This window comes from Nyctibius grandis, chromosome 1, assembly GCF_013368605.1.
Source record: "Nyctibius grandis isolate bNycGra1 chromosome 1, bNycGra1.pri, whole genome shotgun sequence".
In the NCBI taxonomy this organism is placed as follows: Eukaryota; Metazoa; Chordata; class Aves; order Nyctibiiformes; family Nyctibiidae; genus Nyctibius; species Nyctibius grandis.
Window position 1 is genome coordinate 91,893,868 of NC_090658.1, and position 144,179 is coordinate 92,038,046.

Here is a 144,179-nt window from a genome sequence, read left to right on the forward strand (position 1 = left end):
TGCTCTTCTTACTAGCAAAGTTTTGTCACAACTTGTCAGAGAAAGTATATGTTTCCTCTTCACTTTCCTTACCTTTTTGCTTATTTAATCAGAACATTTCCTCTTCTGATTTACCAAGATTTTAATTTGTCTAGGATAGAGGCACTTTCTTTTAATCTGTCATTCATTTGTACAGTGGCTGAGACAACTTTGCTCTGAACCACTGCTATTCTTTAAATAATAACAGTAGTGGTGATGGTAAGAATAATAAATGCTTAAGGCTTTCTGTCTCAGGGAAACATGAACTGGGAGCCCCATGCTTGCAGGAAATCACCTCACCTCTGTGCCCAGCAAGATCATGGAGCAGATCCTCCTGGAAACTATACTGAGGCACATGGAAAATAAGGTGACTGGTGACAGCCAACATGCCTTCACCAAGGGCAAATCAGGCCTGGCAAATTTGGTGGCCTTCTACAACAGGGTTACAGCATTGGTGGATAAGGGGAGAGCAACTGATGTCATCTACCTGGACTTGTGCAAAGCATTTGACGCTGTCCCACAGGACATCCTTGTCTCCAAATTGGAGAGACAAGGACCTGACAGATGGACCACTCAGTAGATAAGGAATAGGCTGGATGGTCTCACTCAAAGAGTCACGGTCAACGGCTCGATGTCCAAGTGGACACCAGTGACAAGTGGTGTTCCTCAGGGGTCAGTATTGGGACCGTGCCTGTGTAATATCTTTGACGGCGACATGGACAGTGGGATTGAGTGCGCCCTCAGCAAGTTGCCGACAACACCAAGCTGTGTGGTGCAGTCGACACACTGGAGGGAAGAGATACCATTCAGACGGACCTTGACAGGCTTGAAGAAGTGAGCCTGTGTGAACTGCATGGAGTTCAACAAGGCCAAGTGCAAGGTCCTGCACATGAGTCGGGGAAATCCCAAGCACAAATACAGGCTGGGTGGAGAATGGATTGAGAGCAGCCCTGAGGAGAGGACTTGGGGGTGATGGTTGACGAGAAGCTCAACATGAGCCGGCAATGTGCGCTTGCAGCCCAGAAAGCCAACTGTATCCTGGGTTGCATTAAAAGCAGCGTGGCCAGCAGGTCGAGGGAGGTGATTCTGCCCCTCTACTCTGCTCTCATGAGAACCCACCTGGAGTACTGCGTCCAGATCTGGGCCCCCCAACACAAGAAGGACATGGAGCTGTTGGAATGAGTCCAGAGGAGGGTCACAAAGATGATCAGAGGACTGGAGCACCTCTCCTATGAAGACAGGCTGAGACAGTTGGGGCTGTTCAGCTTGGAGAAGAGAAGTCTCCAGGAAGACCCTATAGCAGCCTTCCAGTACCTGAAGGGGGCCTGCAGAAAAGTTGGAGATGGACTTTTTACAAGGACATGTAGTGATAGGACGAGGGAGAATGGTTTTAAAGTGAAAGAGGGTAGATTTAGATTAGATATTAGGAAGAAATTCTTTACTGTGAGGGTGGTGAGACACTGGAACAGGTTGCCCAGACAAGCTGTGGATGCCCCCTCCCTGGCAGTGTTCAAAGCCAGGTTGGATGGGGCTTTGAGCAACCTGGTTTAGTGGAAGGTGTCCCTGCCCATGGCAGAGGGGTTGGAACTAGATGATCTTTAAGGTCCCTTCCAACCCAAGCCATTATATGGTTCTACGATTCTACAAAATGTTGGGAAAAGGAAGCTAGAGATGACTTGCTTAGTAGATGTACCCATACATTTTTTGAGAACAAACAGCTGACAGCGGCGGCAGCAGCGAAAGCGGCGGCAGCGACTTGAGGTTAGTGCGGGGGCGAGGGCGACATCGGGCTTAACCGGGCGGTTTTTCGTACTCTGGGCCCCCCCTGAGCCCCCCGCGAGCATCAGCCCCGAGCTGCTTCCTCCTGACCCCGGACCTGGAGCTTCCCGGCAACGAATCAGGAGAGGAGGGGGCGTAGCCGGAGGCACCGCGGAGGCACCGCGGGCGATTTAAATGCTCCACCCCCTGTTATCGGGTGATAAAAAGCCTCCTGGAGGGCAGGGACTAGTCCCTGGCCAGAGGGGAGAGAGAGACTTAGCTGTGACTGGGTGTGTCCCAGGGCGGGAGAGGCTGCAGTTGTTTGCAGCTCATTGGGGAGGGCACTGACTCCCTCCCAGTGCACAAGGCAAGGAAGGTGCCAAGGAGCTGTGAACCAGGGGTGTCACCAACAGGTATTGCCAGCTCAGTGAAAGAAAAATGGTATCTACCCGGCGGAAGAAGACCAAAATGGATGTGGGAACCCAGACAGAGCTCCCACGGAAGGAGGCGATGGTGCAGGTTGCGGGCTGCAGGGAATGCTACACCGTCTCTGTGGTGTCAGGGGGCTGTGTGCGCTGTGAGCAAGTAGATGATCTGCTCGGCCGAGCGGCACAGCTGCAAAGCCAGGTTGAAAGGCTTCAAGCTGAAGTAGAAAGGCTTAGGAGCATTCGGGAGGCTGAAATGGAGATAGACTGGTGGAGCCAGGCTCTGCCCTCCCTGCAACAAAAATGGGAGCACCTGCCGGAGAGCTCCCAGGATCGAGGGACCCCTGTACTCTGCCCCTCTCAGGTGGAAAACGATAACCTAGAGAAGAGGAGTGAGTGGAGGCAAGTCTATGGCCGTGGCAAAAGGCGAGTGCCCTCCTTGCCTACCTTGCCTCCACAGGTGCCTCTGAGCAATAGATATGAAGCCCTAGTGGAATACAGCCGGTCCAACGGGGATGTGGTGGAGAGGCAACCTATATCAGAGGTCCCACCACAGTCAGAAAAACCTGACACGTGTATAGCTACCTCCTCCACAAGGAAGAAGAGAAGAGTTTTAGTGGTTGGAGACTCATTCCTAAAGGGATCTGAGGGCCCAATATGCAGAGCTGACCCCCATCACAGGGAGGTCTGCAGCCTGCCTGGAGCCCGAATCAGGGATATCACCAGGCAACTCCCCAACCTGGTGAAGGCCACAGACTACTACCCCCTGCTGATCTTCCAGACAGGTGGGGAAGAAGCTGCATCCCGTAGTCTGAGGGGGATGAAGAAAGACTACAAGGCCCTAGGACGGTTGGTGAAAGAGTCTGGGGCACAAGTTGTTTTCTCCTCCCTCCTTCCATTTTCAGGGGATGACATGGGATGGAACAGTAGGATTCTCTCTATTAACGCCTGGCTACGAGACTGGTGCTACAGGCAGGGCTTTGGGTTCTTTGATAATGGCTGGTTTTATAAGACAACAGGCGTGACTGTAATACATGGGAAAGGCTTATGTGGTAGGGGCAAAAGGGTTCTGGGACAGGAATTAGCAGGGCTCATTCGGAGAGCTTTAAACTAGATTCGAAGGGGGATGGGGTAGTAGCTGGGCTTGCACCACTGGGGCAACGCTCTAGTGTTGAGGTAGACCAGGAGGCCTCCCATCCCCCTGGGGTGAAATCGGTGTGCCCAGCTCGCTCCCTGAAATGCCTGTACACCAATGCACGCAGCATGGGGAATAAGCAGGAGGAGTTAGAAATCCGTGTACGGTCGGGGGGCTATGAGCTAGTGGCAATTACAGAGACTTGGTGGGACGCCTCGCATGACTGGAATGTGGTCATGGATGGCTATGTCCTGTTCAGGAAAGACAGGCCGCTAAGGAGAGGTGGTGGAGTTGCTCTTTATGTGAGTGAGCAGCTAGAATGTATTGAGTTCTGTCCAGAGGCGGATCAGGAGCGAGTTGAGAGTTTGTGGGTGTGAATTAAGGGGCAGGCTGGCAGGGGTGATACTGTTGTGGGTGTCTATTACAGGCTACCAGATCAGGATGAGGAGGGTGATGAGGCCTTCTACAGGCAGCTGAGAGCAGTCTCGCAATTACAGGGCCTAGTTGTGATGGGGGATTTCAACTACCCTGATATTTGCTGGGAGGCCTACTCAGCCAGCCATCCTCAGTCCAGGAGGTTCCTCCAGTGCATTCATGATAACTTTCTGATGCAAATGGTGGATGAGCCAACTAGGAGAGGAGCGCTGCTGGATCTTATCCTCACTAACAAGGAGGGTCTGGTTGAAGAGGTGAAGGTTGAGGGCAGCCTTGGTTGTAGTGACCATGAGATGGTAGAGTTCAGGATCTCATGTGGCAGGAACAGAATAGCTAGCAGAATCACAACCCTGAACTTCAGGAGGGCCAACTTTGGCCTTTTCAAGCAATTGCTAGGGGAAATCCCATGGGACAGGGTACTAGAAGGTAAGGGGGCCCAAGATAGTTGGTTAGCATTCAAGGACTGCTTCTTCCGAGCTCAAGATCAGAGCATCCCAACAGGTGTGAAGTCAAGGAAGGGTACCAGGAGACCTGCATGGTTGAACAGGGAACTGCTGGGCAAACTCAAGTGGAAGAAGAGGGTGTACAGATCGTGGAAGGAGGGGCTGGCCACTTGGGAGGAATATAAGTCTGTTCTCAGAGGTTGTAGGGAGGCAACTAGGAAAGCTAAGGCCTCCTTGGAATTAAACCTTGCAAGAGAGGTCAAGGACAACAGAAAGGGCTTCTTCAAATACCTTGCAGGTAAAGCCAACACTAGAGGCAATGTAGGCCCACTGATGAATGAGGTGGGGGCCCTGGAGACAGAGGATAAAAAGAAGGCAGAGTTACTGAATGCCTTCTTTGCCTCTGTCTATACTGTTGGAGGCTGTCCTGAGGAGCCCCGGACCCCTGAGGCCCCAGAAGAAGTCAGGATAGAGGAGGAATCTGTCTTGGTAGATGAGGGCTGGGTCAGGGACCAATTAAGCAACCTGGACCTCCATAAATCCATGGGCCCTGATGGGATGCACCCGCGGGTGCTGAGGGAGCTGGCGGAAGTCATTGCTAGACCACTCTCTATCATCTTTGCTAAGTCGTGGGCAACAGGAGAGGTGCCTGAGGACTGGAGGAAAGCGAATGTCACTGCAGTCTTCAAAAAGGGCAAGAAGGAGGACCCGGGTAACTATAGACTGCTCAGCCTCACCTCCATCCCCGGAAAGGTGATGGAACTACTTGTTCTTGGTGCTGTCTCCAGGCACATCAGGGATAGGGGGATCATTAGGGGCACTCAGCATGGCTTCACCAAGGGGAAGTCATGCTCAACCAACTTGATAGCCTTTTATGAGGATGTTACCCGGTGGATAGATGATGGTAAAGCTGTGGATGTGGTCTATCTCGATTTCAGTAAAGCGTTTGACACTGTCTCCCACAGCATCCTCGCAGCTAAACTGGGGAAGTGTGGTCTGGATGATCGGGTAGTGAGGTGGATTGTGAACTGGCTGAAGGAAAGAAGCCAGAGAGTGGTGGTCAATGGGACAGAGTCCAGTTGGAGGTCTGTGTCTAGCGGAGTCCCACAAGGGTCGGTTCTGGGACCAGTACTATTCAATATATTCATTAATGACTTGGATGAGGGATTAGAGTGCGCTGTCAGCAAGTTCGCTGATGACACAAAACTGGGAGGAGTGGCTGACACAACGGAAGGCTGCGCAGCCATTCAGAGGGACCTGGACAGGCTGGAGACTTGGGCGGGGAGAAATTTAATGAAATATAACAAGGGCAAGTGTAGAGTCCTGCATCTGGGCAAGAACAACCCCATGTACCAGTACAAGTTGGGGGCAGAGCTGTTGGAGAGCAGCGCAGGGGAAAGGGACCTGGGGGTCCTAGTGGACAACAGGATGACCATGAGCCAGCAGTGTGCCCTTGTGGCCAAGAAGGCCAATGGCATCCTGGGGTGTATTAGAAGGGGTGTGGTTAGTAGGTCAAGAGAGGTTCTCCTCCCCCTCTACTCTGCCCTGGTGAGGCCGCATCTGGAATATTGTGTCCAGTTCTGGGCCCCTCAGTTCAAGAAGGACAGGGAACTGCTAGAGAGAGTCCAGCGCAGAGCCACGAAGATGATTAAGGGAGTGGAACATCTCCCTTATGAGGAGAGGCTGAGGGAGCTGGGTCTCTTTATCTTGGAGAAGAGGAGACTGAGGGGTGACCTCATTAATGTTTATAAATATGTAAAGGGCAAGTGTCATGAGGATGGAGCCAGGCTCTTCTCAGTGACATCCCTTGACAGGACAAGGGGCAATGGGTGCAAGCTGGAACACAGGAGGTTCCACTTAAATTTGAGGAAAAACTTCTTTACGGTGAGGGTGACTGAACACTGGAACAGGCTGCCCAGAGAGGTTGTGGAGTCTCCTTCTCTGGAGACATTCAAAACCCGCCTGGACACGTTCCTGTGTGATATGGTCTAGGCAATCCTGCCCCAGCAGGGGGATTGGACTAGATGATCTTTCGAGGTCCCTTCCAATCCCTAACATTCTGTGATTCTGTGATTCTGTGATTTTCTTCTACGAGTGCTGCATCATACACTAGGCTTTCTGATCACTTGGTGAATGAAGTGGAGTGTGTATAATATGGAAAGAAGACATTGCATATGAGAAATTTACGATGATTACAAAGGCAGAAGCCAGGGTGCACTGTGAGTTTCCTTCAACTAGTCTTCTACCAGACAATCTAATAGGGAGGAAATACAGGGGCAATAAAGCGAGTAAAAGAGAGGAGTAACTGAATTAGTTGGATGAATGAAGCAGACTGACATTCAGCTTGCCCAGCTTGTCACTATTAGATGTGCAAGTGATAAAATAATCAGATGAACAGAATGGCCTCAGATACTGCAAACTGTTACACAAGTCAACTCTGTGTCACATTAATGAGTATTTATGAAAATTAATATGAAACAATGGAAAAGTTCTGTTGTTAAAATATGACCTGCCAACTGCTTCTACCATTGTTTTCACTGCACCCCAGGAAACAAAGAACATTTGGACTCCAGGCCTCTGTTTCATTTTCAGCTTGTCCCAAGCTTGTGATTTGTTGTTGCAATTTTGTCAAGATGGGAGAAAACAGTGACTGGTTCCACCACCAGCATCTTCCAGCGGGCTCTACAAGGACTTTGCTACGCAGCAACTGCCACACTGAAAAGAACTGTTTCTTCTCAGAAGAGCATTGCGTTCTCTTTTGTGGAGCTAAGGGCATTCTCCTGCCCTTAGTTATGCAGGACAAATACTGTTTTTCTTCCATGGGGAGCTGGACCCGTAGGCGTGGGGCAGACACCCATGTTATGAAATGGCAGAGCAGACAGTTGCAAGCCAAGATCAGGGCTCAAGTGCTACCTCTCTACTGAAGCAGATCAGACCTGAGGACTTCACTTGGTATCATTGGCATATCATCACGGATCTAGGACTCGCACACAAGGATATCTGAGATTAATATGTTTTTTCTTTACACTTTGGCTAGAAGATATCTGTGGTCACAGTGAGGTAATGACTGGCAGATGTTGATTTTCCAGTGACCTGTAAGGATGCTTGCTCTTGATCTCAATTCAGCACTCCTGCTGGTATGTTTTCTTATCCTTTTTTAACTTACAGTCTTGGACTGGCTCCCACACATCCAAGCTTAGTACTCTCAGGTTACGTGTAGCAAATGCTGTCCTCTTTCTGCAAGAGCCTTTTTTCTAAATTACTTTCTAGTCTTCAAGATGTTTTACTCCCTTTTTTGTTCACTTCCTTTCTCCCCTCCGTAAATCAACTTTTCCTGCTGAACTGATGGGTCTTGTCTTTCCATTCAGCCTTCCCTTCCACCTTGGGCTCTCTGCACTCATTATGCTCTGCCACCCCTTGCAGCTGGCTGGGGGGCTCCTCTTGCCTTTGCCGTGCCCCGTTCAGGGCCGTGGGAGGCAATCTCTGAGCAGTGCCGATTCCTCCACGCCAGCTCTTTCACTGTCTCACATCCCAACCCTCCTCCTTCCTAGAGCAAAGGATGGAAAAACAAAGTAACAAATCATTTTCTTGACTCAGGGGTTCACGCATGGATCCCTCTTCAGTCCTGGCACCTTCCATTCTCCTTTAATCTTATCCATAGCTCCTTCTTATGCCATTTCAGAAGTGAAATAAAATATGCAGCATATAATGCATATTTCCCTTGCTTCCTGCTTCCGCCAGCATTCTTGCTCTCAGAATTTTAAATGCCAGTGCTCTCTTTAATGTCTGAATCTCATTTTTCTTGATTCCCCTCTTGGCTTCAAAATTTTTGGGTGTGTTGTCTCCTCTTTGCCTATGTGATGTATCTTTCAGACACCGCTCGCCCCTCCGAAGATAAACCGTTAGTACAAATACAGGACAAACAACTGAGATGAATGAATCCCTGGGCAACCGCGATCAAGTGAGAAAACTGATCATTTTAGAAAAATAATACCACACACTTAAGAACATTTGGGGAAAAAATGCTTTGCTTTTTACATAGCTCTTCCTTCCAAAGACATCTGCAAAGGACAGGTGCAAAGAGAGTGGGGTTTTTTTGTTTGTTTCCCTGGATCACATGGTAGATTCATGTGGTAACTTGAAAAAAAGTTCATCTTGGCTTTAGATACATTCAGTTGTCCCCTACTGTTATATCTAGAGATAAACTAGAAACACAAGCACAGCTCTGAACTCAGGTGGAGTCTGAACATAAATCAGACTGTGCCCAACAGTCCCAACGCCATCTCTCCCCCATCTCAAGATCTCACTGGCATCCACAACACGGGCAACACATGAGGTTTAAACAAAACCAGGCGGATTGGAGCCAGCCCTGGATATTTCAAGTACCTGTTCATATTGCCTTGTCCAAGCTCACTGTCTTTCATAATTGCCATCATATGTTACTACGTGCAACGTGACTGAAAGATAGCTTTATATCTGTTTTGCTGTTTGCTTATGCTGCATCACAGTGTCTAGACCAGGAGTCCTCTCACAGCTCTTCAAAAGTTGGGACCAAAGTGCCCATAAACAAGCACAATCAGTACCCTGCACTAATTTTTACTAGCAATAATATTTTAGTTGTGTGTTTTGTGATGAGAAGTCGCTAAAATCAACTCTCTACTTCTACTGATATTAAATGCAGATAGTATTTTCCCTGCTGTAAGTGTGTCTCTTCCTTTAACTGCAGTTTGTTAAAGCAAAAGTAAACTATATAACATTTTAAAATAACATTTCTTTATTTTTTCCTCAAATGTAGCAATAATGTGTTGTTTTCTGCCATATTAATTATTATTATTTAATTCTTTAAAAGTTTAACAAGAATTTATATGTACATAATTTGTCTCAGACTGTTTCACACACTACTGCCAGTATTGCTTTGCTTTTTTTCACTCATTTGTTCATTTTGTTTTTAATAATCCCTAATCCCAAAGTTGCCATGAGGAAAATTTCACAATTCTGTGTACTCAAGGAAATTTGACAATGTTACTTCACCAAAGACATTTCTATTTGGAAGCTGAAATGAAACAATTCTCAATGGATGGCAGGACTAAGTTATAAAATGAAAGACAGTGTTGCAAACTTCACAGCACCATTGTAAATAACAATTTTTCAATCTCTAAGTCACATGATCACCATAGTTCCCCATTTCCTCAGCAAATTAAGAATATCCACCAAACTACGAATCTTTCCATTGACAGGGAGGTCTCCAGGCTCAGTAAATACATATCTGGTTACAGAAATACAGTAGTATCAAGAAGATTCTGTGTATAAATAGAGGTTAAAAGTATCCTACATAGTTTCATAATTTTACACAGTATTACCCAGACAAAAGAAAATCATTGTCTGAAGTCAAAGGACTTGAACTTAGCATCACTCAGAGAAGAGTTCATTCAGCTGGGGGACTGGGGACTTGGGGTGCCAGCAAAACGTTCATAATGCCTACGACAAGGTGCACAGCTAATTATCACTAGAGTGCTCCATTAGACAGAGATTTTCACGGGTTAAACAATTCCAGGGGACCAAACATGTCTACATAGATCTTTATCTGCCGCTCTTGGTCATCACCTTCTAGATTTCAGCAGAACTCTGTTTTCTTTCTGCATCAAACCATCAAAGGAGGCCAATCACAGTCAGGGCATCCATTAGAAACCTCAAACCTTGGTCCATCCTGCTAAATATTTATTGAATTTGGAAAAAATGTGAGACAAATTTAGACTGAACTTGGGCTGATTTATTGTGTTTGGCAAAACATGGTTGTTTCGTATGATTATGACTCTCAAACCAGACAAAGCTAAGTGGTTTCTTTTGAATGAAACTAAAGCTTAAATCAAAGCTGGAGATACATTACTGGAACAAAAGTTGTTGGGGGTTTTTTCCTCTTTTTTTTTTTTTTTACAGGAACAAAAGTTATTTTGGTTTGGTTCTTTTTTCATCTTGAGCCAAACTCCATAAAATATTTTATCTGCGGCTTTAGTCCTCCTGCATATATACAAATGGGAACTCATACTGATTATCAGTACAAGGTTTTTCCTGATCTTTATTTACCTTTCTTCAGCAGAATGTATGAAGTCCTCACAGTCTTCTCAAGGTGGATTTCTTCACAACAAATAGATTCTTCCAGAACAGGTAACCCTTTTTGCCTAAAATATGCAGAGACTTTCAACCAAAAAAAGAGAGAGAAACCCTCATGGTTTTATCGGAGAGGTTAAAACAAATTACTATTCCAAATGTTAAATTACAGGGAATAGGCAAGTGAAAGCAACTATAAAATAGCAACAGAAAGATGCAGAAAAGAGAAGCTAATTTTGCTATTATGGAAAATTCCTGTTCATTGCAAAATTTGTAGCATTTCCTTATATCATTATCATCATTATTATTTGGAATCATCAAGTGAAGTGTTTTTTTCCAGACAAAAGAGTTTTGGACATTATAAGTTGCAAACAGTTTTCTCATTGTTTCATTGATATGTTTATGTAGACTTAATTTTTACCTAGTGAAATAATTCATTTGAAAAACAATTTCTTATCTTCAAGCTAATGCAGATATATAGCCAACTCCTCACAAAAACAGATATTAAACAACAAAATTTAAAGAACTTGGGCAGGTAGCACTACATTTTTTCCTCACATGTTTGTACAAAATCATCTCCTTTCAGATTTGAATTATCAAATTCACCAAAGCAAACATGATTTTTGCTTTGAATCGCAAATGTTTTCCTTGACAGAAGAATGCATTTAATTTGCAATGCAGTTGATGCTGGAGTAAATATAGCAGCAGTTGTACTGCAATATTTCTTAAGATAGAATTAAAATATATTTAATATTTTCATCACTGGAGGGTAAAGGAGAATATTTTGGTATCACTGTGGCCACGTAAAGCAGAATACGATGTAGTTACGAGTTCATTTACACAGATACTCTGGCAACTGAAAGTAGAATCAATCAGGGCCTTTTGGGTGTCATTCAGGAAAATCCAAAGATGATGTTTAGACCTGAGCAAAAATGCAAAAGAAGGGCACAGAGTACTTTAGCACAGGACAACAACAAAGGTGAGAAAATTTTTAAATTTTAAAAAAGTTTAAAAATAGATAGGGTTTTTATATAAATAATAAAACTATCTAGAAATGCCATTGGTACAGCTTAGGAAAGAAGTGGTGAGAAACACACACGTCGGAGCTTCATCCTCGGATTGTTTATCCCTCTTAACATCGCCATTATTTATCCCTCTTAACATCCCATAACCAAAGCATGCCCTTTGTGGGGTCAGACCCTTGCATACAAGCTGGTTGTGCTCCCTTCCAAGGTGGGTGGGAGACACCAGCAAGGCACACTGCTGGGGCAAGGGCAATAGCAGATGCTCAGTACCGACAAATTAAAGACAACAGTATGGTAGTAGGGCCACACAATGGCCAATGTAAAGAAAAATCCTGCAAAGTTTCAGCACAGCAGATGCAATGACTGCGTCTGCTCTGCCGGCAGCTGCTGGCTAACACCTAGTCCAGCCAGGGTCTCCCCCTCGCCTTCCCCGCTGCCTCGCGCGATGCTGTGCTGCTCAGGTTGAGTGTCGTTTCACAGCCTGGCCTATGGGAGAGTCACCCCAAACTAAATATTAGCAGAATAACACCTCAGAAAGGTAAAGCAAGGCTATTTTATACTCCACCACAAGCACATCTAAAATAATACCCATTCCCACTGTGGCAGGAGAAAAAGGCTAGCTGTAATTAAGCCGCTGAAGTATAGCGCTTTCATTCATTAAAAACAATTCTTTGATTTAGCGCACAACACAAAACACCCACAGACCACAGGAAATCTCTGGGCTAATTCTCCTGCCCTTTCACCTCTCACACATTCGAGCTTTCTGCTTTCTTCCTTCTGTCCATCTGCTTTAATCATTAGCAAAAACCTTGTGCAACAGCTCTAGCAAGTAAAGTCAGCTGTCATCAGAGCATTTTTAAACTCTGACTGTTAGTTTCCACTATGCCCACAGGCCTCATTAAGCACAGAGAAGGGCAGTGGTGTAGGTCCCAAAAAGCTCTAGGGGGAACAAGCCCTTCCCAGATGAAATTGTGGTCCACGTGGTCCTCAGACCAGGTTTATCCTTTCCTGAGTTTTCCGATAGCTTTGAAGTGGAAACGCAATTGGCGCAGAAAACAGTTGCTGCGTGACCGGCACACTGGGAGTAGATCTGAGGATGGTGGGTTTGCATTGTAGACATTCGAGTGCCAAAATATACTGTCATTAGGAGAGAAAAATAAGTGCAGCTCTTGACTGTGGTCTAACAGGGTAAGTACAGAGAGGACTGCAGTACAAGACATGGAGAGGGTTTGATTTTGCTTAAGAAATGAGCTCCTCTTTCCTAATATGCTTGCCTTCCCACAGAGCGATGGCTGGAGGAAGAGAATGAAGGCAACAGTAGGGAAAACTCTTGATGTCCGACCAGGTGAGGCTTATGGGTAAAGAGGTTTGGAAAACTCACAGTACTTGCCCTTGAAGGTAGCAATGGCATTCATCATGAAGCAAATAAAATGAAGATGCAGTCCTGTGTTGCAAAAACATTTACACACTTGGATTACCTCTGCTGGAGAACAGCATACGAAATTCAAAGATGCAATTGAAACTATCAAGTTAGCCCAAAAAACAACTGGCAACAGGTAATCAGGCAAGCTGAAGGGATACCAGGGCACTTTAGTTTCCGTTGTCAAAGAACCTTTGACTTTTTTGGCTGTGCTCCTAAGTGTACATACACTATCTACTTTGTATGTATACTATTCGCTACAGTGTTAAATCAATCATTAGGTAGACCTAGAGACCAACACATCAATGGAATAAAGTCAAGTAAAAAATTGAGGCATTGGTCCTGCACATTCATTTTAAATGTATGGATATGGGTAAGTGCATGTCTTTGGACCAGATCCTCAACTGGTGTGAATCTGTGTACTAGAATTAGAGAAAATACAAAGACAGACAATCAGGAGAATCATAAATAGAATCATAGAATCATAGAATGGTTTGGGTTGGAAGGGACTATCTAGTCCAACTCCCCTGCAATAAGCAGGGACATCTTCAACTAGATCAGGCTGCTCAGTGCCCCATCCAACCTGAGCTTGAATGTTTCCAGGAAGGGGCTTTACAACCTCTCTGGGCAACCTGTTCCAGCATTTCACAAGCTTCATCATAAAAAATTTCTTCCTTATATCTAATCTAAATCTACCCTCTCTCAGTTTAAAACCATTCTCTCTCGTCCTATCATTACATGCCCTTGTAAAAAGTCCCTCTCCAGCTTTTCTGCAGGCCCCCTTCAGGTACTGGAAGGCTGCTAGAAGGTCTCCCCGGAGCCTTCTCTTCTCCAGGCTAAAAAACCCCAACTCTCTCAGCCTTTCCTCATAGGAGAGGTGCTCCAGCCCTCTGATCATTTTTGTGGCCCTCCTCTGGACCCGCTCCAACAGCTCCATGTCCTTCTTATGTTGGAGCCCCAGAGCTGAACACAGTACTCCAGGTGGGGTCTCATAAGAGAGGAGCAGACAGGGAGAACCACCTCCCTTCACCTGCTGGTCATGCTTCTTTTGATGCAACCCAGGATACAGTTGGCTTTCCGGGCTGTGAGCGCACATTGCTGGCTCACGTCCAGCTTTTCATCCACCTGTACCACCAAGTCCTTCTCTGCAGAGCTGCTCTCAATCCCTTCATCCCACAGCCTGTATTGATACCAGGGGTTGCACCGAGCCAGGTGCAGGACCTTGCACTTGGCCTTGTTGAATCTCTTGAGGTTCACACAGGCCCACTTCTCGAGCTTGTCCCAGGTCCCCTCTGAATGGCATCCTGCCCCTCAGGCATGTCAGCCGCACCACTCAGTCTACACAGCACCTGCTATTCAAGAGAATACTTAGGTTAGGTGTCCTCAGTTTGGAAAAGTGACAGCAGAAAAGTGACATTACAGAGCGACCCACGGTATTGTAAGTGGCATCTGAAAGATGAATAAGAAATCATTATTTAGTGTTTGGATGTAGCCACACTGTCTTTGGACCTACCCTTTGCCCTGTGCAACCTGTGAAATTTTCAGATGCTTAAAATGCCTGTACAGAAGTAGTTTTTAACATCACATGCAGTTAAATCATGGAAGCCAAAAAGAATCAGATTTATGGGAGGTAGGTCTATCTCAGGTTATTAATCATAGTGGATGTCAGTGTAGGGCATCACTGATTTCTAGAGGCTGGGAAGATGGGTGAAGCTCTACATGCCTTTTATTAGTATTCTGTCACTTCATGCCCACTGCCAGCCACTGTTAGAAACAAGATACAAGGGTCTGAGTGATCTTCATCTTTTCACAATGATGAGAACATGTTTATGTTCTCCAGAGAGCTTAACAACTCATAGGACATCTGGCCACGTATTGAATTCAAACATTAAAGTTACAGACTGAAACACTACAAAGTAAACAAATGAATAAGCAGTGAAAACTCATGTTTCCATTGCAGGATTGCCAAATTATCACCTGGTATCTTGAATAGTGTTTTTAATCTCCAGCATACTTTACTTATTAGCTGGTGGAAGGGTGGCAAGTCTACAGAGGAAATTACCCTGAGCTTCAGAAAATAAGGTATGTTTCCCTTAGGGCAGCAACAGATTCAGGTTACCCTGACTATACACCCTATAAATGGGTATATTTAATGAAATAAGTTTGAATGTTTCAACAAAGCTGAATCACTAGCATTAATATAAATGTAATTAAAGTTATATCAGCACCTTTGTTCTGAAATTGGTCAGTTTCAAAAGTGTATTTTGGACAGAAGTTTCATCAAGTAAAAAAAAAAAAAATATCTATGCTGAGGATGGTCCTAGAGAGGTAGCTCCAGAGGGTGCAGCTACACTCAGAGCTCCTGACTTCAGGCTCCAGGCTCCTGCTCTCCACCTTCCTCCAGAGGAGCCTGGAGCTCTTGGTGGTTAGAGAGTGAGGGAGTGCCTTGGACCAGCCTCCCAACTCAGGCACCCTTCCACATGTCTGCTGAAATGAATCTGGCTGTTTTCCACCTTCTAACACCTCTCTAAATGGCCACATTTTAAAATACACACATACACAGTGCACACGAGAACATTTCACATTCGGTTTTTGCAATGTAACAGTTTTGTTAGCTTTGTTATGGTTTCTTGCACCAGATGTAGGAATGTTGAGACATATGGAAAAGAAAATCAGCTACAGCAAGAACGAGCTACCAGTCATTGTTGCAGGTTCCTCGGAGAAAGGTGAATAAGATTAAAGACAATGTCAACCAACTGACAGAACGATTTAGAGAACCACTAGTGTTTACTCCTTCCTTATCAACTCCTCCAGCCCAAAACAGTGTAATGCTGGGCCATGTTTTCTTGGTTCTTCAAAGGAAGCAATTCTAGAAAAAATCCTATTATGATAGTCAGTAATTAAAGATCCTGTTGTGAATGGTTCAAGATTATAGCAATTAAAAGAAATGTAAGTCTTCTCACTGCCTGGTTTGGGTCTCTTCACCAAACATTTAGGGAGGTTAAACTGACCTCTTATGAGCAGTCCAGCCTTAGAGATGTTACACAGGACAAACATCGCAGGACAAAGTTTTAAAATCTCTCCATCCTGAGGAAAAACTTGGACGTAGGATGGAAAGGCTAGTGACGATCTGCTTACTCCTGCTTTACAACCTACCACAGTGCCCTCCACTCCACCCCAGCCTTACTAAATGACATCAGTTCCTCATCCCTGTCTGCCTGGGACCCTCAGCGGAGACAACATGGACACGCTTGAACTATCTTTAATCTCATCAGCCTGCGGACCTGTGGCTAGGGACTGGCATAGACACAGTAACGGCTGCATAGTGCTGCATGGAGCACAGAAAACACCCACAGCTCTGACATCTGCCCTGGTCGGCTGCTGCCATCCCTGAGGTGAAGACGTATGGGGCAATGCCTCTTGCTGAGACAGATGGCCACAGAGCCTTTCTGTAGCACACCCCTGGTCCTCCTCCTCCTCCTCCATGTGGCAGCAGCGCCAATTTGTACTACTGAGAAGCTTGGAGGCGGCATAACACGCGCAAGTGGCCGTGGCGGTGCAGAGAGAAATGTGGCTGACTGCCTGCAGGCTTAGCCAGCCTCTCAGCAGGGTTTCACATCCCTGGCCACTGGCCTCCCCCCAGTACCTCGGCCACCTCATTTAAAACTAGCTTAAGTATGTCTGCACCACACCACGCTTCCAGCCACACTCGCCATCCCAACCACAGCGCAGGCAATCTTGGCTCTGGAGATAACCCATTGGCTGCATGGTCATGCACAGAAAACTCTAGTTTTCAAAAGTATTGACTCAACCCTTCAAGCAGGCATTAGGATCACTTACAGAAGCATACAGAATTCTTTGTTTCTGCACTCAATGGTCTGTTTGTGTGTTTACCAACTGGAGGGGGTTGTAGCATGCAATTTTGCCAAGGCAAAAAGGTGTTCCAAGAAGAGCAGCAGCAGCAGCTGTAAACAGGCTCTGGGAATTAAATAATGGCATCTTATAAAACTTCACAAATTGAGCCAATAAGTGTGCAATAAGTCAGTTTTGAAATTACTGTCTTATATCAAGTTTCTCTAATAAAAGTCAAATTTGTGCTTAGAAAAGCTTAAAGCCCATATGTAGGGAAACTTTATAACTCTAATGGGAGCCATGATATAGCAGCATGTTAGTAAATACATGTGTAAGCAGCACAGTACAAAGAGAAAAGTAGCAATATGTTAATTATCTCCCTCCTGTATTATTTTTAGTTGTCACTGTGGATGCAACTGCAGCGAAACACATGCATGCTCCTGACAGCTGCTCTGTTCCATGAGGAATAAAATGGCAGGAAGACTGGCAATGTGAAAGAGAGAAAACAGAGGCTTTTCTTCTATAAAAATTCATTACGTGTCCATCCAGAGATAGAAATAACCTTTTTATGTGCTCGGTGACTGATTCAAAGGCAACTTTTTTAAAGGAGATATATGGGTTGGAAAAGAAAAGTGTCTGATGTTGAAGAACTAGTCCATAGGGACAGGCTCCTTATTAACATCCATAGGTTCTCACTTAGCTTGGAAGTGTTGCGAATGGTCATGCCAGCACTGACAGAGAGGTAGTCTCTCACGTCCCAAAGGCCTATATGGCCTCTGGCAGGCTCACCTAGCAAGCATGGAGCCAGCTTGGAATCCAGTTCTCCACCAGATGAAAGGTGAGCAACGCTGTTGCTGCTTTGCAGGTGTGAGACTTGGACACTGTGCAGAAGACCTGTCTCGTCACTGGAGAGGTTCTAGCCGTGCCGTGTGGAGTGTCACCAAGTAATGGCAACTCAACCAGTGGCTAACTGCATTTGCCAAATGGGCAAAATTTCCACTGCCCTAAATAAAAGTGGGCAGATTCTTTTTGTTTCCGTTTTCCTTAGCCACAGTACAAAGCAGCAGCATTCTGTCCTGTCCAAAGGAGGTAACCACTGCTCTATCAGTTGAGGTATAATAATAAAAGTTCAGCTGAAATGAGCCATGCAAGGTCTTCAAGGACAGATACTGGTCCTCTCATTTGAGCTTTTACAGAAAAAAATCATCTAATAGAGCACCAAGATAAAGGACACTGTAAGCCTTTTTCCACTGAAAGATCATACCCTTAAATAGGAAAGGTGGAAATACAAAGGACTGAGCAGCTTGACAAGGTGGTTTCACATGCTGAGTTAATCCAGTAAATTATGGGATAAAAAGAGCATATTACACATGCAGTCATCCCTGCATCCTCCAAACCTCATCAATCTACCACACCACAGAATCACCCTCTCACCTAGAAGACATTAACCTTAACGAGGCAAAGAAATAGAAATGTTTCCAAAGTTACCAAAAACTACTTTGGCCAATCCACAAAGGTGTGGATAACTAAACTGGAGATGTTGCATAAAAAGGGTGACAGAGTACCTAACTCCAAAAGAACGTTCAGGGCTACGAGTCTCATGAGTCCAGAGTTAATAATCTAAGTTCCACAGTAGGAATGGTCTTTAAGATATACCTCTATTTTCACCATTTCTTAGTTTATATGACTTTGGTTCAGCCTGTTGGATTTTGTGGTTCCCATTCTTAGGCACTTGACTCATGTACTGCACTGCATAAGCACCAATCCTATCCTTATTAGATAATGTCTAAAATTTGGGCATGACAATGCTTACTTCTTTTTATGGGCTTAATGTAGTAGACCAGGACACCTGTTTAAATTTTTTTTTTTGTCATTTTGAGTTATTAGACAAGGCCACTTCAAAGATTTCCTTTGCCTTTGAGAAAAAGAAAAAAACATTGCTTCTACAACCTTTCCTTATCAACAGGTCTCCTTGAGACCTACAGTTCTTCAGATTACTGCATGCTGTGCTTTTAGAAATAGACAAATTATATCCTCTTCCTGTGATACGGTGCCTAAAACTGTATAAACAAGCGTTTCAGATAGCAATGGGTAAACAACGTGATAGGTCATCCCAGTCTGCAAATATAGTGGGAACGCAAATATTCCTGGGCCGCAGTGAGGGTGTGAGCAAAGTAACTCCCCAAATATTCAGGGGCTCTGGACTTGGAGGCCAGAAAAATCACTTAACCTCTTGTATTTCACATAACTTTGGCCATCACAAGAGTATGCAAGTATGGAAGCCTCTTTCCTTAGCATGGTATCTGTTATACATAGCTGGTTGTCTGGACAAGAGTTCTGTATATGGAAGTGGTTTGTTTTGCTTGGGCTTTTCCTTTTGTGTTTTGCTTTTTGGGTAGGCAGAGAGGTCAGGTGTGTTGGAGACAACGGGTCATGGATGCACATTCTGCTCATCGGTCAGGTGCATATGGTCGTCCTTTCTTGTAATAGGTCGTTCCACAGACACAGACGGTACCTGTCTCTGCCAGAGTCTTCAAGTTGAAGACAGGCAGCCATCCATGGTCTTCCCTCCCAGACCTCTTAGCCAGTCCTTGGAAAACTTGAGCTCAAGTCCTGTCTTGTTTTGAAAACAAGCATCAACACCTTGAACTTGATTTGTAATTCAGGGGGAAAACAGTTTTCCTGCACATCCTTAAGAGGGAAGTGCTGCCTAGAGCTCCTTGGTCCAGATATTGGGCAGCCTAATTCCATGTAAATCCCTGTGCTTAGGGTTTCCTGTGGCCAGCTGTAGGCCTTCAGGCATCTAAGACAATATGAAAACACTAAAAAAGGGGTTTTGGAGGCAAGTGAAGCTGACTGAACCTAGGCCTGTAGGTCTTCACTCCTAAAGGTGGTTTTTCTTCCCCATGTTTTTTTCTACAGTATGACCAAGACAGGCAGGAAGTGTCCTGGTTGAGAGCAAATTAAACAACAACCTGCTGCAAATAGCCTGAGGAAAAACACTTGACTTTCAATAGGGCTTTCACTTCTAGCACTCTGGATTCAGCTGCCAGGTCTTTAATTTTGACTGCAACACAGGGGCAGAAAGCTGCAGCCTCTGTTGAGTGCAATAAGAGGAGTATCCAGAGATATTTTTGTCAGATGCTGTGAGAAGGGCTAAGATAAATAAACAGAGTCCCAAAATCCAGTACCTGAAATACCAGCTCTTGCCTGCACCTTCACAGCATTTTATCTCTGACATTGCAGACTTTTCACTCATCCTCTTGATTTTTTATGTGTGTGCATGTATACTATTAAATGGAACAAGGTTCTGGAGCAAATAGTACAGTTTGGTTTCATATAATAATTCATGCAAATCCTAAAGCTGTAGGGAAAATTTAAGTCACATTCTGTTAGTACAATAAATACACAGTGTTTGCAAAAACATTTGTATTTTCCCATGACAAGACTACAATCTATCTCGAGCTTTGGAAGCTCTTTTGCTTTTGATATGATAAGGCTCCACAAATGTGTAACCAAGAGGTTTTTTCCTAGAATGTCACAACATGCTCTGCTTCTAAATTGGAAAATATCACTGTCTCCATATTTCATGATATTCTGGGGAATACGAAGTGAGGTCTTTTATGGGCTAGGACTGAGGGGCATTGGAACAGCACGTGCAGGAAGTCGCAGTGCAACCACTGGGGATACGGTGAGATATAAAACCCTCACATTTCTACTTACAGTGCTATCTGGGAAGCAATTTCCCAATAATATAAGAAGATATATGGATAGTCTGACCTATTTTTTTGTAGAGACTCACTGCAGCTGAGTATTTCCTGTACTGACCTGGATCCAATATCATAGAACCTAATAAATCAGTTAGTATTTCAGGTAACTAAAATATTAAAAGATGCCTTAAAGATTTAAAATTTTTCCACACATCATACTCCAGCTTAACAAACAAAGGTAATGTGAAACATGTAAAATTTCCCCTCCTTTATTAATTTTTCATTTTTTTTTTTTTTTTTTACTTGAAAGCTATCCAACTAAGCAAGGGGAAGCCATGACCTTAGAAAGCGCTTTTCTCTTTACCAGACTGTTCAGAGACAATGTGTGTGGCACATTTAAGTGATACATAATCCCCAGTTCTTCCCCTCAGTCTCTAAGGAATAAAGACAGAATCTCTTGTTGTGGTAAGAACTATTCCCCAGAATACAGATTTCATCTATTCAGTGTATCTAACGCTGTTCAGTTGTTAAATGTCCTGTTTAGTTCTGATCTGTCCCCAAATATGGGTTTTTCTTCTCTGATTTGACTCAAGAATCAAAATTTTCATTTGTGTCACAGAGGCTCCATGGTGATCCCTCCCTTCTCTTATGTATGGAGACTCCATATAGCCACCCCAGGAATAAATATACTTGGAACAGACCCAACTCCTTTCACTTTGTTTAGCTCTGCTGACCATGATGTAACTTCACAGGCATCAGCTGCTTAGCCCAGGAGGATCTTTCCATTAAAAACGCAAAAAAAAAATTGGAAGCTTCCCTAAAACAAAATTATGCTGGTTTCATAAAGCTAAGGCTTTTGTATTAATCAGAGAATCTGTTGATCTTTGCCAGCCGCTACATTTCTTGGAAGTTCAAGGAGCTGAAATAGTTAATTCAACATGATCTCTTAGAAAGATCCTAGTAGCATAAAAGGGTTGGCTGAAGGCATTCTCCTGTACTCAGGGTTTTAGTTAATTTTATACACAACAACTAGGATGACACGCTATTATGGAAAAGGTCATAATTCATTCCAGTCCATTTGCAAGCCAGGAATTCTAGGATTTGTAGAAGTCTTTTGTAAAATGGCCAATTTAATGTAAAGGATGCGAACACTCAGAATTGCAACTGTCAGGAGACAAAATTCACAACAGCTGAATGGAATTAAACTCAAAAACATGTCTTTCATACCGGATAAGCACGAAATGAAATTTTACAAAAAATGATTGTGTTATCAAAACAATATTTTGCCATTGATCCACAGGTATGAATTCAACCCAAAATGCATAAAACTCAAGGATTCTGTATTTTTCATGAACCTCTGATGCAAGCTTCCATGCTTTTCAAGTTATCCTGCCTCTCCCGACCCTGCAGTGAAGCATGCGCACTAGAAGTCCTCGGTGTAGCCATAGCTAACAGCCTAGTTATTGATTTTAGTTGGTTTTCCTATTTGCAAATATTCTATGAACAGGCTATAATTTGACTGCTTAGTTCTTTAATTTCATAGCTGGCATAAGGTGTTTCAGGTTACAGACTGGACACACAGCATTCACGGCAAATATCAAGCAAAATCCATCTAAGATTTGAGCTAAGATTTCAGGCCATCACTGATAAAGCAGTAGACAAAGACCTAGCTATGTTTCCATGCTGAAATTTAATTACATAATGTCATTATGTTTACACATATACCCAATGCTAGAAGTTAAGTAGTTAAGCTTGCAACTGGATCGAGGGACTTGTATTTCATTTAGTTGGTTGATTTTTTTTTTGCATAAATGTGGACCTGAAAACATTAGGTTTATGAATACATCAGTTTTATGAATGCATAGATTATGAACACATTTTGCTTTTAATAAATTGGTTATATATTGGGAAATGTTAAAAAAGCCCCAAATGCTAACTGTTCAGAGTGACATTTTATAACAAATATTTTTATCTTTCCTAATTAAAATAGGAGATATCATTCCAAAATATACTCACATTTTGTTTTTTAAAAAAAGTTTAAAAAGGCCTCAGACCTATAGGTGTCCCTGATGTTTTGGGATTTTAACTGTGCTATTCACCAAAAATCGCTGAATGTTTTAGATTTGGGTTAACTTGATTTCCCCCCACCCCTGAAGTGCAAATGAGTCAGCCACCCTGGAAGAGCTCAACAGTAAGACAAAACAGTCACAAACTTCAGTCTGAAATTAGCCCGAATTTCAGTCCTCCTCAATGCCGTAAGCAGGTCAGGAGCTGCCTGCGGGCTGGTGGTGGTAGCTTCTCATGGGGAGGCAGCCCCCTCGGCTGGCCACAGCAGATGGCCGGGGGCAGGAACCCCTTCAGCCACCAGATATTAACTCGCTGATGCATGTGGGTCAGAGCCCGAAGACTCCCCAGGGCAGAATTGCCATTTCATAGCAACCTTTCTCAGTATGCTCTGAATTTGGCCAAATCAAGCAGCTGCAACCCTACATTAATCATTTGGCAGGCAGGTTGATCCTGCAATTTGTTGAGCATACATAGTAGTCCTTTAACGTAGTTCATTAAACTAACCTTGGTGCCTGTGAGCAGTCCTCAGATTCAGTGGAAATACTGCAGCAGTTGAGAGGTTTTAGTTTACAGGGTCCCATCCTGGCCAGTACATGGGAATTTTGCCATTGAATTCCATCGGTGTGGGGGAAGACACTCCGGGATCAGGTCAACCCTGTAATAACGTGGAGGAAAAAATACTTGTAGTTGTCATGTGTGTTTTAACCTAGCATCTTTATTCTGCTACAAAGTTTTTTGCATGCAAAATCTTCATTTTCACTTTGTAATGTTACAGTTACAGGCGTTGCAAGTGTCTGCTTGTATCCACTATGAAAGTGGGGGTAAAAATGAAACTACTCAAATTAAAGGCGTTTGCATGTTTGCAAAGGCTTAAAATGCCTTTTTCTCCTACTGCCACACAACACACATCCTCCTGGCTAATCCCGTGAATCCAGGGAACAAAAAGCCACTTCACACAGTCTGGCTCATCTGGATAATGAAATATCCAGAGGAATTAGATCTGGGGAAATGCTCTGATTTGCAGTTGTTTGAAGGCAGGACAAGTTACATAGTGTCACTGGTGAAGATAATACAAGGAATTTCAGAGATAAACAGGGGCTGAAATGTCCATGGTTTAACAGATAGCTGGTGTTACACCCTGTTGTTTTTTTTAAAAAAAGTCTGCACTTATAAAGACTGTCAACAGCAATGGATATAGAGGACTTGAGCCTCCTCATATCCACCAGACAATCCGGTTCTTACCCAGCTATCATATGTTCTTTGACTTGCAGCTACTTTTTCCATGTATGCTGCTACACGTCTGTGCTGACCTACCTGAATTTCGGTGCATGTGGCTACTGCTGTTCCCAGAGCACTGATAGCTGGTGGGAGCCTCTACCGTGGAGCAGAAGAAAAGGCCACTACTGAAATAGCTTTCCAACAACAGGCCCTGTCTGCAGGGGCAGATGCATCTTCTCACACACACTCCACGTTCCCCTCAAATTCAGAGGGCTCCAGAAGGAGCAGACAGGTCTACCTGTACAGAGAAAGAAAACGCAACAGATACACCCCTGATAGGAGAGAGAGGACAAGAGAAGAGGAAATAAAAGTACCCTGGAATGAGCCTTGCTCATTACAAGGGTTTGGAAACTAGTTTCGGTGATTTTTTTTCCTCTGACCTGTAAATGCCTCTTTGAAAAGAAGACATATAAGCCATTTAGGAAAAGTGTATTTTAAGGAAGTGGCTAAAAGAAAAGAATATGAAGGCAGAGCCAGCCAGTCACTCCAGGCAAAGACCACCATATTTATCAAAGTTGTTTTAATAGCAGAAAACAAACACAACTATGTTGGTCAAGTAATTTCTTCTTGCTGAAGACGGCAAAAATATTAATTGAAGAACTTACTTGACAAAAAACTCTGGCTATTATTTAGCCAGCTGTAGTTACAGCCTAATTTATATCTGTTTCCCTCCTCATTGTTATGAAAGTATCCCTCAGGAGCTAACAGTATGAGACAGTACAAAAATTATTTTTATTTTATTGCCTACACCCAAATGCTTGATAATTGTGCTAGACTTTCTCAACATGATAAGAAGAGGACACGCTGAGTGAGAATTTTAATAGCAAAAATTACTTAAGAAACAAAAAATCTTGTTTCCAAAACTCCTGGACACCAGCAAATAACTAAGCAGAAAAACATCATCCAGAAAGAAGTATTCATGACCCAGCTGGTGCACTAACTGGCTTTAACGAGATGACAAAGGACATAGAATCCAGCTTTCTACAGCAAATCTTCCAGGTCATCAAGGTGGGGGTACTGCCAAGTCATCAAACTAGTGTAGTATCCATACGGCAGGCTCTGAGATCCCCATGACAAAGCATTCCTACAACCTCCTCTTTACACGTATATACAAGGCATGCACATAGTTGTCTTTGTTTAGCCCGCACCAGGGGCTAAATAACAAGTAGTTTTTCTCTCACTCAATATTCCTTCCCCAACCAAGGAAGGGAATTGGGAAAAGGAGGGAGACTCATGGATTAAAGTTAAACAGATTTAATAAATGAAGAAACCAATATCAATGGTAATACAAAACACACAAAATTATACCTAGCCCACAGAGCTGTGGCAAGTTGCTCCAAGTCTAGCAATCAATGCGAAAGAGAAAAACAGAGGAGAGAAGAGAGCAGAGCAAATTAGAAAGCTTCCTAATGCTTTCCCTTTTGTAGTGAATGTGATGTTAATGATATAGAATACACCTGTGGGCCAGCCTGGGTCAGCTGCCCTGGATTTAACTGCTAAGGGCCTTGATCACCTTACCATGGCTGGCCACAAACTGAGACAAAATCTAACAGAAACTTGATTCTATAAATTTTATCCCCACAAAACCAGGACAGTAGTTTTTAAAAAGCCTGGAACAGCAATCACAGTATGAAACAAAAAATGTGGCAAAGCCAGCAGGTGTTTGGGGACACTGGAGTATTTCCTCGCTTTATTCTTTTGCTTTTCCCTTTTGTTTCTATCCTCCCTCTCCTCCCGGCAGCAGCCCTTTCTGCGCTTGACCCTTAGCCATGCTACCCCTCTGTCACAGCCCTCCTCCCGTCCCCCATATATCACCCTACATCCCCACACATCCCTGTATACCCCCATACATCCTGTGGCAACCAGCAGTGCTAGCAAATACTCAGCGGCTGGCTGTATCCTGCCCACCCAAAAGGAGAGGGAGCGATTGAAATACTCCCTCCAGGGTTTCCCTTCAGCATCACCATCAGGAAACCTGCTGCTCACAAAGGCCCTGTGCCGGCCCAAGGGATCAAACACTGGCCTGAAGAGCAGGGGCTCTCACTGCAGCCCAAACACAACTTATTGTAATCCCTTGCTGCCTCCTGTGCTTATACAGTACAGACCTTCTTGGGTTACAAGACACTTTGAAGATCTCACCTTCTCCCATTACTTGTCTTTTACATAAAATGTCCACAGATGTGAGCCTGCTAGTGTGTTGGAGGACTGTAGCTAATAATTTCTAAACCAATACTTCCTATTTGGCATATTATTGAACGTAGGGGTGTACGGCAGAGAAAGCTGGCTGCCTTGCTGCAGGAGCACCCCCTGCTGGCTCCTGCACGGGGCAGCAGCCCTGAGGCAGGGTGATGGCCGCCGTGGGGGGGACTGCTGGAGGCCAGTCCCCAGCTGCAAGGACCCTGCATCTTAGCTTCTCCAGGGTGGTAGGGACTGTTAAACCCCTTGCTCTGCAGCAAATAGCAAGGCTTAATGTCCCAGCAAAGCACAAATGAAGGGGGCTCTAGTGGAAGTACCCTGATTCGCAATTCTTGGGAACCCCATGCAACGCACCCCCAACTTGCAAAGTGTCAGTTGCAGAAAGCCCAGTGTTTTTTCCGTGTGTGTGCTCCAGCAATCACACTGAAAAGGCTCCTCTTGAGTCAAAGCCACAAGAAAATGGTCAGGTATAGACAGCTATACCTGAAAACAGGCCGTTGTGTGTGATGGCATTTGCCCCTTACTCTTAATTCACCCCAGGTCTGAGTGGAGCACAGGAGAGGACGTGGGCAGATATATTTGCCATGTCAAGATAACTGTCTGCAAATGGGACTGATGCTCTGGACCAGCAGTCGCAGCCTAAGAACAGTCCTCCCTAGGAGTGTGCACTGGGTGGATCTTCAACTCCCTTCCCATCCACGACAGCTTTGGAGCTGGAAATGCCAGTAACAATGGTGAGAACAGTCGAACAGCATCTTCCTGCAGGGACGTGTGGACTGGATCATCATAAATGAACAATGTGGCATAGCTGGCAATGGCTGCTCAATAAAGAACCATTGTGCAGCTCAAGAGCGCTGGTGGCAAGTGCCTGTCCTTCCTACTCTTACCACATCTATCTCTATGAACAGTAAGTCTATTTACTATTTCACTTTTTAAAAATATTTTTTTAAAGCTTCTAAACACTTTTTAACTATTTGCTAATTGATGAGCTAATGGTTCTTCACATCATCAGGAATCCTTGACAGATTTTTAAATGGTGATTAATTTCAGATTCCCAATATGCAGTAAGTGGTATAAATGTTACACAAAAGCTTTCCAGGGCAGTGTGCAATTTCAGCTTGCTTTCAATTTTGCTTATGTCTTAGGCCATTTTTTAACCGGAAAAGTGATTACAAAACCAAAACGTTCATGGCTCTCTAGGCACAGCTTTACTGACCTGAGGAAGAGTTTGTCTGCTCAAAGCTTGTCTGCTTTTTCAGACTAGTTTAATAAAAGATATTGCCTCCTCTTACAAACCTCGCCTTGTTGACTGATCAAAATGTTGCAAATGTTATTTCCAGCAGTGCTTTATTATTCAGATTAGAAGGGCAGGTTTAAAAACCTATGGTAGGGGCATGTCCTCATTTAGCTAGCAACCAAACTGACATCCTCCTGCCTGAAACTTTTGGCTGCATATCTCCAGTCTGTTGGCACAGAGCCTATTTTGCACCAGCGGGAAACATGAATGACTGTTGAAGGCTCTGCACTGGACAACCTTCATGGTGGGATGGAGGCCAAGGTTTCAGTGTCTCCTCACCATGCACCAAAGATCCTGTCCGGACTATTCCTCCCTCCACACTGGTGCTTATGAGCCCCAGACTGCCCTTTCCTGCTGTCCTCATGCCAGGGATGCTGCTGGTTGATGCATACCAGGAGGCGTCACTGGGCAGCCTGGAGAAGTGGTGGGACACGTGGAAGCTGCTGTGTTGATACTCATGCAGAGGACTGTCATAGACTCCTCCACCCGCATAGCGTGGGACCTAACCTGAGCTAAGGGATACCTGTCTTCACAGGCTGCTGTACCTCCAGGAATGCCTTCAGGGACTGCTGTTACTAAATCTCATTATGCTCTGCTTTCTCGGATTATCATATGACATAGAACTTGTCTTGTTGATCTGCTGTTAACAGGGCAGTGACACAGGCAGAGGTGATTTTGTGGTAAAAGCTGAATTCTTTCCCATTCACTCACCCAGGGGGAACCAACACCTTCACAGAGGGCAGACCTGAACCATTGCAAGGACAGACAGTAAAGCAAGACCAACCACTATCAGAAATACTGTGTGTGTTATACTGTCACGGAGAGGCAATTTATTGAGCCCTGTTTCTGTGTATCAAGACATTTTATATTTTTAAAGGAGGTGGTAAAATACAGACAGCCTCCTTCTGCCAAAAAGTATCTGGTAAGAGGTCTTGGGCTGTATTTAATTGGAAAAATGTTCTGATTGAGCTGGCTTTTGGATTTTACTTCCAGTTCTGTTAGAGTTAGTGCATCAATAACACACATACCATCTCTTTTTCCACAGCTATGTAAGCATCTCAGTTTCCTCTCTGTGACCTCCTTTTGTCACTTCTCCTCTTCATATCTGTATGTTTCTCTTCCGTTCAATAGGGAGGAGGAGTTTCCTCCAGATAGTCATTTATGATGTGGACCAAAGCTTGGCTCTGTAAAGTACCTGCCTTAAGCTGGTGGCTGTAATGTCACAGGGCAGACCATGTTCTTATGAAAAGGCTGAGTCTTTGGGGTTTTCGTCAGACTCTCACTTCCATGTGACAACAAAAGAGAAAAGATTGTCAGTAGCAATCTTGGGCATCTTGAACGTCACCCAGTTGCAGATGTCTGCACACAGCAACTTCCAGCCTGTTCTTTTACTTGGCTGCTTGGGCCAAGGCAAACCTCAAGTAAAATCAGTGGGAGTTCTTTTCATTGGAAACTAGGTGTTTCTTCCTGGGAGATGCCATGTTTTTCCAACACATATGCGGTTCGGTTTTGTCTTCTAGGTGCCTCCTCCTTCAGAGGCTCATACTCTGTAACATTTTTACCAGGTTTTGGATCAGCAACAGTTTGCTGTTGTGTGTGTGCTTGATATTCATTCTTATTGTGGATAGTCAGCTATCAAGTGTGGATAAAGGGCAGTTTTAACTACACGCTGTTTCACTAGTGCTTGTTACAAAGCAGTATCTAACTCCCTGGCTCAGTCAGCCCTGCATCCACAGAGAATAAGGCACACGCTGTCCAACAGAGCAACCCCCTTGCAACAGCAGTAAGAGGATTTGTTCTGAAGGTCTTTTATTTAGGAAGAGGAGCAAAATGTTAAGAAGTGCCAAGATTTTTCTTTTGCGTATAAATCCCCTCACTTTTTATTTCTGGGGTCGTGCACCGCTGAGGTATGTGGTAAGGAAATAGCATCTTGAACTTGCCTTATACTGAAAAATGAAACAGATCTTCAATATTCCATGGAGAAGAGGGTGTGCATCATTTCTTGAGAATAAGCCCTTTGTGTCTCTATTATTTTTACAATGCACTTTAATGACCTGAAAGCATGTGTGTGCCTTCTTAAATCATCACATACAAAACTACATTTTGACTGTAAAATATATTAAGAATCTTACAGAGGAAGTTTTGCCATGTGTGGGTTTTTTTCTGTTTTCAAAGATAGGATGAGTTTTGCCCATATTACAAGGACAAGGTCCAAAAATGAAAAAAATAAGGTGGGAAGAGGAAGGCATTTTTTTTAAAAAAAGAATAAATCCTAGCCCTAGACACCAGTGTTAGAAAAGTCACCCTTACCAGATGGCTAATACAGACAAGGGAAAATAGCCAACTTGATTTCAAATGTGAGAGTGATTTTTAAAATGAATGATAGAAACTACTTCAGATTCATTATTTTAAGCAGGGAAATTCATGTGTTTAGCTTATGGGTCTGGTTTGAATAAAAGTTTGTCTTTCTTGAATAGAAATCATATGTGATTCCAGGCAGTGGCCTGGACCATTTGCTAATACTAATTGTTGCTGGTTGAAAGTAGGGTGGAAGATTGTTAAAGTCTTCCCTGGCAGTAACTTGATCTGTGGAAATGTACTTTACAGGAACTGTGATGAGGTTTGCAGCTGGCAGAAGCTTGTGACAGGATGGCCACATGACTTTACATCTCCCTTTTAATAACAGAATAAAAGCTCGCATGACACAGTTCTGGTAGGTAAAGGATGGCAGGAATTGTACAAGCTGAAGCAGGGATATATATTTTTATAAACATTTCACATTTTGAAAGATACTCGATGATGTGGCTATTTTGAAATAATATTATCATGAAATGCTAAAGTAAAGCTGGCAAGTTAGAAAACCACCAACTGAGGCCAGAGGGGCTGTTTAAGTTCTCACATGTAGCATCAGTGGTGAAAAAAAAGTGTCAGATTATGATCATATCAGTTTGCCCTCACCCAGTCCCAACAGAAACCTGGTCAGTTTGCTGATAAGGAAGAGCTGTAACCTTAGTTAAATAGATAAAATGTGATTATGCTGCATAATTTACATGTTAGAACCAGTATCTTGGTAAATTCCAGAGTGAAACCTTATCTTCTGTTTCTGAAATGCCAGGGTTACGCTATATTCAGCCTTCAGCCATAACCCATAGTGCAGCCTTGCTATTCACATTCATGTCCAAGCTGGCTGCATCTTACTGCTGTGTGAAACACCCAGGGCATGATTCAACTGCCCAAAAATAGGTCTTGGTGCCCTTCAAAAAGCCCTGACATGTCTGAGACATCCTTGATGGGCTGGCAGATGTGGTGCACAAACCACCGCCCTTCACATCCCTGCGTTCCCTTCCAGAGTGGCAGCCAGCTGCCTCGAGGAGACACCCTGTGGCATCGCAAGCAGCTCCAGACACCAAAGGTTAAAGCACTGAATGGAGTCCCCTACATCTGCGGTGTAAACCTGCTAAGTCACCTCGGAATCAGGCCCTACAGGGACCTGTAACAGACCTGTGGCTGTGGAGCAGAAAGGAGCTGTGGGTTGGATGCCCAGACGGGATGCCGTGGCTCCTGCCTCATGAGGAGCATGCCAGAGTTGTAAGAAAAACTTGGCCTCGGTTGAAGGGATGCACGGCATTTTGTTGGTGTTCGTACCGACGACATGTCACTCGCGAGTTCATCCAGAAGAATTTCGGCCTGCAGTTCCAGTCAGAGCACTGCACACTTATTTTCGTTGCACATCCAATCAGTATCAACATGTTTTCTGAAGCTTGTCATGCTCGGGTAGACAGAAAGTATTATTTTCACTAATATTTGTATTGTTTCACATCTGGTTCATAATAATTCTCATGCTATTGTCAATGGAATTGCTCTGCCATTTCCTTTCATGATGTGCTTGATAGCTGCTCTGGAAAACAGTTTATTTACAGGTTCAAGAAGATGACATTGGGTGTATTTTCCATTTGGCAAACTCCAAAAGTAACACTTACAATTATAAACACCTGCATAGACTAACATACATATTGTATAACTTTCTTGACAGAGGGGTATACAGCATAAATAACATGTAAACAGCTTTCCACAAGTCAAAATGAATGTGGAAAAAACCTGAGACTCTTAGGGAAATAAAAAATAGAGAAGTGCAACTCTTTTTAAACATTTTGACTTCCATTCCTTCTCAATCCCAGTCATGGTTACTTCACATTTTCTCCAGTGACTCTCTTTTGAAAGTAGTGAATATGGTGAATATCATATCACAGAATCACAGAATCACAGAATGTTAGGGATTGGAAGGGACCTCGAAAGATCATCTAGTCCAATCCCCCTGCCCGAGCAGGATTACCTAGATCATATCACACAGGAACGCGTCCAGGCGGGTTTTGAATGTCTCCAGAGAAGGAGACTCCACAACCTCTCTGGGCAGCCTGTTCCAGTGTTCAGTTACCCTCACTGTAAAGAAGTTTTTCCTCAAATTTAAGTGGAACCTCCTGTGTTCCAGCTTGCACCCGTTGCCCCTGGTCTTGTCAGTGGATGTCACTGAGAAGAGCCTGGCTCCATCCTCATGACACTTGCCCTTTACATATTTATAAACATTAATGAGGTCACCCCTCAGTCTCCTCTTCTCCAAGATAAAGAGACCCAGCTCCCTCAGCCTCTCCTCATAAGGGAGATGTTCCACTCCCTTAATCATCTTCGTGGCTCTGCGCTGGACTCTCTCTAGCAGTTCCCTGTCCTTCTTAAACTGAGGGGCCCAGAACTGGACACAATACTCCAGATGCGGCCTCACCAGGGCAGAGTAGAGGGGGAGGAGAACCTCTCTTGACCTACTAACCACACCCCTTCTAATACACCCCAGGATGCCATTGGCCTTCTTGGCCACAAGGGCACACTGCTGGCTCATGGTCATCCTGTTGTCCACTAGGACCCCCAGGTCCCTTTCCCTTGCACTTCTCACCAATAGGTCTGTCCCCAATTTATCCTCATACATGGGGTTGTTCTTGCCCAGATGCAGGACTCTACACTTGCCCTTGTTATATTTCATTAAATTTCTCCCCACCCAAGTCTCCAGCCTGTCTAGGTGTCTCTGAATGGCAGCACAGCCTTCTGGTGTGTCAGCCACTCCTCCCAGTTTTGTGTCATCAGCGAACTTCCTGACAGTGCACTCTAATCCCTCATCCAAGTCATTAATGAATATATTGAATAGTACTGGTCCCAGTACCCACCCTTGAGGGACTCCGCTAGACACAGGCCTCCAACTGGACTCTGTCCCATTGACCACCACTCTCTGGCTTCTTTCCTTCAGCCAGTTCACAATCCACCTCACTACCCGATCATCCAGACCACACTTCCTCAGTTTAGCTGCGAGGATGCTGTGGGAGACCGTGTCAAACGCTTTACTGAAATCGAGATAGACCACATCCACAGCTTTACCATCATCTATCCACAGGGTCATGTCCTCATAAAAGGCTATCAAGTTGGTTAAGCATGACTTCCCCTTGGTGAAGCCATGTTGAGTGCCCCTAATGATCCCCCTATCCTTGATGTGCCTAGAGACAGCACCAAGGACAAGTTGTTCCATTACCTTTCCAGGGATGGAGGTGAGGCTGACGGGTCTATAGTTATCCGGGTCCTCCTTCTTGCCCTTTTTGAAGACTGGAGTGACATTTGCTTTTGAAGACTGGAGTGACATTTGCAATATTCTATTGAAAAATCCAAAACCTTCACAACCACTGATTCTTTTTATTTACGATTTTACTTCTCTACCCATTTGCAGAGTAGCAGCTGGCTGTGAAAATGCTCTGTGTTGTGTCCTGTTCTGTGTGGTCCTGGTCCTATAAGAAGTTTCAATGTGTTCTTCTCTGGTTGGTTAAGTCACATCCACAGCCAAGGCCAGCATTAAGTCCTTTCATCTTTTGCTGGTTCTCACCTGAGCATCCTCTGGCATTTTTAGGCAGCACAATGTCCTTGCCCTAAACACAGCTAATCAGTTTTCAGACCTGTTGCTCAGTTGGAAAGTAGATATATAAATTCTAGAATTAATATTCTTGACATTAAAATGTGGGCTTCAGTCATGCTGTTGTCTGGGCTAACTCTTGCTTTTCCTTGATGGTTTGTTCAGGGATTTTTGGCAATCTCTTGTGACAATGACAATAACAAGTATAGCTCTAAAAGCAGACTCTTCTAATTTCTTTACAGTTGTCAGGTGGAAATAAAGGTAGTAGGGTTGGATGTACAAGAAAGTCAATTTTTCCATTGTTCTGACATGTTTTGAGCAGTATATTGCAACATAAAATATGTCTTTCATGGACAAGCACACAATGCTACCCATATAAATACTACATTTGGATATGTAATTGCCACTTGTCCATAAAGACGGCACCTTCCTTGACTGTGGAGTTTCCAGATGATTTTAACAAACTTGCAGTTGCCCATGGCAAAAATACCTGAAGAAAGTTCACCTCTTACACCGGTAAACCTGATATTACTGACTAAAACCTGCTTCTTGTCTGCATATCTCTCAAGAGGAATGGAGATGGCTGTGGGACAGACCTTCTCTTCTCTGATTCAAAAAATCAATGCAACATCTTACTAATTTTCCTGGCCCTCACATTCCTGAGGAAATGCATTTTTTTTCTCCCTGCTCCTTGTATGTCCTTCAGTCCTTTTCCAGTGAGGGACAGGAGGGAAAGATGCACAAAAGGTGCAACAAAACTAACTTCACTGCCTGTGCTTCCTCCGCTTCTGAGCACTTCTTGGAGGTGCAAAGCAGCTCCAGCAGTGTAGAGAAACAGATAAAAGGACTAGCAATTCATAGCTGTTCATTACAAACAAGGCTGCAGCATGGACCCTTGGGCAGGTTCTTGGAAAGGACTGATTTAACTTAATTGGGTCTCCAGAACTGCCAAGATTATGCAGAAGACCACTGAGGCCACCAAAAAAGAAGGCACGGGATAGATTGAAGCCACCTGAGACCCATGCTTTCTAAGCCATGACTCTGAGAGTTTCTGCACGTGTCAACCTTTCACAGGCAGTTTGGTGCAAACGCTGAGCAAATGTTGGCCTTTGCCAGGAATATGCTTTAGAGAACTGCAGGGACAAAGGCTAGAAAAAGATTTCACAAAAAGCACAGAAAACAGGAATTAATGGAATCCCTTCCCCAGCTGTAATTCACGTGTGTTTTAAATACTATTAACACAGACAAAAACAAATTCTCAGATAGTTTCTGTAATAGCAAAAGCGGTTGCTATTATAACAGGTTATGATTCAATGTTTCATTTTCTTTTATGCATTATAACTTACGTCCAGCCATCTTTTAGCTGGCTCTGTCACCAAGTCCTGACTCCCTGTTAAGCCTCAACCTCTGGCACTCATAACTAAAGCAACAGACCAAGTCCTTAAAATTATCCACTAAATGTGTTGGCTCTGAGAGCTTTTTCCAGAATTATGTCAACCCTCCACTTATCACTTATCTTCCAACCTCCTGCAAGTGCCCCTATTCACAACACTTTTTACATAGCCTGAGACTTTCAGAGACCATCATGCAACCTATTAAAAAAATTCTAATCTGCTGCTTCATACATAACCCCTCAATCACAGCTTGTACTGATTCCAACCATCAGACTCATAATCTCTGTAGCACATTAGCCAAAAAAAAAAAAATCCATTTTCATTCTATCTTATCCCTAACATGTGCAAATATTACCTCATCCATCCTTGAGCTGGCTCTAGAGATTAACCCAAAGCTGACATGATAGATGTGTAATTTAAAAAATAGTCCTTTTCCTGGTAGTTGATTTTATTGTCAGTTTTGTTTTAAACTTCAACTTCGGGTGTGACATTGCTACCAGAATTTCATATTTTTAAATACCATTTCACTTTCAAAGGCTGAAGCCAAGGATGATGTCATGTGTGCTAGTAGCTTAGCGCATATCTGAAGTGGGAGCCTGAAGATTAAAAAGAAAGTTTTCCCTGCAAAAACAAGAGCAGGACACATAGGAAAAAGATTTTTGTAGGAAACCAGCATGACACTATTTAACCTTCTTATTAGGTAAAGCATTACATGAGTCTTTTTAATTGAGGGAATGTCACTTAAGGGGTTTACTAGGCAGGAAGTGGCTGCCAATGCCTATGGAAAGCAGGCTGCGTGAGGGTTGAAGCAGCACCCTTTGAAGTGAATGGAAAGAGTTTTTCTGAGCTCAGCGGAGGTACTCTGCATTTGTAGTAATGCAATTCCGAGCACATTTTGACTCATGGGGATGAAGGGTACTGGCTAAATGAAAAAATAGCATGAATCCTTTGTTTATGTTAGAGAAAAGCTCATATTTTATGCAATATTACTAAGAAATAAAATATCCTTTGCAGTGAAACAGTTTGTTCTTCCTAATCCAGTATTATTGTTACGCATGTGTTAAATCATAGGATAGACATGGTTGTAAAAGCTGATTTATTAACTAACTAAAAATCAGAGGCATCCACTCAAGCGCCACCCAGCATCTGCTGGGACTAATGTCCCTCAAAAAGTCCCATATGTCAAAGGAGGGTATAGGCTCAGAAAAACACTAACTCCAGCTGGCCAAAAGGAGCAAAAGAAAAACAGGTTTTGCTTTATACACTACAGTATTTTGTTTGTTTTCATTAAACACTCTTACTGATTTTAAACATCTGTATTTGTTAACTTGTTTAGTTCTTTCAAACTTAAGAGTACAAACTGTGCCATATGTGCTCGCTGCTGGCATTTCTGTTCCCCATGCTAACATTTGCCTCCAGAGCCAGGCTTATCTCTGACAACTTGGTAAACACGGCTCACGATGAAATTTGAAGTATGTGAGGTACTTTGCTGCCTAGAGAAGGCAGAAGGGACACGCGGAAACCTCTCCCTTAAAACCTACGCCACCTGCTGTGGCAATGTGGGCTCCACTGAAGCAAAGCTGACATACGGGGGGACTGCATGTGGCCAGCTCTGCTGTCTTCGGTCATTAGCTTTCTCATCGCTTGTGTTTGCTGGCTGGAGTCTGCGCAAGCAGGTGGAAGGGTAAACTCCAGTGACTCGCACATCCCACTGTTACATTATCATAGAGGCTGGGTTAAAATGAAACAAGTATCTTCCCGCGGTTGTATGAAGCAAGTCTACTTGCCTCAAGTCACAACTGGTCAAGAAGAAGATTAAGAAGTGGTTTGGCTTCAATGCATTAGTACTTTCACAGAGAAGAAATGGAAGGCACTCCAGGGGTCTTTAATCTAGCAGAGGATGGTCTCACAAGTGGAAGGCTCAAGCTAAACACATTTAAGTGATGAATTAGATGGGTTTTTAACAAAAGGAGTAGTCATTACTACTGACTGGAACCAGTTACTAGGAGAAGCGATGTCTTTATGGCTGCTTTCCTAGAAGGTAGGTCACAGTCAAACAAGTTAGCAGTCCCAGTACCACAATACTTCTGATGGACAGGTGATCAGACTACACGATGTGTAGTCATCTTCACCTTGTATACTCTAGGAACCCACCGAGCTGTGGATATGTCACTTACGCTCCTCAAAAGTGTAGGGAAACGACACTTACGCTTCTTCTTCCACTATGGGATCAATTGATGAAAAAACACCTTAAATTCTGCTAATTTTTGGTGATTTAGCAGCCATGCTCAGAAAAATTACTCATTTAAGGCATTTCCCATAGAGCGCCCTCATTTTGAATATTCAGGCCACTTTTTGCAACCATTAAACTAATTTCAGGCTGATCCCTTTTTCAGAATATTTTGACTTCAACTTTTTTTTCTCCTATGATTGACTTGTCATGCCTAATTCCAGTTTCAAATATATGTCTCCTTGGTAGGCATATAATCTTGGAACCTGGCCTGGAATTATCCAACCTAATTTTTGTCACCCAGGTTTCCTGCAGAACAGTTAATACAAATGGGCGCCTCTTAAGCAATAATTCTCAGCTTCTTTTTGTCAGGCAGTTTGCCCCTTCACACAGAGACCACAGATACTGACATTAAACATTTGTCTATGTTTAGAATTACAGAAACATGTATCTATTTCTTTTGTCCTCAAACCCTGTCCCCTTTGCATTCAAGACATATATTTCATACTCGGTCCTTCTCTAAGGCTTTGCACCCAGCCTGTGCTCCATGCTATAGAGGTACAAGTCCGTGCTCACCTCTCCTGGTTCATTCTCCGTGAGCCAGGCAAATATTCACTCCTTGAGACAGGGGTGTACCTATACACAAGAGCATGTGCATGCACGTACTCGTGTTCACGCACATACACTCACCTTTTAAATGCGTGCAGCAGCTCGGCCTGCCTCTCTCCAGCAGATGACATGGGAAATACTGATACTATATAAAAGCTGGGGGAGCAGAGGCAGGGAGAGGGAGTGGTAGGTACATGTATAAATACATTTCTTCAAAAGAGAAGAGGAATTGTTAGTGGAATATATATATGTGTTTAAATGGGAAATGAGAAGGGAGAAGCAAAGGAATGGCAGAGCTTATTTGCCAAAGGCTACAGAAGGCAGAGGACACAGACAAATTGGGTTTGTGGATATAGGAGAACTGGGGACAGCTTCTGCAGGAATCCAGTGTTAGGAGAGGTGTGTTACAGTCCTTCAGAAGTTTAGTAAACAATCCATCAGAGCCACCGAATGTCACCACTACTCCTAGAGACTTTGTGAAGCCTCTCTCAACATTTCACTAACAAAAGTGTGTGAAATAAATTGTCTCTTCTGCCCTTGAACGCTTCCCTACAGGAGGCCCTAGCACTATGAGCTGCTCAGAGAACGCACACGTTTCTAAACATGTAGTTGATACCTTTTCCTTGTTCCCCTTTTTCCTGCAACATGCCTTTCACTCCACGCCATTCTTTAATATGTATGTTTTTTTGACTATTAACATTGGCCTCCAGGACAGCTAATTCTTGGCACATCAGTCAGAATGTGTATGTTAATCTGATTAGACTCAAAGTCCCCTAAAAAGGCAAAAAAGCATCTGAAGGGATTATCAAAAGCTTCTAGGCAATGAAATATCTCAAGAAATCTGGCTTTACTCTCCTGGCTGTGGACTGTGGCTTGTATACGTTTCTGAAATCAGGGGCAGGTGCCTGGGAATGCTACTGCAAAGAAAATACGCAGGGGGGTCTAATGCATATCACTTCACAACCCCTTCTGAATTTGCACCTCTTTCCATGTCCAACTGTTGGGTGTTTTTTATCACTTATTACATTTTGAACTCGACACTGTGAAGATCAAATAAACAGCCAGTCATCAATTAACTTTCCAAAGCAAATACTTCAATATTCACCACACATATGCGTCACAGGCATAAATGTTGGGGGGTGTGTGTTGGTGTGTGTGTGCACATGTAGAAGGAACCAGGGGAATGGGCTGCTCAGTTAACAGACAAATTTTCAAACATGTGGATTATACTCTCTTCTTGTACCTCTTTTTCCCACAACATCTCTTTCACTCCCAATGCAGATAGATACACATACACACACATGCTCACCTTTGATATAAAATTGGGCCTGGCTCTTGCTGTGAATGTAATTTTCTTCTGCTCAACGGCTCTCTCTCATGCTCTTCTGTAAGTGGTCTGAAGGGGCCACCAGGTAAGGAGAATTTTGGCCCACCATATTTTAAACCTCATCACACATTAGGGCCAGAAGCAGCAATAGCTCCTCATTGTAAATTGTGCCTGTTATTGTAATTTATCAGGATCAAACAGTTGCTGGCAGCCCTTTCCATAAGATCCGGTTGCAGTGTCTATATCAGCGTCAAGCAAAATCAAACATGGCTTGCGAACAGAGGTTTAGCGATAAATAAATCATTCGGGGAGCTTTAGAGAAACAAGTCTTCACACACACCAATGTTATGGTACTTGTCTTTATTTCTCTTCCAGCTTTCCTTTCTTTTCTTTTCTTTTTTTTTTTTTTAATTTGATTCACAGTGTTCGGATGACATGTGTTTTGCCTTATTCAGCCATTTGGAGTACAGGTGCACAACTGTGTTTTTGATGGAGTGTTGCTATTCTGGAGTGCTCCATCCAAAACACAATCCCACACATGTAATCCAAACTGCCGAAGATGAGTCAACCATCTTCCCTTTGCCATGATAATTAGACTTTTTTTTTCATTCAAAGTTGCATAGTCTTTATTATTAGTTGCAGATGCCATGCTTGAACAATATTGTTGTATCTTAAAAGGCTTTCACACCGGGCTATTTTATCCCTCAGAGTGGAGGAAATTAACAAAAGGCCCAATCTTACCCAAACTTATATTAAATCAAATAAAATATTATTACACTGCAAGAAAACAGTGGCATCTAAATACCTTTAGTATACATGTAAAAATTGTAGCTTAATATTCTATTAAGTAAATATAGCAGCTCGCCAGGGAAGGCTTGTCGTAATTAAGGGATTCGTGGAACAGCAGCTTCCAGTCTTACTAATCCACGCAGGCCACACATCTAAGTGTCTTGTCTTTGAAAACGTTTCAGTTTCTTATCACACTAAGAAAATGACCACTTCCCAGAAGCCTGAATCAACAAAGAACCTCACTAGGTTTTAAATCCTTAAGCTAGGTATTATTTTCCAGACAAATGCCTACAAAAGGCAGTTTTCACAGGTCTTTATATACACCGTCTGAACCTTGGGACTGCTGGTGTTTATTTCTGGTACCTTAGGAGCTAATAGGCGATTAGTGGGGTAGATATGGAGGGAAAGAGAAGACACAGGAAAGCAGGTGTCATAGTCCTTTGAGGCTAAGCTTTAAGGACTATTTTAGTCCTTCGACAAGCTGATCTCTTGGTGGCATTTTTGGTACTAGGTGGGTGGCAGACAGACACCAAATGTTCAGCTGCTGGAAATCTCTAAGTAATGACAGGCCATATCCCTACCTAAAGCACTGTTTACAGAAAAAAAAAAGAAAAATCTTCTGCCTGTCCACATTTGAGAGTTTTGGAGTGGTGAGGTTTTCCTTTCCACAGTATCTATCTGGTTGGCTTTTGTTTTCTGTACACAGAACATCAGTTTAGATTATCTTTATTTCCAGGTATGAAAAAATAAACCAGAAAGGAGGACATGTGCTGGCTCCAGAAAGGTTGCTTCACCTCGTGGAGAATGAGACCTCCTTGTGATGCACCGCCAGCACAGGGTAACAAAGGCAGCATGTTATAGATGTGTTGTAGGTGAGGGATCTGCACCGAGCCAAAATGGCCCCAAGCAGTGATGGGGATGTGGCAGGAGAGAAGGAGACCTCAGATTTCTCTGACATCCTCATCCACCGGCCCTGTACTAACAGCATCTGTACAAACAGCATGGGACTGGGGCCTGCAGCTCCACAAGCGAGAGGATGACGAGTGAGAGAGCTACATTAAATCGACAAACACATGAACTTGCTTTGCATAGAGAACAGACTTGTAGTAGTCACCCTGTGTCCCCCCGCATCAATACCGGTTAACACATCCCAGGGTTTTTGTTATTACGTGTGAACCTGAGTTCTGGGGAGGTTATTCCTTCACCGGCCAAAGACAAAAAAGGGTATCCATATGTGCCCATCTACCTTTTTTCTGGGAAACAGAAACACATTCACCCGGGAGTCCATGGATCAGCTGGGGGCGCAGAACTTGTACGGGCAACAATTCCTAGCAAGGATCTGATTTTGTCTCCTTAGCTTTTAAGACCTGATGCCCAATTCCCTGTGCAGGAATGTTAAGACTGAACCTCACAGCACAGTTTCAAAGAAAATAAAAAACATGGAGCAGATTAACTTAGGATGAAATTATAATGAGAAAAAAAAGCTTGAGGAAAAAGGTAATTGGGATAAATTTCACACTCCAGCTCTCCTGTCCAAATGTACACTGTAACTACCTGTAGCCTGCTGAAAATGCCATAGAAATACCACTAACGAGCTGCTTGGCTCACAGGAATACTGTTTATAGCAGACATGAAGTCAGGAAACTGTGGAATACATTATTGGTTAAAAAGTCAAATCAAACTCCTGGCAAATAAGTTAACAGTCGTTCCAAATTTTCTTTCTAAATATGTAGGCTAGTATACAGCAAAGCAAGTGATCCATTAACAAAGCAATGACCTTTCAAGCCAGAAGACAACCTCATCCAGTAACTAACTGCTTAATGAAATATTGCTTCAGCAGCATAACTACAACAAGCCTTTTGCCAGAAGCCACAAAGAGTCAAGCAGACCCTGCCCATCAAGCTTGAATTTTGGTGCTTACAGCTCCACGACTCCATTTCAGAGCAAAGAGCCACACACGTGTGCTGAACGCCCTCAGGCCAGCATGGGGGCTGAACCACCGGAGCAATGCAAACTGGTATTGGATTAGCTTTAGCTATCATACAGGTATGCACCTGCCACTATACCCATGTCTGTCCCAGGGGAGACAGAGTTACCAGAGAAATGCTGGCAGTTACACGCAGGTAAAGAACAGGTCGGAGGGACTGTTCTCATATACCTCCATACAAGGAATGAGCATTATGTTCCTCGGCTGCAGCCATCACTGGTGCGGGGCACCCTTAGCGGCAGGCTTCAAGCAGGTAACGCTCCCGGCCTCTGACAGAGACAATGCTCAACATTGTGGATGCACAGCAACTTTGAAAACATTTAGGCTGATTTTCCTGAGAAGATGCACGAATCTGTCCTTCTACCTCTTTCCTTCAGCAGAGACGCCAACCCAAAATATCCATCCTGCACTGAAAGTAGGGAAGCACGATCCTTGGCCAAGTGGGCGTTCCAGGTTCCCACCACTCCAATAACAGATCATTTTTAAATCAACCCCCCGAAAAACCTGAAGGCCTCCCAGTTGCACTAAACACAACAGTTTGATCCTTTTTTTCAGCCAGTAGGATAGAATGGGATGTTATGACAAGCTGTATTTTAGGAAGAAATCTCCTGTGGCAATCCTAAAGCTATCTCACTTTCAGAGGAAAATGTTGAAAATTGCAAATCTATCATATAAAATCTTAAACTGTTTCTGTACCGACAAATGTAATCGCACTTGCCATACTGCGCTTTTTCAGATATTTATCTGCAGAGAAATGATGTTCCCTTGAATTAGCTTTTTAAGATAAACACACATGTATGTGCTGTTTATTGTATTTAAAAATACAAAAAAAAAATTGAGCACAGAGAAAATTCTACAAACTGCATTTGGAGTGTGACCTAAGATGTGGGAAAGTTGTCTATTGCTTATGTTATTTTTTTCACCCACTTTTGAGTGCTTTGAGGCTACATTTCCCCTGAGTTATGACAGATATTGCCACCCACCTTAGTTCTTCCTGCCTCTGCCCTAACAGAACCTCTTTGTTGTTTTATCTAATCAGATTCAGAGGCCCTGCTAGAGTTGGCTCTTTCAGACTGTTCAAAGCAGTTCTATTTCTTATTTCCCAGGCTTCAGAAGAACTAAAAATAACCAAGTGAAAATCTGAAATGCAAAGCTAATATTCTTGCCAGTGTTAAGCAGATACGTTGTCAGGATTAACGAGAGATTTTACAGATCTGAAAAATTTGAATAAATCAGAACACTTAATTTTTCTTTGCTGAGTTTTCTGAGTTTAATCTTTCCTAGGCCACCAAGAATTTTTTATAAAAACATTTACCTTATTTTTTTCTGAACCAAAGATGTGTGGTGTGTCTTCACGCAAAGAGAAAAATTTATTATAGAACTTTCTATATACAAAGGAGAATATTCATGGCAGATGGGGGTTAGCAGTTCAAAAGACTTTGGGGTGAAAGCAGTCCAAGTTGTTTCTCCAGTCCTTGTGAAAAGTAGGAGCCGTAGGTGTGTTGCCTGATACCAAGTACTGAGAATTTTTACTGGCAAAGAAGTACCTGCAGCAGGCACAGGACAGGATCATTAGGCTAGTTCAAATGTGTTACGGTTGGTCACACCAACCATGTTTGTATCTATCTTTGCACAGCAGTTTTCCCAGGATTTGTCAAAAGCAAAAGCTCTTGATCGATAGGAGAGATCTTGCCGCACTGGCTGGATGATGCAGTAGAGCAATGTTTCCCAACAAGTTTCTAGAGCACTGAAAAATGGGAAAAAAAAAAGCAGTGTTAAATGTTAGCAAATGCACCTCTTTTAAGCTGAGTGAGAAGCAGCTATAATTACTGACTGCAAACACTCACCCTCTTGAAGGAACTTTTAACTGCCTACATTTGCTGGCGGTAGCACAGTTTTCTCTATCACAGGGAACTCCTGCAGCCAGTAATTACAGCAACTTTGTGCTCCCCCTCTTCCAGAGGAACCGAAAAGTTGGCAGCACAGGGCACAGCATTAAGGCAATTAAGCATCTTCAAAAATGAGCCAAAGGGAGGATCCGTTTTCAAAAAGTCTGAGAAACAGTGCATGTCTGCTAACTTCCAGAGACCGGGAAATTGCCAGCAACATGACAGCCCAGCTTCTAAATCTGCAGCTCAGTTCAAGGAACACAGAAACAAGATTAGTGACTGGTCTAAGCCTCTGGAACAATCTGAAACATGACACAGAATTTATTTCTCAGCCCGTGGAGAACCTGCATGATGGAAAAGACCTGGCGGGTGAGACACTAAGCTGAGTTCAGGCTAGCTACCGTAGTGCAGTCAACCATAAATCTGGCCCTCGGGATCTGAGGACTATGGTTAATCAGTGGTAGAACAAAGACATGCAGTAAAACAAAAACAAAAGTATTAAAAATTATCTTTTAAACTGAAATTATAGTTAGGTAAACTATTTTATAGCTTATCCTAACACTGTCAGACTACTGTTTTCTCTTGCACAAAATACAGTTCCACATAATTTTTCTATTTTCTGTGCAACTTGTACTTTTATGGAAGGCTTTTCCTTTTTCTGATGCATATACTGAAAAGGACTTTTATTGCATAGTCATGTAAGGAAGTATTATCACAGTGGGCATGCAGAGAGAATGCAGTTTTAACTTCTTAATTCACCACTGTTTGTTTGCTTTTCATTCAGTATGAAACTGTTAACCTTTAAAAAAACATAACCAAGAATATGGCCAAATATTTATTATCATAATCTCATATTTCACATATTTGTAAGTTCAGTACTGAAATACTATCTAGTGCAATGCCTCAGCCAAAGTGGATGCGGCAGACGTTTTGTTTCTTTTTTGTTTGATGTCTTTTTCCCCATTGACATTTATGGATGATACAATCTGAAATTAGATGTGCAAAACCAAAAGTATGGATATTTTATCCCTTTTAATTTTACCATTAATTGTTTGAAATTGTTATACTAATACGTGAAGCCTTGTATTTTAGCAATCTGAAGAAAAAACTGAGTTGGGTGTACACATGCCACACATTTAAATGAGAAGCCAGTGTCTACAGCAGCAAAATCTGGTTTCATAGAAGCCAACAAAGTCTTCCCACCCATGTCAGCAGAGCCAGATTTTTACCTTATAATTTGGGGTTCTGTCCAGCAGGATCTATTTCAGAATCTGTGACCACCCTCCTGCGTTATTAGCATTGCCGCCCAAACTGCCACCTTCCTGGCTGAAATTCATGGCTAGCCCCACTCTCCGTTTTTTAAGCTCTGCTGTTAAGAGCTCTCGAGAAAACTGCTCCAACTGGTTGGCATTAGAAGGAAATGAAAATCTTTTTAAGTGGCTATTGTGCATGTCATTTGAATGCACTGGATGACATTTCAACACCAGGCAATGCCTCCTCTCCACCACAGTCATCAAGAGTGGTTTGTTTTTTTTTTTTTCTTCCCATATGGGCACTGAGGTTTCCAACAGCATTGATCACTCTGCACATTTTTCTATACTTTGTAAAAGCCTCTTTCTTTGAACGTATTTCTGCAAACAGAAAGGCTTCAATGTGCAACAGTTTTTTAGCAGCTTGCAGGACTGAGCCCTTGATGAGGTTATTTGATTATATATGAAGTAACTCCCATGATCAATGAATGATGTCACAGCTATCACTTTGAAGTTAACAGCAAAATTTGCATTGGCTTAAATCTGAGCAGGATCAAGGCATGCAGCATCAGACTGACATCCCTTAATTAATTTCCATATTTCTCTTTAACTGCTCATGCCTCACTCCATGCTTTTTCATGAGACGAGAGAAAAGAGCAAATGCTGGAAACTGATGTTTCCACCAGCAGTGGGCTGTCACGCTTAACAAATTGTTCTAGTATATTAGTTTACGTGGGCATCCTGTCCTTGATCAGCTCCCACATTTCCCATAGACAGCAGCAGAAGTTGCACACAAAGACGAAAGAAATGACCCGTTCTTTGCAAATGGAAATATAATACTCCATCTGCAGACAAAAGGCCTGATTGAAAGGAGTGCTGCAGCACCTTCAGCAAAGTAATTCCGACAGACTTGAGTGGAAAATACAGAGCCCATATTTCTTTGCTTCTTTGAATTTAAACTATAATTTACACTTGCATAAAAAAATCTGGGATACATAAAGGCCATATTGGAAGCACAGTCTTTATCTCTCAAGCTAACAGGAAATGAGAGGCAGTAATAGGATTTTAACTAGTTTCTCACTTGCGATGAGTATCCAACACTCGCCGAAGAAAACCTCCTTTCAAAATCTTTTCAATCCAAGTCTGCTCAACAGAGAATCAAAATGTGTGTGCGTGTGCAAACAATGTTCATTTGTGTTCTTAAGTGAGCTTGTTTTATTTTGCCATTTACTAAATGCTGGCGTAAAAATTCCTAAAGCAACGTGACTCTCACAACAAACACCACTGACAGACCCTAGCTGGAGAGCACATGGAAGCACAGACTGCAATTGTTCTGTGGTTATTTGAGAGACAGTGGTCAGAGAAACAGGGGTCATTAATTTCTCTGCATATTTTAAACATTTCCAGAGATGTGCTAAAATGTATTAAAGGCACAGCGGCTGACAGCTAAGGCTGAAACATTAGAGAAGCTCGAGAAGTGAATTTCTGCGTAAGAGCGAGAAGGGATGGTTTGGGTTTGACCTTCGCGTTAGGGAGAGCAACACGCTTTTAACTCTTTCCGTCTTGCTTTTGCAAAAGATCAGCTGAACCACTTCGGGAGAAGCACGTCCCTCAGGAAGCTGGCGAAGACATTGTGGCCGCAGGTGGCAACAGCGCTGGCCCCGCAGGTTTCGGGAGCAGGAGCCTGGGTGGTCCTCGGCACGGGGCTGGCGTCGCCCGCAGGCTCCCGGGCGGCAGAACACAGACACGGCGCGAACACCAGGCGCAGGAGAACCGACAGCGGCGGGGGAACGTCAGCCGCGTCCCCGACCTGCTCCCGCCGCCGCCGGCAGCCCGCGGGCAGGGTGGACAGAGGGGCCCCGAGCCCGGCCCTGCGGGGGGCGCGGCGCAGTCCCCGGGGCCGGCACCCTCCTCGCCCCGCCAAACGCCGTGTCGCTCGCATCTCCCGCTCGCCGGAGGCAGGTGCGCGGGCAGGCCTCGCTGGCTCGGCGGGCGGCGCCCGGGGCTGCTGCGTTGCCCTGGCGTGACCGCTCACGGCGGCAGCTGTGAGCGGCTGCGGCGCTGCCCGGCTCCTCTCCCCCCTCCCGTCTCCGCCGGCGCTTCCCGCCCGCCGCCCAGCAGGCGGCGCCCTTCCGCATGCCCGGCGCGCGCCGCCGCCTCACGTGACCGCGCGCCGACTTCCGCCTTCAGCCGGGAGGGCGGGGCCGGGGCGAGGTGACCTTTGCCACGGCAGCGATGGCGGCCGGCGCGCGGCCTCGCCCGCCTCCGTCACGTGTCTGCACGCGCGTCGGCGGCGGAGGGGAAAGCCGGCGGGTTTGGCGGACCACGTGACCCGGCACCCCGCGACCCGTTTTGGCGGGCGGTACGGAGGCCGGGAGGGTTTCCTAGGCAACCGCGCCGCCAGCGAGGGAGGCGGCCGTGGCCGAGCGGGGCCCGGCGCGGCCCAGGTATGCTCTCGGCGCCCCGAGGCAGGGCAGCGTTCGGCTTCGGGCTGCTTTCTTCGCCGCCCTTTGGAGCGTCCCCTCGGGTCGCGGAGCCGAGCCCTGCCCGCCGGCTCGGCCTGGCGGTGCCCCATCGGGGCTGCTCTCCCTTCTCCCGCCCGGCCCCGAGCCCCCGCGCTGCCGGGGGCTGTCGCTGCCCTTCCCCAGCATTCGTTAGGTCCAGGCCGGGAGAGGACGGGGCCGGAGGAGAGCCGCGGGTCGCAGCTGGGGTTGGGAGGAGCACGGCCCGCCGGCCCCAGGGCTGCTGCCCGGCAGCCGCCGTGTGCCGGCTCTGCCTGTGCTGTAGGGGAAGCCAGCGGAGGAGGAGGATCAGGTCACGGCTGGTCCCAGCTCTGGGAGGATTAGGGGATTACATGAAATGTGTTAGGCTATATAAGCTTTCCTTCGTTCCTATGGTTTAGCCATACCTTCCCAAAACTTCTGCTTTCTGCACTATTATAGCATATATCCCAGCAAGTCACTTTAGTTTACAACTTGCGAAGTCATTTGCAGGCCTCCAGTTCTACAGGTATGGTTGGAAAGTATATTTGCTAAGAATAATGTTTATCTGTAATCTACTGTTATGGAAATTGTCTGATATATTTGTTGTCCTTTTGAAAAATAAAGTTTTATATTGTTAGTTTTATTTTAAAAGCTGTAATTATAAGGTAGACAGAAGTACAGATAATGTCAGAAGAATCAGTTTGTTTTTCTGTCAAGGCTGGAACTAATTATTCTCCACTTGCTTAAGTAGTTGTTAAAGCATCTAGTGTTTAGCATCTAGTGTTCTTTGATGTGAAAGTAGAAAAGGATATTAGATTGTCTGTGTCATGAGAGGTAACATTCTTAATCTTCTTCCCATGTTTTCAGAGATACTGTCCAAGTGCTGACATAAGGATATCTTATTCAATTCCAAGTCTGGGCAGTCTGCTATAATTTTTTTTTTTTAACTGCCAAAGCCAAAGTGTCGGGTGGTCTATGAATGGATAAGGAGTGAAAGCAGGAAGCACTTGTCAGAACTCTCCTGTCAAAATCAATTTACTAGGTAGGTAACAGTCCTGTGTACTGAGAGAGCTCCATATTGGGAGAAGTTATATTTAATGGTAAAAGCATTTCTGCAAATGTTTTATGTCTACATAGCACTTCTCAGCCTGGAAGATCCTAGGGAAGTTTAATACTGCTATACATATGCAGTTTTGAAGGTAGCCATATGTGTTGAGCAGTATGATACACAAAAGCTTTGTAGTGTTTTGAGTGTGGGAAATATTTTACACCTGAGAAGTCAACACAGACTTTTGGGAAAGGGAGAGGGGCAAGTGCCATTGGTTTTCTGTGTCAGGGCAGATCAAACCAAATGTCATCCTCTAATCCTAAAGAATTCCATGCATTTATTGTCTACTGAGTCCTAAGCACAGCAGAGACAATGAAACAAAACTTAGAATGCCAGATGTCTCCAGTTTTAGAGAAGAAACATAGAAAGGAATTAAAAGCCGTTAAAATGGATGTGAAGTATTACTGCAGTGGATTCTTGTTTGATCATTGACAAAATGCTTAATTGTGAGTAGCTAAGAGAGCTGTCTTTTGAAGAAAAATGTAAAGATGGTGAAGAGAGTCATGTTTTATTTATCCTTCAAAGTTTAAATGCTGAAACTGTTGTTTTGGAAATGAGTATTTTGATTATGAGGAATTTGGGTAATCCAGGTATGTTTGCATTGTTTATCTTGTTCAGTAAGGAATTTAAATTAGGAGTGGGAGGAATGAAATTTGACTTCTCTCAAGATTTTTTTTTTTTTTTTTTTTTTTTTCTTATAGCTCTCTATGAAAGCAGCAAATCATCCTGCTTTCATGCAGGCTACCTCTAATTTCAACGTGCTTTTAATTAACTGTATTTTTATTTTAAATCTTATTATTTAAACTCAGTTGTTTGGAAGGTAACATCCAATTGCAGACTATGGCCCATCGATTTTCAAAAGAAGAATTAGATGAGCAGTTTGAAGAGTTTCTGAAAGAGGTAGGTTTCAGAGCAAGGTCACATCCCTTTTCTCTATTAAAATACAGGGGGAAAATTGAGTATGGAAGAATATGAAATGGAAGATGCATCTGCGCTTTTATCACATAATTCACATAGCTGTCTTATGTGTGGGTCTTTGCAAGGTCTTAACTTCATTGCTAAACTTAATTCATACTATTTTGCTGTACTGAAACCAAGAGAACAGTTTTGTGATTAAAGACATATTTTGTTACTGCTAGGTTGTATCTTCAGAAAGAGCACTTGCTTCTTGATTGTTGTTTCAATTTAATTGTGTGTGCTATTTAGTAGCAGAAGCTTCAAGTTGCTATATCATTGAAAATGAGATAAAAACCTCCTGTACGTAGGCACAAGCTACGTTTTAAGAAATTCCTTATTTTTCTGTGCAATACCCAATTTCAGTGAATTCTATTTAAAAATTCTTATATTAATCCTAACAAAATGAAGTATGTTGTAGTGATTAGAAAATTTTAATTTGATTCCTTTTATTCCTCATGGTGCTTGATGATTTTGAGTACAGGCAAAATCATGCAAGTCTGTGAGTTATGACTTAAGCTAACAATTATTGGACATGGTCAAAATGTCCTAACTTGGTATGGTTTTTTCACTGCATATAGACCTATAATTTCAGAATTTGCCCTCTAGTCTATCAGACACACAGTGTGGTAACCCTAAGATATAAATACCACATGCATAAGGCCTTTACTAGATTCTGTGACTGTATATAAGTGTAGCTAATGATGGCAGAGAATATTCTTGGGGGTCTTTATTATATGTAATGTATGCTTAAAGTTTTTTTGCTGTAGAGGCTGTGCTACAATTTAATTACTTGTGAAAAATGTAGGTACTAGATTCTATAAAAATTGTGCTTTGTACTGTGTAGTAAAGATCTGTAGTAACCAGAGGCTTCTTTTTCAAGAAGATTTAGCTTTCCCGGGTAGGTCTGTAACTCTGCCTTGACCATGCAGCTTGTGAGGTGTTTTTACAGATACAGAATAAATGTGACTTCACTGACCAATACTAAATTGAGAGAACAGAAAACTAAAATGCCATCTGAAAATTAACTCACAAATAACTTAAAGGTAGATATTGGCCTTTAATTTGATGATGTGATTGAGCTAACATTCTTGAATTCACTGACGTCATTAATGTTTGTAAAAATAGAAAATTAGGCTGTGCATTTCTGTCAAAAGTTCTGTACTTAATATTGTTATGAAGGGAGTTGCTCTCGGGAAGAGAAAGGAGGTTTATTTTTTTTGTCCATCTGAAAAAACTGCATATGATTGCTTCTAATATTTTGTTCCTCATTTGGCGTGCTCTTCTTGCTCCTCAGTTATTGCCCATGTTGAGAATGCTTGAGTTAGAAAAAAATCAAAATAGCTATACTGAATTATTCGAAGTGGTATTTGGCATGTTCCAGAGAATGTAACTTTTAACAACTCATGTCTTAATTGTTTTTTATCATTTCAAACTAAAACTGTAAAGTGTTTAAGCTTGCTTAAACACATATACTGCCAATCCAGTCATTAAAAATATGCATTGTTTTATGTTTTGCCAGCTGGATACAGACCCAAATAACAATGGTATTATCTACTCTCTGTTACTCTATATGCATTCATCTTATGTTACGTCCCTCCCTTTGCTTTTGTTTTTTTTTTATAAAAAGTGTGCAGCCTTTTAACGTTAGAAAGATGAGAAACTGGTGTGAAATCACTGTGTAGGTGATGTTTGTGTTGAGAGTATAACGGTGGGGGTGGGGGGAGTAGCGAAAACTCTCTTAGTAGTTTGAGGAAGACAATATTGTTTAAGCAAATCTTTCAGAGGAGAAATGGAGCAGGATGGCTTTTTCCTTTTAAATAACTCATAGTGAAAATGCCTTTGTCGGGGGCGGGGGGTTATATGTATGTTTGTGATTAAAACTTATAAAGTTAAAAGAAAGACTGTCTATACAGTTGAATGATGCAGGTCTAATATGAGAATTAAACTAAAGTCCTTTGGCATATGCACTGAACTTTAGAAGCTATCAGTGAAGAGGATTTTCTAGGCTTTTATCGTTATACAGAAGGAAACACAAATGTGTAATAACAATTAATGCATTTAGGATAGGTCTTTTAATGATTTCTCTGACTGGTCATACTTATTCTGAACCCCTTGCCAGAACGGCCTGTTGCCATCCATAATTCTTTTCCTCCTCCATTGTCTGTGGGCCTGTGATCCTTCTACTCTCCACCCCCAGTATCTTGCTTTAGTTTACCTCCCCTATTGTCACTTTAATTTAGTATCCCCTGTCATTTTGGTATGGCTCCTGAGTTTTCTGAGTGTTGGCTGTGAAGTTCCCTTGGGACATACATTGTGAGGAGCTCTTTCTAATACACTGTGCTTTAATTGCTTTTTTTGGGTGACACTTCAAGCAAAGCAAAGTTAGGAAAAAGCCATTGTCTGCTTCTAGGCTTCTAGGTTGACTTTTGTTTTACTTGATATTCATGGACAGCTGAGAGGGAAGACTTTCAAAAGGAAAGGCTATACCATCTGTAGAATAGTACCTGGAAGAGTAACACTACACATTAAACCATGTTTGAAAAACATTTTTTATTTTTATTAAAAGATCAAATATATTAAAATATTATTTTATGCTAAAAATATATTTGGAGTAGACTTCTTTTATTGAAAAAGACTTGTTTCATAAAATAATTATGACAACTGGTCATGAAAGTCTGAGTGGTTTAGATCCTATCCTGTGTTACCTACCTCCTTTCTTAAGTTCCTTCATGTGTATAGGAGGTGATAAGCTGATTATGTGCCGTGTAGTTGTCCCAGTTCTTAAAACTGACTCTTTTGGCTTTATTTAAGTTGAGATTAAACAACTGGCACTTTTTTTTTTGTGTGTGTGTGTCTGTGTTCCTGAAAGGCTGAGGAGGGGAAGGAAGAAATCAGTGCCACTTACTGGCACTGAAAAGCCATTAGTGGTCCAAAAAGTTGATTGATTTATTTATTTACATTTTTTCAAATGAAGGAAAAAATCTTCATAAGTTTCACTGTTGAGACAAATGACGTGTTGGGAAAAATGCACTAGTATTTTTGTGTCAGCATTTCTTTCACAGCTGCTGCAACTTTACTGTCTGCAGTTGACAAGATGGCTGGACATAGAAAGTTTCCAGACCTTGAGAACAACCTGTGGGAGTCTCAGTTTCTTTAGTTACAATACTCTAAGGAGTACGAGCATCACTGAAGTTCTGCTTGCAGAGTAGAGGATACTGTTAGTCATAAAAGAAACAACAAGTGATAACAGAGCTTGCATCAAGTGCCTGTCAGTACTTCTAGCTGGCAGAAGGCAGTCCGACCTTTGGGGACAATGGCACCAGTACTTGTGTTGGGACTAGTGTAAGGAAGTTGTTATTTATACGACATTTATTAAGAATGTAAAGCTGTTTTCTTCTGTGTCACTGAGCCAACTTAAAGAAATTGTGGTACATTCTGTTGTCCAGTAGTTTCATAATTTATTAAAATTGTGTTTTATTAAAGTGCAAGGGCTCAGAGCACATAATTTTCTCTCTGAGACTGTATGACAGGCATTTAGTTTTCTCAAGTGCAACTGCAAGCTCTAAAGATGTTATTGGTCAGAGATATTAATATGAATATTATTTTCTTATAGTTTTTTTTCTTAAATGTAGTAGTTTCGGATAATTGGCATTTGATTTATGGATGCTTTTGTTAGGCCCATATAAATTGACACGTTAGATATACAGGAAAGGTAGGCTTTTATGGTAGTGCTTTTTGTTTCATAGGAATCAGGCAGTGGACTGCAGAGGCTTATTTTAATAAAACATCCGCTTGTGTTTTATATATTAAGTACCCACGATCCTGTTGTCTCTAGTATTCTGTTTATACTGTCACATTTTCTTATTTGTGACTATTATAAAGTGAAGTTTTGGAAATTTTCCCATATGATGCATTTCATATGTGAATTCTTTGTGTCTTACGCTTTACGGCTTTTGCTAACTCTATTCACTGTGTTCTTTAAGACACTTTAGGGCAATTGGTTTCAACAATTATGGCTAAAACATCAGATAAAAATAAAAAGTATGCCACTCCCCTTAACCCCATGTTTACTGAGTTTAAGCACGAAGAATATGTAGTACGTAAGGTTGCAGTGCACTAGCTTAATGAATATATTTGTTTGTTCCTTGCCTGGATGTTGTGGCTCTGAGCCTGCTGTAAGCCGTGAAGAGCTTTATTAAAGGAAGGGAGCAGAGATTATTTTCTTTTTAAAAAAGCTGCATCACCTCAAAAAACTGCCATTGTCTTATGAAGTGTCTGTAAGTCTTTTCCTTCCTGTTACTGTTTAGTAACTTAAATTCATAGGATGTTCATACTCATAGACTTTTTTCTCCATTGATTTAAGCTATCAGTCAAAATCGGCATGGATGACTAACACCTATGAAAGCTTAATACGCAGAGTTGGGTAGGAATGGCTCTGGCATTTCTATTAATTTCCATGAACACGAAGTATAAAATTAATTTCTGAAATCTGATTTGCTGGGAGCTAGAATGTTGCTTGTGGAGCGTTATTTTTAGAATATTAATAATGTTGTTTGTGTACAAAGCAAGGCCAAGGCAAAACTGTTTCTGCTCTACTTCATTATCTTCAGGGATCTCTCAGGATTTTGATTCTTGTATGTTGTAACTAATTAAAAAAGAGCTGATTCTGCTGTTCATTTGGACATATACTCTACTAAGCAGTTAGCTTTTAACATAGCCAAATTCTGACAGTGGGGTTATTACAATATGCAGTATTATGCCACTTGAATATAGTTATTGTTTCTTACTCAACTTTGTCATGCGTATACAAAAAAGGCAGACAGTGGGGAGTAAAAAGAGGCATCTGGACTCGGAAGTCCAGAATTGAGTGGCTGAAAGACAGTTAAACAATGTGAAAATGTAAAAACTCTCTCTAATCTTGTATGCAATTGACTAAGTCTCTTTCAGATGATTCACTTGGAAATTCAAAGAAAAAATCCAGCATTCTCGAGACATTGGGACAGCCCAGGAAAAAAGAAATGAAGAAAAAGGATTCAGTGCCATGGTGGATATCTGAGGAAGATTCGGATGATGGTGGTAAATAATTATGGTTTTGCAATTTTTTGGCCACCGGGGGTCAGGCTAGTTCTTTCTCTTCATACAGGCCTGGTTTCAGATTAAGTTGATGCCACTCAAGTCCTTTGGAACATTACAGTGCAAGTTAGAAAAGTATAAAACTCAAATGTAATTGTAATTTTTTAAAAAGGATCATATTCAAGCTGTAAGCAAGCTTTCTGTTGTTTTTTTCTGTAGCTTTCAAGTTATTAAAACTTGTAAAGAGTAAACATATTATAAATAGCAAGATAATTAGAAAATGTAATATGAATTCTGCTGAAATATTTGTAGGTGTGTTTTGTAACCAACCTGTTCCTTATACTTACATTTTATAGATTTCTGTTTTCAAAACTGGAGAGGAAAAAGACCAATTTGTATAATCTTCTGATAATGACAACGTTTGTAATAGGTTGGGGAAACGTTTCAACAGCAGCTGATTCAAAGATATATCTGTCAGTATTCTCAACATTTTCCTTGCCAAGAACCATGGTTCAAGGGGAAAAGGACTGTGATGATGTGATTACTAGTTCAGTATTTACTTGGTCACATAGTTCTGGAAGGAAATATATGACTATTTGCAAGCATTCCACCTCTAGTTTTCCATTTCTTTGTTTTCTTATTGGGTAGTAAAGCCTGTAAGTAGTTTCCACAGGGTGATTGCCTCTCTTTCCTGTAGTAGTTGGTGGCTTCTTATTTTCATGATTTGTATAACTTACAACTGGAGCTTAACAGAAAGTTCCAAAAATCAGTTTTTCATATGACAGAGTTAAGATACTGCTGGTAGTCTCTGATTTTAAGCGTAGCTCTGTCCTGTCAGTGTTGTCATAGTTAGGAGTCAAATCTTAGTAAGCAGTTGTGCAATTTAGGCATAACCCTAATAGGTGTTGTCTGGACTGCTTACCTGTCTCTGGCCTTTTAAGATGTTACTGGAAAACTCGTATGGATACGAGAGAGTTTTTATAGGTCATTATGAGATCTTATGATTTCCTTACAGCTTTTCAAAAAATGGAAGGACAGAGTGTTCTTGCTGGGCAAAGTGTGAGAATTAAGCTGTTATCATGTCCTCACTTTTCTACATACTATCAAATAAAATTTTCAGGTGACTTTAGAAGTTCAGCATTCTTCCATGGCTTTTCTGAGATGCTTGAGGCAACCCATAAAGCACTTTGATGCTGCTCATGCTGCTTAAACCAAAAAACACTGATATGTAAAGGCAGGGTGACTACAAGTTTTAGAGAAGAGTGCTTGTATGGGTTAAGTACAATGCAAAGCAGAATCAGAAGAAATAATGTGATTATATCAAGTTGTTCCCATCCAAACCAGTTCCACCACTTTTATTTTTTAAATTAAGAATATCTTATCAGCTGTGTAGTTTAACTAGAAAAAAGCTGTTAGAACTGAAACATGCTTGATCTGCAGTTTACCGATGTATAAAATAAGAAAAGAGTTCTGGTAAACTTTTTGAAGTCTCTCTTAAAAAAAAGCTTCTCCTTTAACAGGAAAACATTCAGAAGGTGAGCCTACCCAGTTTTGCCAGTATGGAGTCCATTTACTTGCAAAAGAAGCTAGCCTGTTCATATTCATACTCCTCATGAGGGGTGGGATTTTTTCGGAGGGAGTTGAAAGTAATCTGTGTGTAATGTGTTTTGAATCAAAGGTCCAACATGTCTTGGCAGCTGGACATAATAAGATTGAGAATACAAGAACGTGGGGCAAATAGGCTAGATCTGTGTACTGAATTCTTCCCCGAGCACCATTTTTGCCAGCCAGATTAGTTTTAGTTCATCTACACCTCTGCCACCACTGTCCGCATGGAATTCCACGCTTGCGGGACATATGCAGTGAGCCATATCCCACCTAGTACTTTAATATTACCAAGCAGAGAGGCATTTATGTTTTACTAGAGAGCTTTCCAGGTTCTGTCTTGGCAAGAAGAGGATAGCTCTATGGCACGAAGCAGAGCTCCTGATTTTATCATTGCACGAGGAAAGGGCTATATTTGTCACACTGGACACTCGCAAATGGTAGCAGTTGTATTAACGTATACTGTGATAGGTTAGGAACTGCGAAGCACAGAAGCAATCTGTACTATGATGAATGCCATTCTGCTAACTAAAGTTTAGTTGTAGGGCAATTAACTTAGAGTCAAAAGAGAGCCGTTTGCAGAGGCCAACTTGGCCACCTTCAATATAAACTGAGTTTTCCTCTGCCATTGCAAAAGTAGATAACTTTTATGTGGCTATAACTGAGAGTGATGAATCCCACATGTAAAGGGGGATTTATACATGTGTGTACACACTACAAACTATGCTATGATTTTAGTTCATGTAGATATACTTGCAGTATTTTAAAATGACAGGTGACTGTAAGGAATTCAGTGTGGATAGGCTTCTAGAATTGCTTCTTTTTTCCTCTCTGTCTTTCACACTTCCAAGTACTTTGTCAAATACAATTTTGCCAGATCTAATATTCTTCAGCAGGTGTATATTGTGTAGTATGTTGCTCAGATGTATTAATAATGGATGAAGGCACAGCAGCATTGCAATATAAATTACTGCGTGGAATGACTGAGAAGATGATTTAGATTTGTAGCTTTTTTGTAAGGTTATTAAATGTGCCCTAAATAGCAAAATAATTGTCCTGTGGAAAAAAAAAATAATATTGCTGTGATGATAACAAATATGGAAATAAGCTGAATTTAATTTCCAAAAAGTATAATGTTGGTGTGCTTTGAAATTTTGTAGAGATCCTTATGTATTCTTCTAGGCTTGAACCTCCACATTGGTTGCAGTTAGGACTTTGTTAACAGGCTGTCAGCTTATAGAATTATTATTTTTCAAATGTTTTGTCACCATGAATCAAACTTATGTAAACGTATAAACCTTACCTCCATCCACACTGTGGCACTGCATTACAAATACATGCTCCATATGTATGAGTTGGTGTGTTTGGGTGACACTGTAGAGCTATTGTTATATTAAGTCTGGCTAATTAGCTGAGTAATGCACCAGGCTAAGAACTTGTTTCCAGTTTGAGCTCAGTTTTCATTTTGAGTTACTTCAGTATCTATGTCATGCTTTCTTGAAAGACACAAAGAGAGATGACTGGAAGACTAAATATATACTATATATTTATTTGCCGGATTGTTTTTTCCAAAGCATCTTGTTCCAGAAGTGCCAGGAAATAGGTAGAGATTTAAACTAATAGCCCGTTTTCACTTGATTTTGTACATTAATGGTAAACAGCGTAGACTTTTTCTGTTCATTTGGATGAGAAGTACAAAGCACATTTTAAAATAACTCAACTTGTTATTCTAGGCACGTTTGAACTCTTTGTTCTTCAGCTTTGAAATTAAATGTGCAAATTATGTTTCAAGAGACTGTCTTCCATATTTGACAGGTTAAAGATCTACCTCTAACTAATGTCCTTTCTACTTGCTTTTGTCATTTAAATGATAAAAAGAAATTGGATAATAAGAATTCCTGTCCTGTCTGTTCTTGCTGCTTGTCTTACTTTTCAAGATTTTCAAACAAGATTTGTTAAACCGAGAAAAGAGAAGAATCTGATGGAAAGCCATGCTGAGATAGTGGAAAATAGTGAACAAAAGAGTCCTCATTCAAATTCCCAGTCTGGTATTTGATTAAATGTTTTGTTATATTTATTCAGTATCAGCCTTGTGTTACTAGTGCGTTTCCTATAGAAAATCCTTTGCAAATCACCCATATGACCATAGTGTTCTCACTGAAAGCAAGCTGCCACTTACTTCATTTGTCATTTCCAGAAGAGATTATTAACTGTGTGAACTTTTGCTGAATTTTTGTCACATCATACATCACTACCTATAGTGAAGTAGTAGGACAGAGAGTATTGAATGTAAGCCAGCGGGGGGTAGATAACTTTGAAAATCCAAACAAAAATCAGTATGTGTAGTAAACAGAAAATCTCTTACACTTTCTTCATTTCATACTCAAGAAATATTAATATTCACTGTTCTGCTTGTTTAATTTCAAAGATTGCAGTCAGATAAGTATTCTGCTTATTTTCTACTGATGTGATTCTTTTCCCTCTGCTGACCAGCAGACTGCTCTGTGCATTCTGCCCTGGCATGGAAACAGTACAGTTGGTGTAATAATGACAAACTAAGTTGTTTAATCTGCAGGATTATTTTAGTCAACGTAACTTCAGATTCAGCCTTTTATGTGAAGTCACTTTTTATGCTCTCTGAAGAGAAATTCCAAAGAATAATTAAGAGTTATTAATGTTGATCCATGAAATACTTTTGTGTAAATGACAATAGCAATTAACTTGTATGTACTAGCTTAAACGTGGCTTTGGTGTTAAATTTTGGAGAGCTATGGCAAAGAAATATTTGGCACTTGGTCTTTAGATCATGTTGGTGATCTACTATGTAGTCTATAGAACGTATCCCTATGTTAGTTTTCTAGAGCGTATATGCTGCCCTGTTTTCATAAGCCTCATTTGCATAGAATAGCTATAAAGCATCTCGGTCTGGGAGATAGACGTTAAAACTGAATTTATTTCTCAAATTAGGCTTAGTATTTGAAATATGAGCAACAGGAGGACTTTGATAGTTAATTACAGTTTTAAAAGGCATCAGGTGTTTGCATTATTTACAATAGAAGGCATGCTGTCAACACTTTTAGTTTCCCAGTAAATGTGGGAGAATATAAATCTAGAGAGGTGATGCCTCATTAGTGGATGTGGACATCACTGGAGGGAATAAAGGACCCATGCATTGTATCAGAATGGATTTCATACTGTTTTTCTTTTTGTACTGCACCTGCCATATGCTCACCAGCTTCCTTTAGTCATCTTGGATATTTCTGAGTTGGGTTAGCTTCTAGTCACATATCCCCATAGTCCTCTTTCTAGATAGCAGAAGTATTTGGCCTGATCCCCTAGCCTACTCTTGCTCTCTTGTGTCAAGGTGAATTCAAAAGACCTGTAACTAAGAGTTTTCTCTGAATTAGCCAATTTAGAAGCCCCCTCCACTGTGACAGTTTGAACAAGGAAAAGTCTAATGCGGTGCAACTGGATACCCTAAGGTATATAAAGTGTGTAGTGTGACTATCATCTAAGTATCGTGAGAGACAGCACAGTTTTCAGCATAGGTACTGTTATCTAAAAGGTAATTCTACTAATGTGAACGGAAGGTGTTTGGTTGTATTTTCTGCTACGCAAGTCCTCACAAGGATTTGAGCAAACATGCAGTTCTTGTACCTGACAGTGCTAAAGACAGTAGGAATTCACATTTATGTACCTATGTTTTTCCACTTTTCTTTGAACCGATCTAGATGCTTTCTTTGAAAACTTGTAGTACAAAACTGCTTTTATTGTTGAAGTAGTTTTACTAGTTTTCTTTGTTTCCAGGTAATATATTGAGCTCCTAGAACAGTGTATTTGAATGCAAGGTATATGTGGAGCAAGAAGGAATTTGTCTTTTTTAAAAATAAAAAGAGGAGGGGAAAAAGGAGTTTTATTCTCAGAATTTATAAGTATTAACTTTAATTTTTAGTTATAGCTAGAAAATTATAGATAATTCAATCTACAAGAAACTGAACTTCATTACTTTTTCAGAAGTGTCAATTTGAATTCTCACATCTTATTTTTCTCTTTATTCCTTGTCCATTATGTATAAAAACTTACAAATGTTTGTGTACACTTAAAAGTAGTTCCTCCTAAACCTTCTTCCAGTGCATCTCGCAGCAAGGCTTTGTCTAAATTCAAAATGCTGGAAAAATTTCATAAGGACAAGAAAGATTCGTGCTTAAACAAAGAAGAAGGAAACCTCACTTCTGACAGTCCAGACAGTTCTGAGGGTAACAAATTTAATGTATTTTATATGATATTAAAAAGGTAAAATGGCTCAATTCTGACAGTCCTGGTCAGATTACGGAGAAAAGAAGTTACTTTTAAAATAGATGTTTGTCATTGTCTGTAGGTTTGAGTCCTTTGTATTTATGGTTTTAAACTTTTCTCTGTAATTGTGGTGGTTAGAAATATTTTTCTAAGTGAAACTCAGGTTCTTATTTTAATTAATTTAAAGTGGCAGGACTTTAAAAAATAATGCTGTATATCATTAGCCTTACAAAATATTGCATGTGAAGATATGGGTAGTGAAATCTGGGGAGTTCAAGAAAACTGCTGGTTCAAGAAGTTTTTATGAAAAGTAAAAAATACCCCCCAAAATAAATCACTCTTGCAAGCCCCACAGAAATCAGCAGCACTCTTCATACAGCCAAAAAAACATAGTGAAAAGACTTTGAAATCCATCCAAGTTGATATTTTTTCAAAGTTTGATAGGTTTCTCAGAGTTCAGATTGCGTAAGGTGAGTAAAAAAGACATTCTTGCCTTCATTAGCAACAGTAGTATCCCCTGTAATCTGGGGTGTATGTCTGGCTGAGTTACAAAACTCAATTTGATTTTCAGATTATTATGGAAGGTGCTTTTTTAAAAAAGCTCTGGTCTGGTTTGAACTGGCAGAATACTTAAAAAATATTAGATAGCTTACATAAATCCCATGAAACCTTAAAGATCAGTGTAAGTCTGTTCAGAAAGTTCATTGAGTTTGAGATGATTTAGATGAAAGAACTCAGGAAAATGTTTTTCTCTAAACTTTTGTTCTGTTAAATGTTCTAATGTCTTTTTACTGAAGTATATTCCCATCTCCTTTCTTGTAAATCTTGCATAGGAGGGCAGTGACAGTTTATCTTTGATTCTGCTAGCATAGTCTCATTGAAAAAATAGGGTGTTGGAGGTCTGGTGAGATTATGGCTAATCTAAAGCTCTGCAAAAAACTTGTGACCCAGCTGCAGACAGACTCCTGTTTGCTGTCTTGGTAACTAGAATAGAGCGCCACGTGGGTAAATTACTTTAAATTACTGCATTTAGCTACCAGAGAAATGGAGTATTTGTACTTTTTCACTTCAGCACTTTGAGCTTTACATTTTATACTTTTCAATGTAGTAGCAAAATGTATTTATTTAGGCATTGACTTTGCATACGTATGGATCTTGACCTTTAGTCAATGTCTCTGACATTTATTTGTTGTATGCAAAGCAAGTCAGTCAGAGCTTTGTATCGAGGACGGAGCTGAAGTTAAGATACAGGAATGTGGAAGTCATTTCCAAGATGTAGGATCTTATGCACTTAGCCTCCCAATAAAATGTGCAAGGGGACTTTGTCATTGAAATAAAGAAAAAAAAAAAAAAACTATTCTACTTCTTAACAGGGAGGCTCTTACAATCAGAATGCACATGCTAAGGGCTGCCCAGTAGGGAAGGAGAAGATGTTCAGACTCTTACTTCCTCACCCTGGGTACATTTTCAGTACTGAAGGGAGAGCATTCTCCATTGTCATGATATAGGCAAGTATGGCATTTCTTAAAAGGGACTTGGTTGGACCTGTGTAGAGGACAGAGTAACAGCCCAGAGCCAAAGCACTTGATCAGCATGTGGAAGACTGGTTTAGTGTTCTTGGTCTTAAGGGTTATTGACGTACGCATCTCCTGCAGTCTCCTGCCAGCAGGAAATGAGCTGTTGTCAGTGTCTTCACCTCTCCTGGTATGTTCAGTACAAGGACACAGCTACAGTCATTTGGTCAGATAGAACAAAAAATTCTGAGTTTATGTTACCAACCGGAGATTCATGTTGGAAAAGATTGACACGGTTTCTGTTTCCTTCTGTGAGAACTGTGAAATCATTTTGTATGTCATTGGATAAAATGCATAAGCAGCTTTTCTGCTAGCCTTTCTCCTAAAAGAACCTCCAAAGAATCTAAGTATAAATTTGAGTGTGTTAGGGACAGGCAGAAGGGACTTGGTGCTGCTTTTTAACTAGTAATGTACTGCAATATTTGGCTTTTAGTTTTCCATAAGGAAGTAGATAAGGTAGTGTTCTGAGAGTAGAATTCACACATAAAGTTAGTATGGTGAAGTTGAACCCTCATTACAATGAAATTACAGTAAGGAGAGCAACTGTATGTTCTAGTTACATAAACATACAGAATGGAAGAACTGGGTGTTCATCAGTGACCTTTAAGTAACTTTGATATCTGTTTTTTTCCTTGAAACATTTAGCTTGCAACAAATGAAAAGCAGCTGCTGGGCCAATGGCTACAATTTTCAAAAGTCTGTGGGTGGTAGATCAAAAAAAATTAATAGTCTTTTAACAAAGAAATATTAATTTCTGTATAGAGTTTGTGTGTGTGATTGTCCTCCATAAGTAACATAACAGTAAATCAGTTTTTACAGTTGTTATATTTGCCGCATGCTGAACTATATGTTTGTGTGCAAATATGAAGAATGGGAAGCAAATGTATATATCAGACTAATTAATTGTAATTAAACAAGATTTACGTATCTCATAATAGAAACTGAAGTTAGATGAATGTGATTTGTGAGACCAGGTATCTTTGCAGTTGCAGCATGAGCTTAAAATTGGTTGTTCTGGAAGATGACTAAGAGACTGAAGTGTCAAATACAAATAGCTTTTAGATGATAGTGAAGAATATTGCTACTTTTTTCCTAGGAATGCTTGGAGCCAATGGAAGCTTTATCAAGACACAGAACACTTCACAGCCTATGGGAGAAACTGATGAGAATATGCACGTGGAAAAGATGCAGCTTCAGAAAAGTGATGGGGTTGCTGTATCCTTCAGTAGAGACAGCCTGGAGACAAATGGTGAGAACTGAGAGCGCAGCCATTTCATGAAGCTAGCTAGATCTAAATAAACTGTTATTACAAACTGTTTCCCTTAATTCATTGCAAGTCAGGATTCTTCACTTCTGTCAGCTGCATCTCGTGAGCTGAAGGCTCCTGGTACTAGCTTGTTTATTTGATATTGTTAATATTTTGTGAGTCTGTCTATAGTTGTTGTTAACTATTATGACTATTCTATGTGGACACAGAGCACAGTCACAATTAGTTTATTCTTTGTTTTGAAATATAGATTCAGTTTTAGCTTCTGGGCCTAATCAAAGTATCATGGGAGTTGGATTGGATACCTTGGAAGAACAAGAAGAAAAAGAGATCTTCTTTGCCAAACTTGAACGAGAAGCTTCCTCTACTATTGATTATTCAAGATTAAATAAAGAGCTGGATTCCAATGATTCTGTATTACTAGCACCATTTGTACGGTAATTTAGAGGGAAGAAAAGTTGTGGACTGTATTAGTGGGCACATGTGACTTGGATATCTGAATACCATGGCCCCTGAGATTTTGTGGGACAAGATACTGTATGATTTCAGTCAGTTTTTTTGTTTGTTTGTTGTGGTTTGTTTGTGTTGGTTTGTTTGGAGATTTTTGGAAGACAAGGACAGAAGTGAGCTGCTTAAATAAAACAAAGGAGTAAGGTGAGAAACATGACTTGGTGATGAGTGGACATAGCTACACAGTCATGGGCATAACTCAATAATTACAAGTCAATTTAACATTCTTAATTGTAAGGTGTCACTGAATGAAAAGTTAACAACTGATAATAACAAGGAAGTAGATCGGGAAAGATTCTGTGTCCCCTTAGACATGATGTTACAAATGAATCTAGAGGAAAGATACAAAATCTTCATAGACTAGTGCAATCCATTCATAATCAGTTATGTGAAAATACGTTCAAACATATGTGAAAGAAACTGATGAAGAGGCAATTCAGGCTGTTGCTAAAAGTGAGTGCAAAGGAAGCTTCCATATGAAAACAGTTGGAGGGTCAGAATTCTGGGAAGTTTTAGGTAAGGACAAAACTTTAACTTTACAGGAAAAGGAGAAGGAAAGGAGAGATTTTTTTTGTTGTTGTTGTTGTTAATGCAGAATGAGAAGGTCAGAACAGGAAGCAAACCTGACGATAATTTCTTTGAGAAGCTAATGTAGATGTTGGAGGGAATGCAGAAAGGGAGTGATTTTAAGAGTTAGATTGAGAATTTTAACTATGGACAGTTGTAAAAACTTATTTTTTTTTTAATAATTGCTGGTATTTATCTGCCTTTCTTACCTATAATTTGATATGATGGACAAATTCAGGTTTTTAATTTTATTGGTAATTGTAAGGAGTATCGAAGTTTGGAATTAGAGAAAAAAACCCTATATTTATTTGTTGTCCAAAAAGAGAGTAAAATTTTCATTTTGTTTCTCAGAAATGAAAAAACTGAAAGAGGAGAACAGGAACCCACATGTGAAGAGAAGTCTGGTAACATCATCTTTCTAAATTGTTAATTTGAAAATTCTTTTTTTTTTTTTTCTGTGTGTACACTAAGAATTGTGAGAACCTCATTAAACAGAATAACAGAAATGAAAGTTCCAGTTCAAATGCAAAGTCTTCAGAAAACGTCACAGCAGGGTGTCAGAGGATAGGGGTAGGATCTTCATGTTGCTAGCGGGATGTAATTTAAAGGTCAGGAAAGAGGAAACTGTACTACAGTCTCATAGCTTGTTCTTTACTCTCTGTTGCCTTTCGAGCTAGTCAGAAAACTTGACTCTCTAGGTTTCAGATTCACAAGACAGTCCAGCATCCTCACTGAACTTATTTTTTTTTCTGAGCAATATGTAAACCAATTGACTTCTGTTCCCATATCACCCTGGCAGTTGTGGGTAAAGCTTTTATTTATCTGAAAACTAATGTAATTTTCATATTAATGGTTTTCATTTATCTTAGTTCTTACATCAGCCTTTTAGGCTGTCTTTGCATTATGACTGTGCAGGTGTTATTCAGACAGAAGGTTTTAGGGGTTTGCTTTTGGTTTTGTGCCTTTTTTTTTTTAATTTTGAGGTGGATTTTTAATCTATTGTGACCTAAAAGACAAACAGAAAGTTTGTCTCACCCCTAAGTGAGCGAAAGTGATTGAATAAAAGGGGTCAATTCAAGTATGCCTTGAGGAGACAGAGGTGAAGTATATCTGATTGTAAGACAAACTTCATTTGAATTTAGAGATATTAAGTGTGACTTTCACTGTAGTTTTAGTACCACACCCAGTCTCAAAACCTTTCTGTTGCCTTTGTGAAAGGAGTAATAGTGGCAGTAGCTGTTCTTAGATGAGAGACTGGGAAAAGGAAATAGCTTTCTCTTACTGCTTTATCTTCTTTGAATATTCATTCTATTTGATGTTTATTTTACTCTTCAGGCAGCTACAGTGAAGATTTTGAAGCGGAAACAGATGCTAATCCTGCCTTTAAAACTGAGGGAAGTCAGGTGAATCAAGACATCATATTGGGAGTTGATTTAGGTCCTCAAGAACAGGTATAAGTTATCAAATGTTTATATTACTTGCATGAATTGTAAAAGCTCTCCAATGTATAACTGTAAACATAGTAAACTTTTATTTAATATGTAGTATCTGAAAGAAAAGAATATAGTGGTTCTGGGACTGTATTGTCCTATTGACCATATATACTTCCCTGTGATAAATCACTGAAAGGATTAAGTTCTTCACAGGGTTTCTTGCTTTCTTCTCCTTCGAATTAAGAACTGTGGATGGCAGTGCACAAATGATGAGCTCAGGTTGGAGCCTCAGCCTCAGCATGGGTAGTGATTAATCTCTTGGAGCTATTAAGGTGGTGTCTACAGCAGCAAGTGACACAGTCTGAGGGAAGTAGTTCTGTACAGAGAAGCAGTTTGGACAGAGGACCCAAAATCTACACTGTATGAGCTTTGGGGGTATTACTGTTGACTGGCTTAGTCATGTCTTTTGATGTGGAACACCTGTGGCTGGAGCATATCAGGTGCATTCCTGGAGCGCACATTCTGATTTGGTTTTTTTTTACAAAAGGAGTCTATAGAGCACCACGTGTTCATCTATAATAGCTAAATTTTTTTTTTTTAAATTCTTTTTAAGGCAGTTTATTAGAGTAGTATTTCTAATAAATGTTTGAAAAGAAAAAATAGAATGGAAGTGTAATCTACTCTACTACTACATTATTTTCTTTTCTCAAATTACAATATAAGTGAACCAGGAAGGTGCAAAAATATTATTCCATTTATGCAGAGTAGCATTTAGTTCCTGGTCACCTGTGGAGTACAGGATGTTGAGGACCTTTTGGCCTCCTAAGGAGAGTTTTAGAGAAGTGCATGTTCTTGGAGCACGAAGAACTGCTTAGTTCTAAGAACTGTTCTTAGGTTTTGAACCAACTTTTAAAGTTCGTCTAGATTTCCCCCCCTACTCCCACCCCCAAAATTCAAAAAGTAATATTTTTTTCTTTATTTTTGTTAGGAAGAAGCAAACACTGGCATGCTGGCTAAAGGTAAAATATAAACTTTGATCAGTATGAGAATGCTAAATGTAACTTTTTGAAACTTTCTTACCTGATTTTTACTATTTTGGTATTTTTCACCTGATTTTATTGTATTCTACTGAAAGTCTGTTGGACTGAATTGGTTAAAAATTAATCTACATGTTAGCACTTCAAAGTGATCGTTACTGTAATTTTTTATTTTACTGTATCTGGTCAATACTCAGATTTTGATGCTTGCAATCAGAGTTAATCAGTTTACCATTAATGGCATTAGAATAATCTATATAGCATTTTTTGCATGTTTAGTACATCAAGATAAACTTTGGTACACCCAAGAGAATTGTGTTTTCTTTAACATTTATCTTCTTGGTTTTAGTTGTATTACTTGATTCACAAGGTTCAACCACAGAACTTCAAAAGGCCGTTGAAACATCAGATATAGCTCTAGGTGAACATAATCTGCTTGAAGTCATCAGTGGAATTGAAATGAATGAAGCAGGTAAGGGTTGCTTTTTAAAAACAAAACAAAACATACAACAAAACCCAAACCTCAAAACCTTATTTTAGTAAATAGGTGGCTCTGATGTCTTCATTTGTTTGTAGGTTATCAGTGAACATGAAGCCCTTGGCTTTTAGTAACAAATCTTGAAAGGAGGAGGAAATATTTCAGGAAAAAGTGATGTTTCTGCTAAAAAGACACCTTTTTACACTTGGTTATTGTAAAGTTGCATTTGCAGTTTGATTTTAAATACCGTCTCCTTTGGTTATTCATCATAGATAAAGTTATTCTTTGACAGCATTGAACACAATTATAAAATGCATTCTCTTATCAAACTTTGTACAATAGTGTATGCCACTTACATCCAGAGTATGGCTCTGATGGCATCTGTTAAATTAGTTATATCACGTACACTGTTAGTTTTAGTACTTATAAAATATTGAGGTGGGGGAGGGGGGTGGAGAGGCATGCAAACTTGTAGATGAGACTATTTAGTATGTACTAATTAACTTGGCAACTGTTTGTTTCTACAGTGAAAATGAGATTTTAAAATTTTTTTTTCGTAACTGAAATCACTGTTCTCGCCACATAATAGACCAAGCTAGTAACTGAAACACAAGCTCCAGTGGGACGTTTCCCAAAACAGAAAATCCTGTAGTGTCTCTTATGAGCCTGCATTCTTCACAGGCACTTCCTATGGACAAACCGCCAGTGACATTGAAGCATTACACCAAGCATATCATCATATTGATCAGTCTTTGGGAGACACTGATGAGCAAAAACTGCATGATTCTGCAATGGCAGTCTCGGAATGCTTAGTGCAAGGTGTTTCACAAAATAATGACATCTATTCAAAAAACATGTCAACTATTGAATCAGGTAAATACCTCAAAGGAAGGCATGTATTGTACAAGCATATAAAATGAATTGAACTAGTAATATCTTTAATACTGCATTTATGAAACATTTTCAAATGTTGTCCTTTTTGCAAGTATTTTTCTAAGTTTGGGTTTTTTTATTTTTTTTTATTTTGCACCGATTAGATTTACCTACTGTGGAAGAATTGATGAAACCAATTAAAGGACATTCATGTAATATCAAAAGTTTTGATGTGGAACCTGAAAGGTATTTATTTCAGAATGCATTTTAAGAATTGTAATAACTTAAGTCCATCAACTATTTGTGAAAAACAGCTTACTAAACTCATCTATCTTTTTCCCAAATTAAATATGGAAATTTCATTGTTTTGCACTGGCATTGTGGCATTTGCCGTGAATTGTAAAATGAATATATAGGGTTAATTGGTTTAGACCAGGGATTCCCAAACTTTGACTGATAAGCAGCAATGTTTGCCAAATCATTTGGAGGAGTGTTCCTCACTCTCACAGCTGCCACAGCTAGGATCTCTGCTTTCACAGTCTTCTACTCTTTTCCCTCGCCATATGTGGATTTCAGCCCACATCCCATCCTAGCTTTCCAACATAATCTAAGATCAAATCCTCTTATTCTGCTTGCTTTCGTGATTCTTGCTAACCTGTGCTCCATACCTCCTTCTAGTTTGCTCCAACTGCGTCTAGAGCAGAAAGCACAGGCTCTTGGACTGTCAGAAATGGGTTGTGCAAAGTGAGCATATTAATTAGCAAATGAGTTTTGGGAACTTATCGTGTAGCTGCACCCAGCAGAAATGACCATTTGTTGTTTTATTAGCATTAATTGCATGTTTGCAGGTGTTCATCTTGTAGCTGAGTTTGGTACCTCCACAAAAACAGCCACTGCTGGGAAATGGCTCTTGTTCCACAGCTTGGGAGTGAATCTGTATAACTAAATCTGCAGTTGTTCTTAAAAGAAGCCTAGAGGCTTTTTCAAATTCAAGCAGTATTTACAGCTGATACCTAAAGGAAAAATAGCCTACTTTTTCCAGAGTGATAGAAAAGCAAAGGGCAAAAGTCTTATTATATATGACTTTATTCCTTTCTCTTGTAGTCCTGTGAAACTGGTAGGCAGCTCAGCAAATGATCTCATCAGCCACTCGCCCTTTAAAGAGCACCAGAATAATACGGTTTGGGAGACAAACTTATTTGAAAAATTTAACAGAGAAGAGAGCATCTTTCTGCAGACAGCTGTGAATGACAATAGCTTTCAGAGGGTGACTGAGGAAGAAGTTCAGACCAGTGAAGTACAGCCTGATGTACTAAGAGAAAAAATAGTAGAAGACTCTCTGCTTTCACAAGGCAGCAAAACTAAACAAGTAAGTAATATCAACCGGATTTTTATTATATGGAAATATATTTAAAATGTATATATTTTTAGACTGCCTGTCATTTGATTATGCTCTGAATTTTAGAAATTGAAAGACTGTTACTGTTGTTCTTGAAACTCTCATCTTACCGTTGCTATTGTTAAAGGTAGCCAAATCCAGTGGACTTCGGGATGAGTGGGATTGTTCCTGTCCCAGTCCGATATGTGCATGTCCCCAGCTCAAGCTAGTAGCGAGTCTGAGCACGTGTTCCCATTGGAGGGACATGTATAAATACACACAGAGAGCATACCTACAGAGAGGACAGTTAGAAGTGCAGTTCAATAAGGATATAGGAGAGACCTCAATGATTAAGGCTTAATTAATGTAAGGCTTAGTCAGAGAAGTGTACTGACCAGCAACCTGGTCATGTCATCAGCTTCTTTAATCTTATTTTCCCTCTGTTTCCCACACTTCTTCCTACTGGATCCATCTTAATCTCTCCCATTACATCCTGTAAGTTTTGCACATTCTCACAGTCATCTCAAACATTCCATAACAAGATTTACACAATCCCAAATTTTTTCCCTGCATCCCCAAATTCTCTTTTCCTTGCATCCCCTAAATTAGCCCCATACTCCTTTAGGCAGTCACCTCTTTTGTCTGCAAGGCATTGCAGGGAGAGAGGTTGTGTGGCTGATTCATCCTGGTGGATTTCCCATGAGGGCCAACAGGCTAAGCTTTCTCATTTGCTGGTCTTGGGAGCTGTCTGCTCTGTTTTTGATGATCAAGTTTAGTAGAGTTCCTCTGCCTGCCACTGTTCTTCTCTTCATTGCTGGGTTTCTGTATTCACTGTGATTAGCCTTTAGTCATGAGCTACCTGCTTTGGTAAGCTGAAGATCCTCTACTGTAATACGACTTCCCAGAACAATAAAACAGAGCCAGTACAAAATACTTGCGCTATGTATACTTCTGAAGTACTAAAATTCTGCAAAATGACAGACTATTAATTTGGTTAAAAATAATGCTTTCAGCTGCCCCGAGTCTTACAGTTGTGTAATTCTGGTAACTGGTTCTATGTTCTTTTAGTAGCGAAAGCTACCTTCAGATTAGACTAAAGTCTAAAACTTGTTTTAAACAAATGTGCTCTATCACAGGCTCTTCGGTCTTGTTCCTTGAAGAATGAAAGATCAGAATCAATGACAACTAAACCAGTGTTATACAAGAATATCGGAAGTCCAGCACCTTTACATAAAAAGAAATCTTCATATGGTCCTCATGGTGTGGTTAGAAGTTCTGGGTATGGGAAATCCACTTCACTCTCAAAACAGTCTTTTCCAGTTAATGAAAAGAAAACACCAAAAGAAACTTTGAAAAAGACCAGTGTGAAAGCCAAAAGTCCTGCAGATAAAGCAAGATCTAAAGGTAATTCTGTCATAAGAAGTCTGAGTTTTAAGAGCCAGAGAGCTTTGCTGTTCCTGCTTCACATTTTAAAAAAAAAAAAAAAAATTAAATGTTGTAGAAGAAATCTAAACTGAAGTGCAGTGAAGTGCTGAATCTTTTCTGTATCTGCATGAAGTTGCTGGAAGAGAGACTTTTAAATAAAGCTTTGCACTGTAGTCTTTCTTCATTTTCACTCACATATACCACCACTATGTTTGAGACTTACCTATTGTTTACCAGTAGGACCAAAACAATAGAAAAAGCTGGTGTTCAAAAATAAGTATCAACAGGTTACATTTTTTATTACAGTAAATGCAAAGATTTGCTGACACACCAACTTCTGTGTGTGATGATGAATTTCTGTTCTCAGCTGCTTCTTTTTATCTTTGCTTTCCTAGAGTACAAAGAAAGCACTAAAAAGAAAGTCCTGTTTTCTGTTCATGTCTCTTGTAATGCTAAGGAAAGGAGAATACCAGTGTAGTCCTGTGAAAGCTGAGTTGCAAATAAAGGACTTAAACTTTTTTATTTTGGGGTGAAGCCTGAAGAGTTTCATGGCATAATTCAGCTTAGCATCTGTGCAGATGATGTTTGCTATCTCTGAGGCATAGGAAAATAATTCACAGATGCCCAGGTTTTAGCACACTTCTAGCATGTAATCCTTTTAAAAACCCTGCAAGTAGCATTGGGAAAAGCAGTTTAGGATTGTTGCTCGTCTTAGGGAGATGCTTCAGTGGCAGCTGTCAAACTAGGGGACCTTAGTTCCTTGGTGCATTGCTGTGGCACTCCATGGAGAAGAGGAGGGTGTACAGCCAGATGGAGGTGGTGAAGTGAATGACAAGTCCTGAGAAAATGAGGCCACTAGGCTCATTCAAACATGTTCTTCCCTGTCTAGCTGTAACCATTCTCCACAGCAGTTTCAAGTGACTCCAGAAGCTAATCTCACCAGGATGCATTCTGCAGGGACCTCTAAAGCTAGGAAGAGAATGGCATTGAATCAAACAATCCCCTAATCATCAGTGCTAAGGGAGCACCTTTGTGAGGGGATAGTGTGAGAAATGTAGAAAGTATTAAATTTGGAAAATTATTATTACCTGTTTGTTTTCAGGTATAACATTCCTAAGCAGGAGCTCTTAAATTGTTATAAGCAGAAATGAAATGGCAGTTGTAGTTAATATCTGTATTTCAGAAGATTTAAGTTTTGAATAGTTGCATGTATGTTAGTTACTTTCTAGGGGGAACTTCCCTGATTTTAATTTCCAGTCAAGTTACTATTTGATGCAACAAATGAATGTTGCATGTCTCTGTATGCTGCCTGCACTCCAAAGTCCATTTTGAAAATTGCTGTGTCTTATCTTCATAGCTTGAAATGTGTTGTATTTCTTACATACTTAGATAACTGGCCACTTCTCAAGCAGAGAACTGAGGTTAGCCTTGTTTCATGAAGGATTTATTATTCAGCTGCTTGTTTCAGTTGTTCACTTGGGTTTTATCTTGTCATCAGTTCCTTACTTAAAAAAAAATACAACATCTTCCATGTCTCATTGCTCTCAAGTTTCTATATTTAATTCAAAATTCAGGTTGTAGAAGACTTAATTTATATGCCTAAAGAGTGGATCACATGAATAGATTTTTTTGAAAGGACATTAAATACTGAATTTGATTTTGTTCTATTTTACTTTCTGCCTAAATGAAGAAGCCTTATTTGCTACTAGGATAAAAAGATCTGCAACAAATGAACCAACTTTGAAGGGAAGTATTAACAGAGTTATGTCTGGCCAATCAGTTGTTAATAATCTTGGACACCAGGATGTGGATTATTGCAGGCAGTATCAGCATGTAAGTAATAATCAATGATGCTCCTAATTATAGTATGTACAACTAGGTTTGCAAGCCTATTTTGTCAAGACTTTTAATAATTATCACAATTGGCAAATGCTGAAATACTGAATAAAGACTTCCCTTTAGTCAAATACTAGTTTTTGCTTTTAAAATGTGGAAGTGCAATCATACTGCTTTTCAGTTGCTTGGATAATTCTATTACTTGGGTGGTTCTATGTACTTAAGGTTGGAATGCTTATTAATTTCTAAAAATTATTATTTTGTTGTAGAAAAGGGGAAAATGTTAAATAAAGCTTTGAAGTATTCTGTTATGAATCTTAAATAGTACTACTGTTTGGGCTTTTTCTGTTTGCATTGCATTGAATATTTAATAGTATCTTCTGACTTCTTCAAGATTACTGAATTTGCAGTACCATGATGGATTTTCCTTCTTCCTTATGAACTGTATAAAAAAAATTGTTCATTGAATACCTAAGTCATTACTGCTTTTCAAAAAGTAAGATGCATAATAGAATAATTATGGTAGCTGTGTAGTGGCTCTCATATGAGAGATGTTTGTTTCTTGTTGGTTTTTTGGATTGTTTTCCTCATACATATTTTGGAAATGAGGAAGTAGCTCATTAAAGGAAATTCAGGATGTTTTGCTATTAGAATGTTGGGGTTTTTTTTCAAGTGTTTTATGTGGTTGCCGAGAGCCAGACAAGCCAATTAAATAAAATTGATGAGCGGAATTTTTGGTAAACAATCAGCTCAGTGTAATGTTTCCCTGAATTTTTCCCTTCACTAGGGTTTACCATTTTCTCCTATCAAAAGCTGTGATAGAGAACTATATTTGCTAAAACGAGTGCAAGTCGCAGAGGAGGACCTGAACACAGCTCGTGATTTGATTCAACAGCTAACCAGCACGGTTTCACAAAAAGAGAAAGAAATAGAGACAAAGATAGCAGAATTAAAAACACAGCATGAAAAAGAGCTTTCTCGGTTGGGTCAGGAAAACTATGTTCTTCAGAGTAAGGTACTTTTATCATCTTGTATCACACTACTATAGAATAGGAGAAACATTGCTTCTGAAAATTAAATTAATGTTATTTTATATAAGTTGTTAATGAGCAGAAAATCCAGATTTACACACTCTCTGCTAGTTTGTAAATGCATACCCAGTGTTACATTTATTGCCTGTAAGATGTGATCTTTGGTTTTTTTGCTACAGAAATAAACTATATTATCCAAATTTCCTTGAGTTTGCTATTTTGAGAGTTCTGCAGCAGGTTTTTTTGCAAAGATTTAGCTTACTCTTATGTGAAAAAAATGAATGAGAGTTTAACAGATACCACTTGTTATATAGATAAGTACTGTATGTTGAGATAGGGGTTTTTTAATGCATTTTTCAATGTTGTGTTTTGTCTGTATGGCATATTCCCAGGGTTATTCCACTATACCCTCCTGTCTAGATACATAAGAATAGAAGAGGGAGGGTAAAACTTTTGTAATGCTTCTGTAAAACTCCAGTGATAAGATTGGCTCACTGGTCTGCTCTCATATCTTAATGAAAAGATTGACCTATTTATAGAGGTGTAGTCTTGTAGAGAATTCCATATTGCTAACAGAATTTTCTTATTAATTGTGAGTCTTTTTCTTTATGAAAGTTAAGAAGTATGGAAGAGCTGACTAAAGAAAAGAGATGGACCCATCATACAGCAACAGTTCCTGTCACTGAAGAAAAACTGGCACAAATACAAAAAGAAATTGAAGATCAAGAGGTCATTATTCAAGGTTATCAACAGGTATACCATACAGCATATTGAGCTGTGTTCTAGCCAGTTTCAGAAACAAAATTGTTTAATGGTTACTAATTTTCTGTTGGAAACAATTATCTTGCTGTCTAAAAAGTGGATGAAATTTAGGTGTGAAGGGCAAACATGTAATGCACATTTTAAAAGCATTTCAGACATGTCTAGTTTGGGCTAAGGTTTTCCACAATTCCATGTAACTGTTCTAAATTGTAAAAATGTGCTGACTTGTCAGTTGAGAACTGGGAAAATACTTCATGGCCAATAAAGAACCACAAGCTTTTTGCCCTAAATATAGTAAAAAAATAGTATTTTTAAGCAATAATAGAAATCTGGAGGGTTGTGTTTTTAAGATGTTTTTCACAGGACCTGAGCAGCTGATTTCAAGGAAACCTTATTAGTGTGCCTGATTTTTATTACTTAGTCAAGTGTAGAAATAGATAATGCAAGCTTAATAATCCTTTTGAATACTTGCAGCTGGAAAATCAAAGAGGTTAGTTTAACCAGCTTCCAGCTGGTGCTCAGCAACATTTCTTGGTATAGGCACAATGTCTTGCCAGTACGGCTGTGAGCATCAGGAATTGGTGATGGTTTGTGTCCACAGGACTGGAGCAAGGGCTGGCTGAGCTCTGATCTATCAGCACCCATCCGTGTATGTGCTTTTAGAATATAGTTGGGATAGCTTTGCAGAGGAACTGGCCTAGGTTCTCCAGAGTGAGCAGACACTTCGACAGGATTGTAGACATCACTGTATACTACTTTAGCATAAAGATAATTAAAGTAGATACCCATTTTAGAAACTTCATAATAAAACACTTCATGTTTGCTTCCACTCTTTCAGTAGGCAAACTGTGCAAGTCATAGACAAATGGTTTTGAACTGGATAAAACAGTAATTTATGAACATTTTTTAACTTCTTCTGTCTCAGGAAAATGAGAGGTTATACAAGCAAATGAAAGAGCTACAGATCCAAAACAAAAAAAATGAGGAACGAATGTTTAAGGAGAATCAGTGTTTAATGTCTGAATTAATAGCCATAAGGTAGGCTTATTTAAACACCTAACCTGAAATGTCTGGAGTTTTCAGTTGTGTTTATTATTTTTATTTATGAAGAATCACTGCAGAGTCTGTCAGATGCATGTTTTCCAGTGTTTCTTGGGTTTGTGGTTTTGTTTTTTTCTTTTGAGAATTGATTTATGTTGATGAGGGGCACTTAATTCTTAGTCTTCTTGCTGATCTTGCAGACCTGTGGGAAAACTAGAATCCCATTTGGAGACTATTTCAATGTTAAAATTCAAATATACTTATCAGAGTGTAATATGTATGCTACACTTGTTCTGGTATTATGGCTCTGCTCACGTGTCAGAATTTTTTGATACTGCTGTAAGATACACAGTAGATCAGGGGCCACAAGAGATCCTGGTAGTGGAGGAACCATTAGATTCACTGCGGTGTAGGTCCTGTAAGATTTGCATCCTAAGCTAGTAATGAGGAAAAAACCTGGCAATTGTGTGCATTCCTAATTTACAAATCTTTGCTGTAGATGAGTTCCACCAAGGCAGAGTAGGTTTTGTTTCCCTCCCTCACGTAGTCCGAACAAACAAGTTTGTGCAAGGTGAGCTGATTTCACCTTACAGGTGAAATTTTTTGGTATAAAGATGTACTGCATAGTTGCTTCTTTCTTTGTTTTAAGCCTGCACAGATTGCCTTTTAGTACCATTGGCGGGGGGGTGAGGGTGTGTTTGTTTTTTAGTGTGCCACTGATAGTGTATCCCAAGTCACCACACTGCATAAATGTTTTTGTTGTTACCATTTAGAGGAAAGATACAGAAGACTAATAATATGCAGTCACAGATCGTGCAGGATTCTGAACCAGCCAGAAATCAGAGTTTCACAGAACTGCTTTCAGAGCTTCGAGCAGCACAGGTAGGTATATGCCAAGCCTGGTTTTCATGTGTTCTTACAACCATAACCATCCATATTGTAGACTAATGATGTAAATGAAAAAAGTAGTGGAGCACACTAATATTTGCCACACTTGTGTGTCACAAATGTCTCATCAGATGAACTCTAGAAGAAATCCCCTAAGACAGATTCACTGAAAGAAGTGCAGTGTTGCCATGTTTACTGGCAATTCTGAAATACCTTGTGAGAGCTTGCAGAAAGTAGAGACACCTCTATAGCTTTCCCACATAAGACAAATCCAGAAGAGTGTTTATCCCTGCTCTGTACCAAGTAAGTTCTGGAAAAGAACATCAGAGTGAGAAGTATCATTTGTTATTCCTTACGTAACTTTTTTCGTAGTCCTACAGATGGTTGTGGTTTTGAGGGAGGATGTTTAGTAAGCTTCACGTTAAAATTAAAGGTTTTCGGGAACTTCTGTTGCTCTGCTTACTGCAAGTGGAGATGGTTCTGGTACATACTTCCTCTGATAGTTAGACCAGAAATTAAAAGCTGCTTCTTCCTTTTTTTTTTTCTTTTTTTTTTTTTCTCCAATTAGTCGTTAGGTAGGTGATAAGGGGATCTGAATCCAGTGAGCTTCAGGACCAGCAGAGGTGTTCCTGGTCTGGTAGAGCTGACTTTGAGCTCTTATACTCGCCTAGTTCCAGCCTCACAAGTGCTGCTGCTACACTTCCCTGTCCTTAGGTCCAACCTGTAATGAGACTGAACACAAGATCACACAGAATCACAGAATGTTAGGGATTGGAAGGGACCTCGAAAGATCATCTAGTCCAATCCCCCTGCCCGAGCAGGATTGCCTAGATCATATCACACAGGAACGCGTCCAGGCGGGTTTTGAATGTCTCCAGAGAAGGAGACTCCACAACCTCTCTGGGCAGCCTGTTCCAGTGTTCGATCACCCTCACCGTAAAGAAGTTTTTCCTCATATTTATGTGGAACCTCCTGTGTTCCAGCTTGCACCCATTGCCCCTTGTCCTGTCAAGGGATGTCACTGAGAAGAGCCTGGCTCCATCCTCATGACACTTGCCCTTTACATAGTTATAAACATTAATGAGGTCACCCCTCAGTCTCCTCCAAGCTAAAGAGACCCAGCTCCCTCAGCCTCTCCTCATAAGGGAGATGCTCCACTCCCTTAATCATCTTCGTGGCTCTGTGCTGGACTCTCTCTAGCAGTTCCCTGTCCTTCTTGAACTGAGGGGCCCAGAACTGGACACAATATTCCAGATGCGGCCTCACCAGGGCAGAGTAGAGGGGGAGGAGAACCTCTCTTGACCTACTAACCACACCCCTTCTAATACACCCCAGGATGCCATTGGCCTTCTTGGCCACAAGGGCACACTGCTGGCTCATGGTCATCCTGCTGTCCACTAGGACCCCCAGGTCCCTTTCCCCTATGCTGCTCTGCAACAGGTCTGTCCCCAATTTATACTGGTACATGGGGTTGTTCTTGCCCAGATGCAGGACTTTACACTTGCCCGTGTTATATTTTATTAAATTTCTCCCCGCCCAAGATCCAAAGACGGAGAGAGACACACAGACACCACTGGACATGGTCAGGCACACAGATAACACAGAGAGCAGTGCCTTTGCTCACACCACAGAAATACAAACAGTACTTTTGGAAACACAAGGAGCATGTATGGACTGATCCTCCTCAGCACATGAGGATAGGAGTTCACTAGCAGTCACACAAATACATGCAGATACTGGCCATTGCTGGCCCTAGACACTTGATCTATTTACTGGTGCCAAAATCTCAGCCCCTGCGGTTGCTGCTCCCTGTACCTATGGATCCCTAGGACCAAGGGCCTCCATCTCCAGAGGCTGGCACTGAGACCTTTCATCCTACGTAGTCTTGAAGTTTGCTAGTGATCACACATAAACAAAACAGAGTGCATGCAGAAAATGGCAAGAAATGGAACATAGTAAGATGAGCTGTTGGAGAATTCATCTGTCCATTTAAACTACAGTCTTAAGTCTTAGAAATAAGTAAAGCCATTTTCTTTACTGACCCTCTCAAAAGACAGATGTTTTCTACTAAGACAATTGTGTAAGACTTATTAAAAATTTTTTGTTGTTGTTTAGCTTAAGTTTACCCATGCTTTGCTGTAGCGAGGCCTGAGAATAATACCAAAACTAGAAAACGTCGTTGCTGCTGTGGTCTGATGCAACTGTTGTGATTTAATCATTTTGTGGTGAAAAAGCACGTTCAGGTTTTTTGAATGACAATGTGTGTTTAGTTTTTCTTGTCTTAACCATATTCTCTAAAACTCAGAAGGAAGAAACTAAATTACAAGAAGAGATAAGACGTCTCAAACAAGATAAGCAAGCTCTTGAGGTAGACTTGAGACAAGCAAAAGTCCAGATTGCATCCACATCAGGTAAAGCACCTTCATTTTGTTGAATAATTTTGCCTAATCTATGCTTCACTAAATAAATATGTAACTAAAACTTGTTTCTTATTAAAATTTTACTTAGTCAAATTCATCTAGACCATTTCCAAATATTGTCTAAACTTCTAATAAAAGCATACAGTGAAGAGTACCTTTGGTGCTCTATTAGAAAGCCTTTTCTTGTATCCAGCCAAACTATCTGTTGTTGCCTATTAAGTTTGATTTCTTGCTCATCTCCCACTGGGCATGGGAAACAGACGGTTCCATTTATATGACAACTCTGTTCATAAGAAAAGACTTACTGTGTTGCATCTTAGTCTCCTATTTAGATCTTGCCCATTTTTGCCTATAACTTATACCTTGTGACTTTTTTCCCAACATTGTTATCAGAAGTCTTTCCAGTTTGACTTTAGCTTTCTTAATGAGAGACGGCCAGAAATTGGTCTCTCTCACTTCCAGTATCAGGCATCACAAGAGCTAAAAGCTGTTATATTTGCCTCCATGTCTCTTCTTAAAATGCTTGATCCCTAAATGGGAGGAGTCATCCATGTTGTCACTGAAAATTTGGTTATTAGAACATGATCAAGAACAGATCCCCTTGGGATTCTGTTTTAAATACCTTCCACGGTAAACTGTGAACCATTGAGTACTACTATGTATGAAAGAAAAAAGGTTTTTTTCCAAATACTGTTGCATTTAAAATCCTACTTAGGGTCTGGTTTTAAATCTTTACTGCAGTAACAGGATTAGTAAATGTATGAAATGTGATGAGAAGGATAGTGTTGACTAATTACTTCTTGACTACATAATTACCAATAAAACAATACTAAGGATGTTTTATTCTTGTAGGTGAGAAGTCGTATGAATTTAAAATTATGGAAGAATCATACAAAGAGGAAATTACTCATTTAAAAAGAAGACTTCAGTGGTATGCAGAAAATCAAGATCTTCTGGATAAAGATGCAGCCCGTCTTAAAGATGCAAGAGAAGAAATTGAGAAACTAAAACGAGAGGTGGTAATATCTAGCTTTATCTAAGAAGCTGAAACTTTATTTCTTTTCTAGTGATGAGTATTATGTAATTCTGTCCATAATCAGCTTTTTTTTTCAAGAAAACACATGTAAACTCTCGATAAGCTTTAAATCAAATGTGGAGTCTTTATATCCAAAATAGATATTACTGCATATGCAGTGAGAATTGCAAGTGCATAATGCTTAAAACCTGGTTTTGCTTATATTGGACACCTTGATGATGCCTCTGGAAACAAAAGTAGTGTGTTTCCTTAAAACCTGCACATTTCTTCACTAAGAAAAGGAAGTACATTGTTACATTAACAACTTGGAACATCCCTCTTTGTCATTCTCTTTTCCTCCTTTTTACTCCATTGTAGCATAGGCAACATTTATTTTTTTCTCTTAAGAACTTGTTCTAAATCCTTTTTTTTTTTTTCTTCGAAAAATTCTCTGGTTGCCATAGTAGGGAGGAAAAAGCCAAAACACTCGAAATATAAAGCAAGCAAAACTAATACATGAATCTTGAATAGTTCAGAGATTTGGATTGCCTGCTTGTCAGTAGATTTGACTTAAGATTCATAGAATGAATCCCTTTGAGGGTATGACCTATGAGGAACGGCTGAGGGAGCTGGGGTTGTTTAGCCTGGAGAAGAGGAGGCTCAGAGGTGACCTTATTGCAGTCTACAGCTACCTGAAGTGAGGTTGTAGTGGAGTGGGAGTCGGCCTCTTCTCCCAGGCAACTAGCGATAGGCCAAGAGGACGTAGCCTCAGGCTTTGCCAGGGGAGGTTCAGGTTGAACATTAGGAAGAATTTCTTCTCAGAAAGGGTCATTAGTCATTGGAATGGGCTGCCCAGGGAGGTGGTGGAGTCACCATCTCTGGATGTGTTTAAGAAAAGACTGGACATGGCACTTAGTGCCATGGTCTAGTTGACATGGTGGTGTCAGGGCAATGGTTGGACTCGATGATCCCAGAGGTCTCTTCCAACCTGATTGATTCTGTGATAGAAATAAAGAATTTTACCAGTGATAAAATGATCTTGGAATTTTTGCATGGTGTTTTATTAAAGAGATCACAGATGAAAGGAGGAGCCTCTGAAGGAGCAGCCAGGGAAAGAGATCCCTTAAACACCAACATCAAACTTCGATCAGCCTATCATTGCTGTGAAAGAAAATATTTTTATTTGCATTTTCTCCATGATGGACTGGTGTTTAAAAACAATGAAGAGCTTTGACTTCAGAGAGAAAAATCAAATTAGTCAAACTATGCTGGCATAAAAGCATTACTTATGCTAACTTTGTCAATGTGAGAGGGAAATCAAGACAGGAATACTTCCAACTGTGAAAGGTGTAATATCCCTGTACAGTGATCATAGTGGCTGATAAAGGTAGGAAATGCAATTTTTAGATGAAATCTTTGAGTCTTCAAGTCTTCATGGGAGCACAGGAGCATTAGCTATCCAGTTCCTTCCTCTGATCATGGGAGTCAGCATTTATTTAGGCGCAACATAACACTGCTTTTTGGCTGTTCCTATGTCTCATCACAGAGCATAGCCTTGCAAATCACAAACTATTTCCTTAATACTCACCTTGAATTCATGTAATATACTGTAGTACTTCATATCATAGCTTATTAACCAAGCTTGCATACTGGAACTGTGGTAGAAAGAAGCAGATTTACTGGTCTGAAGACAAGAATGTCCCAGAGTTGAAGTTCTCTTCTAGATTTCTGTAGCTAGTTTCAGCTCCTTTTGATCTTAAGTAGCTTGAAGAAGCTGTAATTTAGTTTAAGAACTTGAAGAATCAGTTAGTACAGAAATTACTATTACCAGTTCTTAAGTTGCAGAATACTTACATTATATTATGTGCGTTTGAAATGCTTACCTTTGTACTACAGGACAATGTCTCTGAATATGTATTTCAGTTTATTTTCTCATAAATTGGATAGGTTGAGAAGCTCAGAGCTGAAGCTGGAGATCAGTGTGTGCAACAGAAGAAACGTTTGCGAGACAGAGCAGCAGATGCTAAAAGGATTCAGGATCTTGAGCGACAAGTACACAATAATAGAACTGTGTTTCGTTTAACGTTATTTCACATAAGGTCTCTTACAACACTTACCAGCCCTTTCATAAGGAATAAAGCATTGAATGAAGCCCTATGATAAAGTAACTTGTGCTATGGAACACTCAACACAAAAAGCTGCAATTATTTACTTACAAAGGGCTCTTCTGCTACTATGTTCTAATAAACTATTTACTGATATCCCTTTTAAAATCCTTTAACATTGAAATACTGTTTAGAGTTTCTTGGAAAGGGGCAAGAGGGCAAAAGCACACACAGCTTGCTGTTTATCTTCTAAGAGTCCTTTTGTCTGTGTTCGGTAACCCCTTAACATTATGACCAATTTCAACCAAGTTGATTCAAGAGTAAGGGTTTAAATTTTATTGGATTCCTACAAGATTCATCAAAATTGGGGGAGCAAAGACCTTAAAATCCATGTTTTTACTGAGGAAAAGTCAGGTGGAAGTGGGCCTTTCTGAGTTTTAGGAGATGGCAGCTGCATTTGGGAGGGAGGTGGGACAAAATGGGAAAGAGCCTCTGTGGTATTCTAATGCAAAGAATATCTTATCCATAGAGAAAATAGAGACTTGTTATTAGTCTTGCATGGAAGGTGTTAGTTTTATTTTATTGCAGACTCCAAAATAAAAGGCATATAATCTATTATTGGAAGAATAATTTCAATACTGTTATGAAATATGTCTGTAACAGCTGGAAAAGTAGAACATGTACGTAAGTTCAGGAAAAAAAAAAAGCAGATACTTTAACAGCATTAAGAGCCATATACAACTTAAGTGCTAAAAAAGTAAAAAAATGTCCATTTGACATGGCAATCTGAAGACCAGAGCAATATTTTAAGATGAGGTATAAGTCAATCAGTGAGAGATGATGAGTCTTGCTTTTCTGTAAACAAAAACATAAAAGTAAACAATGTAAAAAAAATCTCAACATATGCATCTCTAGTTTTCATTCTTCACCCAGCTTAAGTGGATGACATTTGTTAACATTGTGTCACTTATTTCAGTTTACTTTTCATTAGAACTTTATTCTTTTTGACTTCTGACTTAATTTTCTTTTTGATAGATCAGAGAAATGGAAGGAATTCTAAAAAGAAGATATCCAAATTCTTTGCCTGCTTTGATTTATGCTGCTGCTGCTGCTGAGAAAACTAATGATCTTTCAGCTAAAACAAACACAGTTGATTTTTTGGAGAGAAGAATAAAAAAGTTAGAAACGGAACTTGAAGGTAAAGATGATGAAGCTAAAAAAAGTCTCCGTACCATGGAGCAGCAATTTCAAAAAATAAAGGTAAAAGTTGGAGGCTTGTCGAGTAGTCTACTCCGCAAGTAACGGTCACAAAGTTACTGGGGTCTAACACAGAGTAGTGGTGAAAACTGAAGGCAAAGACCACATTCAAGGGGAAAAATACTCAAATAATTTATAAACAGAATTTCAGGAGCTTCAGCACCTAAGATAAAAAGAGCATTGAAATTGTTAGAGTAGTATTGAAACTGAGAGGACAAGTTCTTGACGCATAATAATTTATTTCATACAATTAGGATAAGTAGATTTCATCCCGTGGGTCAGAGTAGCTGCTTACCTAATTCCTTGCTGTACCAAAGGCTGTGGTTTCCAAGGGCTGCTGATTGGGCACTTCTGCAGGGAATATCTGGGAACACTAAACATTCTAGCCAAAAAATACATGATAGTGAGTCTTAAGACTTGTGTTAGGAACCATGTAAGTCTGGCATTTTACTTCAAGGAAAAGGTGAACTGCACAGGTGCTTAATGAGCAGGAAAGGAAAGCATTGGCCAGTTGTTCCTCCTTTTCTCTATGTGAATAATTAGTTGTGCTTTCCTCAGAGGCTGTCCAGCCTATTAAGAAGGGTTAGGTTTTCCTCAGCTCATTAGGAAGAAAGATTCTCTGTCTCTCTGAATTCATACTTGTATATTCATACTTATAAATAAATAAAAATCTGTCCTGTTAAAATTTAAGATGTTTTTAAAAATGTGAAGTACAATTTTGAGGCATGTGACAGTAATGTTTGCAAACTGACATATGGCAAATACATAATGACAGATTTTTTAAAAATTAAAGACTTCTTGCTATATTAAAATGTTACTTTGCCTGTCTGAGTTGGTAACGTCTGAAGAGAACTCAATTATATAAAAATGAAATAGTTTCTTGTCAATTTAATTTTCTTTCCCATAGTTACTGCATTCATTGTGAGTAGAGGATTACTTTGTAGTAAATGTTTTGAGTAATTCTGTTTTACAGCAGACTTAAGTTTGCTTCACATAATTTTTTTCACTCAGTAATTTCTGAACTAATTGAATAGTGTTGTTAGTAATACTGATGCGTATTGTGAAATCCTGCTTCAGATGTGCAGTAACTTTAAAGAATAATAGGAAGAGCTAATAATAAAAGTACAGTTGAGGAAACTGCTTTTTCTTCCCCTCCTCCCAATCCTCTCCCTTAGATACAGTATGAGCAAAGACTTGTAGAGCTTGAGCGACTACTTGCCTACAAATTTATGAGTGAATCACCAAAACTGAATGGTGATAAAGCCAGTTCTACAGAACTTGAACAGGAGCTTCAGAATCTAAAGACAACCCATCAGATCACCATTAAAAACCTCCAGACAGAAATTGAAAACCTTAAAAGTCAAAATTCCCAACTAAAACTCAGAAGTAAAAACGATAATAAAGACTTAGAGTCCACAGACTTTCAAATGAAACAAGGTAACACAAAAGACAGACTCTTAAAGCTAAATGAAGAACTGGTCACCAAAAACAGAGAAATACAAGACCTTACAAAAACTGTAGAGAAACTTCAAAAAGAAAGGATGGTGATGCTGTCTGATAATAATTTGAGATATAAAACCGATAATAAGGAAAACTCTACAGAGATCTTGAAAAAGAATACCTCAGCAACAGATAAAAGGAATTCCAGCAACAGTGAACCCTTTCTAAGCATTTTCAACGATGACAAAATATACCAGCCGCATACCTTTTCTGATTCTAATCTCTTGGAAATTCTGCAAGAAAATGCACAGCTGAAAGAGGAGCTAGAAAGATTGTCGCTAGAAATGAACCAGCAGAGGGTGAAGTCTCAAGCAACACTGGCTTATTCTGAAAATAACATACGAAGGTAAATGTCAATGTGTTCCTTTAAAAACCTCGTTGAAGTGTTGGCTGATACAGGATTGAAGTGACACATTAACGTGTCAGCCATATTTGAAGCTAGCTTATACTTGGCCAACGTTCTCTGTAAATTTCATTTTTACTGTTTTTGGTTTTGGGGGTTTTTTTGAGTGTTTTGGTTGGTGGGTTGTTTTTTTTTTTTTAGAGCAGTGCACTGTCGTGATTCTACAGGCAAACCTATATTAATCCTTCTTATTAATGCTACAATTCATCATGGTTTTGAGTAAAAAGATCTCAGTAAAATCGTTGCATTTTAGATGCTTTGTATTTGTGTTGTATAGCATTAATATTTGGTACACATACTTTCTTTCAAAGTGGGGTATGCTTTCAGTGGGATTTGCTTGACCAACTGTAGAAACTTTACACTTCACCTAGTCTCCCTTAGATCCCTTCATAGTCAAAGCAGAGGAAATTGGCATATTTAGATTGCAACACACTCTGTTCTGAAATAGATGCCTGAAATGGAACAGCTGCATTATGATTTAAAAGCACCTGTTTTCTCTCCTTTTTCTTATAAGAGGAGGCAAAATAGGTGATAGGCTGAGTTTTCTGTTTTCTAGCTGCCTCTAGTTAAATGAGGCACACATCCAATACTGTGGGCTTCCCACCCTGTCATCCCTCCAGAGCAGCAGAAGTAATGGTGGTGCTATCTTGCGAGGTTTTGTTATGAAATTTCAAAGATATGCCACCCTGAACATTTTTGGTATTTTATATGTTCAAGTGAGAAACTGCGCTGCATTTTTGAAAACTGTCTGTAGCTGCTTTACTGTATCTTATTTTCCTGTCACTCCATTCAGGATACAGGAAGACACAGCAGAACACGTTGCATCTCTGAAAGCTTCCCATCAGAGGGAAGTGGAGAAGATTCTTTGCCAGCACGCAAAGGAGTATTCTACTTCTAAAGTAGCTGAACTAAACAGCAGAATTTCAACACAAGAGGTAAGATACAGTAGATACATTGATCATGTATAGATATCTGTTAAAGTTATTTTTTTCTAGATTACTATAAACTTTATCTTTCTTTGAAGTAGGATCTATTGTTTCGAAAATGGGCCTGTGCCACTGTATTCACAGAATCACAGAATGGCTGACGTTGGAAGGGCGCTCTGGAGGTCATCTTGTCCAACCCCCTGCTCAAGCAGGGTCATCTAGAGCCAGCTGCTCAGGACCATGTCCAGATGGCTTTTGAATATCTCCAAGGAGGGAGATTCCACAACCTGTCTGGGCTTAGAGACCCAAACAAGTGCTTGGTTATCCTCACAGTACAGAAGTTTTCCTTGTGTTCAGACAGAACCTCCTGTATTTCAGTTTGTGGCCTTTGCTGCTTCTCCTGTCACTGGATACCACTAGAAGGAGCCTGGCTTTGTTGGCTTTGCACCCTCTCTTCAGATATTTGTAAACATGGATAAGATCCCCCTGAGCCTCCTCTCCTCCAGGCTAAACAGTCCCTACTCTCTCAGTCTCAGCCTTTCCTCATGAGAGATGCTTTAGTCCCTTCATCATCTTAGTGGCCCTTTGCACACTCTCTCCAGTAGTTCCACGTCTCTTGCACTGGGGAACCCAGAACTGGACACAGTACTCCAGGTGTGGCCTCACCAGAGCTGAGTAGAGGGGAAGGATCACCTTCTTTGAACAGCTGGCAACATTCATACTAATGCAGCCCAGGATACCATTAGCCTTTTGTTCAATGTGGTGTCCATCAGGACACCCAGGTCCTTTTCTGCAAAGCTGCTTTCCAGCTGGGTTGGCTGCCAGCATATACTAGTGCTTGGTGTTGTTCCTTCCCAGGAGCAGGACTTTGTACTTCCCTTTGTTGAAGTTCATGAGGTCCCTGTCAGTCCATTTCTCCAGCCTGTCAAGGAACCCCTGGATGGCAGCACAACCCTCTGGTGTATCAGCCACTCCTTCGTTTTATATGATCAGCAAACTTGCTGGGAGTGTGCTCTGCCTCATCGTCCAGATCATTAATGAAGATGTTGGAACAGGACCAGACCTAGAATTGACAATTCTACACACCACACCCCTCCAGGTTACTGGCCTCCAACTTGACTTTGTTACACTCATTGCCACCCTCTGGCCCAGCCATTTAAGTCAGTTTGCAATCCATCTCACTGTCTGCTCATCCAACCCATACTTCATCAGCTCCTTTATGAGGGTCTTACAGGAGACAGTGTTGAAAGCCTTGCTGCTGAAATCCAGGTAGGCGATATCCACTGCTCTCCCCTCATCTGCCAAGCCAGTCATTTCATCATAAGAGGGTTATCAGGTTGGTCAAGCATGACTTCCTCTTTGTGAATCCGTGCTTACTACTCCTGATCACCTTCTTGTCCTTCATGTGCTTGCCAGGTTTCCAGGATTAGTTGCTCCATCACTTTCCCAGGGTGAGGTGAGGCTGACTAGCCTGTAGTTCCCTGCGTCCTCCTTCTTGCCTGTTTTGAAGGTAGGAGTGACATTTGCCCTCAGCACACATGGTTGCATCTCATCAGGGCAACGGACTTATGTGCAGTTTGCATAAGTATTCCCTGACCAGATCATCTTCCACCAAGGGTGTATCTATCTTCCTCCTTCCAGACTTGCCCCCTAGTCTCTGGGGCCTTGGATTGCTGAAGGCCAGTCTTGCCAGTAAAGACTGAGGTGAAGGCGGCATTCAGTACCTCAGCCTCTTCCATGTCCTGGGTCATCAGGGCCTCTGCCCCATTCATCAGCAGGCCCACATTTTCTCTAGTCTTCTCTTTGCCACTTAGGTACTTACAGAAGCCCTTCTTGTTGCCTTTGCCAGTCTCGCCAAAATCAGTTCCAAGTGGGCTTGGGCTTTCCTAACCGCATCTCTGCGTGCTCAGACAGTGTGTCTATATTCCTACCAGGTTACTTGTCCTTGTTCCCACCATCTGTATGCTGCCTTTTTATGTTTTGAGTTTTGCCAGGAGTTCCTTGTTCATCCATGCAGACCTCCTGGTGTTTTTGCCTCACTTTCTGCTTGTTGGGATGGACTGCTCTTGAGCTTAGAAGAGGTGATCCTTGAACGTTGACCAGCCTTCTTGGACCCCTCTTCCCCCTCAAGGCCTCATCCCATGGGATTTTTTCAAGCAGATCTTTGAAGAGGTCAAAGTCTGCTCTCCTGAAGTCCAGGGTTGGGGTCATGCTTTTTGGCTTGCTCCCTTCTCTCAGGATCCTGAACTCTACCATCTCATGGTCACTGCAGCCAAGGTTGCGTTTGATGTTCACATCCCCAACAAACCCTTCGTTGTTTGTGAATTTAAGGCCCAGCAGAGCACCTCTCCTCAGTGGCTCCTCTGTCACATGGGTCAGGAAGTTGTCATCAATACTCTCTAGAAACCTCTTGGATTGCTTATGCTGTGCTGTGTTGTTCCTCCAGCAGGTATCGGAGTGGTTGAAGTCCCCTGTGAGGACTTGGGCCTGTGATTATATTTGTGCATTAAAATTTTGGGAGAAGTTTTACACGTGGTATGAAGGTAGAAAGAGCTATTGCATTCAGATTATTTCAGAACTTTTTTTAACTGAGGAAAGTAAGTTGAAGATTGAGACTTGTTTTCATATACTATATATGTACATGTGCACTATTTCACAATCCACGCAGAGGACTGTTAAATAGCACACATGCAGACGTGTTAGAGGTAGTATTGTTAATATATACATCACTTATACCTGCAGTACTACAATACTGATTATATTTTTGGTATATTTTTCCTGTATAGGTCTTCACATGTTGTCATGGGTATTTATGTTAATGATGACTATTTTTAACGTTTTTGTAGATATTAATAAAACATCTCCAAGAACAAATCAGTGAACAACAGAGACATCAGGAAGCCCTTCTAGTTTCACAAATGCGAGAGGAACTCCTACAAAAAGAGGTATATATAGATTTGGGTTGGGTGTACCTTATACTAATAAAAGTTTTCGCTTTCATTCTTGTAAAGCCCCAAATAATATATAGGAAATAAGTCTTAGGAACAGTATCTTTGTCAGTTGCTTCTACATCAATTATACCTGAAAATACAACATATTTTTCTAATGTACAGCACAGAAGGTGGAACTTTGACGTCCTTTGATTTTTTTTTTTTAATTATAATAAATGTCTGACATCTGTATGAAAATAGAACAGCAGGTGAATCCAAGCATTCATAGCCTCTTCTTTGAGAGCTGTGATGGGTAGTAAGTAAACCACAGGACTTTTTCTTTATTAAGAGGATATTGTATTATTGTTTTCAAATTCTTTGTTCAGATAAAGCCTTCCTTTTTTCATCCTTCATTGCCATAAAACTGACTTAGGCAATTATATTCTTGGTTTTCTCCTTTGATATCTATGAAACTTGAGGTCTCTTGAGAAGGTTAGTTGTAATAGTTCTTCTGCAATTCACTGGTTTGTGAGAGAGGTATCGAGGTTTTTCCAAATCTTCTCTTAAGAGCATATAGTCTAAAAATTACTTGTTCATGTTTTCATTTTTGGGTTAATATTGTGTAAAATTGCTGTTTGTCTTTCAGCTCAAGCTTTTTGAACGATTGGCTATGCTTTTGTCATTCTTAAAATGCTGCTGATCTTTTCTTTTTTTTTTTTTTTTTTTTTTTCAATCACCTCCTGGTCAGGAGGAGGGTCTAGCCTGTCTTAGCATTGTGCCTATGCTTAATTCATCATCTCCTTGATGTATGAACATCGCTAATTTATTTTAACTTCATTTTGATCATACAGTAATTAACCTGCAAGAGTTATTTAAAAAAGTCTTCTATTCTGTAAGGGACTGAGAACTCCAGACATTTAATCTTGTTTGCTGCCCTTAAAAGGAATGAAAGAATTATCAGTAATTGTTTAGTACATACTTAAGTAATCTTAGTTTCACTAAACTCATTCAGTATTTATCCTATCCATGAAAAAATCCACCTCTGTTGTGAAGTATTTATAGAAAAGTTGAGGGTTTGTAGGGAGAGAAGAAAGATCTCCTATTAAAAAAGCTCTGTATTTGCAGAATAAAGGCTGAGACTTTGGGTTCATATTATGAACCTAATGATACATGTTGCCTTTCCATACAAAGCTTGTTTCACTCCAATGACCTCAGTGTATATATAATACTTTCTCCTGGGAAGACAGGGCGAGAGTATAATGAGACAAATGTCGTTCAACAGATTTGTTTCTTCTGTGCTCATTTGCTTTACAGATTATTAATGACAGTGATTGATAGTTAAGAGGATGGTCATCCTGTCTGACCTACATGTTACAGGCTGAGTTCGAGGTACTGGCATTTAAGAAAATGTAATGAAATGCCTTTGTTACAAAAATCATTGCAGGACTATACAGAGAGAAACATCAAAGAAAAAACCTTGCTTTTGCCCTCTAGTATGATTGCTTTATTTAAATAACAATCTGTGTTGCTTTTAAAATGCATTTTAAGCATTAAATGGTGTCCTGGTTTGGCAACCAAACCTGCAAATGTAATTAGTCATGATAGGGAAAAGCACTACCATTTGTAATAGGATTGGGAGTCCTCTGTCTAAAATGGTGATACCTCAAAAAAGGCAAACTTTTTTTCTGAGTCCCACTGGACGATTGCTATTTGAATATTAATTTCAGAAATGCTGTTCCTGGATGTCTTCCATTAATTATCTACTTCTCTTGTGTAACAGCTTGCATGTAGCACAGCTTTGTATTTAACATAGTTCTGTTTCTGAGATGAGCTTATTTTCTCCTGGGGCTTTTTCCCCCTCATAATATCTTTCCTGCATGAATTGTTCTTGAATTTAGTTATGTACTTGAGATCACGCAGCAGCCCTTTCCTTCAGTGGGGCAGCTTAGCAGACAAGCAGCAGACACTTATTTTCACAGAACTTATGAAACTAAGACTTCAGTTCCTCTGACAAATGTGGCTGAAATTGACCCACAGGTTCAAAGCTGCTGGAGAAATGGACAGGAAAAATGTAATAACATAGGCCTTGTTATTTTAGAAAACCACATTAAAAAAATTGAAATAATAGTAAGCCATCTTGGAGTCACTTCTCAGTAAGAGTGGCAACATCTTATGAAGTACACAATGCTTCCAGATGCTTGAATTCAGCAGCAGAGAGCCAAGGATGGCTGAGTGCTTGTAGAGGGTTAGCAGTTTGCAGGTATATTGGGTAGGGGTTATAATAAAGGATAAAAACTGCAAAGCTTTCACTTTAGTTTACTTATACACATTAAGAAAGTGACCAAAAAAGACTTAGGATGTTACATGAAGAAATGCCAAGTTACTTAAAATAGGCAAAGAATGAGAATAAACCAGTAGGGATTTATAAGAAAACTTACCTGACTTTCTGGAGGATTAGGAAATCAGTTGTAAGTCATTAGTAAATTTGATTTGATCTGGCAATTATTAGACCAAAGGGGGTTTGTAATCGTGTGTTAGCAGCGTGTCTTTTCTTAATTTATTCCTTAGAAATACACTGGTACATTTTATATTTGATCTTTATCCAGGGTGTGAGAAGGAATTGTGTAAGAACATCTAATCATAATATTCTCTATTAATTTTTTAGTATGTTAAGAACTATAAAAATTGACTGTGAATAATCACCTCATAACATATTGTGAACAGAATTGGATTTATCAAAAAGGACTAGATTTTCATATCCTCAGGCCACTTCTTACAAATGAAAGATCCTAATCTAAGTCCCTGAGCCCCTGTTTAAGCTTTTGAATACAGGAGATTTCTCTTTTATGTCTTCCTTTCTGCAGCATTTTAATGGAATGATTAAACAATGCAAATACGATTTGAAAGGAATCTGTTTTATACCCTACTTAACACAATGATAACAATTTTCATCAATTCTCTCAAACTGTAGGTGACAAAATTGTTGGAAGAACTGAGAGAGGCTAAAGAGAGCCAGAGTCCTGAAATGAAACATTTCTTGTGCCTGGAAAAGAAAATCAAGCATATAGAGACCAGACATGCAGAAAGAGAGCAAGAAATTCGAAAGGTGGACCAGAGTATTTCTGCATTTACGTCTCAAGAGCAATTTATTGGTTTAAGTGTAATTTTATGGTATCTGTACTGGCTCATTTAGCTCACACTGCAGGGGGGCAAGTACTTTTTGATACAGCCATGGTTTTGTCTTTGGTGTCTGCTGATGCAAGTGAATGTAGAGGCAGTGAATGTAGAGGCAGTGCTAGTCAGCACGTCCTTGCTGTGGTAATTAAGATCACTTGTGCGTGACTTGGGTATCAGGTGCGTAACTTCCTTGCAACCTGATCTAAGGAGGCCTTGCTTTTGCAGAGGGTTGGACCACATGACCTCTGAAGTCCCTTGTATCATTTGGTTATTTCATATTTCAGTTACCCAATGAAAGCCAGCTAAAATTGACGAGAGTTTGTAATGCAGAGTTTGTTAAGCTATGATATATTCCTCAACTGAACTGTAATTTTATTTTCTAGTCCTAGAATTCCCATGCAGAAAAGCTTCATTAAAAGTGTAGAAACATGGTGTAGCAGTTTACCACATACTGGTTTTAATACCTGAAACAACAACAAAAAAAAACCTTTATTCTCCACAAACTAAAAAATGTGGATTTTGAAGGTTGGATCTTTGTGATACAGCTTCTTGTATCTGACATTTGTATCCCTTGAATGGGTAAAACAATTTTGCATTGTTTTTTTTTCATCTTATTTTATGTCATGGCCTCCATCCTGATTTTTCATCTGAGGAGTTTGTATTGTCTGGAAACAGTTTTCTAGTTCACAGAGATTTTTTTTCTCAACACTTTCATCACTTAAATATATGACTGTCTTTCATTAGTGTTTTAACTTAGGTTTTACTTAAATATATCACAGAAACATAGAATGGTTTGGGTTGGGAGGGACCTTAAAGATAGGAAATCAAAGAAGGGCAGTTGGACTGGAAGATCATCAAAGCTGTAGTAGTTCTTAGTTTGTAGAGTTTGTTCTACAGTTTTGAAACCAGATCTCAGGGAATACTTTTATCTACAGAATTATTGGTGATAGGAGGTTTTATTCTCATACATTTCTACATCAGATGTTTCATTTTCTTCCCCAAAAGAACTGTGCCTAAAACAAGTCACTGGATTAAGAAGGAACCCTGCCACCACTGATGACTTTATTACTTTTGTTCACATTCTGTCCTGCTAAAGGCAACTGTAATACAGTTACTCGTTTATACTATTCATTTGCTTTTGTATGTGAGAATTTCTTTACCATTTCTGTAAAGTGTCTGCTGCTGCCTAGTCTGTGATCCATCTCCACTGAATTCATTCCCTGACCTATAGTATTTACTAAGATGTTTCGTAATGTATTTAAAAAAAACCAGAAATAATAGTATTCGCAACAATTACTTCTAAGTAATTTCATCTTTCCTGGTGCTACTAGCCTTGTTATGTATTAAGCTTTGGGTTTTGTTTGTCCTAGTTTTGCACCTTTAATCACCTGCAGTGGGGCACCAAACAGTCTCCCACAATGTAGAAAAACTAATTGCTGAAGAAAGAAATAGCAGTTTATCCTTTGTATCAAACTACAGATACAATAATTATGGCCTTTAAGTGATAGAGCTTTTCTTAAAGAATCTATTACAGTTAATAGTGGTGTGAAGATTTTGGTATCCTGTGACACTTTTTATTTTGGGTAATCCATGGATCAATGTCAAAATTAATTCAAATTTTTATCTGCAGCAGCTTCAGACCTTTGTGACTACAGGATATTTTCTGATCATTCATAGAACTTGTGGTTTTTAAAAGTACAGTAGTAGCCCAGAACATGTCATTCAGATTTGGTTTATTTCTCTTGCAGAGTGTTCTTTTAATTAACACATTTAAATGGCAATTCAAAAGGTTCGTTTTGATTACAGAGAGGTTTATGTTATATGCTCAGCTTTGTCCTAAATACTCAAACTTTTAATTGCTGCTTTGGAGAGGATAAGTTAAATTCTCCAGAGGTTCATTAGTCAGTAATGGATTTCTACCCTTCTGTCATTAATGCAGATATTTAAAGGAATTCATTGCTATCAGAATGATTTTTGTAATATTCAGAACAAATTGTTTCCACTTAACGTGAGCACTGGGCTTTGAGACAGAGCATCAAATGTAAGGGAGTGGCATATTTTTGCAAAGGGGCACTGTTGGCTGAGTATTTGACTAGGAAGTCACAATGCTGACTTGCTTCTAATTTGCAGGCAACCCAACTAACCCAACATATGACTGAAGCAAGGCAAACCCATGAGGTTGAGAAGTGGCGAAGGCTGGCACAACGGAAGAATCAAGAACTGGAGAAATTTCGAGTGGAATTGGATTCAATATTAGATGTTTTACGTGAACTACAGAAACAAGGGGTTGTTATTCCTGCATCTAATTCCAGTGGATTCAGCGTGACAGACAGCTATTGGAAGACATGATTAGGTAGGAGTTGATTAGAGAAGCAGAATTTTAATATTCAAAGTTACACATAGCAAATATTGAAAATCATTAATGTAACACTTGTAAATTGAATTACAATCTGATCTTATCTGGAATCTTGCTTGTAGCAAGACCCCAGTCATAATCTATGTTGTATTTTGTTAGGAATAAAGTTACATGCCATTTTAAAAAAATACTAGGAGTATGGAGGTTATTCCATAAACTCAGTTACCACTGAGACATTCCATTTGATGCTTTTTCAGATACTGTGGAACATGCCTAAATATTTTTAACTTTTGTTTAGAACTTGGCTTATAGTGGTTCCTTCGTGAACAATTTGAGTAATACACTGTTTGGCTTGTATTTTGTACTATATAGAGTTACTATTTTTCATTTGGTAGGGCATGAAAATCCTTTTTTCCAACATTTTGCTTCTCTCCCTCCAATTCATAAAACGTTCCTTCCCTTATCTTTAAGACCCCTTTCAACTCTGTGAATGACTGGAGGGCTGGAGCAGAGCAGGCATTCTCTGGTGATGCTCAGATTCAAATTATTCTCTGTTTACTCTGCAGATATTTCCAACTGTGCTGGTAAGAATGATGGCGGAGTGGTCTAGCTGAATTGTTATGGGGCAGATATGAAAAAGCCTGTAAAATAGAGTATGAGGGTAGTTATTGGGATCCCTTTTAAAAGGGAAGGCTGTACTAAGATTTTTACAAGGGGCTGTTCCAGATCTGCCAGGGTACCATCTTCATAGATGATCTTTACCAAATACAGAGGCCAATCAAATGCACTAAAGCACAACTGCAGGGATATGTTGGTGGGCAGATTTAGAGTTAAAATACTGAGCAAATTGGAAAAGGAGCCAGAAAAAAAAAAAAACAAAAAACAAAAAACACAAACACAAAAATGCAATGGTCTTCAAAGGAGACTAGCATGCTTAAGCAGGAATAATCTACCACCCAAATACAGAATGTGGATATAACTTCCTGCTGAACTGACAGGTATCATAGCAGGTAACAAGCTGAATGTGAGAAAGACCATTGCCTTCTCCCTCTCCTTTTATGCCCTGCTGGAGTTATACACCTAAGTGCAGAGCCTGTAAGATACTAGATAGCACAGGAGCAATTCCTACTGCATCACTAACATGTAACTTCAGTGTGCTAAACTTATGGTCCCTTGTTTCAAAAAAAAGGAAGGACCAACTCGAGGGAAAACAACAATGAGCAATCATCTAGAAAATGTAGCCTTAGGAACCCTGGGACCCAGAGGGGCTGCCCTGCTCCAGAGAGGAGACTGGGGAGGGGAGATGAGGATAGCTATTACACTTGTCCTATGAAAAACCTGCTGCTAAGAGGACAGAAAAGGGAACAGCAGTAGGTCAAATTATAGCGAAGAAAATTCAAGATAGCTAGTTAGTTGGTGGCTGTAATGACAGGTTTTTCAAACAATAAAATCAATAAATTACTGGTTTGAAGTCTTAGCACTGCAACTCCTTAGGAATTGTCTGTAGCACATATATTGAAGTTGTAGATCAATCAACTATACTTATTTAGGGCAAAGAGAAGATAAAAGCTAGAATGTACTTTTCAGGTTCCTGCAGTATTGGTTAAATGCTTGCATTTAAGTCAAATGTGAAATAGTTCCCATCTGTGTATATGTATTTATGTATCATACTTCCTCAGGGACCAGCAATAAACATGCATTTTGGCTTATATAAATATGTGACTGAGCATGCACAAAGAACAAAACAGTGTAACAAATTATACCATATAGGCACAGACAGTAAGAAGCAGTGCAAGGATTTTTTTTTTTGAGCATACACAAAGTCAGAGAGTGTATACACATATGTATAGATATGAAAAAAAAAGATGGGTCAGTTGGCAATTAATACAGTAATCTTGGTTGTCTCATGTTCAGGTATTTTCAGTATTTTTACTGTGGATGCTTTGTACTCCAACAATGACGTATTGGTCTGTATTCATAAAATGTGTAAATATAATAATCCTTTGTAGATAAAATATCAACTATGTATAAATATGCTGTATTTTCTTGATTTGGGACTGTTTTGCAAACGAAAAGGGTAAAACAGAAAATAATTTTAACTTACCATTTATTTTCTGTACAATTTGTACACTGTATTAACATGTGCACCCTGAAGTGAGATTTTTTTAAATTACAGCAACCCTGGTGTTCCCAGAGAGGCAAGGTCCTGGGCATGGGTATGCCAGGGCACTGCCTAGGACAGGAAGGTGTACAGCAAGCATTTCTGGTTGCTGGAAACTCACTAACATATAATCCTTAGGTCATCAAGAGGGGGTTGCTTTAGTGTTCATGTAGTTCATTCAAACACCTTTTAAAATTCTTATATTCAGCTCCTAGCAAATTTCAAATTAATTTCTCTGAGTCTATTTTACTGAGCAGGGACAGTATTATTTACCATTACTGTAAGCTATAATATGGTTTATACCACATTCTCACATGTATTTACGTAGTTGTTGTACGTTCACTGAAGCATGGGGTTTAGCGTTTTGGCATTTACCATTAAGTGGGTGCTCTACACACAGACTATCTCTGGTCTTGAAGGGCTGTAGTAACGGTGTTCTTGGAGCACTAAGTTCCAAGTTTTCTCTGCTAAAAGAGTTTTTAGTTCTTAACTCTCCAGCAGTCTTAACAGTACAGAAAATGGAAAATACCCTGAAACAGAGCAAAGGCTGACAAAACAGGTCATTAGCTCAAACTGTGTTCCACTGAGGATTTCAGTGGGATCTTTCAGAGAGTAACAGAATTATATACTCCTCTAGTATATTTTTCCTTTTCTTATGCCCTATTTCATTATGCATTTCCAGGAGGCATTATAATGAATGGATTAAAAGAATCGTAAACATAATTTCCTTGAATCATTGCCTTATGTTTAGCTGGACTTCGTTTGGCTACAGCAAAGCAGCTGGAGTATAATAATTTGAATTGTCATGTTTGAAGCTTTCAGGAAATCAAGTGAGCAACTGGCTGGGTGGCTCAGTGACCTAGAGAAGACATTTGCTTCAAGAGAGGAAAACAGAGTGTGCAGAAGAATATCAGGTCTCCTAGTGGCATTTATGGCAGACAGAAGCAGTGTGCTCAAGTTTTCTGAAATACACATCAAAATTGTTCATGTAAAAAATTAAATGTTATCATGGACGAAGACTATTTGATAGAACATAATATGTTTTGAAGTCTGCCACTATATCCAGTATTTAATCTACTCTGGAAAAAAGAAGGAAAACAGATCTGTATACTAGCACTAGCTGTGCAAACCCAGTTCTGCAGGGAAGGGTGCCATGCATCAAACACTGCCCTGACTCTTCTGAACAGAAAGGCCTCTCCTAGCTTTGAAGGGTAATGTTTAGCCTTTCATTCAGCTAACTACATATCTCATGTCCAAAATTCACCTTTTAGCCTTAGAGACGATATATCACTGGACTTCAGTAGAGAAGTTCATAGTTTTACCTTTCAATTTATTTTCTCTGTGAGCAGGCATGTTCTGATTTTATGTTCTAGGGTTTTTCTTTAAAAAAAAGGTACACAACTAGAACTTGTTTACACAGAAGAACATTTCACAAATATTCACCTTTGAAAACTGGAATACATAACTTGAGCTAGTAAGTTCTTACAGAATACAATACACATTTATGCAAACAGACATATGTATTTATCTTAGGGGAACTCTCCATGAAGTTCAGTCTACCACAGGTGATGCATTTATAGTGAATTTTGAGAAGAGGCTCTGAAACAGACAGCCCAAGCAGTAAGAAAACTTGCAATAATTCCATTTTCAAACACCATTAAATTCAGAGTATTCATTTTGAAGGACTACCCTGGTCAAAACACTTTCTGTTCACTTCATAGTGAACCAACTCATAGTGGTTTTCTGGGAAAAGATTCTTTTTTTTAAAAATGTTATACAAAGCTGGTTATTATACCAATCGCCTTTCCTCTGAGGCAAAACATTATGTCTATTAGTTCTTAAAAAGGAAAAAGAAAGAACAGCCATTAAAATAACTGCTTTTAAAAACTGCAGAAAGTTTCTGTTTCTCTTTGCTCTAAAGCAGAGGCAGAGCAAAAATCTGAATCAGACTGTATTGTTGCCACAGTGCTTTTGAAGTCATGTGGGAGCTGTGGAGTGGGAACTGCCAGGTTATTTTTCTGTAAAAAGCAGCATGAAGGGCTTTAAAGGTAGAAGGGAGATAAGATAGAAAGAGTACAAGAACTATCAGGGACAAACAGAAGCAGGAACCAAACACTTAAATCCCTTTACAGGACTAATAAGTGCTTCAGAAAGACATAAGAATACAATTCAAATGTGTTGTAAGTTAAGTTGGTATTATCCCTTGATCATTTTATTAAATACCTTTCACCTAGGCATTGTCACCAGCATCCATACACATGAAAACATCTCCTTTCTCCCCAAAGCAGCAGTTATGCACTCAACAGCCACAAAGATTTAAGGTAGCGGAAGAAAAGCTTAGGTTAGCCCACTGGGAACAGCAGGCTTCTCTTTTTCTAAAGCCAGACCTGCATTATTTTAAACCTAGTTTTAAATGCTTTAAAAATAAGCTTCATTTCTCAATTGCAGAGGAGATGGATTCTCCACAGATTTTCCCCTCATTTAAGCAGTATTTCCATTTTCAAGCATGGCAAAGGAAAAAAATAAAAAAGAATAGATGAAACACCACTGAAGGCAGCTCACTCATCCAGAAATAGGCTATGAAAGCCACATTTAATAGAAGTCCCAGAGCTTGCTAACAAGAACAATATTGAGCTTCAGTTCAGGCAAAGCCAACAGTTGTTTGAGGTGCCTCAGGAGGAACAAGTTGCCACGTTCTGAAGGCAGATTTCCCAAATGTCTAAATTTGGGAAGAGAAAAGGAAAGTCCCCAGCTACAGCCTTCATACTTGTGGTTAAGTACTTACTGTAAAAGGAGGCCTTTTCTGCACCTGAAGCAGAATACTGGAGACCTATGTTGCAACCCATGCAGCTATGCTCATTTATAACAGGGCTCACTTCAGTCTTCTCTTGGGAACTATTTTCAACAATAATCTGCTAGTTTTAAACAGGCTCTGCTTTGCTTTAAGAATAATCCCACTACTTTAAACACTAGGAATAGTGCAAGAATTACAGTTGAAAACAAGAAATCTAGGTATAAGTGGTTTATAATAAGGGCACAGGAAATGAGGTTTCCCCCACTCCTTGTATTCTTCAAATTCACAACCCATTCACTATTTTTTCTATTTGTCAGTTGAAGGAAAAATGAATTCATCAGCATTTAAGTGTCTGAAGAACGTATCAGCAGGCCATTGCTACCTTTTCACTCGGACACAAACACGTTGCACACAAAGCAGGTTAGTTTCAAGAAAACCCAGTTAGGCACAGGATCTTGAATCCACTAGTTTCATTTCAGTTAAGAACTTCCTGCAGAGCACTCTTACTCCAAATCCAGCAAAGGATTTTGAACCTGGTTCCTCTGCATCCTATTTGCTTGCCCTAAAACCATTTGGCCATCAGTTACCCATCTCTTGAAGAAAGCTGAAATGTAATTTAAGTACTGGCTAAGGTTCAGAACCTTATTCCTACTCTAAAAAATAAGGTTGAAATTACATCTATTCAATCCCTTAATAAACCTTTCCCTAGGAGAACAGCTGTGATTGCAACACCATCCCAACTGAAAAAGAATATAGAGCAAGTGCAGCTCAGCTGTGCCTTTGGAGCTGGTCCTCTCAACAACTCAAAGCCTGCTAGCCCTTCACGGGCCCACTACTCAAGAAAGGGCCATTTATAGAGCCAAAAAGGATAGGAAGGTTCAGCCTATAAGCAAAGCATAACACCAGCTTAACATACCACCACCATCTGCATATAGTAACTCTGTCTGCAAAAGAACAACAGTTTTTATCTGATTTCCTGTGATTTAGCTACTCATTCTGCACTTACCAAACTGGAAATCTGCATCAGCAATTAAAAAAAAAAAAAAAAAAATCAAATTACTGTTTGTGTGTAGCATATGAATTCCAGGTCATCACTGGGCAGCTGTCAGAATGTCACTCTGAAGTACTATAATTACAAGCACCAAATTTGTTTTTACTTAGCAGCAGGTGGTGGTAGCATTTTGTAAACAGAACAATTTAATATGAAAGGTATTCCTTCTATAAGCTTTGTAAGTTGGGTTTAACCTGCACCAAAAAGCAGTTAGGAATCAGAAGCTGAAGTGAATGCCAAGCAGATATCCATTGTGCTGCTCAGTTTCAGGTGTCCTTTTCAGGAGGGGCAGAAGCTGCAGAACCTCCCCAGGGGCTGCCTGTTTATTCCTTGCTTCAGCCTTAACTTGAGTTTTACGCTTTTCTTGGCGGAGTAGTTTTCATACACCTCCCAATGCCACGCTCCAGCCTTCACAGTCCCCACAAATCATTACAGTATCTTTCAGAAGCTGAACATAAGCAGTCATTTAAAAACAAAGGAAAAAAAAAAAAAGGAAGCAAAAATAATGTTGGGCAAAAGGTTTAGACCTTTAGACAGAAGGCATCAGGATCAGTGTTTTGCTTTTGTTTGACAGAACTCTAAACTGAGTTCTGTCAGCACAGCCAGTCTTACATACAATAAAAAGCACAGGTCTGAAATACCTTCTATCAAAATACCAGAAGGCCAAGAAAGGCTTCAAACTGGACAATAATGGGAATGTTTACCTTCAAGTAAAAGACTTTTCAGTCAAGGATCCGATGGGAAGACTGCATGACCGATTTGCTTTCTAAAATGATTGGTGGCTCTGAGATGAGGAGATCATCCTCACCTAGTGAAGAGTTCTGCTCAGTGTTCACAAAGTTTGGAATGTTAAATTTTGTAAGACAATTTAGGTCCCCCTCAAACATTCCACTGCTTCTGGGAACTTCCTGGAAGTGAATATTACTCTCCAGACCTGGACCTTTCTGACTTTGTTTTGCTTTGTCCAAATGTTCCACTTCATTAACACAGAAATGGAAAAGCGACCGGGATTCTTCAGCTATTTGATGAGAAAAGACCCTCTCCGACTCTAGAGGTCTTCCGAAATCTGCCACAAAGCTATTCATGCAAAATCTTTTTTCAGAAGGTTCTGCATTGCTAAGGAGGAAAAAGAAAAATACAGTAAGCACAGAAGTAGAACTATTTGAGTTCTTAACAGCAAATTTGGTTTCAGCAACCATTATGATCAGGAAGAAATGAAACCCTACTGTTTATCTACAACAGACTTTAAAACCGGCACTATTTATTATTTTCTGCTTAAGCTATTTTAAGTCTTGATTTGTCATGATAATTTTCCATGGGAGTAAGTTATCAATGCTAGCACTCTTAAATGGCACTTCTAGTAATCAATATACTTTAATAATCAGCTCACTGAACAAGCTTAGAAATACTCTTCAGTATTTCCTCTTGATATCAAGTAGTATCAAGTAGTAACAAGGTTTTAAAAATGGCTTTTGGAACACTGTGAAAAATCTTTGATAGAGAAAATCTTCCTGAGACACAGGCAGCCCTGCTGTCACTAAAGGCATAATTTGAGTGCTTGGTTGTCCGGACATCAGTCCATCTTTTCCACTGATTTCAGTCAATGACATTCAGATTTCCAAATCAGGAGAGCTGGAACTAAAAACTGCTATAAAGACTGGCAGTCTTGACAATTCAGACACACAGCCCAGGAAGGACATCTTAACATCACTGAGGACATACAGAGAACAATCCTGTGCTCATGAGCAGAGAACACATGGTCTAATACACAGTCATATTTTTGGATTCTAAAATTCACAAACACTATCTTTCTGTATTTTGGGGAGGAATTTTACTATTTTTTTTAAACTAGACTAGAAACTTGCACAGTCTTGCTCATTACAAGTATACTCATGCAAGTATACCTCAGTGTATGTCTTTTCAGAACACTCAAAATAAGAAAAGCAGCTTCAGAAATCCCAGTTTTACTGTGGAAGGGAGCACAGCCACCTGGACAATCAAATCCCTTTTGCAATATTTGGGCCACAGGACCCTCTGAGTCCTGGAAGCTGCCAACAAGAGAGGAGGAAGGTGAATGCCAGACACCTTGAGCATCACACATACTGAAAACCACTCAAAATAAGCAGTTGCCAATGAACTAACCCAAGCTCCCTTCTCTGGGAATCTTCCAGCCTGTGATGCTGGGTTCTGGTCTGCTGGATTCAGTATTAAACTCTGGACTCTGCCCACTGGACTCTGAGTGCACTGTCAGGGTACAGACCATTTTGCCCAGTATACCCTTCTAACAGGGGCATACTCATTTGGGACTGACATTTGAGATTCCTCTATAGCTTAAACACCCCTTCTCTCAACACTCCCTGAAGTGACCTGGGGTACTTGGCAAACCATGGAAAGGAATAAGTAGCCAATCCTCCAAAGTGGCAGGGTTTGGCATCCCAAAGGGAACTTGGGGGATCTAAACAGATCCTTGGTACCAATCCAGAAGTGCTACCCTGAACCTGAGAAACCTTCCTGAGTAAGTTTTCAGCAAACATATACATATATCTGTAGAATAAGTTTTTGTTTCAGTGGATTCTACCCCAGAAAAACCATGTGATTTCTTAAAAAAAAAAAAAAAAAAAATATGAGTCATTTCACCTTTACTGCAACTACTTGTACAACCTGCCTCAATAGCTGCATGAAGCTTTGAGATCACATCAGCCAGCATTTTGTACAGATAGGTTACAGGAACACATGCCTTTGTTGCACAAATGCGTTTTTAAGGATGTTTTTAAGCAGAAACAAACACAGCGTTCTATCTTCTCCCAAGTGATGAATGAGAGTATTTTTCAGGCAGGAATTCAGAAAGATTGTCAACAATTTTTTTGTCACACAAGCTAATGCTCTACACATACTAATATGCAAGCAAACAAAAAAAGTGCAATAGGAATCATTTCCATAACTACTTAAATTTCTGCCTCTCCCTGTCCATATCCTGGCCCTTTTCGTCTGGTGTGAGAATGTACCCAATTCTGAACATCTTACACAATTTTGAAAAGTACATGCTATCGTACCCTTTTATATTGAGCCAAGAAAAGCATACTCCTAGAAAAATCAGAGTATTCTACTTTGGATCCATCCATCTGAACGCAGTCACACTTACCTCTCACATTAATGGTACTTTAAAGAACAGCCAGATTGACTTACTGAAGTCAGAGACACATCCATCAGTCAGGCTGGCTTTCTCCCAAGACCTAGGAATCCCATTAACATCTCTTTCTAAAGGAGGGCTGCAAGACAGCCCACTAGTGAGACGACGAGTCATGAAGAATCCAGTCAGGTATAAAGACAGAAGATGCAGGCAAACTAAAACCACACTGCACTAGTTTTACAGGGAGGTATTTATGTTCTCCAGTTTTTATATACATGTGCCAAAAATAAGAGGAAACAACAGTATTCACTGCCCTTAGCATATTCCTGGATGATCTATTTCAGTACTGTACACATTTGGTTATCAAATCTCAAAAAAAATAGTGCTCAAATTTGTTAAAGGTGCCAACTCAGCATACATAGTACGTGGGCAAGCATTCAAGCACACAGCTCCCAAAGCTGCAAAGGAAGTTTAAAACAAGTACAGAAAGGAATAACTGGGCTCTCTTCAGCAACTGAAAAATTATATTAAGATTTAGATTTGAAGGGACTTCTGGAGGTCTCTAGCCTAATGCTCTGATGAAGCCAAGGCCAACTCTGAATTCAGATCAGGTTACCTGGATGTAGAGTTGACCAAAGATCGATGTTTCACAAATTCTCTAGGCAACCTGTTCTAAGAAAATTGATGAAGAAAGCAGAAAAACAGTGGGAGATATCAAGCAGGCCTCTGCTACCTGAAAGTACATTTTTACAAGTGTACAAACTTTTGACGGATATCCATGTTAAATTCTCTTCGTTGTGTGTTTGACTTAATCACTTCTTCCCCTCTCAAATTATTCACGTGGGATACAGACTCAGATGGTCAGCTAAGAAACAAGATCTCCAGGGAAAAGAGGCGGCACATCAACACTTACAAGGACTTTAAATATATTTGGGGGCAAGGTCTGGCTACTTTATGACAGTCCATAAAGGAGGCAAAAATACCAGCAAGTCAGTTCTGGGAAGCTGAATTCTTCTGCCTCTATTTCCTTCTCACAGAAGCAAAAGTTTAGGAGCACAGAAGAGGCTCACGATGTACGTATGCCCTCTCTAATATGGCCCTATCTCTAGAGATGTGCTATTACAAGACTTCAGAGCCAGACTATATATGACTAAACAGCAAAAGGCCTTCAGTAGGCAGAGATAGGCAGGCTGCTTTAGGAAGTGATAAGCACTAACAACTGCCTTTCACAATCGGCTGCTCATCATTGCTACCAGCCTGCAAATGATCTCACTCTCCAAAGCAGCTTTCTATTTCTACTTTATGGCATGCAAGCCTGAGAGGAGATGTGGGTTCAAACTTTCTCAGAGGAAGGGACACTCACAGCCTGTGTGCTGTGCAAATGCAGATACATGGCTGAGGCAAGGCATGGTCTGCACATACTTATCAGCCAGAAAGAACAAGAAAAAAAGGTTAGCTTGTGAATTTCAGGGTACTCTGGTGTTAAACAAATGTGGAGCTGACCTGTACTTCAGCATCTACTGGAATTTCTGAGCAGAAACAAAGATACTCTGAGACTAGGGAAGCCTCAGGGTTAAGGGAAGATTTTGTAAATACTACCGATATTTACCTTTTGGACTTGAACACACATGTGGAAACCCACCAGACTTCAACTTCCTTAATTTAACATCTGCACTACATTTTATTTGTATGTACTCTGTCAATACTCACATTTCTCTGTTCCACTCCATCGTAAGGTAAGCCAACCTAGAATGACTCCATTTATTTGCAGAAAGGTAAGGTAAAGCCACCTGTTTGGCAGCCTACCCACCAGCTTCCTTTTAGCATGAAAATGCATACATGCAGCTATTCCCTTCTCCTACTGCACGCCTACTGATTATTTGCTAAATAGGGAACACATTAGTAACAATTCTACAGAATTGGTCTCCTAGAAGCGCTTGGAAGAAAGATTATTTGAAACAAAGGCAGACTGCACCCTTTTGTAAGAGCGGACTAGAACAAGATGATGCAGAGCCAGTGCAATGTCAGCACTGTCACTGCTTGTTTGGGGGCTGCAAAAGAACAGACATGCCACTTAGCAGGCTGGATTTGTTATTCCAGTTTTCAGACTCACTCTTGATGTGGTGCTCCTGTCTTCGTCAGCAGGGTCAGGACAAAAAACATGAAGATGACAAAAACTGCAAGACCAACCCAAAATCCAATCACAATGGAATCTGGTGAAAAAGAGAAAAGATGATGATCAGTATTTCACCTGCGTTTGCAGAAAGTTTCCTTCCACATGCAGCATGACTGCAAATCCCAAAAGGCTTTGCAACTTATTCCTGGGTGGCAAAGAGGAAGGACGGTCAGATTTATCTTCTCTATTTTGAAACAGAAAGCTGCCATTGAAGCTCTCATTTCTAGTCCGAATTTCAGGGACATCTGGACAACCCAGAAACAAGCTGAAAGAGGGAAAACACTGAATTCTCCTGGTTAGTAAAATAAAAGCAGCTCCCTTTGTGATGCCTGGCCCATTTTTAAGCATTGCTTTGGAAACAACATCAGTGCTAGAGCTGAGAAAATAGGATTATTTGATTTTCAGCAAAAACCTCTGTACTTGTAGAACTGGACTCCTGCTATTTTAAATTATTTCTGCTTCAGACCGTTAGGTTTCTGGGGTTTGATGGATTTCTTTGGCACAATAGGTTTAGGAAGATCTAGCTTTCTTTCAGTGGTAAGATAGAGGGTTCTGAAATCAATGGAACCACAGATAAACTATTTGCTACCTCAACAAATATCAATAACCCAACATCTACAAGACATTTTCAAATATTTTTTAATTTGAGTTTCCAACTTGCATATGGAAAACTGCAATAAAATCTCAGAGGAGCCAAATGGATTTGGACAAAGTCAAACCACCAGTTAATTAAAAAGAAAACACCAAGGCAATAGCAAAATATAGAAACAACTGGGAGGAGCATGTCTTTTTGCCTGCGTGCAGAAAACATACCTACTGTTCTCATTTATAGCAAATGAACCCATAGATAAATCTCCAGTCCTACTTAAAACAAATCTATGTCCACTTATGACTTCAAAGTTAATCTACCGCTGCTCCTCAAAGCTTCCAGGAACTTGATTAAGAGAGGTCCAAGTGGGATAAATACATTTCCAGACAACACTCAGTCGATAAGCATGGCCCAAAGTTACAGAGCACCAACCCAGAATATGACTTGGTCCAGGAACCACATTTTTCACCTGTCATTTCAGTTAGTTATTTTTTGTTTATGCAAATATTTAAAACTTCCACTGTAAAAGTTCAAAAAAATTAACACACAAACACGCAAGAGGGAAGCCTTGGTCAGGACAGGTATCTTATCTACCCTTAACCTCTCGTTACACAGCTACTACTGAATCTCAAAGATTCTCGCAGGCTGTATAGCCATGGGGTGATCTGTCTGAACCAGTGCAGCAGGCACGGCACAGAACCTGAGCCAGCCTGCTGAATCTCCTATAGGACTAAGTAAAGACACCAGAAAACAAGGAATAGCTACCCTGCCTGGTCCTTGATCCCAATGGTTAACCACACTCCCACTGTGAAATATCTTCCACACTAAAAGGCAGATCTGGAAACTGGAAATCAATTCAAACCATTTGCTCTTTCTCTGCGACGTCTAAGTGCCTGCTGTGACTTGAGATTTTCTCCCTGTGAAAACATTTTATCACAATCAAGTCACTCCTTAATCCCTTTTTCTGGTAAGCTAAGGAGGTTAAGTTTCAAGTCTCCCACTGCAATGTTTATTCCTTCTCTCCTCCACCACATCTCCCCCTTTCAACACCCTTTGTAAAATAACTAGATGGTGGTTCAAGTATAGGTCTCCATCATGGCGGAGGGGAGTTTGTAATACTCCTTTTTGCTGAAAGCATACTGGTATGAGTTTATTTCTGTAATTCCATGAATTATGAGCCCTAAATTATTTTCAGAATCACTCTATAAGTATAGCCTGCATTCAGTGGTTCAAGATGCATCTTGTGTTTGGCCTTATAATACACAATAGCTCATGATTATCTACCATCCTACTGGACTCTGTACTACCTGAAAATTTCATAGAATCACAGAATGGTTTCGGTTGGAAGGAACCTTAAAGATCATCTAGTTCCAACCCCCCTGCCACAGGCAGGGACACCTTTCCACTAGACCAGGTTGCTCAAAGCCCCATCCAACCTGGCCATAAACACTGCCAGGGAGGGGGCAGCCACAACTTCTCTGGGCAACCTGTTCCAGTGTCTCACCACCCTCACAGGAATTTCTTCCTAATATCTAATCTAAATCTACCCTCTTTCAGTTTAAAGCCATTCCCCCTCAGCCTGTCACTACTTGCCCTTGTAAAAAGTCCCTCTCCCACTTTCCTGTAGGCCCCCTTCAGGTACTGGAAGGCTGCTAGAAGGTCTCCCCAGAGCCTTCTCTTCTCCAGGCTGAACAACCTCAACTCTCTCAGCCTGTCTTCATAGGAGAGGTGCTCCAGCCCTCTGATCATCTTCACGGCCCTCCTCTGGACTCACTCCAACAGCTCCATGTCCTCTTTATGTTGGGAGCCCCACAGCTGGACGCAGTACTCCAGGTGGGATCTCACAAGAGCAGAGTAGAGGGGCAGAATCACCTCCCTTGACCTGCTGGCCACACTGCTTTTGATGCAGCCCAGGATACGATTGGCCTTCTGGGCTGCAAGCGCACATTGCCAGCTCATAGTGAGCTTCTCGTCAACCATCCCCCCTAAGTCCTTCTCCTCAGGGCTGCTCTCAATCCATTCTCTGCCCAGCCTGTATTTGTGCTTGGGATTGCCTGACCCACATGCAGGACCTTGCACTTGGCCTTGTTGAACTTCATGCGGTTCTCACAGGCCCAGCTCTCAGGCCTGTTGAGGTCCCTCTGGATGGCATACTCCCATTAAAAAATTTACCACTTAACCATTTACACCTGCTAGTACCTACCAATTAGTGAGACATGCTTCAATGATATGCAACTGCATTGATAACCACAATGTAAAGTCTGATCAAGTAAGATGTCTAAGAAATATGCACATAGATTATATTGATCAAGCTGTAAAACTTAACTCATCAACTAAGGAAAGAAAGCTAAAGGAAAAAAATTAAAAAAAAAACAAAAACAAAAACAACAACAACAAAAAAATCAAGATTCTGATAAACTACTACTCCCCACAGAAATCACCCCTGCCAGCATTGTGTGCTGAGTAACAAGCCTGTCTTGTAGTTTATTTAGTGTTCCCCCCCAACAGAATCCCTAAGTTGACTGAGCCTAAAGCTACATCTTTCTTGCTTTATTGGGGCTCCTGACACACTTCCAACCCTCTGCTGTATCAATTATACTCTTTGGATTTGTTTAAAAACAAAGCAGGTGGCCCGAGTTCTCTTCAGTATTTAATTTAGGTCTTACTCATTTAAGTGCAAATCATCCAAACCTACTAACTCCTAAACATTTATTCAAAATAAACAGTACATAACACAACATCTATTAAAAAAATATGGTACATAGGACTACATTTATAGTATTGTTCCAAATGACAAATAGATTGGGAAAATATCCCATGACTTTCTCAAGTTGCAGTATTAGCTTTCCTTTCCTTCCCAACACAGACTTATCCTGTCAGAAGTTCTGACTCTCCCGATCATTCCTACCTATTTTACCTCTCTGTAATGTTACTGAGGTTTCTTCTGTTCCAAAGGCACAAAAAAAGGATTTTGTTCTTATCTCTGTGTGCTGGTTTTGGCTGGGATAGAGTTAATTTTCTTCATAGCAGCTAGTGTGGGGCTATGTTTTGGATTTGTGCTGGAAACAGTGTTGACAACACAGGGATGTTTTTGTTACTGCTGAGCAGTGCTTAAACAGAGTCAAGGCCTTCTCTGCTTCTCAGACCGCCCCACCAGCAAATAGGCTGGGGGTGTACAAGAAGTTGGGAGGGGACACACCGGGACAGCTGACCCCAAATGACCAAAGGGGTATCCCATACCATATGACGTCATGCCCAGTATATAAAGCTGGGGGAAGAAGGAGGAAGAGGGAACATTTGGAGTGATGGCGTTTGTCTTCCCAAGTAGCCATTACACATGATGGAGCCCTGCTTTTCTGGAGGTGGCTGAACACCTGCCTGCCCGTGGGAAGCAGTGAATGAATTCCTTGTTTTGCTTTGCTTGCGCGTGTGGCTTTTGCTTTACCTATTAAACTGTCTTTATCTCAACTCACGAGTTTTCTCACTTCTACCCTTCCAATTCTCTCCCCCCATCCCACTGAGGGGGAGTGAGCAAGTAAGTGGCTGTGTGGGGCTTAGTTTTCGGCTGGGGTTAAACCACGACACTCTGCCAGTCACAGATATCTCCTGACTATCTTTGTCTATTTACTTTCTAAAGCTTTACTTTACAAAACATCTGCTGCCTACTTTTCTTGATTTTCCGACTTCTAGTTCCTGCCTTCACTTCTCCTCAGGCAGAACATACTTGTTGCTTGTGAAACAGCTTTTGTTTTCTCCAGTCATATATTTGAAGTCACTGTGGCACTTGAACACCTCATCTTCTCCCCACCTCCACTTTTTTTTTTTTTTTTTAAGAAATGTATTTTTGTGTATTAGATTGTTTTGCCAATATTTTTCTTCATAGGTCACTTTGCATCAATTTTTCTCTGCTTTCAGAAAACAGGCTTCTGAATTCCTTTGTATACACATTAAATTATTAGGAACTTCCCCTTGCCTACAATTAATTAAATCAACATCAATCCCAAAGCGGCCTCCAACTTTATCTTGTGGAATTCATCTTACGTTATGGTTCAAAACAGTGCCCTCTCATTTTGGGTGAAATACCTTGTGTATCACAAATAAGTAAATAAATAAAAACACACACCTCTAATTTTAAGAAAGGCCAGTGATGTTTTACAGCTGGCCAAGTGTCACTGCCAGCCTGCATCACCTGAACTGGAGTCCACTCTTCTTTAAGCTCTCCAACATAAGTTACAGGTGTTCATTAACACCCCTTCTTTGGCAATATTTAAGGTCTCCCTCCTAATACAACCCCAGTGTCATCTCCTCTCCTCCTTCCTCCCCAGTTTAGGATTTCAGTGAAGTTAAATGTCTGACCACATTGCCTCCACATTCCTCAACAGTCTCAACACAGCTGGAAATAAGTAGAACAAGAAACACACCAAGAACATACCATGTCAAGAAATACGCCATACACAACACAGACATAGACTGTTCCTTTACTAGATTAAACTCAGCCTTCTGAAAATGCACACAGTAACACCAAAGTAAACAGAGCCAACTCCAATCTATCAGTTAAATCCCCCAAAAACTAAAAAAAAAAGAAAAAAAAAACACCCAGAAGGGATGCCAATGGCATCCTGGCCTCTATTAAGAACAGTGTAGCCAGCCGGTCTAGAGAAGTGATCGTCCCTCTGTACTCGGCACTGGTGAGGCTGCATCTTGAATACTGTGTCCAGTTCTGGCCCCGCACTTCAAGAAAGATGTTGAGGTGTTGGAGCGAGTCCAGAGGAGGGCGACCAAGCTGGTGAAGGGTCTGACCTATGAGGAACGGCTGAGGGAGCTGGGGTTGTTTAGCCTGGAGAAGAGGAGGCTCAGAGGTGACCTTATTGCAGTCTACAACTACCTGAAGGGAGGCTGTAGTGAAGTGGGAGTTGGCCTCTTCTCCCAGGCAACTAGCGATAGGACAAGAGGACACGGCCTCAAGCTTCACCAGGGGAGGTTCAGGTTGGACATTAGGAAGAATTTCTTCTCAGAAAGGGTCATTAGACATAGGAACAGGCTGCCCAGGGAGGTGGTGGAGTCACCATCTCTGGGTGTGTTTAAGAAAAGACTGGACATGGCACTTAGTGCCATGGTCTAGTTGACAGGGTGGTGTCAGGGCAATGGTTGGACTCGATGATCCCAGAGGTCTCTTCCAACCTGATTGATTCTGTGATTTCCTAGGTCACTGATTCAACACTACTAATAACCTCTTTCAGAAGTACACCAGAACTCTCCTGCTCTATGAACAGTACAGCCAGACAGCAAAAGCTGAGCTGCCATGCTTAGCATAGCAATCACTTCGATGGCAATCCAAGATCTGTTTTGCCGCTACACCTTCTGCAATCCAGAGGTAACTATCATTTTTATTTTTTTCTCCCATCACACTCTGACACACTGAGCTAAAAACAAGGCATGTACATAACACTGCAGCTAATCTTTGTAATCAGGTTTGGCCTCTGATTAAGTGGAAGAATGGAATATAAATCAGAAACATGATAAAGCTGACCTACATTTTTCAAATACCTAACATTTGTAAAAATATAGACAGTAATCAGCAGACTTTTTTGGGAGGGAAAAAGAAATAAAGTATAATTCAGGCTAAAAAGCAAATTCTGCCCTAGTTTTCTTAAAAGCATTAGTAACGTTAACAAGTTTCTTCTGTCCCTTACAGAGCCACCCCAAAACCTCCTGACTGTGCAGAGACAAGGGAGATCAGCTTTTCTGGGCTGCTGTTTGCCACTGCAGGCACTCCTCTTTCCCAGTCTGAATCCTCATCATGACAAATGAGGCAGAAAGTATGTATCCCACCCTGGACCAGTGCTCCAGCACTGGATGGCGACCCTTCCCCAGTACTTTGAAGACTGGTGCTCAAACCCTCTCACAGTTTATCCTGCTTATAAACAAACATGATGGTTTGCTTCTCTTTGGCAAAGTGCTTGCAAAACACATCCAGTAATTCTGAGTTAGTCTCTGCTTTTTTCTTTTTTGTTTGTTTGTTTGTTTTTTTTTCCCCCCCCACAACCATCTCCCCCAAAAAAAGAAAATATTCATAAAAGCCAAAGCCATTGTCTAGATTTTCAATAAATGTTGGTCCAGCTGTACTAGCTTGTCCTAGCTAAATTTCCTCTCAATTACTACTCATATTTTTCATCGCTCTGGTCCCTGTTGTTACTTCTACTGTAAAACAGCTCCAGTATTAGAAGACTGATGAATTTAGCACACTCCTTCTATGAAGAAAGATTCTTCAGAAGGAGAAATTTCTTCTTTTGTTTTAAATCTTTTAAAAGCCTTAAATTTATTTTCTATTAAGAAAAACAAAAGCAGTAAGGCTGCCCACCACTGCCTTTTTAGCATTAACAGAAATAAGAACAAAGCAACACGGATTATAGCAAGTAGTCACCAGAAGGAGCAGTGGCTGTATCTGCTGTTATAAACTGTTCCCGCTAGTCTGATATTCCTCAGTATTGACAAATTTCGACCATAGCCAAGAAATGCATGGTGTTCTCATGCACAAGAAAAGCAGTCAACAAAAAGACACAGAATAATAAACAATTACAATAATCTACTAAATAGAGTAATACCTCTAATTGCCGAGAATCTAAAAAATTAGGAGAGAGATATTTTTGTACAATAATCAGTTACAAATGAAGAGCAGGAACATTAAGATGGTGAAGCTCAGCTGCAATAAAGTATGTCTCTACTGAACTTACATTTATGAGCCTTCAGGCCTTCAAATGACACTGGTCCGTACTCATAGTACTCGTACTCCCAGGTATAATCAGAGTTAGACAAGGCTTGCTGGGAGGTTCTGTTAGAAATCAGCCTCAAGGCAGACATCTTGCACCTCAACAAATATATACCTGTGGATAGGAAATGCGTTAATAGAGACTACATACTTCTAGCATATATTTTGATTTTCTAGAGAATCCTTTCTTATTTATGTGATCTCTCCCTCATCACTGTTCCCAAGAGCAGGCACTCCCAAAGGCTCTCTCACCTCTTCCTTTAAAATCCAGTATCACTGCCTCATCAGACAAGGCTATCACATCTGCTCACATTCCTTCCCCAGTCTTGGCTGGCCAACTACCATTCAACACAGAGCTGCTCTTCAATGGAAAGAAGGGAACCTATGTTCACCTCCACAGAGGTGCATGTAAGCGTACAAAGTATCAAAACCAGGCTCCTCAGATTGAATATAGCTTTTATAGCTCGAAATTAGTAAATACCAAAGACCTTCAGCCTCAGCAGTTTAGGATGAATGCTGCCATGAAAATCTGGGTGAAGAACTGGCCAGACTACCAGGCTCAAAGGGCTATATTACCCTTATAAAGTCCAGCTGGCAGCTGGTTATCAGTGGTGCCCCTCAGGGACTGATACTATGATGAAATGGAGTACACTTGTAACAAGTTCACTGATTAGGTGGTGGACAGGCAACAGGCTGGAGGGCAGACTACTACTCATGGGGATCGGGACAAGCTGGAGAAACGGAGTGACAGGAACCTTGTGAGGATCACCAGTGCAAATGCAAAGTCCTGCATCTCACAGGGAATAACCCCATGCAGTAGCACAGGCTGGGGGTTGACTGCTGGCGAGCAGCTCTGCAGAGAAGGACCTGCGATGGGCGATAAGCTGAACATGAGCCAGCGATGTGCCTTGTGGCAAAGAAGGCCAAGCATGTACTGGGCTGAATTAACAAGAGTGTAGCCAGCAGGTCAACAGAAGTGTTTACTCACTGGATACAGTACCCCAGATACAGTCTTACCAGTGGTGGTGGTAAGACTGTATCTGGGGTACTGTATCCAGTTTTGGTATCCCCAATAGAAAGACACAGGCATGCTGGTGCAAGTCCAGTGGAAGGCCACCAAGATGGTCAGGGAGCTGAAGCACAGGATGCATGAGAGCCTAAGCAAACTGGGTTTGTTCATCCTGGAGGAGAGAAGGCTGCGGGGGAGACCTTGGTGCTGTCTACAGTTACAGTCAGAGGGTGCAGAGATGATGGAACCAGACTCTTCTCAGAGGTGCAGTAAGAGGACAAGAGGCAACAGACACAAATTAGGAAACAGGAAATTTAAATTAGATACAAGGAAAAATTTACCTGATCTAGCTGAACATGCTTTGAGCAGAGGTTGGACCAGATGACCATCAGAGGTCCTTTCCAACCTAAATTTCTCTGTGCTAATAAACAGCTTCAGTACGGCACTATGGAAGGAAAATAAAACAGGAGTGATTTTCCCCACAGACCAACAAAAACTGCAATGCAACATTAAGCATCATTAAATTGTCTTGATGGATATTTCTTGCGTTACCACAACACCGCACTAGGGATTTGCATTTTGCAGAGTAATTTTTTCAGTATATTAGACAGTTTTATGCACACCAAAAGAGAGTACGCCTCTGCACAAAACATCTGCTGCAGCAGCTGGAGTCAGGACATCCAACTTGAAACATATTACAAAATACTTTTTGTAAAAGCAAATTGAACTTTGGGTAATTTTGCATTCAATTAAAACCCAGCAGGGTGAAGACTTCCTGCAGTTCGTAAAACTATTGCAATCAGTTGTTCTGCGGACAATGAAACTTCTCAGAGCACAAAGTCAAATCCAGATAAAGTTTCTTGAAAAGAAGGGCCCTAAATAGCCATGTCACTCAAAATAACCAAAGCTTCTGTCCTTCCTGAGGATAATTAGATTGAGTAAGGCTGTGCAAGTAAAGCACATCATTCAAGTGCTAAGAGAACCATACCTAAAGAACAAGAATCAGGCACAAAATGAGGAACAGAAATTCACCCAGGGAGTACGAATAGCATTTCAAATTTGCAAAAAAGTTATTTCTGCAGCTATTTTACCACAAGCAAATGCTGGCAGGAATGCATCAAAACAATTTTAAATAAACAGTGAAGTATGCCTGAAAAAGTAAACTTCATACTCCATTACAATGTTCAGAACCTTAAACACATAGCAAAAGTTGACTGGCAAGTGATAAATCCTTTAAAACAAGAAATGGATATGTTTTTCAACTCAAACCAGCTTAATTTTCACAATGAGCAGCTTGCCAACAGAAAGTGGCGGGGGGGCAGAGAAAGAAGTGACCAACCCCATTCTTGGGTCAGGATAAGGAGCTTCACACTACCCTCACCCTCCTTTAGCCACTCAGAAAGCTCCCAGCAAGAATAAATAGCCTGAAGCACAGAGGAGGAAGAAAAAAAGATGGCTGTAATGGACAACCCAGTTCATGGCTCAGGATGGTTCCTATCCTCTACTTCCAACCCTTTAAGACCATGACAGAAAAAGGCAAGTCTACCTTTAAGTGCCTGTGTTAACAGTAAAGTTCCTCCTTTGCTTTCCCAGTGACTAGAAAACCTTCTTATTTCCTGGAATCAAAGGGGGATGTCTAATTAAGCTTTAGACAGAGTTGTTCTTGTTTTTAATCAACTGAAGTAACTGTTGCCTCTGGGAGAAGCAAACAGCACAGAGAAAAACCTAAGATTCCTATCCTAGTTTGCTCCCATCTCAGCTCTGTCAGTTGCCTCTTACAAGATTTTGTGTTTCATTTTGTGACTGGGCCCTAAGAGACTACACAGTGCTGCACAGGGTTCCTACCATCTTCTTTCACCTTCTCCTCAATGTTTTGTTGATGATATGTCTCTCCACAAATTTTATTAGCACACTTCTGTTTAAGGGCTGCTTTTCTCTTTTATAGCCTCCCAGAGGAGTCTTTCATTTAAATATTTCTCATATGGCATCACCAGTGTTCATTGTCACCTCCAGCTTTTAGTATTATAAAAAGAGCCGAACAGGAATCCGCAGGCAGAAAACTTCAGAATAGGGTATACAAACAGTCTGGAAAATGTTTCTTCTTCCACCTCAAGTGCAGGCAGATGGGATTAATTGGGTAACATGCAGATCTCTCTCCCAATCTAGTCACTAGTGTCCATTTATGATTTATGGGGAGAACAGCCACTTCTAGGACACAATCTGTCCTGGTTTAGTCTTAGGTTAGGACTGGAAGTTCCAGTGTTTCACCACTGACTACAAGCATTTCTAGACTTACTTTCACTGCAGACAAGCCACTACACAGAGGCAGAGGTGCTAACTGAAACCTGGGTCACCAGCTCCCAGGCTAACCTGTGCCTCAGGCTTTATGGGACATATAAAATATGTGTCTAAATCATCCAGCACAGCTAAGCACAAACATTGTCCCAAACTAGCTTACAGCTCACTTGTAAGCTTTGTCTGCCCAAATGCCTCCAAAACCTCAGCCTGAAACACGTTAAAACAAACCTTTTATTCCACTTAAAAAGCCAGCCTAGCGTGTTGGAACAAGGACCAGCACAGCTAAAGTAGTGAACATTAAGACCTCGCATCTCCTGAGGAAGAGCAAAGCAGGGTGAGCTGGCATGCTAGCAGCCTGCCAGGTGCATTTACCAGGCTGCAGCAGGTCATGGAGGGACTGCAGGTGCCAAATAAGGGCTTCAAGGAAGGAATTCCCCCAGGGGATGCACTCAAGCGCTCTTTCTGCCAGGAACAGAGAGCAGTGATTCATCCCACAGCTCTGAGGCATGACAGGGAGCTCCTCTAATTGACCTTGCTGAGGGTTTTTTTGTGGGGGCACAGGAGTTCTTTAAGGAAAACATGAAAGCCCCTCTGTTGATTTTGATGTGTATGGATGCAGACAGCCTTTCCTCACTCTGGCTCACTTCTTTCAGGAGCAAGTAAGTGAGCAACACAAAGCTTCACTTTGATCACTCAAGAAACCCCAAAGCAGGGCTGTGTTCAATGCTGCCAACCAGGAGACTCAGGCAGATCAATGTCCTGGAAACTAAAAAGGCCAAGTGCTCATGGCCTTATTCTGGAGCATTGGGTTGCTCTCTGCGGATAAAGAATGTCAACAGGTACCCAGACACTCCCCATGGAGACACAACTGCAACTCCTGGAGTTGAATTATACGTTCATGAGAATTCGTTTGAAACCTGTGTGAAAGTCTGTAAGGTCACAGCTTGCCTGACAGTGGTACCTGACAAGCTAGTTTTACTGTTGGGCTATATTTGCACAAAATCCACATCTTTGAACTGCAGAAGCAGGGCGTCACTGTTTGCTTCAATCTGGACATCATCAACACATTGCACAAAGCTCACAGACACCTTTCAAAATGAGTCACTGTAAAGGCAAAACTGGACACACACCGTATCTGAAGCACAACTTCATGGCTTACACTGGGGCCACAAAGGCAAATCTGGTTTTGTGTACATCTGAAACTGGCCTTGTATGTAATCAGCAACAACTATCTCCAAACCTGACCCACATGCACAAGAATAAATCCAGTCAATGTACTGTTCATTTATGGAGCAACAGAAACTAACAATATGGTAGACACAAGCAACTTGGTAAATTTTCAATCAAAAACTACATTTATTTTCCACATACTACCATTCTGCTTACTGCCACAGAGTCTAAGCACTTTATAGCCTTACTAGGCTAAATGAACAAACTGTTGGCCCTTTGCAAACTGTGAAGATCCCAAAAGCCAGGCAGGAAAAAAAAGGAGCAACATTTCAAACTGTAAGAAGTCCTAACCTGAGAAAGCTTAGCACTGCACTCTGATGCATCAGCTCCACCAGCTAGGCTGTACAACTAATCCAGAAGTTGTTGGCTACGAGAAGGTAACAACTCAGGCTGTTCCCACATGCCCTAAGTCCCCAGACCAGCAACAATATTCTGCATGGGTGGGAAGGGAACCAGCCACCACCACATTCCTTTTTACTCCATCCCAAGCACTAAGAGGTGAAGTCAGAGGAAAATAAGTCAATGAAAAAAAAAAACAAAACCACCAAGCACTCTGCACAGCATCAGCTGAAAGGTAATACAGACCCCATCTTTCTGCAACCTTACCACATGGCTATTGCGCCGCTCCCAAGCACTGATGAGAAAGAAGTCTGCAGGAAATACTTACCCCAATGGTCCTTGCTTCTTGCCAATTCTCAAGATCCTAGATGGGCAGGATTTGAGATGAAACTTGTGGTCTTTTCAGCAGAATACCCAATCTTCCCACACGCAGTAAAAGAGAGGAAAGCAAGGTATACAAAACAAGTGAAATTTAGCAAGACAAATAGCAAAATACCTGAAAACTGACTGCATAATTTAAAAAAAAAAAAAAAAAAAAAAAAATCAATCATACATACCAACTTTGAGTGCATGATACCTGTGAGTTTTCTTGGAGAGAAAAGAAAGTACCAATATTAACAGTGGTTATGTTTGTGATTGATGCTCACAAACAGCATCATCTGCATGAGCTGTTGCACTAAAATACCAAGAATGATGTTGGATTCATCACAAAAGCATTTTATAAAAATGCTAAGGGAAAATGCTGGTTTAGTCACTGCTTATCCTGGGAGCTAAGGATGAGAAAGGACAAAGTTAGACATCCATGCCTCATACTACTGTGTTACACATCATATAACAGATTTTATTATCCTTAAACTGTGCAACATAAACTAGACTCCAACAATAAACTACTTATACACCACACATATAAATTCTCATGAAAATGTCTTATTTTCCATGTACTAATGCTTAATATCTTGTGCTGCATGCGCTGCAGTGTAAAAGGTCTCCACACCATTACATACAATTTGCACACTAATTGTATAGCTACTGTTTGTATTTAGTTTAAAAGTGATGACATTATGACTTTAAAGTAAAATTTAACAAACGAAAGACCAAAACAGTTTGCCAAGTATTTTCCTAAAGACAATAATGATACATGCAAACACTAATGCCCACTTAGTAGTTCAACTCAGTAGGGGCCACCTGGAAGTTAGGCAGAAACTAATATGAAATCATACCGTACTATGAGTTCACAGATAACTATATGGATCTGAAAATAGATAGAGCAAATACTCTATCAGCTCACTCGTACGCCTTGTCTGAGAAGACAGCTGAATTATACCTAATGTGGCATCACAGAAGCTATCTATTCCCTTTGCTCTTAAAAAGTTTCTGTCCTGCACTGACAGTAAAGGGACATGGAACAGTTAGTATAGAGCTACCGGGACTTGCTCCCCAAACACACTGAAGCAAATAATACATCTCTACACAAAAAAAAAAAACAAACAACTTGACAGTTGTTATAGTCACAGTAGAAAACAAGACTAAACCTTTCTTTTAAGCAAAGTATTTTTGTAAAGAGAAAATAACAGGTTTAAATTTTGGAGCATTTTTTAACAAGGGAAGATTATCCTTTCAACAGCCTTTTCCCAGACATGCCCCAGTTGAACCTCCGCTGAACCTAGTTCTGGACACAGCTCATGGACATGGCTACAGAGGCAGCAAGGCTGTAGTCAGAAGAGAGCTCTGGGTATTGCAGAGTCCATTTTCCTCTCCCCACTAAAAGTCAACCTCCTCTTAGATGTGCAGGTATGGCAGCTTCAAAACCCAACTTTCCTCAAGACCAACCAGACTAGAGGAAGCCCTATCAGTAAGCACTAAAGTACCGAGACTTTTTCAGTCTATAATGTTACAGATGCCGATGTCAGTGGTAGAGGTAAGTAAATTCAACACTTTCCAAAAGAAAGGCTGCCTTTCCCTCAGCTGTTTATAATACTGCCAATTTTAACCTTTCACACTACAAATTTTTAACCTTTCAGTAAATATCACAGATAGAGGTCCCAGGCTGATTTGTTATAGAAAACCCTTAAGTGAAACAGCTCTGGCATATCCACTAATAAGGTAAGAGTAAACCATAAAGCAAGTTTGCAACTGGCCTGCCCTGAATGCCTCTGCTTTTGTCCTGCACTACTTTCCTGAACTTCCCTGGCTTGGCAAAGTAGGCGTCTTTTTTTATTTTATTAAATGTCTCTTTTTATTAGCTTTATTCCCACAGAAAGTTCAGTGCTGAGACGGGGATGTTTTGGATTTGTTGCTAACCCTGAAGTCTGTCAGTCCAATGCCTTATTCTGAGCAGAGAGAAATGGAAGCTTCCCCCCCGCCTTGACACTCTTACTGGTCAGCCCACTGCAGGTCAACTGGAACGGCTCCATCAGAAGATGAGCTAGCTATAAGAGTTGTTTTTAAAATATCTTCTATTTGTATTATCACATAAGAACCTATAAAAAAAAGCAGCCTCCATGTTAGGGTCAGAACAAACATTATAATTTTTTTTAATAACTAAAAAGTGACATTAAATTTGAAAGCAAAAACCAAAAAACTTACTGTGAAGAGAACTTATGTCAATGCACGTAACCCTATGCGTAGAGTTACTAGACTAGATTCACTCAAATTGGCTAATGTGCAAGTCATGAAATGCTGGAAGCATAGTGCTCAATGTAGCCAAAAGAACAACTGAATCCAAGAACAGAGGCACTGGGGAGTATTTCAGATAACCACACCTGAACTGACAACTGGTAACAAGGGCAAGGCTGAAAGAAGGAACTACTCTTGTGTGATTGCTTCTGGAAACTCGGCACTGATTAACAACTGAAATTACCTGGGCTCCCTTCATGTCAGTTACCAGGGCCAGAAGACGCCCTGTGCCATGCAGCAGAGGGGCTGCTGCTGCACAGGCCACCCTTACCCAACCTGCCAGGCACCCCATCGCAACGCGCCAGCCCCTGGGTTTAAAAGCAGAGCAGCTGTTCCTAGAGTTGCACAGCCTAAAAAATGGATGAGTGTGTTCAAGCCTCATTTCGTAGCTCCATTTTGGCTTTGCATCAGTGAAAAAAAAAAACAACACCAAAGCACTGAGGCTGACAAGCAGAGCGGAAGCTGAGTACATCTCCCCTCTCCCATTACAAAATAAGACTCTGATGTTCACGTAATGTCCACCTCGTCTGAAGTACAGGCCACAGCACGCCTCTCATAGCACCTCTTCACTTCTCAGTGGTTCTCCCCACAGAAATAGTTTTGTTCCTAATCTATGCTGAAGCCAGCAGAAGATAAACTGGTAGAGATGAAAAAAACCCCAGCTACACTAGACCATTTGTTCAGAGCTACTCCCAACACTCGAGTATCTCACAGACGTGGTTTGACTGTGCTATGGTAGAAAAATCTTCAGTTTATGCTCTCACTCACACAGGGTGTATAAAGCCATAACATCTCAGACACAAAGTAACCCTTGAGCTTTTCAATTTGAAAAGTCAGTTGTGTATTACATTTCCCCAAGAACTAACAAAATAAAATGTAAAAAAAATACAGCTTTTCTTGAAAACTTCCACACTTGAATGACAAACATTTTCTGAACTTCTGTAGTTAGTCTACAATATGACATAGAAATTTTGCCTTAATCAGTTCAGTGAGAATTTCAAACAATCACTAAAATGGAGCTGTTTATTAAAAGTCAAACTGGTTTGGGATTATTCTCAACAGAACTGTTTTTTTTCCTGTCTTCAGATCTAATTCTTCCCTCCAGTGCTGCTGAAGAAGAAAACAATTTATTGTAGTGCCTCAAGTACAAATTTCTTTTCGGGTAAATCAGACAGGAGTATCCAACTCACAAGCACACATTTGAATTCTCCCATTCTTAATCCTTGCCACATCTCTGTGCTATACCAGGCTATAAACAAGTAACTAGAGACCAAGGAAACATCATTAAAGCAGTACAACCGAGGCTCATTGCAGTGAGTATGCAGAGTAAAGCCTCCATTTCTTGTCACTAAAATTTGTACTAAAATTTTGCCAGTAATAGCTCCTATTATTGGTTCAAAGACCGGAAATTTTATTTAAACTGTTAAACAAGCTGCAAGAGTATCATCTGTGCTTCACCTTAATACCTCTTCCACCACAAAGCGTAGGCGGACGACCAGCAAAAGAATAGGCAGTAAATGACTTTGTCCAGCTCTTAGTATTCTGGATTTTTTTTCCCCTTCAAAAAAAAAGGTATTCTCTTGCAATAGCTTGATTTATTTTATACATTTTTGCTTGCGATTGATACACCCAGAATGTCTCATTATTTTCAGCAGAAATGGAGCCAGACTGTCCTCCGTCAATAGAGAGTTGCTGTTCCCCTGGCATCTTTCCAGGTACTCCTGTAGTAAAAAATTATCTTGACTCTCTGATTAGGAACCTGAATAGGAAACCACAAATGGATTTAAGACTATTAACAGATTTCTCCAAGCAGAAAGTAAAACATTTATTTATTTCTCCAACGGTTACATAAATCTGCATCCTTGTGTATACAGCCTCTGGGGAGCCCTAATTAGAGTAACAGACAGGAGCAGAGGGAGCAGCTCCAAAAAAAGCAGTATACTGGGAAACACACCTGTAAATAGAAGTGCCTCAATGTCCTTGCAAACAAACCCCTACCAACCTTGCCACGGCAGTTAAAGACAGCATTGCCACTGCTGTCCCATCCCTCTACCAGCTACGCCTGTCACAGGAGAAGTGGCAAACTAACGGCGTGCCTACGCTTCCAGTCACTGTCCAGCGTTAAGTGCTGGACAAGACCGATACGCCAGGACGAGCAAGGCAAACATCAGGGAACACAGACTCTTCAGACATAAGTTTTGCTGGCTTGTCATTGAAGTGATCATCTCCAGCAAAAAGAGGGGCAGACAGCTCACGAGAGGGACCTGAACTGCCTACCATACCAGTCACTGTCAACAGAGGCTATTTTCCAGAGGAAGAAGGTGCTAAGACAACTGTTAAGAAAGAGACTGTTAAGGGAGCAGGAAGGGAGCAGGAAAAGAAAAAAAAAAAAAAGTATGAGAATCAGCAGAAGACTAGGGAAGAGCACATAGAGGAAAGGGAAGAGGGCAAGCCTGAGAACAGGAGAAGTAATCTAAGGCTGCACGGAGGAGGGACGTTCATCCCTTCAGCCTGGAAGCACAAAGGGAGATGTCATCTGGAAAAAAGGAAAAAAAACAAACAAACAAAAACAAAAAAACACCACCACAACAAACACACCACAAACTTATCCTGCTTTTTTTTTTTTTAAACATTTTGGGTTACATTTTTGAGTTCATTCAAATGCTCAGCAGCGAGAGCAGAACACAACACACAGTTTGGAGGGGCTGAAAATAGTTTCCACGTATTCCAAGCAAGCTCCGTGCTTTCTAGCTGCTTTGCTTTTGAATACGCAGACTTGGTAACATCAGAAGGAATCGCTCCGTTACAAATGCAGAAACGTGACACAAGCTTTCTGCAGGCGGCATTTTCCACATCGCCCAAAAGCACAGTGCCACCTCTAGCTTTTTTTAAATTATTTTAAAGAAAATAAAAACTAGAGGAGTACTTCAGACCCTAAGGCTTGCGAAAGCCGACAGGTTTCTGGTTCCAAACCTCCCAGCCGCCTGTAACGCGGGCTGAACTACAGACACCCGGGGCAGCGGCACCCCACGCCGCGCTCGGGGCTGTTCACGCCGCCCAGCCCGCAGCACCCAGACACCCACCCACCCACGCACGCACGCACGCACGCACGCACCGCCAGCCGCGGCGGCGGGCCCTACCGCGGAGCGGCGCGGAGGGGGCGAGGCAGGGCAGGGTAGGGTAGGGCAGCGTAGGGCCGCCCTGTCCCTCCCGCCCTCCGCTCGCTCGCCCCCCGCCGCAGCGCCGTCTCCTCACCGCGCTTACCCGCACCGGGCAGGTCCGCCCGCGCCCCCGTGCGCGCTGCCAGCCCCCGAAGCGCCGCTTCATCCCGGGCGAAAGGCGCAGCCCCCCCAGGAACCCCCTCGCCCCGCCGCCCCGGGACGCGGCAGCACTGAGGGGCGGGCGTGCGGGATGAAGCCGGCGACGGGTGGCGCCCGCTCCCGCCCTCCATACCTGACTGGGCGGCAGCAACAGCCACGCCGCGCGCGAGCCGAGCCGAACCGAACCGAACCGAACCGAGCGGGACCGGACCGCGCCCCGCCCCGCCTCAGCCAATGAATCAGCAGCAGCCGCGCGCCCCAGCCCGCCCAGGAGGCATGGCACGGCCACGTGACGCGCCCGGGCCAATGGGCAGCGCGGGCGGGAGCGGCGCCGCGGGTGGCCGCAGGTGCGGGTAGCGCTCGTCGCCGTGAGGCGGCACGGCCGGCGGGGACAGGGCAGGCGGGGTCAGGGTCCGCGGCCCGGCCCGGGCCAGCGCGGGCGTCGAGGGGAGGGGAGGGGAAGGGAGCAGGGAGCTGCATGGTTTCTGACAGGGGCAGAGCAACCCCGCGTGTGACATCCCTCGCAGGAGCACACACATCTCAAGGGGCAACGCTAATTTAGGAGGGTGAGGAGAGCCGGGGAGGATGGCCTGACCCCACTGGAAGTGGAGGGGCCAGCGCGCTTGCACATGGGTAGGCCCAAGGCTCCCCGTGGGGAGCCATTGCGAGTGGGGCCCTTGGCCCTGGGCAGCCAGGCCTGCTGGCAGCAGGCTTGCTCCCAGTGAGGAGGAGTGAGGGTTGTGAGAGGCACTGTCTCAGCTGCCAGGAGGTGAAGGGCAGTGCCTTAAAACTACAGGGGTTGTATGGCCTCTCGCACCATTTCCATCCCTGTTAACTGCAGCTTCTTAAACTTTAGGAGTCTGTGAAATCAGTGCCTCATTCTGCTGCTTGCAGGAGCAAAATGAGTAGAGGAAATGACAGTCATTGAGGGTTGGTAGGACATCTGGAGATCATCTAGACCTGCAGCAGCAGGGTCAACTAGAGCATGTTGCTCAGGACATGAGTTGGGTCTTAAGTATCTCCAAGGATGGGGAATCTACAACCTCTCTGGGCAGCCTGTCCTGATGTTTGATCACCCTCATTTTTCTCATGTTTAATGGAAGTTTCTGTTACTTCAATTTGTGCCCATTGCCTCTTGTCCTGTCACTGGACACCACTGAGAAGAATCTCACTTGTTCTTTACTCCCACCGTCATTTATTTATACGCATTGGTAAGAGCACCCTGAGCCTTCTCTAGGCTAAGCAATCACAGATTCGTTAGTCTCTTCTCGTAGATCACGTGCTTCGTGGCTTTTAATCACCTTTGTGGCAATCAAGTGCTGTCATGAATGACATGACTTAATTTTTAAATCCAGTACTAGGAAACAAGTCTCACACACCTATCCAACGAAGCCACCGACCTGCTGCAATACCCGCCCTCAAATGTTATAGTGGATCCTCGCTAGTGCTCTGGCACTTACTCTTTAGCATCAGCCTCTCTATGTGGTTCATATCCATTTATCTTAGAATCATAGAATGGTTTGGGTTGGAAGGGACCTTAAAGATCATCTAGTTCCAACCCCCCTGCCACAGGCAGGGACACCTTTCCACTAGACCAGGTTGCTCAAAGCCCCATCCAACCTGGCCTTAAACACTGCCAGGGAGGGGGCAGCCACAGCTTTCCTGGGCAACATGTTCCAGTGTCTCACCACCCTCACAGTCAAGAATTTCCTCCTAATATCTAATCTAAATCTACCCTCTTTAAGTTTAAAACCATTACCCCTCGTCCTGTCACTACTTGTCCTTGTAAAAAGTCCCTCTCCAGCTTTCCTGTAGGCCCCCTTCAGGTACTGGAAGGCTGCTATAAGGTCTCCCCAGAGCTTTCTCTTCTCCAGGCTGAACAGCCCCAACTCAGCCTGTCTTCATAGGAGAGGTCTTCTTGCACTGGAATGCAGGTCATGTGCAGGTAAGGACATCTGTGAAACCACTGTTTTTTTCATCTGTTTCTTTCCAGGCAGGACTGTGATCTTGGAGTGCTGCCTCTCCAGCAATGGTCATAAAAGCTATCAATGCTGTCATCTTCATCTCAAAAATATAGAACTGACGCTTATACATCGTCATGATTATGATCAGAAAAGTGAATAAGCACAGTGGCAAGTAGGGAACCTCCCGACTCCTGCTAATTTCACTGCTGTTGCAAAGGCAGAATGACTTAGGCTTTTGTTAATTTTTCTTAGCCTTAAAAAAAAAAATTAGCATTCAAATTTCCTCTAAAAGAAAGAAGCCTCCTGTAGCCAATACCCCACTTCCACCACATCTCCTGTGCTTTGTCCTTTAAGGCAAGATTTTAGAGCTTTTATACCAAAAGCAGAAGAGGCCAAACAAAAACAAACCGCAGCTAGACTAATGAAACAGAATTGTAGCATTTTCTCAAGGTTCTTAGTTTTTTTTCTAACACTTATTATTAGTGACAATGCAGAATTAATGACTATTCAGTAATAGCAACATGGCTGAGATTGCAGCAAAAGAAATGTAGTGTTCTTTCCTGATGAGGTGTGGAACTGCAGGTGCACAAACTTCAAGTGTAGATAAGGGTGCTGCACAATCTTTTTTCCATTCCTCCTGTCATTTCATTTTCTGTCTCTTCCTGCACATCATTAGTGTCTCTTCCTCCTAATACAGACAGCACTGGGAATTTTTAAAAGGCAAAGGAATTCAGATGAGGAAAGAGGAGAGGCATCGCAGGCATTCACATTGTGGCTGACCAGAATGAGGATGGAGCTTCATCTGCAGCAGCTGCCCTCTTAGTGGCTCAGCAGCTGCAGCATCGGCCCAGGGTTTAGTGACGCACAGCTAGAGACTGCATTTACAATTAAAGCACAAATTCTGCAGAAATTCGTTCTACCAGTCCTTCTCACTTGCCAAATATTTAGATTCATATATATTTAGTAGCTGACTGGGGTTTAGCAGCCATCTAGAAAGCAATGGCAAAGGAAAAGAAAAACCCTGCTCACTGTAGCTTAGTTAGAATTGACAAAAAAAAAAAAAAAAGCAGTGTTGAAAAGGAACATTATTACAGAGTTAAGAGCTTTGCAGTTCTTCCAGATCTGCAGTGGTTTAAACAGAAGGCAACAGAGGGACTTTTCTGCACCACTTATGACAAGTAGGACTATGTTACAAGAATAAAGTTGTTTGGTTGCATTTGTATGTTAATAAAAATGATATAAAGGAACAAATTTCATCATATTTAGCATTTTTCTGTACTACACTCTCAAAAAAACTTCTCAGGGTTGCAGATCTACAAACAGGCTGCCCTAGTCGGCTTCCCAGTGCTGTTGATAGACAAATGTCTTACAAATTCAGGGTTCAAAGTTGCCAAAAATTGATTTTCTCTCAAACTCAGTTGAATTCCTCTGTTTGTCATGGTTTGAAAGAAATAACATTATAGGGGAAAGCACATTTTATGTACCTTACAACATGAAACTAAATTGAAACGGAAGACTAAAACATCCATGAATGGAGAGTAAAGTTTTAACAGAAACCACCCGTGCAGGTTAGACACAAAGCAACACATACACGTAACTAATAAAAAGTGGGTGACTAATGACCTATGTTCATATCTTGTAGCCATATCACCTTCACAAGTGATAATTTTTAAGATGGAGCTAATATTAAGTTGAGGCTGCAGGAAAACTACGGGGAAACTCCATGTTGTGCAAGTGGAATAGCCTCTGAGAGACCCTCCTTGCCCACAACAGCAGTAGGAGAATCCACCTTCCTCCACTGGAACATCTTTCAGTGCTCTTACACTCAACTGCTGAAAATGCTGTCTCGTTTCCCGTTGGAGTTTGACACTTAGTACCATTTCTGTGTTAAAAAGCAAGTTGTTTCCTGGTATATTCTTATGGTAATTGTGTAATTATGATTAACGTTCTTTGGAGAAGGTTCATAGTCTTGAACACTCCATTCCTTTTGGTGACCAATTTCAATCTTTCAATAAAGATAGATCAGAACTTAGGCATTATTCCAGCGTCAGCCACACGAGAGGTAAATATCACCTCTCTACTGATTGAGTATTCCCCTTTTAAGTAAGGCACAGAGCTGACATAACTCCTTCGTAACAGCAGTTATGTCCTTTACTGACAGTTTTGTCCTTTCAAACTTCCTCAGAATCACAAATTTCTAGCATATACTCCTTTTTTCCTTATGTGTGACCTTCAGTCTGTGTTCCTTTACAGACTGAATGCTCTGAAGTACCTTTTAATAATTAAAAAACAAAAGAAAACAAGTAAGCTCATGCCTATGCCGACTTGCCACTGATAGCTGTTTAAAGTCTGAACCAGCACTGATCCCGTCGGATATCTGCTTCTTGGGATTTTAATGATGTGATTCATTTTCTTATCTGAACACAGTGCAGATATTACATGTAACTTGCAGTTATTTTTATGAGCCAAAATTGTAATCTAATTTAAAAACTGATTTATAATTGTTAGATATACCCTAATACCCTTAAAAATACTAAGTGATACTTAGGCTTCAAATAAAATAAAGGGCTTCTTTAAGTACATCAGCAGCAAAAGGAAGACTAGGGAAAACATGGGCCCGCTGCTGAAAGAAGGTGCCCTGGTGACGGAGGATACAGAGAAGGCGGAGTTACTGAATGCCTTAGTCTTTACTGCTGAGGCTGGCCCTTAGGAATCCCAGACCCTGGAGGTATGAGAGAAAGTCTGGAGAAAGGAAGACTTTCCCTTGGTTGAGGAGGATCAAGTTAGAGATCATTTAGACAAACTGGACACCTGCAAATTTATGGGCCCCAATGGGCTGCATCCACAAGTGCTGAGGGAGCTAGCAGATGTTATTGCCAAGCCACTCTCCATCATCTTTGAAAGGTCAAGGAGAACAGGAGAGGTGCCTGAGGACTGGAAGAAGACCAATGTCACTCCAGTCTTTAAAAAGGGCAAGAAGGAGGACCCAGGCAACTACAGGCCAGTCAGCCTCACCTCCACCCCTGCAAAGGTGATGGAACAGCTCATTCTGGATGCCATCTCTAAGCATGTGGAGGAAAAGAAGGTTATCAGGAGTAGTCAACATGGATTCACCAAGGGGAAATCACGCTTGACCAATCTGATGGCCTTCTATGATGACGTGGCTAGCTGGGTAGATGACAGGAGAGCAGTGGATGTTGTCTACCTTGACTTCAGCAAGGCTTTTGACACTGCCTCACATCACATCCTCACAGGAAAGCTTAGGGAGTGTGGGTTAGAGTGGACAGTGAGGTGGATTGAGAACTAGGTGAATGGCAGAGCTCAGAGAGTTGTGGTCAGCGGTGCTGAGTCTAGTTGGAGGCCTGTAGCTAGTAGTGTTCCCCAAGGGTCAGTACTGGGTTCAGTCCTGTTTAACTTATTCATCAATGACCTAGACAAAGGGACTGAGTGTACCCTCAGCAAGTTTGCTGATGACACAAAACTGGGAGGAGTGGCTGATACACCAGAAGGCTGTGCTGCCAGTCAGCGAGACCTGGACAGGCTGGAAAGTTGGGTGGAGAGGAACCTAATGAAGTTCAACAAAGGCAAGTGTAGGTTCCTGCACATGGGGAGGAATAACCCCATGCACCAGTACAGGTTGGGGGTTGACCTGCTGGAAAGCAGCTCTGTGGAGAAGGACCTGGGAGTTCTGGTGGACAACGAGTTCACCATGAGCCAACAATGTGCCCTTGTGGCCAAGAAGGCCAATGGTATCCTGGGGTGCATTAGGAAGAGTGTGGCCAGCAGGTCGAGGGAGGTTGTCCTCCCCCTCTACACTGCCCTAGTGAGGCCACACCTGGAATACTGTGTGCAGTTCTGGGCCCCCCAGTTCAAGAAAGACAAGGAACTACTGGAGAGAGTCCAGTGAAGGGCTACAAAGATGATCAGGGGACTGGAGCATCTCTCTTATGAGGAGAGGCTGGGGGAGCTGGGTCTGTTTAGCCTGGAGAAGACTGAGGGGGGATCTTACCAATGCTTACAAATACCTTAGGGGCGGGTGTCAAGAGGATGGGGCCAGACTCTTCTCAGTGGTGCCCAATGACAGGACAAGAGGCAACAGGCACAAACTGAAACATAGGAAGTTCCATCTGAATATGAGGAAAAACTTCTTTACTTTGAGGGTGACAGAGCACTGGAACAGGCTGCCCAGAGAAGCTGTGGAGTCTCCTTCTCTGAAGATATTCAAAACCCGCCTGGACATGACCCTGTGCAACTTGCTCTAGGGGAACCTGCTTTGGCAGGGGGCTGGACTAGATGATCTCCAGAGGTCCCTTCCAACCCCAACCATTCTGTGATTCTGTAAACCCATGCCTCTTTTTACTGTCAGTGATTAAAACAAATGGCTCGCTTTGACAACCAGCAAACATGAGTAAATCAGGTTCTTGGAAAATTGCCCCACCCCCCAACACTTGCAGTTACCTCTCAGTCAATTTTAACTTCTGAAAAGAAAGCATAAATTGCCCACACTACTTGTAGTCCGTGCTTTATTCGATTAATGCTGTGCCAGTCTTTATGCTCTTTTGCCCATCTGTGGCAAGCTGTCTAGGCTGTGCCTATACAGATCCTCTCGTCTAGTCCTTTTGTTAATGCATTAGCACAGCATCTCTTTTTCTTGGTATTTTGATCACAGAACAAAATCTTTTCAGGTAGCATGTTTCACCCTAATTTATGGAGCATCTTTTCTTGTTCCTGGAACAGCTGCTGTTTCTGAGAGGAGTAGAGGGGAAAAAAAACTCCTCAAACGTTTCCAGTTTATTCTTGTATGCAAAGCAAGGAGAGGGAGACAGGCAGACTTCATTCCAATAAATTCCAGGTATTGTTTTCTAAATATTATGTTGGATATGAAGCAGCTTTGTACCAGCAAAACTACTCATGAGTCACAGGTATTACATCCTACTTTGTTTTACAGATTACGATTCTGTCATACTTCAGCAAAATAATCTGCAGTGCCTGCTGAGCCCAGCATCAGTAACACAGAAAAGTGCTCCATGTCACTGAAATTTGGTAAGCTACAGCATGTAGTTCAAAGCCTTGTCAGAACGCCGTGTTCACCCTCTGTATTTGACAAGCCACAGCAGCTGGTGGAAACCACGAGCATGCTTAACTGCCCTAATCTATCGGGTTTGCATGGCAAGGTTTTGGTAGCGGCGGGGTGACAGGGGTAGCTTCTGTGAGAAGCTGCTAGAAGCTTCCCCCGTGTCTGACAGAGCCAATGCCAGCCAGCTCCAAGATGGACGCGCTGCTGGGCAACGCTGAGCCCATCAGCGATGGTGGCAGCGCCTCTATGATAACAAGTTTATGAAGGGGGAAAAACCCTGTGCAACAGCAACTGCAGCCAGAGAAAGGAGTGAGAATATGTGAAAAAACTCTGCAGACACCAAAGTCAGTGAAGAAAGAGGGGGAGGAGGTGCTCCAGGCGCTGGAGCAGAGGTTCCCCTGCAGCCCGTGATGAAGACCATGGTGAAGCAGGCTGTCCCCCTGCAGCCCATGGAGGTCCATGGTGGAGCAGATATCTGCCTGCAGCCTGTGGAGGACCTCACACTGGAGCAGGTGGATGCCTGAAGGAGGCTGTGACCATGTGGGAAGCCCATGCTGGAGCAGGGTACTGGCAGGACCTGTGGACCCGTGGAGAGAGGAGCCCATGCTGGAGCAGGTTTGCTGGCAGGACTTGTGACCCCATGGGGGACCCACGCTGGAGCAGTCTGTTCCTGAAGGACTGCACTCCGTGGAAGGGACCCATGCTGGAGCAGTTCATGAAGAACTGCAGCCCATGGGAAGGACTCACACTGGAGAAGTTCATGGTCTGCCATGGGAGGGATCCCACACTGGAGCAGAGGAAGAGTGTGAAGAGTCCTCCCCCTGAGGAGGAAGGAGCAGCAGAGACAACAATGTGTGATGAACTGACCGCAACCCTCATTCCCTGTGCCCCTGCGCTGCTCGGGGGGAGGAGGTAGAGAAATCGGGAGTGAAGTTGAGCCTGGGAAGAAGGGAGGGGTGGGGGGAAGGTGTTTTTTAAGATTTGGTTTCTATTTGTCATTATCCTATTCTGTTTGGATTAGTAATAAATTAAACTTATTTCCCCCAAGTCAAGTCTGTTTTTCCCATGACGGTAATTGCTGAGGGATCTCCTGGTCCTTATCTCAACCCACGAGCCTTTTGTTATATTTTCTCCAGAGAGGTGAAAGGAGAACTTCTCTGAAAATGCTGACAGTATGACTGTAAGGAGGTGTTTGCTCTGTGCTGATTGCACAGTGGGAATTTGGTTTCTTCAAAATTCATAGACCAACACACCCACTTCTACAAAAATAGCAACTGTCCAACATAACCAGTACAGATACTGAACAGCCACTGTAACAACAACATTCATTTAAGAAGGATGTTCCTCTAGGGTAACACATTACATTTTTGGGGAGCCCCTTATATGCAGCTTGCTATATTATGAAAAAAACCCTGTTTATGGTATATGTGCAGTGGTCACATAGCACCAATACTGGTGGGTGTATGGAAGAAATATGCAATTAAGAGCTAATCACCATCTACAGTGAAAGAAAAGATCCTTGGTGGGAAGGAATTGCCTCCTTCCCTCAAGGTGATCAATAGGGACTACTAAAATTTTAACAGTTTCCATTTCTATTGGGCACTTAAAATACCAAACATAACTTTAGAACTCATCTGTCATTTAACCTCCAATGAAAATTTTGCTCTTTAATGGGTTTGCTGTTTTAAAAAATTCATTTTTGATCCTCAGTTGATATAAAACCATAGCTCACTGAAGGCTGTGTGTAATATACTGGCTTTCAGTCACCTTCAGTTTTGCAGAAGCGAGTCCAGAGGGCAACAAAGCTGTTGAAGGGTCTAGAGGGTATGTCTATGAGGAGCGTCTGGGGGAACTGGGATTGTTTAGCCTGAAGAAAAGGAGGCTGAGGGGAGACCTTATCGCTCTCTACAGCTGCCTGAAAGGAGGTTGTACTGAGGTGGGGGTCGGCCTCTTCTCCCAGGCAACTAGCGACAGGACTAGAGGACATACCCTCAAGCTGCGCCAGGGGAGATTCAGGTTAGACATTAGGAAGAATTTCTTCACAGAAAGGGTTATTAGGCATTGGAATGGGCTACCCAGGGAGGTGGTGGGGTCACCTTCCGTGGAGGTGTTTAAGAAAAGACTAGATGTGGCACGTAGTGGCATGGCCTAGTTGGCACAGTGGTGTCAGGGCAATGGTTGGACTCGATCCCAGAGGGCTCTTGCAACATAGTTGATTCTGTGATTCTGTGAAAATTTTCCTTTCATAAAACTTTAGATATACTCCACAGCGATCATTTTTTTAGCTTCTAATCTTTGTGAGTCATGTTTCTTCAAAGAAATAATCTTTCTGCTTGGACTAGGATAGGTCTCAGAAATCGCTATTAATATTTAAGTAAGTAAGTGCTATTTGAATAGCAAAGTACCTTTCACCTAGAGGCCTCAGACCTTCGGCCAGCTTCAAATCTAACTCTTGAGTTCAACAGAATATATTTAAGCTGCCTACTGTGTCAGAGAGAAGATCACACACTGTTTTATCTATCTTCTGCATGATGAGAACTAAAGTGCTCCAGAGGCCAAACAATCTCAGCAGACGGACAGCATGGAGAACAAGGATGATCAATACAGGAATCCTTCTGGTGAGCACAAGGATGGGAGGTCAGAACTTTTTACCAGTAACTAAGTGAGGAGTATTCATTCCTGCTCCTTTGAATGAGGCTGCTCCCATCATAGAGGGCTTCGTAGTGAATTGAAAAGGCTGAACTGGCTAACCTGCAGGCCTTTCTTAACTGAGGGTCTGGAAGTTGGATCATCCAACAGTTCAAAGATTTTTTCACAGTATGGAAAAGTTTTGCTCTGCAGCGTTGAAAACCTCAATAGGTAGCATGCAGCCTTACTTCAGTGAAAGTCTCTTGTGTCAGAGGCTATACAAGAATGGAATTTATAAGTCTGTGCTCAATAAGGAGACTTTTTGTATCCGTTCAAGGTCTTTCTGTGGTAGGGAAAAAGTACTTCTCTTCAGCTCACTTGGGTCAAAAACAGTCCACTGACTCTGCCAGACCTAAAGAAGCAACACTGTGTTTCCAAGTCAGCACTGGTCCCAAGATCCTCACTGGCAACTTGTTCTGAAATGGAACTTAATGGGACAGCAGAGCAAGGAACAGAGGTAGGTGCCACCAGGTTCAAGCACCATTTGGCCCCCTGTGTACTCCAGACAAACAACTCATGCACGGCCATACCCAAGAAAGAGTAACACAAAAAACACTGCCCCAAGAACATACTATAGTCAAGCATATGGTTTAGAAAGCTAAGCTAAAAGTTGAATACCAGGTACATTTAAACTGTCAAATATGAAGAGGCCCTCCAGTGCAATAGCCCTGATACACTAGTTCTCATGCTAGGCTGGTCTTTGAGAAGGGAGTGAAGTTCAAACAGCTCGATAATATAAATAATAGGCAGCTTTGTAGAATCATACTATGCACCTCATAACAAAACTAACAGACCTTATCTGTATTCATCAAAAGAAAATAAGATTTTAGTATTTAAAAGAACATAACAGTCATAAATTGGCCTTGGCTTGACAGGGATATAACTGTGAAACAATTCACAGTACTAGTTTTATGATTAGTGTGGGTGGAAGCAATACGCCTGAAGTCTTCTCATGAGAGATATAATTAATGCTGAGGTGCTTCTCTCCAGCAAGAGCTGATTATTAACTTCTTGCCACTTTTACATATCTTCAAGAAGAACAGTTTTTGCATTACATTACATGGGAGGGAATGAAAACAAAACTGATAATATCCCTACATCTTTCTTATAAATCAAGTTCCTGGTAAGCAACTTATAATCTTTTAGTAAGGCCATTATGATAATGAAAAGTGACCGATGTCCTCTGAGCTTGCAGAGTACAACACCCAGGAAAAAAGCTTGACATCAAGAAAAGAGAGCTAAGGAACGCCAAATAAAGTTGAAGGACTTCAGTTATTCATTTCCTTTTTTTTTTTTTCACATAGGCCTTGGCAGTGGCTCCAGATATTGAAGTTTCATTGTAGGAAGCATAGTACAAGCCCATATAATGAGGCAGACCCTGTCCTGTTAAATGGGAGAGGGGGAATGTTATAGCAAGGTTCCGAAAGAGAGAGTTGAGAAGCCCAAAGCAGAAAAATACAGTCACACTTTGTGTCCAGGGAAAGACACCTCAGATATCAGTCCCAAGGGGGAAGTATAAAGAGGCGCTAGAAAGTCTGTTCCCAAGTCTTACCTTGTGAGTATGGTTAAATCCTCCGTCATTAGCAGTTAGAAAGTAAACTCTGGTAAATTGCTGATGGATGTATCCTGTCACTGTGCTACACTGCTTGGTTTCAGTTGGTATCAAATATTTCTGTGGCTTTCCAGGAGAAAAGACAAATATATTTAAACTTCATTTTCTTACCATCTTCAGGGAAGCAACAAGGGCACAAAAGCAAGATATGTTCAGAGAACATAAGGCTAGAGATACCAGCACAACCCCATGGTTAAGAACACCTCTCTTGGATTTTAGGGGCAGACAGACCATCCTTCCTTTCTCTCATCTAAATGACGACACACAAAGGTGCCTTTGCTGCAAGCCAAGCCTGATGTTTCAGGAAGCCTGATTACCTCAAACCTGAGATCACCGACCTTTACGGTCCAAGTCTGAAGCATAGCCTCAAGCTCACTTTAGAGTCTGTTTGGACTATGAAAGCTTTGGCTAGCCCGCCAAATGCTCACTTGAAACTGCCAATGTGTTGTGGGTTAGTCTTGGTATACAGCTAAGCACCAACCAGCCGCTCGCTCACTTCCCCCTGGTGAGATGGGGGAGAGAATTGGAAAGGTAAATTTGAGAAAACCCGTGAGCTGAGATAAAGGTGGTTTAATAGGTAAAACAAAAGCTGCATGTGCAAATGAGGCAAGATAAGGAATTAATTCACTACTTCCCATCAGCAGGCAGATGTTTAGCCATTTCCAGGAAAGAAGGGCTACAACCCATGCAACAGCCACTTGGGAAGACAGACACTGTCACTCCAAACATTTCCTCCTTCCTTCTCCTCCCCCCAGCTTTGTATGCTGAGCATGACGCCATATGGTATGGGATATCCCTTTGGTCAGTTGGGGTCAGCTGTCCCAGCTGTGTCCCCTCACAACTTCTCATGCACCCCCAGGCTACCCGCTGGTGGGGTGGTGTGAGAAGCAGAAAAGGCCTTGTCTCTGTGTAAGCACTGCTCAGCAACAGCTAAAACATCCCTGTATTTTCATCAACACTCTTTTGATCACAAATCCAAAACATAGAATCATATGAGCTGCTACGAAGAAAATTAACTCTATCCCAGCCAAAACCAGTATGCATGGGGAAAAGATTAGGCCAGTTAAATGCATGTCCACATGCTTTTTGCATGCAAAAAGACCATATTCTGCCTGCTCACTAAGTCAATCAGAAGTTATTTGACCATGACAGCATATCAATGAACATGAGCTAGTATCTTTTAGGAGGTATGTAGATGTGGCTTAAGTGAGTAGTTCACATGCAGTCTGCAGGATAACGTATCTATCAGTAAGAACATATAGATGAAGTTCCATGTGTTGGTTTGCAAGAGCAGATTCTTCTGCAGTTCTCAAGACATCTCCAGATATTGTCTGTATTTGACAAGGGTTCAGCCAGTTACAGAATACACTGAAATCTCTTGCACTGAGACCTGATTTGAACTTGTTCTTATTTTCCTTACTTCTGTCTTTTGAGATACATATATATCTTTGGGAACAGTCTTTTCAAACCTTGTGTTTGGTATCAGAAACAAATGTAGTGGCTGAACTAGCCACGACAGTACTAGCTAGTACTGAAAATGGGGGGAGTGGTGGCACAAAGCCTGTTTCTTGGCTGAGAAGCTGACTCGAAGATTTCCAACACTGATGGATGACACTGGGGAGAATTTATGTCATGAAAACTATTCCTAAGCAAAATACTGGACAACAGCCAAGAAGGACAGAGAAAAGATTGCTAAAGCTGGGAAGTACAACGTGTACTAAGTATTAAATAGTAGGAGAGTGAAGTGAGCGAGTGAGTCAGACAATAAAAAAGTGATAGGTGGAGCCCTAAATAAATTTAATCAGACAGTAAAAATCATGACAAATTTTGAAGAAGAAAAGAGTGAAAGGAAAATGCCAAGAGGCTGGAAATGAAATAAAGGCGCAGAGAGAGAGTGATGGATTAAAATTGCCTTAATTTAAAAATGAAACTGTAGGGGGAAAATTTATCATTGGACTGGGGAAAAAGAGATAAAGAGCTCTCTATCCTCCTGCATTCAGCACGCAATTTGGGCAAGTCACCTTCAAAGCACAGGAGTAACTTATTTGTAGCCACAATGTGTATGGCTATTTGAGCCTGATACTAAGCTTTTCTGTGGCATCCTACCACTACCACACCACTGGAGGAGATGATGTGGAGCTGAGGCACAGATTCGAACGGTCTTGCCCAAGCAGTCCGTGGCTGAGCCAGGAGCCAAAACCAGCTGGTACTTGAGAAACCATGAGCTGAAACCAGCTGGTACTTGAGACCATTCTTCCTCACTCCTGCATGACTGTGGCCTACATATTGGCATGACAGACTGGTCATCCCAAAGCAGCTAGCACTGGAAGAAGATCAGGGCTTTGTAAGTCAATGTTAACAGCTGTGGATAGGACCCAGACCCATGCATATGTGCCTAGATGCTCATGCCTGTTTATTTTCAGAAGCTCTATGACTTTCACCAAAGACAGCTGCTTAGCGTTTGTACTGGTAGGATCCAACCTACAAATGCTGATTGGCTTCAATGGCTTCAAAGATCTGCTGTATACGTGCTAAGGATTACTATACCATCCAATGCTGTGGAGAACATACACTGTTAGTAGTGGAGTGAGTTACCTCTGGAAGATGAAAACATTGCAGCCATGCTGGTGTGGCTCTGTGTTAGGAATAAGGAGCCTTAGTAAGAGACATGGCTAATGAGTCAGCTTCAGTGCCATGCAGACACAGCTTTGGGGATATAGACTAGTGCTCTGTATACTTATCAGCTCAGCCGGTGCTAGCTGAAATATGCATAGAATGGGCAGCGGAGACATAGTGGTGGAGGGCTTGTAACTTGGGATCAATATTGCTAGCTTCTTTTTTCTTTCTACTTGTTTCAATTTCTGTATAGGCATGTACAATGAGGGCTTCAGAAACTCACACAGCTTGATTTGAAGTGTAAGCTGTCTTTTCAATTCAGTAATGTTGTGGTGTGGGTTAGCACTGGTAGGCAGCTAAGCACCACACAACTGCTCATTTGCTTCCCCCTCTACCCCCAGTGGGGCAGGAGAAGAGGAGAGGAAGAGTAAAAGCAAGAAAACTTGTGGGTCGAGATAAACATTGTTTAATAAATGGAGAAGTGGAAAAAGAGAGAAAGAAAACAAAACAAACCAAACAATGCAAAGGCAATCACTCATCACCTCCCATGGGGGACCGATGTCTAGCTACGAGCAATAAAAAGATGGTTCATCTCCCTAAACCCCCTCCTGTCTGTTTGGTTGCTGAGCACGATGTCATATGGTATGGAATATATCTTTGGTTGCTTTGGGTCATCTGCCTGGTTGTGTCCCCTCCCAGCCTCTGGCACACCCCCAATCCATTCACTGGCAGGGTGGGGATAAGCAAAGTGAGAAACAGGACAGGCCTTGATGCTGTGCAAACACTGTTCAGCAGTAGCTAAAGCATTAATGTGTTATCAACACTGTTGTGTCACAAATCCAGAACAAAGTACCCTATGAGCGGCTACAAAGAAAATTAGGTCCATTCCAGCCAGACGCAGTATACTATGTGAGATGAATGTTACTTTAAGAGGTGTATGTTGGGAAGATGCTGTTTAACATTAGTCTCCCAGAAGAGCTCCCATGCCAGGTTAAGCTCACCATGCTCAGTACTGGGTACCTCTGACCTCTGCTTCCTCATCGTGTCCTAACAAGAACAGAAGAAGACAACAAAATTCTGAAGTACATGTAAAACTTATTTTTTTGAAGCATAGAGTTATCTAAGTTCCTAAAACACTGATATGATCTCAGCTAGTGCTAGTACTTGTCTATTGTAGAAGGGCTTAATCTAAATCCTACATTTAGGCAACTAGTTGAACAGTTGATCTAGGTTTGCCCTACAGGGAAAGGGGAGGGAAAGATGGGACTTACTGCCTAGTGGAAACATGCCTGTCTGCAATCAGGTGAAACATGCTCTGTAGGTGCCCTTTCCCATCCTTCTCCCCTTGAGTGGAAGCAGCGGTGAGCTGAACACCCTAGACTTGGCTTCTGGATAGTTAAGGAAGATGAATCATGCCTCTCACCTTTCTGTCACCCCCTACTACATCTAAAGATAGCATACGTTTCCATTCATTGATGCTTTTGGTTGAAGGCAGAGCAACAATGGCAATTACTGAAAAAGACAGACGCATGGGGTGGGAGAAATTGCATCTCCTACAACATGCTTAATGATGAGGATTGTTACAGTTTTGAGGCACTCATAATTAGAAGCTGAATGAAAAACTCAGGCTCATACACCATGTGATAGCAAGCAGATTACATTGCTATGCAACTGATGAAGAAATGTTTAAGTTCAAATCTTACCCTCCCAGAAGAGGAGAGTAATATTAGATTTACTTCTGGATGAGCCTTTTTTTTTTTTTCCCTGCTGTTAGGGATGTCGTAACACTTAAAAAGGAGCAGGGTATGTTGTACATCTTACAATTTTCCCATCCCAAAGGGAGGGAAAATTTTTCTTAAGTTGTAATGTAAAGAATAAGAAGCTGCAGTTCTGTTAAATCTTTGCTTTGTTACAGCAAAAGCATCTTTTTTGCCTCTCCATCAATGCCAAGTTTAAGTCATAGATGTTTAAATCTTACAGTTTGGGCTTTTCAGCTAGTAGATTCATACACAAAGATTTTCTATCCATTTTAACAACAAACAGCAGTTGTCCACTCTCTGCTTGCTGAATATGATCTTCTATCAACCAAGTTAATGGACAGCATCTGGGTACTGCCTAACTTATAGCAATGGCAGATTTACAAGTGTTAGCTGTTAGAAATAACTACAGGATACAACTGACAATAAACAAGAAAAGTCTTGAAGACGTCAAAACCAGCTCATGAAATAAGGTTGTGTGTGTCCCAACACTCAGCACATTTTCCCTACTTCAGCCTTTTCCCACCTGCATCTGTTCTATACTTACCTTTTCACTCTGGAGAAGGTTGTTAAAATTACAGCAGGGAAGGGAACATGGAGATCAGAAGGGATAGCAGAAAGCTCCAGGGAAACCCTGAGGGTTGAAGGTCTACCCCAAACTAAGGTTCACCTCGTTACTGAAGGCTCACTGGGGAACAGATTTCCGGAACAGTTAGCTCCAGGTCAGCAAGACTCAATAAAGACATTTTCAGTAGTCGATGCTACAGGGCAATGATCACTTTGGAAAAAATATCTTGTCTTGAAAGAGGACAGAAAAAAATCAGCTAAAAGGAAACTTCTTGCTGATATCACTCTTCAGCAGCAACCTACCAGCGTCTGGTTTACGAGAATATCGTGCTGCATAGCAAGCTGGTGTTTCTTGAACAGAACTAATAGCAATACCAGCCAAATAATTTTATTTACCAGATGTTTCAGAAAGTGAGTTGCATAGACTGTGAGGATAGGTGCATAGTATCAGTGGTAACTCTTCAATGGTAGGTTGTAGGAGCAAAGAACAGCATAAACACACTCTTGACACATTTGCTCTGTTACGTTAAGTACCTTACTGAGAGTGAGGAGCATAAGAGAGACACAAAGAGTAGTTGGAATAAATATAAGAGAGCTTTCCAGGAGGTGTAGCTGCAAGGCAGAATAAAGACGTTTTGGATCTAGCCCCTTGCAGAAATACAGAGGCCAATGATGAACAGCAGGCAGACAGAACACACACAAGATGCTCACCTCAGACTTCCAGGCCCGTTGAACAAATCAGAGTTTCTTGAGAGCAGCAATAAAATAAGATGTGCAAGAATAGATTTGAAGGGAAAATGGAACATATTACAAAAATAAATCTTCCATCTCTCAGCCCAAACGTGCCTTACCAGCGGCTATGGCCCGAGACTGCCTACTGCCACTGCTCCAGGAGAACATGGTTTACTATCAACTCAGAGCACTAGCAGATACTCCGCTTTAGAAGATGATGTACACTGAGCCTGCGTATATATCGTATATACATTCAGATCCCTGCACTTACCTGCAACAATAGCTGAAATGAAGGCCCTGCACCCATATCTCCCAGGGTTCACACAAACGAGTATGTGTACACTTTGCAGTGCTCCTTGGGATGAGAGAAGTCACTCACCACCAAAGAACTGAATTAGTTTTAAGAAGTCTACACTTCCTAAATAATGAGAATGCTTGTAATCATTAGTTGCTTTGCTACTGTCCTGTGAAAAGAGGAGAAGAAAGGTGAACGATTTCCCCCTGAAAGGGGACTGATACAACTCTCAAATCACAGCCGTTCCAGTCTGCCTCCTCTCCCACGCAACACGTAAAGCCCTTTCAGCAACTCTTGCGTGCCCGAATTGGGTTTGGCCAGTTAAGAGAATTCAGTCTTGCATATGCAAGGAGACAAGACAGCCTACTACCGAAATGCCCCAGATTTTGTCACTTAGTGTTAAGTGACAAAACAGTATAATTTGTAAAACGTCTCTCAAATTGTCTAGAAGATGAGTTCAAAAGACACCAAAACCTCATAGGTTCACATTTAAAACAACCAATCTTTTTTTCTTTAGTGTGACTTAAACACCTGATAAAGCTGCTTGCACCATCAACCAAGAGAAATGCTAGCTTCCAATTAGGGGAAGACCAAAATTATATGATTGAAATGAGTGGTTTGCTTAAACCAGCACATATGGTGGGCCAAACACTTGCTCAGCAAACTGTCTATCTGCAGAAGCTGACACACTGAATGTGTTCTCCAGTATGCATCAGTCCCAGCCCCTGAGGACTGCAAGACGAGCCCTGCACTTTTCCTGGCTGTTTCTTGAGAAGAGGACATAGCAGTAATTCAGCATGTAAACTCCGAAGCTTTGCTGGCAAGTTTTCTACAGTTTGTGACAAGAACAACAGGGAAGATATTAAATTATTAAACTTGTTTCACTAGTTTCAAAATACGCAGAGGAATCTCTGCATATAAGTCCTACTACCCAGGAAATCTATTATTTAAGATTTCAGTATTCAGTATTCTTTACAGGCAAACAATTTCACAGGATTTTCTGCATCGAAAAAGAACAACGTTCTTTTAGCAAGCGTACTGGAGAAGTGCTGTTAAGACTTATTTTTCCTAGGAGGAACAGTGTAGAGTCTTGAAGGGACAATAGATGGATTTAAGATGGTTATTTAAACACTTTTTTGGACTTAAACATGCTTCCATATAGAATCTACTCTGCTTTTATTAATTCATCTTGTTGAATGGCTAAGGGTGGTGGGAAGACCACCTTGCTTGAAACTCACAGTGACTGTGGCATTTAGGAGCAAACCCCACTGCTCCAAACAGTCTGAGCTATCAGAGGCATTGGATGCACTTTTGAACAGCGGTTCAGCCTGCTGTGGAGGTAGAAGATAGCTCTTCCTTAAGACACACATGGCAATAGCTCCAGCCGGTGGGCACTGAGGTGCTCAGCTGCTCTTTGTGCCTCTTAGAGTTAGCTTTCCTGCCCCTGCACTCAGGTACCTACCTTCAGGTTCCTAATTTTTAGAAGTCTTGCCCCCAAATTTTAAAGCACAGTTACTTACACTTTATGTATCCTCCTTTCCTTCTCCTCCCAGTCATCTCAGAGCACCTGTGGAGGCCTTTCATCATTTAAAGCATTAACGACTTTATGGACCATTCAACACAGTAAAGGCTTTTTTCATTTTATAGTGCACAGCAGCACCTAAATTATAACCTTCCTGGTCATCGTTTCTTTCCTTTCATCTCTCAGACAGGGGACATTTAAAGCTATCACTCATATCTCCCTTATTGCCATCTTGGAGCATGGTTGGAACAGCACCATCCTGACTTCTCCTACCCGCTTTTCCTTGCCATGGTCACCACTCGGGGTGTAGTTTTCACAACTTTAACTGAAGCAGACAACTCCTCTCTCAAGCGGTTTGTTTCCCCTTCACTTTTTTTGGAGCTGATGCTCAAAATTTTGCTTTGTGTTCTTCTGCACTGACCTACGTTTGATCAAGAGGGACACAGTTCAAAGCAAAGACCAATGAGGCTGGAAGGGGAAGCAGGAGGACCCCTTCTCCCCGTCCTGAGCTGGTCAATCAGTTTAGCAACTTTTTTTGCATCTTTAGAGGAAGTGAGCCACGCATTTCTTCTGACTTGGCGAGAAGAAGGTTTGTATCTTACTGTGCTTTAACAAACATACCTGGTTTTAAACATACATTGCCAAAAGCTTGTCTTGCATGACTAATAGCCTGGTCACTTTGAGCAGCATGAAGTTATTCCTCTGCCACATAATCTAGAATCTCTTCCCCACCCCCATTTGCTGCCGGGTGGATATAGACATAGCTGTGTATCCTCCGCAAGTGACTCAAACTTCTTTTTTTACTTGCTTTTAAATTCGCTATGACTAGATCTTCCTCGCCTCATCTCAGTGCGTTTTGAATGGGTTCTTTATTTCAAATAGGAGAAAATATTTCCAACAGGACCTTGTTTGCTACCTGCAGATACAAATACAGACAGGATTGCCAGCAGGTACATTTCAACTAGAAACGCTGGCAAGTTGATGACAAAACCCAGAAATTCCTCTTTGACCTCTACAAGCCCAATCATCAATAACAGAATCAATAAATCCCATGGGAAGCTACAAAACACAGAATCACAGAATGGGTAGGGTTGGAAGGGACCTCTGGAGATCATCTAGTCCAACCCCCTGCCAAAGCAGGTTCCCCTAGAGCACGTTGCACTGGGTCACATCCAGGTGGGTTTTGAATATCTCCAGAGAAGGAGGCTCCCTGGGCAGCCTGTTCACCAGGCGAGCGCACTCCTCATGGTTAAATGCAGAAGGTTATGCAAGCTAAGAGAAATATTCTGCTATTTTAAGGTTTAATATTATCATCTGCATCCTAGGGAACTCTTCACTCCCTTCAGGGGCATCCATCAGTGGCTCCTGGCAGATGCCAGATACTTGGACTTAGCAGCCAGCACAGGCTTGACACTTTCTGCACCTACTAGAATTTCTTACCTGTGTTGCCACAGCAACTCAGCATGCCCAGTCTGTTTGAAGACAGTCGTCTGTTTCCATAGGAACAAAG

The 144,179-nt window shown here is 41.4% G+C and overlaps 2 protein-coding genes across 7 annotated transcripts; one reads left to right on the forward strand and one right to left on the reverse strand.

Moving 5' to 3' along the window:
* The first annotated feature begins 46,859 nt into the window (after positions 1-46,859).
* Positions 46,860-96,276, forward strand: CEP162 (centrosomal protein 162). Of its 6 annotated transcripts, XM_068411434.1 has the most exons (29): positions 46,860-47,033; positions 47,529-47,595; positions 47,937-48,111; positions 48,987-49,077; positions 54,072-54,210; positions 62,779-62,931; positions 63,200-63,386; positions 64,378-64,430; positions 65,362-65,477; positions 66,448-66,478; positions 66,846-66,968; positions 67,656-67,847; positions 68,012-68,093; positions 68,952-69,216; positions 70,362-70,629; positions 72,341-72,483; positions 73,274-73,501; positions 74,133-74,270; positions 75,205-75,317; positions 76,094-76,202; positions 78,514-78,619; positions 79,481-79,644; positions 81,591-81,695; positions 82,784-83,008; positions 84,181-84,851; positions 85,702-85,843; positions 88,681-88,779; positions 91,736-91,870; positions 94,072-96,276. In XM_068411434.1, exons 4-29 carry the CDS (start codon positions 49,018-49,020, stop codon positions 94,288-94,290), a joined length of 4,266 nt encoding a protein of 1,421 aa, XP_068267535.1. In that variant the 5' UTR covers positions 46,860-47,033; positions 47,529-47,595; positions 47,937-48,111; positions 48,987-49,017; the 3' UTR covers positions 94,291-96,276. The 6 variants fall into 6 exon arrangements, with proteins under 6 accessions (XP_068267535.1, XP_068267553.1, XP_068267567.1 ...); XM_068411452.1 differs by lacking the exon at positions 81,591-81,695; XM_068411466.1 differs by lacking the exon at positions 48,987-49,077.
* A 4,749-nt stretch (positions 96,277-101,025) lies between these two features.
* MRAP2 (melanocortin 2 receptor accessory protein 2) lies at positions 101,026-113,059 on the reverse strand. Its single transcript, XM_068413552.1, has 3 exons — positions 112,933-113,059; positions 105,547-105,646; positions 101,026-101,419 (listed from the first exon to the last, which is right to left on the reverse strand). Exons 1-3 carry the CDS (start codon positions 113,057-113,059, stop codon positions 101,026-101,028), a joined length of 621 nt encoding a protein of 206 aa, XP_068269653.1.
* Between the last annotated feature and the right edge of the window lie 31,120 nt (positions 113,060-144,179).

What these genes read in the sequence shown, in the direction of transcription:
- MRAP2 (XM_068413552.1), bottom strand. Translation starts at nt 113,059, where the DNA reads ATGTCTGCCTTGAGGCTGATTTCTAACAGAACCTCCCAGCAAGCCTTG. An exon ending in AGGCCTGAAGGCTCATAAAT is followed by an intron (nt 105,647 to 112,932) that starts GTAAGTTCAGTA and finishes CTTTTTCACCAG; the next exon opens with ATTCCATTGTGATTGGATTT. An exon ending in ACAGGAGCACCACATCAAGA is followed by an intron (nt 101,420 to 105,546) that starts GTGAGTCTGAAA and finishes TTTCCTCCTTAG; the next exon opens with CAATGCAGAACCTTCTGAAA.
- CEP162 (XM_068411434.1), top strand. Translation starts at nt 49,018, where the DNA reads ATGGCCCATCGATTTTCAAAAGAAGAATTAGATGAGCAGTTTGAAGAG. An exon ending in TCTGAAAATAACATACGAAG is followed by an intron (nt 84,852 to 85,701) that starts GTAAATGTCAAT and finishes CACTCCATTCAG; the next exon opens with GATACAGGAAGACACAGCAG. An exon ending in GCAGAATTTCAACACAAGAG is followed by an intron (nt 85,844 to 88,680) that starts GTAAGATACAGT and finishes ACGTTTTTGTAG; the next exon opens with ATATTAATAAAACATCTCCA.